The sequence below is a fragment of the Panulirus ornatus genome, chromosome 18, assembly GCF_036320965.1.
Source record: "Panulirus ornatus isolate Po-2019 chromosome 18, ASM3632096v1, whole genome shotgun sequence".
Classification (NCBI taxonomy): Eukaryota; Metazoa; Arthropoda; class Malacostraca; order Decapoda; family Palinuridae; genus Panulirus; species Panulirus ornatus.
In genome coordinates, this window is record NC_092241.1 from 58609178 (window position 1) to 58718472 (window position 109295).

General features: G+C 42.5%; 2 protein-coding genes across 2 annotated transcripts; both read right to left on the bottom strand.

Moving 5' to 3' along the window:
- Positions 1 to 4125: 4125 nt before the first annotated feature.
- Positions 4126 to 23561, bottom strand: LOC139755160 (uncharacterized). Its single transcript, XM_071673319.1, has 4 exons — positions 23183 to 23561; positions 14838 to 15005; positions 8207 to 8500; positions 4126 to 7749 (listed from the first exon to the last, which is right to left on the bottom strand). Exons 2-4 carry the CDS (start codon positions 14996 to 14998, stop codon positions 7506 to 7508), a joined length of 699 nt encoding a protein of 232 aa, XP_071529420.1. The 5' UTR covers positions 14999 to 15005; positions 23183 to 23561; the 3' UTR covers positions 4126 to 7505.
- Positions 23562 to 38191: 14630 nt separating this feature from the next.
- LOC139755161 (uncharacterized) lies at positions 38192 to 106873 on the bottom strand. Its single transcript, XM_071673320.1, has 8 exons — positions 106136 to 106873; positions 101579 to 101916; positions 55201 to 55378; positions 50643 to 50725; positions 48514 to 48698; positions 46651 to 47824; positions 44476 to 44582; positions 38192 to 41945 (listed from the first exon to the last, which is right to left on the bottom strand). Exons 2-8 carry the CDS (start codon positions 101603 to 101605, stop codon positions 41723 to 41725), a joined length of 1977 nt encoding a protein of 658 aa, XP_071529421.1. The 5' UTR covers positions 101606 to 101916; positions 106136 to 106873; the 3' UTR covers positions 38192 to 41722.
- Between the last annotated feature and the right edge of the window lie 2422 nt (positions 106874 to 109295).

Here is a 109295-nt window from a genome sequence, read left to right on the forward strand (position 1 = left end):
CGTCCCTCCCGTACACTTCCTCACGTCCCTCCCGTACACTTCCTCACGTCCCCCCGTACACTTCCTCACGTCCCTCCCGTACACTTCCTCACGTCCCTCCGTACACTTCCTCACGTCCCTCCGTACACTTCCTCACGTCCCCCCGTACACTTCCTCACGTCCCTCCGTACACTTCCTCACGTCCCTCCGTACACTTCCTCTGACAATTTCTCTAGATAAGCAAGATAATAGTAAGCCCACACCCGCTACCTTTGTGTAAGGTCGTTGTTCCTAAGCAATAAACTGGTGTTTACTTGCTGTACTGCAGCTCCTGCTGCTGTCACCTCGTCGCTTGCACCGCTGCCTCAAAATTTGGAGTGATTGTACTGTGGCGATGCTGAATGTTGTGGTAGGCAGGTGGTGCTGTGGCTGGGAGGTAGATGGTTCAGGGTAGGACAATCTCTAGCAGATGGTAGAGAAATGATCTGTCATTAAATGCTGCTTCTCAAGATCTTGTGTTTGTTTTGTGCAGCGGTGAAGACAAGTGTGTTTTCTTACCTCTCCAGGTAACTGCTCGAAGTACTTATGTAATATATCTAATTATATAAAGTAGAAATGATTTGATTTCACATATTTACGTTTATAATTATTTCATTTTATTTCTAATTTTTCTTAAGAGACAGATAGTTTATCTAATTCTAATGAAAGTGGTTATCATTTGTTTGATATCAAAACATTTATCATATTTGATCAACGTTTCCAATGAAATTCAGATTTTGTGGCTACGCTGGACAGCACCTGAACGTTGTTTATCGACTCTGGTGTCTGCCTCATTTAAATCAGGGAGGCAGAGAATGTCATGATAACTCAAAAAACAGATTGAGAGGATAGAGAAATAACGGTCAAACACAATACATAATAATTTATATGTACCACAAAGAAAATGTAAAACTCAATAGTGGAGCGTTGGCTGTAGGCTGGTGCGTCAGACGTGTGGGAGTTTGTGTGATGTTCTTGTGTCGTGATGTTTATGTCTGTATGATCAACTGATCGTAGAAAACTTGTTCATGTATGGTGTGGAGAACGTCTTCAAAATGTCTGGGTTCTGATGGGTTCACCTATGGTGGTTGGTTAGCTATACCTGCTTTAGGGCGATCGACTGGTAGGGTCGCTGTCAACATCAAGTTTAGTCATAAAGTCGAATTATATTGAACCTCCGCAGGTGGTCAGTGTGATGATGATAAGATCCGTACACGCTCTCGTGACCCTCGCCTCCGGTGGACTGCCTCGACCTTGATTCCCAAGCCAACGGTTCTCTCTCAAGTTCGAGGATGATCATGACGTCTGTGGCCACGGGTGCAGACCATTATCACCAGCGGTAATGTAATGGATAACTGACAGGGCCAATGAAGAGGCTGTGTGTGTGTGTGTGTGTGTGTGTGTGTGTGTGTGTGTATTCCCGTTCTTGGATCCTATTACTGATTACTGGGCAGAGGGCAGTGTTCCTAGGATGCCATTCCTGGCACAGGTCGGTCCTGTGTGTGTGACCGTAATTGTATGGTCTCTTACAGGCGAATGTAAGTGTTGCGTGCAGCTAGGCTGGTCAACGGTGGGCTAGGCTGGCGGTGGGCCGCGCACTGGGGATGGTGCCGTGTGTTTGTTGAATGATAGCAGGAAAAAAAGAATTGTCACCTTCCCAATATATCTCGACTTTTAACAACTGCAGGTGGCCACGTCCTTCTGTCTGTCTCTCTCTCTCTCTCCCCCACTCTGTCTCACAGTTAATCCATCAGAAGCAGTAATTGCCACCCTCGTTAGTCCGCCAGTCAATCCAATGAACTGTAAACAAGGCTTGGGTGTCGACACACCCTCTCCCCTCTCTCTAAAGCCTCGGCCCACACCTGTTCCCAGGCGGCCTGTGTGTGTGTGTGTGGGTGGTGTGTGTGTGCGTGTGTGTGTGTGTGTGTGTGTGTGCGTGTGTGTGTGTGTGATGGGGTGAGTGTAACGAGCAAGTGTTAGTTCAACCTGTGCAGCCAGTGTCGGGGTTTCAAGAAATTCTTGAACAAAGATTTTTTTTTGACCACTTCTTCACCACATATGGCTTAGATACCTCCTAAAGTTAGCCTTATTCTGCGTGAGTTATTAAGATAAATCACAAATTAGGTTGAAAACATGGTATATATCTCTGCAGATATGAATAGATCGTCTTAAGATTTACACTGAGCATGACAAATGTAAATTTGTATTTAACAAGACAGTTCATGATAGTGTAGATGTTTCGTATATATAACAATGTGAACTTGAAATGATGTTCATGGTAAATGGGTAACATGAAATATGCTTTGTGACGAGAATTGGTGTGAAACTTTTATTTTCACAAGAATTTACAAAAATGTTTTCTACATAAGCAATAGAATTACATAGGAGGCTTTTACCTTTAGCAAGATTTTACATTTTTTTTCTTGCACAGTGGAATATGTAAGGTTGACGGGTTGGGGGTAAGAGAAAGACAAAAGATAAACAACTTTTAAAATTTATTGGGTTTATTTATACTAGGCGGATGACTAGACACATGAACACGGCTGGGTTGATGGTGTATTTACAACACAGGTGTTGGCAGGGTTAGTGGTATATTTACAACACAGGTGTTGGCAGGGTTAGTGGTATATTTACAACACAGGTGTTGGCAGTAGTGGAATATTTATATCGTCAGTAATGTTGCCTGCAAATCAAGAATGATGTCCGACACAAGCATCACTATATATGTATATATATATATATATATATATATATATATATATATATATATATATATATAGTGATGCTTGTGTCGGACAAATGGATTTGTATGTAGCATTTATGGATCTGGAGAAGGCATATGATAGAGTTGATAGAGATGCTCTGTGGAAGGTATTAAGAATATATGGTGTGGGAGGAAAGTTGTTAGAAGCAGTGAAAAGTTTTTATCGAGGATGTAAGGCATGTGTACGTGTAGGAAGAGAGGAAAGTGATTGGTTCTCAGTGAATGTAGGTTTGCGGCAGGGGTGTGTGATGTCTCCATGGTTGTTTAATTTGTTTATGGATGGGGTTGTTAGGGAGGTAAATGCAAGAGTTTTGGAAAGAGGGGCAAGTATGAAGTCTGTTGGGGATGAGAGAGCTTGGGAAGTGAGTCAGTTGTTGTTCGCTGATGATACAGCGCTGGTGGCTGATTCATGTGAGAAACTGCAGAAGCTGGTGACTGAGTTTGGAAAAGTGTGTGGAAGAAGAAAGTTAAATGTGAATAAGAGCAAGGTTATTAGGTACAGTAGGGTTGAGGGTCAAGTCAATTGGGAGGTGAGTTTGAATGGAGAAAACTGGAGGAAGTGAAGTGTTTTAGATATCTGGGAGTGGATCTGGCAGCGGATGGAACCATGGAAGCGGAAGTGGATCATAGGGTGGGGGAGGGGGCCAAAATCCTGGGGGCCTTGAAAAATGTGTGGAAGTCGAGAACATTATCTCGGAAAGCAAAAATGGGTATGTTTGAAGGAATAGTGGTTCCAACAATGTTGTATGGTTGCGAGGCGTGGGCTATGGATAGAGTTGTGCGCAGGAGGATGGATGTGCTGGAAATGAGATGTTTGAGGACAATGTGTGGTGTGAGGTGGTTTGATCGAGTGAGTAACGTAAGGGTAAGAGAGATGTTTGGAAATAAAAAGAGCGTGGTTGAGAGAGCAGAAGAGGGTGTTTTGAAGTGGTTTGGGCACATGGAGAGGATGAGTGAGGAAAGATTGACCAAGAGGATATATGTGTCGGAGGTGGAGGGAACAAGGAGAAGAGGGAGACCAAATTGGAGGTGGAAAGATGGAGTGAAAAGGATTTTGTGTGATCGGGGCCTGAACATGCAGGAGGGTGAAAGGAGGGCAAGGAATAGAGTGAATTGGAGCGATGTGGTATACCGGGGTTGACGTGCTGTCAGTGGATTGAAGCAAGGCATGTGAAGCGTCTGGGGTAAACCATGGAAAACTGTGTAGGTATGTATATTTGCGTGTGTGGACGTATGTATATACATGTGTATGGGGGGGGGGGTTGGGCCATTTCTTTCGTCTGTTTCCTTGCGCTACCTCGCAAACGCGGGAGACAGCGACAAAGTATAATAAAAAAAAATAATATATATATATATATATATATATATATATATATATATATATATATATATATATATATATATATACTTTTGTAAGAATAAAGCATGGGGATCATAATCAATAGTGCAACAGATTATCATACATCTGGTTATTGCAATTTAAAACCATTTAGTGCCATCAACAATATTGTTGAAAGCTGACGTACTGGAATCTCTTATCGTGAACAAAGTACGACACTAGGACAAGAGAAACATTAACTGTGTAGTATTCTAGACTTAAAGATATTTATAGTCCTGGTCAGGGGAAGAGAAAAATGCTTAATTATCTTTCTCACACACACACACACACACACCATGGTGATAGATAGTATGGAATGTACATAGAATAACAGGATCATTTCATCAGTTGATCAATCGAGAGCCACCAGCCTAGCCGGTACACAGCATAACATGCCTTAGATAAGTTTCTCTGCAAAACTTCGTTATGTAATCTGTAAGTGTCCTCAGGTTAAAGATAAGTGATGGTACATCACGAAGAAAAGTGCATACGTAACATATTTCTGGGTATCACAACATAAATACAACGTAACTTCTGTTGATAACATTCCGTTTATTATGAACAAATTCTTGTGTATTTTTCCGTTAAATTTCTGTGCTCGGTTATTCGTTAACCGTCAGCCTCCGGCATTATGATTCGTTGTAACTTACACGTTCGTCATTTCATAGAAAAACCTCTGATTGGTTGTTTCTCCTGGCTTCAGTTAGATGTGCAACTGAGCAGCTGGATGCTTGTACGTAAGTCATCTGTGATATTGTTCTACATGGAAGATATTATCATAACATCAACTGGCGTCGTGTTGTATGGTTGGCTCTTTACGTTAGAACCATTGCTCCACCGTTCCATATGAATGCTTAACAGTGTTTACAAATACCTTGTCAGTCTCTCCTCATACATTTTCAAAGACTATGTCACATTCATATCTTATTGCTCTGTAATATCTCCTTTGGCCTTGTTTACCATTTGTAGATGTCCAGGCTTGGTGTCCGTATGGTCTAGGCATGGTGTTGTCAAGGTTCCTAAAGTGTTTTATGTACATATTTTGGGTCGATGTGCTCTCGATCTCCTGAATGAGGCGAGCCACTGATGAGGTGTTGCAGCCGTCTGATCCACGTGCATTTTAAGCCAGATAAGATGAACCACCCTGATTCACAGGTGGAAGAAATACGGCGCCCAGAAGCGAAATTCTTCAGATGAAGTGGCAGCCTGGGAGAGCAAAGAACATAGTCCTCTCAAGATAGCCTGAGGCACACTGAGGCAGGTTGCTGGTGCGCACGCTGTTAGAAATACACGTGACATCGACCAGATGTATGATGATTTCACCCTTAGAGCGTGATATATTTGTACCCTCAATAAACTTTAGCTGTGTATCGCCTTTGAAAACATATAGAGGACGGACACTTTTTTTTTCTTCTCCAGACACTGTACTGCCCCACAGCAAAAGGAATGGATTTCGCCGTCCAAGCGACAAAGACTGCAAATTCTTTTCATGACATTCCGTTGGATGGAGAAGAAGGAAAATACAGTCACGACGAAGCAAGCTACAGCCAGACTAGCCTTGTAGTGTGGCAGGAAGAGCCTCATGCTGACGGAGTGGTTATCTATGAGGAGGTGGCTCGCCAGCAGCACACACAGTCACGAACGTGTCGCAGGAAAACCATATCATGACTGATGACCAGAAGGCTGACCACACCTCGACCAGTCACAACAGGCTCGTAGTACAGAGACATGTTCAAGAGGGCGGGTACACGAGACCCAGAGTGGAGTATGCCTCACCAATATGATCGTCCGCACTGATCACTTGAGGCGACGTACACAGAGGTTACTACATGTCCAGCCGCGGGCAACGAGGACTGTCCCTGGAGTAGGAAGTGCCAGGAAGTGTTCGAGGACACAACAGTACGTACACCAAGGATGGAAGATATGACCAAACTGTGTCATGCAGATGTGTCTGTAACGATGGAGCAGAGGAGAGATGGAACAAATGCAGCATCTGAATAATGTGACAAAGAAATTCTGAAAATTGTAGAATAGATATAAAAGGCAAAGAGATGAAAGCCGACAACAGTAACACGTCCTCACCACTCATGAGTAGGTAGATAGGTGGTTACACACACACACACACACACACACACACAATTAGACAAGGTTATCATGGTAACCAGTACATCAGTACAGGATGATGACAAACATAGCGAAGGACTTGTCAGAAAGACAAGTAGGTTTGGCTACATTGCAGACTCCCCAAGAGAGAGGGAATCAGAACTCGAACTGTAATGATTATAATGATTTCGTGAATGTGATTACATTCTTGTAGGTTTCAGGAGGAATGGCGTTGGTAGAAAACTGAAAAAGGAAAAAATATTGGCTTAATGATGGACACTGGTCACTCAGTTCACCGTTCTATCTAAACTGTGTTATGCAAGACAGGTGTCTGCTTGGTCCGTCCGGCAGATATCACACGTCCATAACAAACCTCCTGATGGGAGGGTCAGGAAGAGAGAGAGACTGGTCAACATGAACGCCCCTGACCACCCTCATTACTCCGCCAAAATCAACACGAAATGATTTTCGTAGATGACGAGTCCTGCACTGGTCCTGCCACTCGTGGTGCACTGGTCCTGCCACTCGTGGTGCACTGGTCCTGCCACTCGTGGTGCACTGGTCCTGCCACTCGTGGTGCACTCGCCACTACCAGTCGTTAGGAAGCACTCGGCACTACTATACACGTCTCAATAACCACATATATGTCAGCACTGTACGAGACGGAAGGAGGCTCTGTCTGTCGGAGACGATTGTCTCAAGTGGTGAGGGAGGCCAGGCTGACCAGACGAGGTGCACAAGTTGTTTCCTCTGTTGGACGCCACACTCACCCAGTGCTGTCTGTCTGTCTGTCCCCTTTATTAACACTACTGTTGCTGGAGACTCCCCCTCTCTAGGCGTGTGGAGACGGTTGTATGAGGAGGAGTGGAGGTTGTGGGCATGTGGAACGTTGTGGGAGGGTGGGCGTGTGGAACGTTGTGGGAGGGTGGGGTGCATGTGGAGCGGTGTGAAGCTCAGTGGCTATGTAGACGTCTGTGATCGCATGATTTCACTTCAGAGGGACGTCAGCGGCGGTAGCAGTCCAGAGGTGTGCGGGACTCTGCCTCACCTCCGACGCTGCTGATATCGTCCGTGTGAGGGCTGGGTGGCGAAGGGAAGCGTCCACATTTAAGGGTCGAAGGCTCCCGGGCATCTGTCTGTACGACGCATGCGCCACCCCGACAGTCGGAGGACTTCACGCCCCGACAGCGTGGTCGAGATTTCCAAGTCGTCGGATGCGACGCCCCTCGACAGTGGAGGAGCTCAGACGTCGAGGACGTGGTTGAGGTAGGCGATGTAGCAGATGGCCAGCCGGAGGATCTCGATCTTGGAGAGCTTCTTGTCCGGCGGCAGCGTTGGCAGGAGCTTGCGAAGCTGCGCGAAGGCCACGTTGAAGGCCTCGACGCGCAGGCGCTCCCTGCTGGCGTGCGCCGTGCGGTACTTGAGGGTTGCCCGCCTCCGGCGCCTCCGTTCCTCCTTGGTCATGCTCAGCACGTGCTCACGCTCTCTGCAACACGGGGTCGAGAACAACCTGGTTAGCCACACAACACCTGGTCGTCACCAGCTGATATTGCATAGAAAATGACTCATTACTGATGAAGAATCCAAAAACGTAGCGTAGTACATTAAGTATATTGTATGTGATTACACAATGATCTAACACAGTAAAGTAATCAATACCGAAGAAGGAATCATATAATCCAGAACTTTGTGAGGAAATGTAACTAACGTTGTCTCAGGATGGTAAACACCATCAGGTGGTAACGAGAGAACTGGGTAATTACTGAATATGTTCCTTGAGTGAGGACACAATAAGGACCATCAGAGTACACGTTGCCTTGTGTTGGTGACGCAGGTTACTGCTGATACCTAGCTCAGCTAGGCAGAACCTGTCACCTGCCTGAGATGATCCTTGACCTGACCTGAACATGTCAGTGACGTCATCCTATCTGGTGTTGACCTACCTTGACCTCCGACTAGAAGCGGCGTTGGAGTCGGCGAGGACGAAGCTCGGGTCGTTCTCGATGTCTGATCGTCGGCTGTTCTCCTGCTTCACCTGCAGGTTGGTGGAACTCCTGTCGTGGCCTCTGACCTCCTCGCGGTGGCCGGTTGACCCCTCGTGTGACCTAAGGTCAGTGCGGAGGTCACGACGGACGAGGTCGGCGCGGAGCTCGACGGGCAGAAGGTCTGCTCTGAGGTCGGGCTTGGTCGGGTAGTCGGCCGTTGGTCGGTAGTCCAGACGACGACTCAATTCTGATCTGTTTACAAGGAGGTCAAGAGGTCAGACCTGGAGGTCAAGAGGTCAGGTTAAGATATTGTTTACAACCATCACTCCGTTTCCCATTCTGTAGTAAAGCGGCCCATACAGAACCGCACCAAACATCATCGATAATGGCCATTGTTGCAATGCTACACCACCGCCACACACTCGGTCAGTCCCCACCCTGCCACCTGTACCTCCTCAGCCTCCACCTTCACCGCTATCATCGTCAGCAGTCACGTCGTACCCCAGCAGTAGGGGTCAGGCGGGTCCATACAAAGTCTTTTTCATTTTTGTGCAATCAAAAACTCGTGTCGGAAAAGTCTGCACAATTTTGCACTGAATTCTATGTTGGGTCTGAAGTAGGAATTGATGGCCAGAGATAAGTCATGTTGGTAGATATATCTAGTTTATTATTTAACCCATGAGAAAGTTTCTGAGATTGTTATATGTATTTTAGATTTAATCACGTGACTGATGATCTGTACTTTGTTAGATGTGATTATGATTATATTCAGTAAGTTAACATATGTACAAAAGCGTTTTGAAAAGATATCTCAACAGGCTTGAAACATTCTGAAAAATGTTTAAATTTTGACGATCTAGTAAGCATGGTGACCCTCCATCGCCCTCTGCAGTTTACAAATTAAATCATCATCAATGATTCATCGTCGGCAAAATAACAACAAATTCGATGACCGACGCGTGTAACTAACCAACGAGACGATTACATTGTTTCCCTCCCGGCCGCCTCGAAGCCCCGAGGTGGAGTGTGTACTGAAGCAGCTGTGGTCATCTCCGGTGGTGTAGAGGAAGTGGACAGCTGCTGTGGCGGGTTTGGTCGCTGCTGAGCAACGACTGCCTCAGGAACCACCGAACCAATGTCCCGTGAAGTTTTGAAACTCTGTCTCATTAACCTTCGCACGACATTCCCGTGAAGCCTCGAAACGCTCGCTGAGCAACAATCACTCTCTTAGAACCACCGAACCACTCTCCAAGTGAGGTTTCGAAGCTCTGTCTCATAGACCTTAGCACGACCTTCCCACTCATCTTGGTAATCCTTCATCTCGTTGACCCGCGCACCTCGCTGCCCTGAAGCAGTGCCGTGCTGACCATCGTGTTGTCCCATGGCTCACGGTCCCCCTGAAAGGCCTCTCTCTATGGACCACTTGTATGAAATGAAACAAATGTATTTTCCGTTTTCATATGATCTTTCATTAATTGTCTAAAAAATGCTAATTTATGTTTGAATTATAATTACAAAAGATATATATGACTGTCAACATAGTGGGGTGGGATGGTGATATGTCGTGGCCTGAAAATAATGTCCTGAGTGACTGAATTACAGTCCAGGGAAGCTTCGAACCATTGCTCCATGAAATCGGTGAAGCTTTGAAAGTCTGAAAAGAGAAAATGTTCTCACGCAGAACCTGCGTCGCTTGGAGGATGAACCCACGGAGGTGGCGTCAGGCTGGCAGTCGGTGGGAACGTAGATTATAAACTTCAGGGGATTCCGGAGGAGCTGACACATGAAACTTGCAACGAAGACGCGCGCGTCTGTCCACTGTGCTCTGAACACTTCAGCGACTTAGGTCAAGCAAAAGGAAAATATAAGTCGATCATATCGCTTCCCGGACGAACGATCAAGCTGGAGGAAAACGTTGCTCTGTGAAGACTATATATATATATATATATATATATATATATATATATATATATATATATATATATATGTATATATGGTTGACATACCAATGCTGGAAACATCGTAATTGTTTAACGTTTCAAGATGCAGAGCCAATATAATTTCTGTAATTCATCAGTTTAGCCGAACATCGGAACAAGCCCCGGATGTTGTGTATATGTTATTTTTCTTCAGTGGTAATACAATGTTAAGACAACACGATCAAAGTTGCCTGGAGTGATCTGGACCATCATGATATAGTCTACCATATAGGTAAGGCGAATGTGGTGAAAATTGAATATCATGGATAATGTATGGTAAAGTAACGTAAACTGTACACCTTACCTAACATTTCCTGCTGCTATGATTTTATCTTAATATTCAAGACATCTGTACAAATGTACCAGACCCTCCCACGATCGACCATCGTGCCAGCTGCCGTCCAATGTCACCAAATCGACGACAGATGGTGCAGGTGTAGCCGTCACTGGCCCTTCAAATCTCGGCCACTAGAGGAGGTTAGGTAAGGTTTTCATACCTATCATTATATGTTTAGAGGCAATGAACAACAACAACAAAAAAAAAACGTAATTCTTGTTTCCAGTAGCAAGTCACACGAATAGCTGGATTAAGAAAAAATCAATGTATCACACAGTTAATCAGCTTGAGTTGAAATTACAAATACCGGTAACCAAACTTAACGTGAATACCTTAATAAAAAGATATTTAAAAGAAGCTCGATGAATTATTGCATAAACGTCCATACCTGTATTACTGACATCCAATACCCAGCGTACATAATTCTCACCAAAACTGTTGTTCACTGACAAATCAGTCTATTTCTCCCTACAGCTGTGAGATGCTAGCATGATCAGGGGTCCATACCCCAGAGGGCTTCTGCCCAAGACCGAGAACAAGGCACCAACATGGGGTAATCATTTTCTCGCAAAGGATAATAATCTGATGTCTAAGAATGATGGTTCGGTCTTCATGACACCAGTTCGTCCCCGCCCAACGATAAGTTTCGTTTCCCAAGGTTTCCAGTGTAGTTATGATGCCTAATTTTTTGTCCTGTCTTGAGAAGATTTATACACAGGAGGAGAATGTAGATTTCTTGGAAGTGCATCTTTGATTTTGAGTTGTGTCCGTCGTTTTCACAGATACTCGAACGAAAATGTGAGGATAAAACTCGCTGGGCATTTTTTTTTTTTTATTTCGTAGATTGAAACTCTATTATTATCAACTGTAATGTACAGTACATTAAAATGAACCACTGCTCCCGAATATGTGATAACTTGAAAATTTTGTATAACTAAGAGATCGCTCGATCGTGGCTTTTCCAATCTATGTGTCATTTAATGAAGTAGGAACCCATTATCATGGTTTTCTTGCAAATACTAATTCATTAAATAAACAATTTTATCAGTGATAAAAGCTCTTTGTTACAGTACGGATGAGACAATGTTTGAATTTAAAAGGAATCGAAAAGATGAACTTTGTTACACGAATGTGCAAACATCATAATCTTCTTTTGAACTATTTCGAACGAGTTATCTCGAGTTGTTTACTTGCCGTCTAAATGTAGAAAAAAAATTATAATTGTCAACTCTATATCACTATCCTTGTGGTGTGCCAGACCCGACGCTTCTCCAGGTTCGTTTATTCCAGAGGACTTCCAAATGTATTCGACCACATGGGTTCCTCTACCTTCAGTTCTTGTTCAGACATCGCCGAAGGTGATGTCAGTAGGGTCCATGATCCAGGACATGAACAGACTTGGGTCAAACTCGTGCCGAGTTATATGCTACAGGATGGCTAGGCGTCACAGATGTGGAATTCTAATTAGCATTTTCTCTACCAGCCACAGGAAGAATGAACGGCTAGGAGAGCTGTGGGCCGTCTACTGGCAACGGGAATTAATGCAGGTTAAGGGATTAGTTGTCACTATGGCTAAGGACACTACCACCGAGGCAACACCTGACTGAATGAATGAAAAGTAAATTATTTGATATATATATATATATATATATATATATATATATATATATATATATATATATATATATATATATATATATATATATACCCTTATTCATTCCTTACGAGCACACAGACCAAACTTGCATTATATACCAACGTTTTCATCAAAATTATTTTGCAAGTTTCATTATTCGTTGTTGTTATTCCTTGTGTAACCTTCTCTGTGTTGTTAGAGCAACACTAGACCCAGAGCTACACTACACGTGTAACTGACTGTAATTTCTTGTACATTTGGTCGTCAGTTAGCAGCATTGTGTGTGTGGTTGGACGACAATTAATTTTGGCATTGTATTGTTTCTGAATGTCGGCTAGTTACTGACGTGACGCATAATGTTGCCAGCGAATGACACCCAAAATGTTGCTGGTTACTGATGTGACGCAGAATGTTACTAGTTACTGATGTGACGCAGAATGTTGCTGGTTGCTGATGTGACGCAGAATGTTGCTAGTTACTGATGTGACGCAAAATGTTGCTAGTTACTGATGTGACGCAGAATGATGCTGGTTACTGATGTGACGCAAAATGTTGCTCCTTAGTGACGTGACTCAAAACATTGACGTGAAATAACGTGACCCTAAACGTCACTAGTTAATAATGTGATCCCAAACGCCGCTAGTTAACATGGAATTTAAAATAATTTTAAAAGATAATTCAGGCCAACAGTGAGGTAAGGAAAAATGTATGGTAGAGATTAGCGTATGGAGCTATGTTGACGGACTGACACCTTATCGTACAGCGTATGACTGTTACGATCCCTGGGCACGTTAAAGGTCAGGTTAGGCGCCAGGCTATCATGCCCACAGGTCGCACTGTTGGCCATAAAAGGGTTAGCGCGGGGTGGCGGGCGGGCGGGCGGGTGAGGGAGGAGGTGCCTGGCCCGGGCTGTCGGCCGGCCGGTAGGCTCCAGGCGCCACGCCACCTGACGCCAGACGACGCTCCTCCCTCGTCCTCCCCTCACTACACCATCAAGCTAGCCAACAACACACGTCCCTCGTCCTCCCCTCACTACACCATCAGGCAAGCCAACAACACACGTCCCTCGTCCTCTCCTCACTACACCATCAAGCTAGCCAACAACACACGTCCCTCGTCCTAACCCACGGTGTATAAGGCTGTTCTTAGCGTCTATGTTTAATGTCTGCATTTTCAGCTGAGGTTCCTGGTCGCTCCTGGATGAACATCAACATTAGTGTCCACGTCACATTATGTTTGGTGTATGGACGTATGATTCCCGTGACCTGCAAGCCAACGAATTACGGGTAAAGATCGATCACCGTGGTCATGGACTTGGTTAATTTCTGACACATATAAAGTATTGCTTTTAACTGTTTTTATTAGTAACTGATGTGTTAAGAGTTTTCGTGAAGGAAAGTTACTTCGCCTAATTCGAGGTAAAACTCGACTTGACGAATGTTCACTACGCTACTGCATTATTCCAGCTGTGTATCAAATGTTTTTTCCCTCACGTTTGTGTTTCTTCCTTCATGGTAGTAGTCTAGCCAGCGGGGGAGCCACCAGCGTCCCTCACTGGGCATCTCACAAAGAGTCGTCACATTATGAAAATAATAATGTTTATTTTCGATTCGTCAGTATGACGGGCCAACACTTCGCGGTGTGTCCTTAAACCATTGAATTATTCGTCTGGTAATTATTGGAACAAATATTAAACCACAGGATTATTTTTCTTTAAATTTGGAAAGATGAGATAGAAGCGTTTCACGAGACCTGTTGAAGGAAAAGACGTCCTCGAGATCTTTTGGGGCAGGAGTGTTCCACGAGACTCTCTAGAGGTAAACACGCGCTTCCCGAGACGTTTTAGAGAATCCTTTATGAGAAGAGGCGTTCCTCGAGACGTCTCGGAGGTGGTCGTTCCTCGAGACGTCTCGGAGGTGGTCGTTCCTCGAGACGTCTCGGAGGTGGTCGTTCTACGAGACGGTTTAGAGGTAGACACTTTCCTCGAGACGTTTAGATGATGAGGTGTTGTGTTAATGATATGATGACGTTACTGAAAAGTCACGGCTCAACTGCTTGACTGACACCTCCTCAAGCTGTACACTCTCCCACCCAGCTTACTGACTGACACCTCCTCAAGCTGTACACTCTCCCACCCAGCTTACTGACTGACACCTCCTCAAGCTGTACACTCTCCCACCCAGCTTACTGACTGACACTTCCCCAAGCTGTACACTCTCCCACCCAGCTTACTGACTGACACCTCCTCAAGCTGTACACTCTCCCACCCAGCTTACTGACTGACACCTCCTCAAGCTGTACACTCTCCCACCCAGCTTACTGACTGACACCTCCTCAAGCTGTACACTCTCCCACCCAGCTTACTGACTGACACCTCCTCAAGCTGTACACTCTCCCACCCAGCTTACTGACTGACACCTCCTCAAGCTGTACACTCTCCCACCCAGCTTACTGACTGACACCTCCTCAAGCTGTACACTCTCCCACCCAGCTTACTGACTGACACCTCCTCAAGCTGTACACTCTCCCACCCAGCTTACTGACTGACACTTCCCCAAGCTGTACACTCCCTCATCTCATGATACCTTCCTAAACTGGACACTCACCTGTTTCCCCAGCCTGGGGGTTGTGACTCACCTGGTCAGGTCGTGCTTGGGGGTCAGGTCAGGTCGTGGTGCGGCGTGAAGGGCAGCGACACGAAGCTCAGGCGGGGCCAACAGGCGGGGGTCTCGAGCCACCAGGTCAGCCGAGGTCATGTAGTTGCAGGCTGTGTAGTGGCCCACCAGCGGGAAGTCCATGTCCAACCTATGGCGAGGTCATACAACCAGCAGGGTCAATGGACAGGTCAGAGGTCAGCCAGCATGGGAAAAGGTGGGGTCACGGGTCAACCAGCAGGAAAGAGGTTAGGATGCAGGTTAAACAACAGGAAAATTTGCACATTAGGGAGGTCAAGGTTTTGTAAGGAGATCGATGGCTTGTTAGGTCATGGATCAGTGAGGAGGTCAGGGCCAGTGTGGGGGCAGAAGTGTAGCTGAAAAGTCGAGGACCAGCTGGAGGGTTGAGGGCTAGTGTGGAGGTGTAACGGATGCCAGGCGAGAAGACAAGTGGTCAGATTTAATATGAAGCTCAATAGCTGGTTGTATGTCTTACCATGTAACAACAGCTGGTTGTATAATGACTTACCATGTAACAACAGCTGGTTGTATAATGACTTACCATCTAACAACAGCTGGTTGTATAATGACTTACCATCTAACAACAGCTGGCTGTATAACACTAAACTTACAATATCTTGGGAACAAATGTTTATAATTTACAGAACATGTTTAAATCTTACGAGTGGTAAACAATGTATGAACGAGGCACAGTTTGTAACACTGCCTATACCTGATGGATAGTTTTTATGCTACAAATATTTTGTCTGTGAGTACCTACATAAAGACTATTTACTTCAGTGATCTAATGTAAAATGTTGTTAATGTTAGAAAATGTATAACGTGAAATGAAATGTTACTGAACAAGGAAACAGCGGGTACCGGTCGACCGAGCCAGCCAGCCAGCCAGGCAGGCGACGCGTCCGTCGCCAGTGTGGCCGCCACGTGCCTACCAGCCTACCGTACCGTCCACACTCTCATGATTATTACATTTCACACTCGGTAAAGCCCCAGACACCTCGTAATGCTCGGGGTTTGTTGCTACTGTGATTTAAAAATGAATCATCGATTTATACTTATGATGAGTTGAATGTGACAGCAGGAAATGTCTCCAGTAACCAAGACCTTCCACTGTTCACGTTTCTTCCTAACAAACAGAGTTCAGGAAAACAGTCAAGTTGTAATTTTGTGTAGGATTTTCTTCGTCTTATTTGCCATCACTGATATTTTTTTTCATGTTGAAGGTTCCAGTCACGGACTAAAGTCCACATCAAGGCCGGACCTTAATTGAAATAGAATGGAAAAAGAAAAGACAAGAGAAAGTATTTACGAATTTTGGAGGAACTGAAAAACCTGTGTTTTGAAATGTGCGGCAGGTCATAGGTATTGGGAAAGACATGAGAAGGTTGAGAGTTCCAAAGCTTCGACGTGTAAGGAAAGAAATAGTTATCAAAACGGCCCACCCTTCAGTGCTTCAGGATCGTTACTGTGCCTGAGTGAGAACATGACAGCATACGTCACCTCTACTGTCCTGTGAATCATGGTCATGGATTTATTTGCTGTACGAAACAAGACGATCATTAAACTAGAATGTACATGATCATAAGTGTCCACCATCACATAATGCATGATCAGTTTGCATGTTTAGGTTGTAGATTGTGCAAATATTCCACACTAGTTGCGACAGAATATAAGAATCTGAGCTCGTTAGTCAATACTTTTTTATGGAAACTGTGGCAAACATGAGCTGTGAGCGGACAAGGCTAAAGCCAACGCCTATGCTCGAACAATTGCTCGTTCGTCAGCTTCAGTGACACAGATCAAGGTAAAGAACTGACCACCATCGGTTTTTCATTTTATTTTCTTCGGTCGATTTTCAAATTTCGTGTTACTATGGTAGATTTACCTACAAACTACTGCATCATCTTTATGACATACCATGTATAAATGTATCTGTATGGCTGTTATGTTGTGCGAAATACATATAGTTTTATACAGTTAATGACATTGTGATGAACGTAGCGACATAAAGCCACATTCAGCAGTGTGGCTCCTGTGTTTTTGCGAGGAGTTACGTAACCGAAGTACTTTCTCCTTTAAGATTCCCTTCTGTCCTTTTGAGATTCCTGCAGCACTCTTGTAGTTATCCACGTCCACTGGTTGGGACCACTGGTCATAAAGTGTTATGATGTGTGTGTCCGTAATTACTGTAATACGATAAATAGTTATCGTCATATGTTTAGGAGGTATTGCTTGTTGCAGCTACGTAGAGAATATCTTATCTGGACTTAATTCTTTTAATCACTTCACGTTTTCTTCCTCAAACAATTTCGAATGAAGTCACGACGTTACGACCCTTGAACACAACTGTTCGACCCTTAAACACGACTGCACGACTCTTGCGCACGACAGTACTGCTCTTGAGCACGACCATACGACTCTTGAGCACGACGGTACTGCCCTTAAGCACGACAATGCGACCCTCGAGCACGACTACTGATCAACACGAGTTAAAGTTGACATCTTACGTGGTCGTTACCCACAGGTCGTCCCGTCTTGCACGAGGGTCATCACACTGGGTTATGACTTTCGTCCTGGCTAAGATTCGCCTGAGGTTATATTGTGAAGACAGGCACACGTCACGACCAACCCGTGTGCGCGCGGGAAACGGAGTGAGCGTTACCCAACTTGTCTTTAAGACAAACTTTAATCTTGAATTCTCGACCATCTTCACATAACGCGATATTAACCAACGTCTGGCTTACGTTGATGTTGATTAATACTGATGCATCGTAAGGTAAAGTCGTAAATCAGAAAAAGATATTTTATATTATTTATCTTATATCTATTATACTTTGTCGCTGTCTCCTGTGTTAGCAAGGTAGCGCAAGGAAACAGACGAAAGAATGGCCCAACCCACCCACATACACATGTATAGACAAAAACGCCCACACACTCACATATACATACCTTTACATTTCAACGTATACATACGTATACACAGACATATATGCACATGTACATATTCATACTTGCTGCCTTCATCCGTTCCCATCGCCGCCACGCCACACATGAAATGGCACCCCACTCCACCCGCGCGCACGCGAGGTAGCGCTAGGAAAAGACAGCAAAGGCCACATTCGTTCACAATCAGTCTCTAGCTATCATGTATAATGCACCGAAACCACAGCTTCCTTTCCACATCCAGGCCCCACAAAACTTTTCATGGTTTACCCCAGACGCTTCACACGCCCTGGTTCAATCCATTGACAGCACGTCGACCCCGGTACCACATCGTTCCAATTCACACTATTCCTTGCACGCCTTTCACCCTCCTGCATGTTCAGACCCCGATCACTGAAAATCTTTTTCACTCCATCTTTGCACGTCCAATTTGGTCTCCCACTTCTCGTTCCCTCCACCTCTGACACATATATCCTCTTTGTCAATCTTTCCTCACTCATTCTCTCCATGTGACCAAACCATCTCAATACACCCTCTTTTGCTCTATCAACCACACTCTTTTTATTACCACACATCTCTCTTACCCTATTATTACTTACTCGATCAAACCACCTCACACCACATATTGTCCTCAAACATCTCATTTCTAACACATTCACCCTCCTCCGCACAGCCCACGCCTCACAGCCATAAAACCAAATGACATTGTTGGGTATATTTGCATATATCTATAATGACAAAGAGAAATATTGCATCTGTTTAGGGATTCTGTTCGTAAAGTATACTTCAGCAAAGTGTTTGTTGTATTATTGATATACGTGCACAACCTCAGATATGCCGGTACAGCAGGTTGTGATGTGATATGCCGGTACAGCAGGTTGTGATGTGATATGCCGGTACAGCAGGTTGTGATATGCCGGTACAGCAGGTTGTGATGTGATATGCCGGTACTGCAGGTTGTGATATGCCGGTACTGCAGGTTGTGATATGCTGGCCAGCTGGGGCCGAGCGACGTCTGGGGGAGAGGGGGGGTGCGGCTAGGTTATTCAAAATGGCGGCGGAGCTCGAGTCTGCTGATCATCGCCTACCTCGCTCTAGTACCAGTACAGGAAGTGCAGCAACACATGTTGATGGTCGACTGGTGTTTCCTTGTCAGGCGTGTAACGACCGTCACAAACATTGATTGGTTATATGACATAAACATCATCTTTAAAGGTTCCTCCATCTTCACCACTGCGCTACCATCAGTGGCAGGGTAGTGAGGGACACCTCTGGAGCGAAAATGACTCGATAAGAAAGTATTCCCGAAGATACAGCCTCGCCTGAAGTGTTACCGGACTCCGCCTGTAGGAGGATAGTCACTTTTGGCGAGGTGGTAAGAGTGGGAGTACTGTCTCGTCGAGGCATTTCTCGATGCAAAGTAGTCTACGTTTCCCTGTTACTGGAAGTAGCTGAACCTTGGACTGCAGGAGCGTTTAGGAAGGACCTCGCTAACACCAGGACTCTCTCCTAGCAATCCTTCCTGAGGTCATCATGAATATATAACTGATGATGTATGAACGACCACTGACTCTGGCGGCGCAGGATTCTGAAATCGATATATTTATCTCGTGACTAATCAGAGTTGGCATGTTGGAGGGTAGCAGTGGGCAACCGAGACTCTCTCTTCTAACATCACATTAATCATCAACCATTTACGTTACGTTCAGGAGTAAACGAATACTTGCATCACTTAGCAGTTTTCCTTTATCTAAAATCGAGAAGTGTATAGTCTCAGGCAATCGATCTTTTCAACGTCACAAGACAGATGTGGTTCCAATCCACTTCCTGGTGTGGGAAGATGTGTAACACTCGTGGTGGAGATGGGTGAAGCTGGGCTCCTGCTGACGTGCTCTTGTGTGCGTTGTGCGGGACACCGAGGCTCGCGAGGCAGACACTCATACACTCACATACACGTAGTCCTGGGACGAACAAGCCTCAGTGGGAGAATGTATTACGTTAGTTTACAAACCCCAGTCATTCGGACACGAAGGAAAATGCGTTCGAGTTTATTACTTCCTTGTCGAAAGAATTCAAGTTGTAGATGAACGTGACCCTAGACTGAGAAACCTGTACGTGAAGACCACATATGTACGTAAGGACCACATATATACGTGAAGACCACATATGTACGTGCATTAGTGTTGCAGCTCACACCATTACTGTAATTGGTGCAAGATTATCAAAACTTTGTTCGTTATTATATCTCGCACAAGTTTGCTCAACATAAACTTACGGTCACCTAACCCGGCGTGTTCGCATCACAGGATATGATCACCTTCCATGTCCTTCATCCTTATGTGGACGACTTAACGTTGTCCTTGAGGACGAGGTGTTAACCCTTGAGTGGGAAGACTGGAGTTTGAACTGCATTCAAGATGATCAGTCGTCGTACACCAGAGGGTTGGAAGCTGTCATCCTCCACGGGCTAGATGGGCGGTAATGTTACATAACGACGACGAGCGGGTCGTGGTACACGACGAGGGTCGTCGTTGTTCTGCGGCCTCACTGACGACCACGACGGGTCAGGTGGAGGGGTGTCGTTCTGCCGCCTTTGACGACCGCGATGTATTACGTGACCTGAGGTCAGCTGTCGCTTAGCGTCCTGATGCCAACAGTTTCTGCCATCATTAATTACTTATAAAACTTGTGAAAGGGTTAGGTTAGGTCAGAGTTAGGTTATACTAGGGGTCAGGTTAGGTTATACTAGGGGTCAGGTTAGGTTATGATAGGGGTCAAGTTAGGTTGTGATAGGACTCAGGTTAGGTCAGGGGAGAAGGTAAGTTAGGTTAGACCAGGGAAGATTAGGCTACGATAACATCAAGTTAGTCCATGATCAGGGTGGATTACGTCAGTGTCAGCTCAGGTGGCGGCCTTACCTTACCTGATCATCATAACCATATGTCACTCACAACCTTGCTAAGACACGGTGGCTTGTCGGCCTTACCTTACCTGATCATCATAACCATATGCCACTCACAACCTTGCTAAGACACGGTGGCATCACTCATAACACACACATCCGCCCGCCACCTGCATCACGATCGTATCAACTCCGGTAAGCAGTGTAGCGGCTCCGCCTTCATCCAATCATCGTACCCACCAGGCAGGCTGTCAGGCCCATGATTTACCTGGGCGGCCTCTTGGTAAGACCAAGTTACATAAATATCTTCATAGTGATCATAAATTACTGACCTTGTGTACACTTAATGTATATCTTACTGTATAATCCATGTATCATTGTCATATGGGAAGTTAGTTGGTCAAGGTTGGTAGGCCTGCGGCGTGGTGGAGGGGAGGGTGTCGGGCAGGTTGGCAGCCTGGGGCACGTGCATGACGTCATAACATCAACACGTCCATTATTTGTGGTGGAAATTCTACCGTTATCTAGGCAGGTACGTGGCTGAGGTGTAGAACGAGGTTGTACGTGGTGCACAGTCATACATTACTGTTGTGATGGTATGAGCACTGGCGGGTAGTGAGGATAGCGTGGATTTGTGACAGGAAGTTTGAGTGTGGCGACTCGTCGTTGTTTGAGAGACGGTTGTGAGAGAACGTACAATAGCCAGAGTTGTGCAGCAGGTTGTGGCCTGCTATGTTGTGTTACGGACGCCCACATTGAGGTCAAGGAATCCCCAAGGGAGAAGAAACGTGCTACGTGAGATCTACCTGGCTCTGTGGCGAGGCATTGAATATTCCAAGTTGTAGCGAGACCACGAATATTGAGGTTCAGCTGGAGGATCACATGGGCAGGGAGGAAGGTCGGGTTGACCTACGTACTCAGGCTGGGGTCCAGATGTGAACTGCACTACGTACTCAGGCTGGGGTCCAGATGTGAACTGCACTACGTACTCAGGCTGGGGTCCAGATGTGAACTGCACTACGTACTCAGGCTGGGGTCCAGATGTGAACTGCACTACGTACTCAGGCTGGGGTCCAGATGTGAACTGCACTACGTACTCAGGCTGGGGTCCAGATGTGAACTGCACTACGTACTTTTTTTACTTTTTCTCTCCTTCACCGTGGTCACCCACCTGGCTATTCTACCGTTGTAGATTTTACAAAAGTTATACTCTTCTCAGGCCAGTTAGTCTGAAATTCAGCCAAACTACAACAGCCATATGTATAATGATACAGCGTCTCATACAATTATGGTTAACTCCTGATGATGATGTTAAAGATTTGTCGGTTGGTTGATGTAGCTTACGTTGATGGCCATAATGACCCTGACAGTTGATGTGCTTAAAGCCAAGCAACCAATCAGGTATCTAAAACACTTCACTTCCTCCAACCAATCAAGTATGTAAAACACTTCACTTCCTCCATTTTTTCTTGATTCACCCTCGCCCAAACTAGCCTCTCCTTCCACCCTGCTAAACCTAATATCCTTTGCTTTTAGTCACATTTATCATCATCTTTCAAAAGCTTTTCCAAACACCGTCAGGCTCGCCGGAAGGACAGGCGCCTCAGATGTAAGTGCAGGTGTGTGTGGTCACGTGTGTAGGTAGACACACAGAGAACCTGTCTTGTATTAAGTTGGCACTGAATTTATATTCATCTTCATCAGTTTAACTTTTCTGGTGTGTGTCGTCACTACTTGTGTGACGGAGTGAGAGTTTTACACTCGTGTTGCCTCGTTTCTTAACCTTGTAGAGTGTGTTTATACCATGTATTTAATCGTATGTGTTTATGCACACACACACACACACACACACACACACACACACACACACACACGCACACCAGCCTAAGCTAGGTACTCATTTATCGACCAGCCCCGAGGGGAAGATGAACACCTGGGGTGAGTTTGGGCCGACCGTCGCACCCAAGCATTCGACTCTGCGTACCTGTGGCAACTCATGGTTGGCAATGGCTAGGGTTTCAGCTAGGCTTGGGGACTGGCCTGGCTGGGGTGTGTGTGGTGGGATGTGTTCCTGGCTGGGATGTGTCCAGCTGAAAGTTGTCTGGCTGGGATGTGTGTTTGGCTAAGGTTTGTCTAGCTAGGGTGTGCGGGTGCCTAGCTGAGGGAGGGATGGTGTTTAGTTAGGGTGTGTGTGTATGGTTGGAATGTATGTTCAGCTGAGGTGTATGTCTGGTTGATGTATATACCTGGCTGCTGTGTTCGTCTCGCTGTAGTTTGTGGCTGGGTGTGCGTGTGTCTGGCTGGGTGTGCGTGTGTCTGGCTGGGTGTGTGTGTGTCTGGCTGGGTGTGTGTGTGTCTGGCTGGGTGTGTGTGTGTCTGGCTGGGTGTGCGTGTGTCTGGCTTGGGTGTGTATCTGGGTGGGGGGAGTGTCTGTGACCCCCCTCCCCCAGCCCACCACTCACCTGGTACATACAGGAGTGAGTTAGTCACCATCCAGGGTCATCATCAGCCTCCCGGGGCCTCGGCCTCGCCTCCCACCGTCCTGGTCTCGTCCCTCAGCTCATCCTCCCTTCAGCAGATTGATCTCAGCCGACCGACCCCTCGCAGTCCCCGCGTCCTTAGTAAACCACTCAGCTTCACTGTTCACGTCTCCCAGCACCCGTCTCAGCTGTTCACAAACCTCGACCAGTGTTCAATGGTTCAGCGTGACACCTGTACCCTTCCTTGTCTTATATAAACAACAGTTGGTCCACCAAGCGACGACCAATTTCACGAGCGATTTGACCCCAAGTTTGTTTTGGTTCTGTCCGTCACACTAAATTGGCGGAACCGACTGGAGATGAGAGTCAGCATCCCAGCTCTCCCTCCCCGCCGGACTCCGCCCACATCCTCCCGGTGACGCCCAATGGGGCACTACGGTAGCCCCCGTTGGCTGATGAAACGGGGCTGGCGCGGCTGATTGGCCGGTGGGCCGGGCGTTTACGCTCTGGTCGCTGGCTCCAGGGCTGTAATTGGTCAACGGCGTCCGGGACCGGGGCCCCGTGCCTCTGTAAACTGACCACTTATTGGTTTACAGATCACTGCAGGCGATCTTAAACTCCGTGTAATTGGTCGAAACTACAGATTTATAGATTTATTTTATCACACACTCGCTCGACCCATCTCGTCCACGGAAGACATCAGTTACATTAGTTTTTTTTTGTATTATAGGGAAGGAAGTAAAGCCGGCCGAGTGGTGATGCTAAATGGATGTTTGAGACTTTTTCTCTCACGGTTCACACTGGGTGGGAGGGACGCGCGTCACCTGCCGCTCTCCTCCTGGGTATTGATCGGCCGGGGATGAGGATGATGGCGCCGCCGCCCACCGACTCTTTACCGCAACCTCGGTTTACATCCCCCCCCCCCCACACACACACACACACACACACACGGCTAATGTCTGTGCATCAGGGCTGCACTGACCAGCCACATCTGACCTAAATTGTTATCAACTGAACCTATGGTTTTGTACAGACGCTCGTCTGTGAGCAGATGATTGACACGTGTGTTGTCTACGAACCACCACTTGGCATTGTTAAATAGGGAGTGACTGGCTCATTCAAGGTGATGGTAGGGTGCAGCAGGTTGGATTCGCGTCTGTCTGGGGTTCATTAACAGTTGTAGACTTGTGTGAAGATGGCAGAAATGGTTCTTGAGTGAGCCATTTTTTAATCGTGTTATACATTGTTCCATATTTATCGTAGTTTGTACAATGTCAGTGTGTTGTGGTTGTGCGGTCGTCTGCATATTGTAAGATTACCACACTGTGGTGTGCAAGAGGTGGTGGTGGAAGTCCGTGTGGGAAGAGACTAAAGAGGGTTGGAGACAGACATATTCCTTGGGGGACTCCACTGTAGAGCGAAATGAAGCTTTTCATGTCACAATTTTGTTCATGTATTATGGTATTTTCTTTTCATGGTTGTTCAGGTCAGCAGACGTCTCGGATACGGATGTCAATCATAACCTAACCACTTGTGCACGACGGTGTCAACTCTGGGGTCAAAGGTCAGGACATCATGCCTGAAGGTCGTAGTGTTCCGCTCGTGCCTCACACGGAGTACAGTCTCGTCAAAGATCTTCTCACTCCAAAGGAGTCTACGTTTCCCTGCTACTGGAAGTAGCGTAGCCATGGGCTGCATTAGTCCTTAGAAAAGTCCTGAGTAAAACTAGAATTCTTACATAGAAAATGGTCCTGTGGTAATTATGAATAGATAGAATATAATTATGAATAGAATAAATGATAAGTGGAGGAAGTTCATGTCATATTTACAGGTTTGTAGCCAGTCTTGCAGAGTCACATACATGGTCGGCCACAGTGGCTGTGTTGGTACGGGGCTGGTGGCAGGAGGTCAAGACTCCTGTAGGATGCACTTGTCTTCATCAGGCCGTCAGTCGTGTCTCCATCATCCTGAGCCTGACAACAGTAAAGACATGATCCAGCGACTCGTGTGTCACTCCTGGCAGACCATGTGACGAGGTCACACAACCAGACCGTGTGTCGAGGTCACACAACCAGACCATGTGTCGAGGTCACACAACCAGACCATGTGTCGAGGTCACACAACCAGACCATGTGACGAGGTCACACAACCAGACCATGTGACGAGGTCACACAACCAGACCATGTGACGAGGTCACACAACCAGGCCGTGTGTCGAGGTCACACAACCAGGCCGTGTGTCGAGGTCACACAACCAGGCCGTGTGTCGAGGTCACACAACCAGGCCGTGTGTCGAGGTCACACAACCAGACCGTGTGTCGAGGTCACACAACCAGACCGTGTATCGAGGTCACACAACCAGACCGTGTATCGAGGTCACACAACCATTGTTCCTTGTTTGACCTGTCATGAATACCGTGTTGTTGTTGTTGTTATTGTAGTGTGGAATTGTACAAGTATTCACACTACAGAACCCCCCGAGACACGTTCATGATTTGCTCTGCAACACGAGGTCAAGTGTGAGGCCTTGCGAGGCCACGGCCGGCGTGTGTGTGCTGGTGGTGGTGGAGGAGGGATGCGGCTATAGCTAGCCCGAGGCTCGGCCAGCAGAGGTGTGTGTGCACGTAAGTAACTACCGTGCTGAGGAAACAACACGATAATTACACTCATCACTTTCACTGATCACGTCTTGTTAACCTTCTCCATGATGGCTGCTGCTGCTGCTGCTGGAGTAAAGGCTGTTACTCCTGAATGTCACAGTTCACCGTCACAAACATCGTTACCGGAGTGACCCGACCGACTGACAGACGTGTGTCACGCCCATGGTCAGTAGTGCGTGTGTGTTGGCGCTGTTGCACCTGTGTTGTGTACGGTATGATCTGGTAAACGTAGTTTCCATCTTTGGCGAGAACAGCAAACGTGGTTGGTGTGGGTCAACTGCTTCATGAATTACAATCTGATGGTAATTTGCGGAGCAGACTACTATCATAACGAGTGCTGATGACACATGTACTCAGCCCAAACTTGCAGATTTCTTATTGTAGAATGAATGAGAGTTTTAAACTAGTTTTATGGTAAAAACTTAAGTCGTGTTTAACGATCTGGCTGTTAAACTCAAGTTACTGCCTCTAGGACTTTAGAATGTTATTTTAGAAAAGTAGTTTGCTACAAAAACACAACACAAACATTAAAATAACACTTGATTACTTAAGGACTGTTAGAAGTACATTCCCGTACGTGGGAGTTAAACAAAATCGGAAAGTGGTATACAGAGCCGGAAATCAGAGAGCTTTGCTAGTGGTTTGTGAATTAATCTCTTAAGGTGATGTATTACATAACTTATAAACTAAACTTACTTTCTATATTTATTTTTACTTAGAATACACAGACAAGTGTCTGAATTATTAATATACTGAGTATTGTGTAGGTATAAAAAGTAATATATAAAAGGCTTGAATTATATTTCTAAGTAATTATAGTTCACGAGAAAATTTCAAATCAACACTTGTTTGTTAAGGTCATGAAGAAGGAAAGTTATCAATCCAGCAACTTCAAACGTGCACTATGCATGGTAGTGAAAGCTTTGCGGAAGATGAAAGCCGGCAAGGCGGCGGGTTTGGATGGTATTGCAGTGGAATTTATTAAAAAGGGGGTGAATGTGTTGTTCACTGGTTGGTAAGGATATTCACTGTATGTATGGTTCATGGTGAAGTGCCTAAGGATTGGCGGAATGCTTGCATAGTGCCACTGTACAAAGGCAAAGGGGATAAGAGTGAGTGCTCAAATTACAGAGGTATAAGTTTGTTGAGTATTCCTGGGAAATTATATGGGAGGGTATTGATTGAGAGGGTGAAGGCATGTACAGAGCATCAGACTGGGGAAGAGCAGTGTGGTTTCAGAAGTGGTAGAGGATGTGTAGATCAGGTGTTTGCTTTGAAGAATGTATGTGAGAAATACTTTGAAAAACAAATGGATTTGTATTTAGCATTTATAGATCTGGAGAAGGCATATGATAGGGTCGATAAAATGCTTTGTGGAAGGGTTAAGAGTATATGATGTGGGAGGCAAGTTGTTAGAAACGGTGAAAAGTTTTGACCAAGGATGTAAAGCTTGTGTACGAGTAAGAGAGGAGATTGATTGGTTCCCAGTGAAGTCGGTCTGAGGCAGGGGTGTGTAATGTCCCTATGGTTGTTTAATTTGTTTATGGATGCGGTGGTTAAAGAGGTAAATGCAAGAGTTTTGGAGAGAGAGAGAGAGAGAGAGAGAGAGAGAGAGAGAGAGAGAGAGAGAGAGAGAGAGAGAGGTGCCGAGTACGCAGTCTGTTGTGGATGAGAGGGCCTGGGAAGTGTCAGTTGTTTGCCGATGATATAGCTTTAGTGGCTGATTTGAGTGAGAAACTGCAGAAGTTGGGGACAGTTTAGAAAAGTGTGTGAAATAAAGTTGAGAGTAAATGTGAATAAGAGCAAGGCTATTAGCTTCAGTAGGGTTTAGGGACAAGTAAATTTGGATGTAAGATTAGATAGAGAAAAATTGGAGTAGGTGAAGCGTTTTAGATATCTGGGAGTGGACTTAGCAGCGGATGGAAGCAGGGGTGAGTCACACGGTGGGGGAGGGAGCAAAGGTTCTGGGAGCGTTGAAGAATGTGTGGAAGGCGAGAACTTTATCTCCGAGTAAAAATGGTTATGTTTGAAGGAATAGTGGTTCTAACAGTGTTATATGGTTGCGAGGCATGGGCTATAAATAGGGTTGTACGGAGGAGGGTGGATATGTTGGAAATTAAATGTTTGAGAACAATATGTGGTGTGAGGTGGTTTGATCGAGTAAGTAATGAAAGGGTAAGAGAGATGTGTGGTAATAAAAAGAATGTGGTTGAGAGAGCAGAGGATGGTGTATTGAAATGGTTTGGTCACATGGAGAGAACGAATGAGGAAAGATTGACAAAAAGGATATATGTGTCAGAGGTGGAGGGAACGAGAAGTGGGAGACCAAATTGTAGGTGGAAGAATGGAATGAAAAAGATTTTGAGCGATCGGGGCCTGAACACGAGGCGTGCAAGGAATGGAGTGAATTGGAACGATGTGGTATACCGGGGTCGACGTGCTGTCAGTGGACTGAACCAGGTCATGTGAAGCGTCTGGGATAAACCATGAAAAGTTTTGTGGGGCCTGGATGTGGAAAGGGAGCTGTGGTTTCGGTGCATTACACATGACAGCTAGAGACTGAGTGTGAACGAATGTGGCCTTTGTTGTCTTTTCCTAGCGCTACCTCGCACACATGCCATTTCATGTGTGGCGGGATGGCGACGGAATGGATGAAGGCAGCAAGTATGAATATGTACGTGTGTATATATGTATATGTCTGTGCATGTATATGTATGTATACGTTGAAATGTATAGGTATGTATATGTGCGAGTGTGGACGTGTATGTATATACATGTGTATGTGGGTGGATTGGGCCATTCTTTCGTCTGTTTCTTTGCGCTATCCCGCTAACGCGGGAGACAGCGACAAACTATAACAGATGAATAAATAAAGATCTATCTATCTATCTATCTATCTATCTATCTATCTATCTATATATATATATATATATATATATATATATATATATATATATATATATATATGTATTCCCACTGTAAAAGTGGAGTTGGAGAAAATTTAAAAAGTATAGGAGAGCCATCAGCCTCCTCCTCTCCCCAGTACCAGTGCCCCCGTCCCCCAGCAGTAGGCCTACCGGCACACAGGCCGACGATGCGTAACAATTGGCTGGACATTTGGAGGCGGGGAGGGATGGAGTGAGGGAGGGAGGGGGTACGCTGTGTTCCGGCCCGCTAGCAATCACAGTCAGTCAGGCAATGTTGTTTATCAGCGTCCCACCCTCTGGACGTCCAGCCTCCTCCCTTGTCCACGGAATCTGACCTCTTGTAGCAGGCAAGCTGAGTGTGTCTGGGTGCCTGCGTTTGTATGAGGCCGCCTCTGTTACCTAACCCCATATATCCTATTATGAGCGTGTGAGCCAAACTCGCATCCTGTTGTGAGTCTGCTGAAATGGAGTGAAACTTCCGAGTGTTTACATTTATGCCTTATTGTCTTCCCAGCTTTAACGAGGTAACGTCAGGAACTGATGAACAATGGTCTTATTTGCGGACATCTGTTCTTTACCAGTCCTGTTTGATTTACCTTAACTACAGCCCACCATCCATAGCCACTCCCCAGAGACCACTCCAGCACGTCGGTCCCCATACACCACAACGACTCGACTCATATTTCCCCATTGCACGCCTCACGCACTCCTGAATGATCGGGCTCCGGTCTTCCCTTCCTTTACAAACACGTGAATCTTCTCAGCCAATTTTTCCTCGCTCATCTTCTCCTTATGTCCAAACCATTTTGGCACACCTTGGTCGGCTCTCTCAATTAGACTCTGCTAACTACCCCATCTGTCTCTCATAGTGTCATTCCTTACACCATCAGCCCGCCTCACTCCACACATCCTCCTCAGTCATTTCACTTCCAAAACATTCATCTCCTCCCTTCCGTTGTGGTCCGGAGCCATGACTCACATCTGCTCAACACTGTTCGGGTTACGTTATGGCAAAACATAAATCTTCGAGATTTTGGAAAAAAGTTTAGCAAGCAAGGTTTAGATGAAATAAATTTTGTCATATTATACGATAATTGATATTCTACTTCCTCGGATGTGTAGGTGTGATCTAGGCACCATCGCAGTTATGATAATACAAATATTTAATTATTGATTGTTAATATTACGTTCTTGTAGCTGATGTATTGTGGAATATACTGTGGTGAATGTGTGTGATGAGTCACATCTCACTTATGTATGTTCTCTGTTGTACATTCATATGTATGTTCTCTGCTGTACATTCAGCATCAGATTTTCATTATTTGTCACAAGTAAATCTCCTTCATCACTAATCTATATTTCTTGTTACAGTGAGGCTTCTCATATATATATATATATATATATATATATATATATATATATATATATATATATATATATATATATATATATATGTTGTATTATGCAAATTGTACTCATTATGTTCATTTTGATATCACATTTCTTCCTATTATCACGTCATCTTATATTTTGAACAAAGTTTTCTCTTATTCACTTCGACTGTATACTTCACCTTGATATCATATTTTCTTGTAATTTATTCCTTTGATTCAACTTCGCAGACGAGTGAAACTTGTTAACTCATATTTAATACAATACTTTCTCACGTTGACTCCCTCTGTCTTATTATTGCGTCAGACTTTCACTTGTTTAATCCTAGGTTCTGCATCTATACCAAACTTACTCTTGCTTACTCATTAATTGTCTGGCATTATGGCGTCTCTTGTTGGTCTTTTCATCATCTGTTTGAACTGCAGCATCGTAAGTGCGACCTGGCATGTGATCTGGTAACTTGAAGAAGAATTGGATCTTCTTGGTCATCGCGCCAATATGTTCCTATTATTTCAAGGATCCATCTTCCTCTCCAGTCCGTCGTCAGTACTGGGTTTCTCCTGTGTTCAGCATTAATACATTTTGGTCGTAAGTAATAGCACTCTCTTCACCCTCATTCTCCTACTCATCACGTAACACAGCGATGCATGTTTCACCTACACGCGCTAAAGATTGTTGGACCACACCTACAAGCGCGCTGTCACGATGGTTAGGTTTACATAAACTGCTTTTCCTCGGGACGCCGGCAGATCTGTGGCTTTCCAACACCTTCACACAGACCTCTCAATCCAGGTCTAATGTCCTGATGAAGTGTGTTACCAACGCACAAGAGTGTCATGAATCATGTTCACACGTCTGTATCGTAATGTAAAAGGAATATCTACACAAAATGGTGTGGGTTTGTTGTATGTGAGGGGAACCTTTTTATATCAAGTTGTCGCACCTGGATGTGACTCGGATGTATCGTTCACCTCTTCCTGACGGGTCACGTTAAAAGTGACGTTATCATACATTTGTCATGTGTTTCTAGATTCAAATCAGCCTTGACCTGAGGTCAAATATCGCAGAGACGCTCACACGGAATGCCAGTTTAGTGTGAAAGTGCAGTTCTCCAACACCAGATGGGATCATTGTATACCTAACACCATAAACCCTCACCATCATCATCTGTTCTCCATTCCATGATCAGCCACACTGTGGCTCTCCTCACTTCATCACCTCCCTCCCCCTCACCACCACCAACACAGGATTCTCATCAGTCACACGTCCAGGCCTCAGTACGTCCTGCCGCTCCTCCGTCACCAGTCGTAACAACGTTGTACAATCCTACAACACCGTCAGTGATCACGACCAGGTGTGGTCGAGGCGTCTCTAACCTCACCGTAGGAGTGAGGAGGTGGGGTGGATTCGATGCTGTACCTGGCATAACAAAGACAGAGCCAAGATATTTTCTTGTTAAGAGAACAAATGATTTACTTCGTATGTGTCGTGTCTTGCTTAATGACTTCTGGAAACTGATAGTTATTGAATGCTGTAGTATGCTGTAGAATGCTGTAGTATACGTACGTACAGCAACGTGATGCCACTAAGTTCGTGTTGAAGGAGAGGTAAAGCTGGTATCTGCCGACCCTCTTTACTGTCAGGTGGTCAAGATCTACCGTCAGGTGGTCAAGGGTTAACAATTAGTACAGAGATGTTGAATGACACATGATAATTTTTTTTTTTTTTTTTTTTTACTTTGTCGCTGTCTCCCGCGTTTGCGAGGTAGCGCAAGGAAACAGACGAAAGAAATGGCCCCCCCCCCCATACACATGTATATACATACGTCCACACACGCAAATATACATACCTACACAGCTTTCCATGGTTTACCCCAGACGCTTCACATGCCTTGATTCAATCCACTGACAGCACGTCAACCCCGGTATACCACATCGCTCCAATCCACTCTATTCCTTGCCCTCCTTTCACCCTCCTGCATGTTCAGACCCCGATCACACAAAATCTTTTTCACTCCATCTTTCCACCTCCAATTTGGTCTCCCTCTTCTCCTTGCTCCCTCCACCTCCGACACATATATCCTCTTGGTCAATCTTTCCTCACTCATCCTCTCCATGTGCCCAAACCACTTCAAAACACCCTCTTCTGCTCTCTCAACCATGCTCTTTTTATTTCCACACATCTCTCTTACCCTTACGTTACTCACTCGATCAAACCACCTCACACCACACATTGTCCTCAAACATCTCATTTCCAGCACATCCATCCTCCTGCACACAACTCTATCCATAGCCCACGCCTCGCAACCATACAACCATACATTTCGTCGACGCGTCGCATTAAGTGTTCCTCTTAAGATTAGACCATTCCACAAATGTGACTTGCTTCTCTCTCGTCCCCTCTCATCAGCCGGCCACCACAACTTCTTCAAGCAGCAGTAGAGACACGCAATGTTTTATGGTACAACATGAGTGACTCGTGTTGATCCTGGGGTCGAACTCTGTACTGTGCCCGGGGAACTTGTGGTCCGGGACCGACCCCAGCCACGGTGGACATACTGTGACACAGTGGCCGATGTGTTGTTATGACGAGTCCAGCAGGCGCTGCAGCGAGAGTCGAGGACGATGTACGTATACATCACGGGAAGACTTATTCTCTCTCTCTCATCCGTCTATCCATCTCCTTATCTCTCTCTCTCTCTCTCTCTCTCTCTCTCTCTCTCTCTCTCTCTCTCTCTCTCTCTCTCTCTCTCTCTCTCTCTCTCAGCCCCGATGCCTGGGAGAACGGGGTGACGGGCGGCCGGACCCCACAGTCACCCCGTCACCCCACCCGTCCTACTCGCCCTTACCCCTCTCCACCGGCCGCTGGGGAGACGATGCTCCCCTCCCTCCCTCCCTACCTAGCCCTGGTGAGGGGAGGGAGTCACGCCTCACAATTGATTCATCTCGCCAGATCTTGTCGCACACAACTGGTCGTCTGGATCGTCCTGTCCTCGTCCACTCCCCGCTTTGTTTACATTGCTCATGTAAACATCCCCTCGTCCATTATCGTCTGTATTTCATATCCAGTTTCCCACATCACGTCATCATCGACCATGTCATCGTACTTCCAGCGGTCGCTGAGCATCGCCCGCATCACTCGGACCCGAAGTGAGCAGTACTTCAGCAGGAGTTGCAGGGAAGGGTGTGGAGCAGGCCACGAGCAGGGGGAGGAGCAGGAGGAGGAGGGATCAGTGTAAATGAGAGATGAAGGACCGATTACCCACATCCCCCTGCCACCCCCGCCTCCCTGGGGACCACAGACTAGACTAGAAATCAGCACCCCCACCCCCTCCCCTTCTCTCTCTCTCTCTCTCTGGACAGTATGAGGCAGGACCTGGTCAGCACTGGTTAGTATGAGGGAGGAGCTCTTCCTCTGGTCAGGATGAGACAGGACCTGGTCCTCACTGCTCAGTATGGGGTGTGACCTGGCTCTCAGTGCTTAGTATGAGGCAGGACCTGGTTCTCACAGGTCAGTATGAGGTGTGACCTGGTCCTCACTGGTCAGTATGAGGCAGGGCCTGGTCCTCACTGCTCAGTATGGGGTGTTACCTGGTCCTCAATGCTTAGTATGAGGCAGGACCTGGTTCTCACAGGTCAGTATGAGGTGTGACCTGGTTCTCAATGCTTAGTATGAGGCAGGACCTGGTTCTCACAGGTCAGTATGAGGTGTGAACTGGTCCTCACTGGTCAGTATGAGGCAGGGCCTGGTCCTCACTGCTCAGTATGGGGTGTTACCTGGTCCTCAATGCTTAGTATGAGGCAGGGCCTGGTCCTCACTGCTCAGTATGGGGTGTTACCTGGTCCTCAATGCTTAGTATGAGGCAGGACCTGGTTCTCACAGGTCAGTATGAGGCAGGAACTGGTCCTCACTGGTCAGTATGAGGTGTGACCTGGTTCTCACTGGTCAGTATGAGGCAGGAGTACCCCCAAACAGATGACCTGTCGTTAAGACCCCAGTCTCGTAGTTCGGTCAACTCCACCAGGGGGTGGCGGTCACTGACCCTTGAAATGAAAGGAGAGAGAGAGAGAGAGAGAGAGAGAGAGAGAGAGAGAGAGAGAGAGAGAGAGAGAGAGAGAGAGAGAGAGAGAGAGAGAGCCTCCCGTCACGCTTCCTCAGCCACACAACTGCAGAGGATCAAGAGTTGAAGGTTAGGTGGATACAAGACTTAGCTGAGGGAGAGACTGAGACGTGTCTTAACTGGCGTCACTGAGGACACTGGTGGGCACTGAGACATGACGAGGCTGAGGACGGGCCGTGAGGACACGGATGCAACACAGCTCTACCTCAACAGGTACAAAGATCTTCGTCCTGACTGTTTATGATGTGAGAAATGCGTCGTCATCTTGGAATTCCACCACAACGTTTTCTTTAATGAGTTTGTTCGGCCAAAGTTGGATGGGATTTGAGATTATTAGAGAGATCTTTCTGATCGTACACAAAGTTGGAATTCTGATAATTATTGAGTGAGCGAATAATCAGGGTGTGGGTGTGTGTGTGGATCAGATGTGGGTAGTCATATAGACCCTCGTATTTAGTGATGATAACGTCATGATAAGATAAAGATACGTAGGTCAGCGGGGCGATGACGTCATATTTGATCAATATGGCGGATGTAAATACAACATACGTGTTACAAATGTATAGATGATACTTGGCAGATAATTGCGTTTTTTTTTTTTTTTTCAAACCACAGCATCAGCTTGATCAATGATTTTGTATGTGTATTTACCTGAGTGTGATGACTGATCACAGAAATGTCAAACATCTGTAATGTGGTTGTTTATGGTGGCATAGAACCGGAAGGACACACACACACACACACACCAGAACATTTCATTATACTTCTAAGAGCTACATCAAAAAATAGAACATGAACATACATTTTGTACAATAATGTCAAAATGAGTAAAGCGTATGTTCACTTACGTAACCTGTAATGTAATATCAGCCACTGAGGCCCACCTGACCCTGTAACTTCTGTCTGCTGGTTTGCGCCACCGTCCACAGGCTGGGCAGCAGTGCACAATAACACAGCAGATCTTGCGGTAAAAAAAAAATCGATCATGATTACCAACATACTGCCAGTCTACTGAACCAGAGAAAAGTATCTAGGTAGAACGCCTAACACAAGCAGATTAGATTATATAGTATTGTTTTATCACCACAAGCAGTTGTTCAGTACAAGACAAACTTTCTCAACAGTGAAGTGGTAGTGTATGGTAATTACCAGGTAACATACCAAACTAAAATGACGTGTTAATGTACCGATGATGGGCGACGCTTTTTTACCGAAGATTATTAAGTGCAACGTCGAACTGGTTAAGTTCCAGACTCTCATTCGGTCGTGGGATTATATTTCCATCTCCTGATTCATTTTCGCTGTAACATAGCAACAATATTCGTCGCAACAAGTATCAGAGCAATTATCTATTGAATGAGAAAAGTCTAAGGTCGCCATGTTTGCTATGATAATTTAGCCTATCGCATGATGGCACAACACGGCTTTGGAAAAGCTCATTAGTTATCAAATATAGTCATGTGTTATCAGTAAGATGGTCAACTCTGGTTAGATGAGTCTACACCATGTAATACGATTTTTTATTTCATCTATATATCAGTCAATGCCTGTAAGAGGGATTAACAGCATCAGATCGAAAAATAAATAACTCGTTATGAAGTATGTGGCACATCCTCATATAGAGTAATCCATTCACAAATATTTCTTAAGATTTTGTTGCTCTGTTATGCTGTTGTTTAAAAACCCTCAATTAAGTCTTTTATTAATGTTGTCTTAAATAAATTACGGTCACTGCTCGAGATTGTGAATTTTTATTGAATATGTATATCCATTTTGGTGATATTTTCGTTAATGGCAACCGTTACTATGAGCAACAGTTAAGCCTATGAGTCGAAGAACTGAGGCAGTTACCCTCGGGCCATGGAAGTGTGTGGAACATCGCCAATCTTGGCTGAGGAAAGCTTACTATATTTTGATTTATAAGTGATCGTACCTTGTCAGCAACATGGACGGCGACCGAGGCAAACACACGGCTGCGTCTGTCGCTGCGTAATGGTGGAGGAGGGGAAGACTGGAGGAACAATGGTTATCCACGCCTTGGTTGACGCCACCTCCAGCCAGAAAGATGCTCCTGTAAACACGTCTAATTCCTCCATTCTGTCTACTGCCACTTTCACCGGTGCGAGGGAAAGATATCATGACAGTTTTCACCATCAAAAGTTAAGATGAGGAACAGACGACCTAAGAACCCGACGACGCAGCTGACGGGCCGAGCGAAACTTCAATCCTCGTTTTCCTTAACAAAGTAAGTGTAGTAACTTTTAAACTTCCTAAATCTTTGTTGTCTTTGGTTCGATTTTTATCAGTTTTTGTTGTGATTTCCATGTTTTGGTACATTTTTTATGCCATTTCCTTAGGGTTTAACCATTTATTTTTCGGTTTCGCGTTATAATAAAAATTGATATATTTAGGAATTGTAATATTAAAAGAGAAGTATGAGGCTATACGAGTGTGGCATGGTAATGAATGACACAAAACTGTGACTAAACGTTAGACATTATAGTTGCAAAGAATCGCTTTTTTTTTTTTCTCTGCTGAGCTTGTTTCAGAATAGACCTCGTCTCGTGATGGTTGACAGTGAGTATGATGTTAACTTGGCTGCAGGTTGGAAGTACTCCCATTACGTTAGTGGCGGTGAATAAATGAGAGCATTTTCATTGTGTCCAACACGACGTATAAGGGTTGAACCGTTGTGGTGAAGGATCGTACCAACGTGTCTGCAAATTTAATGTAAAAATACGTATTCGATTAACAATCATGAGGTTAAGCCATGAGTAAAACATGAGAAAGTGCATCAAATTACTTGACATCTACCAGCACAGTTGACAAGATTCCAGTTGTTGCCATGTTAGCGTCCAGACTCCGTTTTGCCGTCTCCTGTGTGTTGCAGGTGTGCCGATGTGACCTGTCCATAACCCATTTCTCTAACTAATCAGCAGTTTCTCACAGCTGTTTTGTTCCTTTGGTATAATAGTAGTAAAGATAAGATCCAGGTGGAGTCTTCAGCCTATTATGCATGTGTCAGTGCAATATCTGTATAAGACACTAGTATTAACCAAGTTAGGTCCAAGGTCAACAGAACTAGTGAGTTTTGTAGTTGGCAACTTGGCAGACAAACACGTTCCAAGCGAAAAGGTAAATAGATTGTTTTAAAAATGGAAATTGATATAAGTTTCTTAAGTGTTTGTAAACCAGATTCTTAAAAGTGAAAAGTTTATAATAAAAGGAAGACCAGTGAAGGATGAGAACTTCACAGCTTCTCTGTGCAAGAAAAGTGGGTATTATTAAGGTCACTCCTCGTGTGGCAGGTCTCCACCAAGACATTATGGGAAGCAGCCGCCTGTTGCGTGCTGAGGATCACAGAGCTTAGGTGCTGGGAGACATGCAAACAGCTCACGAGAGCAGTGAAAGAAATAACTCCTGTAAAATAGAAATAGGAAGCGGTACGAAGGATGGGAAGGTATGATTAGGTGATAGTTGGAGAAATCATATGATAGAAGGTCCTTGACTGTAGTTGTATGGCAGGCAGACTGGATACAAAGATGAAGAGTGATAGCTGTGTCCACATCTGTAAGCAACACCATTTATTCATTTTCTTCACCGTACGAATTTTCCCGCTTAGCCAATTTGTACTTCAGGAAGATGGAGGACTTGTTCCTAAACATTATTTGATGATTATAAAACAAACCTTTTGCTTGTCCACATGTACAGACATGAACTGGGTGTTAACAGAAATATCACCACGAGTGTGAAGATCTAGTAATTACCACAGTAACACAACGGACCAAAGAATTTCGCTATATGAACAAGTGTGGCTTTCTTCAGCTTCATGTGCTTCTGTATAGCACGCAAGAATGAGGAAAAATAGAAACAATTATTATCTTTTAGAAACTTTAAAATTGTAATTCAAACAACTTATTTCACCCAGCTAGATTTATACAAGAGAATTAGAATATAAAACGTACACTAGTCATTACTACCTGGTGATAAAACTTTTATTTAGTTTTGACCTAGTTTGCACATGAGATCCCGAATCAATTGAAACCACCGAGATTCGGTAAAGAACCAAGAGCACAATTCTCTGGCGTCTTGTTGTTGGTGTGGTGCTTAATTTACGTCTCGTTGATGACATTCTAACTGATTGGTCGGGGAGGGTGGGGGGGAGTCCATGCCTCGAGGACGAACTCCAGACGACTGACCAGAGAATCGTCTTCCTCAGGTCATTACAGAACCTCAGGGTCGCGGTGGGGTCAGGGGGTGGGCTGGGTGCCATCCTGGGTCAATTTACTAAAACCATAAACTGAATGGAAAGCCTCCAGGTCATGTATGGTCCCCACCAGGTCAGAGCCGGCTGAGGGACCTGATGATGTCCATCCATCCTGGTCCTGACTGCTGAGAGCCGGCTGAGGGACCAGTGTATTCCCTTTCATTTAGGTCACTGATGCTGGGAGCCGGCTGAGGGACCTGTTATGTTCCAACATGCAGGTCACTACCGGAGGGTCTCGTCTTTGTCTGTTGCTGTGCTACAGAAGGTAGGCGTTGGTGTGTCCCAGCTCGGCGTTGCGTAGTGTTTTACCTTCAGTGGAAGCCGCTGAAGGTGTTGCATTTCTTCGGCTTTGGCTTGACCCTCATCATTTGGCTTCCATCATGCGATCGATTTTCCCGACACACACGGGAAAAGAACATGATCTCTGGACGAATCTTCTTAGCGTCGCTGCTGGGCATAACTGAATTATTACTCGGGCTCTTGTTACAGAGACCAATGGCGAGGACAAGGCTAAGATATAAAGGCTTCTGTCGAAGATATATGGTGTGCCACGAAGACACAAGTGATTCCTCTGAAGCTGTAGAAGTTACAGTACAGATAGGTCGTCTTAACTGGCTCAGAGGATACGTTAAGTTTGATTTAGTTACGTCGAAGGGGATGAACTAACGTGTAGAACCTTATTTATATTTGTTCCTTGGTCATAACAGGATGTGAGTACAGGTCGGGTCGAGTTATACGATCGTACGGTAAGAAGATTCTAGACCATGTAGAGTAGGAACGAGCTGCATGATTAATAGGTAGTCGTTATTTATGTACTGCATGTAGAAGGATGACTGGGATTTTGCCACAGTTTGGGGGAATTCACTAGGTGGCAGAACAGACCAGTAACTACAAGAGTCTCTCCTTTACGACATGAGGCCAGACGAGCCTGGCATCTGGGAGCGTTGGTGTACGTGATAGGCTGCTACAGGATAAGGAAACACTTTAATGGGTTGTTCCTGCATTCACTCGCTCCCATTTTTGATTATGAAACTGGATTTAGGAAAAAAAAACAATTTAAGAAATATTACCTACACAACTTTAGCGACATGAATTCATATGTTGTCATTTATATAACAAGATTCCAGATTCTTGTGTTATATATAAGATCTGATTCTTTTCGGTTCTATGGGATCCATTCATTTTCTCAAACGTTAATTGTAGTTCTTTGGTTTTTGTATTTTAACGAGAAATCTACTTTTACTGGTAAAGTACCCTCGGGGGTATTTAGTCTAGTATTGTAACAGGCTGTTCGTACCAGGTCTTGGGGAGGAGGGGACAGCTTTACTGTGGTCTGTTGTTGCGTACATACAACAGGTTGTTAGCCATAGCTGGCTAAGTCCTGTCAGCCATGGTGATCTCTGAATCAACCATCCTACAGCAGTTGCCTTCCTACACAATCCCCCTTACGTACTGCGTCTCAGTTGGAGTACAGAGGCAGAATTCACTGCTTACCTAAGTTCAGCAAGCCAGAGTGGGCCACGGTCAGGCAAGGGTCGCCATCCTCGCTGTTCTTGTTCTCATAATATGTTTGTGAATGAGTCCACAAAAGTGATGAAAGAAAATTGTGACGTGGAAATATCTTATGGAATGGTTACATGTTTATTAACGATGGACGACACTTATTGTCGACGAGTAGACATGATATAATTATTAAAGTAGAATTACTGCAACAGTTTTGTCCTGACTATGTCACAGTGGTAAACAATAATGAAATTAATATCTTCGTTATAAATGGCGAAGATAAAGACGGCGAGGCGATTCATGTGAACCAGTTGGTGATGCATGACTGATCCAGCTGTGTGGTTCATCGTGACGGTTCTGTTGTCCTGGGCCGTCAGAGTACATGAAAATGATAAGTTGTCATGTGTTGATGGTTGTGTGTAACGCCTGTTAGAAACAACAACAAAAACCGTGTCATTCATTGCGAGGCGACGGATGTTTAAAGACGAGGTGTTGATGTCGTCCCTCATGTACGGGCACCAGTTAGTCTTGGTGTGGGGGCAGATATGCAGCCCGTCATCACACTGTACAACTGGGCGTTACAGCAGAAGGACGACATGGAACCCTATCCTGAGGTGTGTTACGCCCAGGCAGGCCACGCGTCACTAACCTAACCAAGCAACGTAAAATTTTTGTATTGAAATTTTGTCCGAAAGATCTACAGCGCACGACGGTCCTTTGTCACTTGCCATCAATATCGTAATGGATTATAATACACGTACAGAAATATTGAGGTAATCCATCAGTAATGAAGTTCCACGTATGTTATCATTAATGGAAAATGTTTACATCTCTGTTGCCAAACTCAGACTCGTCCAGGTGTCTCGTATATGAACCAAGAGGCATGTGGTTGAGGCATGTCCTTTGACGGCGAATATCAGACAGACTTGCAATATTGTCAGACGAGAAGATTTATTCTTCGATATTTTTCCTCATGACGTAACTTGCATGAGGTAATATATGATGACGTGTTTCATATAGTGTTTTGCTCCTTTGTTGTTCTTTGTTTATATGTTTTGTTTTATCAGTTTTGATATTTTGTGGGCTACGGTTGTATTTCTCTGTTTTGTGGTGTAGTGTGTATTGAATGTATTTGATGTTTAAGATGCAGCTGTGGTCAAACTAAACTAACTAAACTTGACTGTAGATTGCATGTCATGACCTGGCAGACACATATCCATAAGTACTGAGGACTCATGGATGTGTGTCTGTCTCACTTCATGACGTAATTTGAACACGTTGTTGACACCTTCAGCCAACCCAGTATTTCAGTCGATTCCGGGTATTTGGGACACGTATGTACGGCAGCCAACACCAGTGTCACAACCACGTTAGGCACGTCTGTACGTTGGACCGACACATCCACACATAGATAGCTGCCACACTTGCTTAGAACAGCCCGGACGTTGGTGTATATAGAGAGCTGCCTGGCCCAAATGTAGAGCCACAGTCTGCACTTTCAGGTGCTACATACAGTTCATAGCCACTGAGTATATACGAGGCTCACCATTATATAAATCTGTAGCTTTACCAGAACGTCTGAGGCGCACGGTAGCGTCCTCACAGAGCCGTCCCTCTCGTATATCCTGTAAATTAGGCCACAGAGCTGGCGGACTCAGAGGTAGAGCTTCTTGATGAGGGGCCCGTGGACGGGCTTGGGTGCCTGGGTGTGGGCCATGCCGTAGGTGGTCCGCAGGCGCAGGTGGTCCGGGTACTGGTCCTGGCCGTACCCGGGGCGGTTGCAGAAGGGTGAGCTGAGGGTGTTGATGGGCCAGTACCGAGGTGGGTCGTGGCGCGAGCGCAGCCGCGCGTTGTAACGGTCGCTCTGCCGCGTGTACCTGGGGTGGTGGATGGGAGAGGTCTGGTTTATATAACTACAGTAGCGATGTATTCTAATTTGTGGCATTTAATTAAAGATCCTAAAAATGGAAAATACAGAAATAGATGAAATAAAAGCGATAGTGATTCAAGTATGTTGATGAAAAATATTACTTATGAGAACCAGTATTGCTAGTTATGATAATGCAAGGATTATTTCGTTATCCCTATAAGTATGTTGAAGTTAATGTGTTGAGGAATTCAAGATGCTAAATGTGGTTCAGATCATCAGTCATCACAGCTGTGTTGCAGTCATTAAGACAACTGTTAAAAGTTAAGAATATTTTAGTTTGAGATGTTCCAATCCTGTGATCAGTCCAGATGAATTTTAATAATTTACCTAATTACATTATTTATTTTTATTTATTTTGCTTTGTCGCTATCTCCCGCGTTTGCGAGGTAGCGCAAGGAAACAGACGAAAGAAATGGCCCAACCCACCCCCATACACATGTATATACATACACGTCCACACACGCAAATATACATACCTATACATCTCAATGTACACATATATATACACACACAGACATATACATATATACACATGTACATAATTCATACTGTCTGCCTTTATTTATTCCCATCGCCACCTCGCCACACATGGAATAACATCCCCCTCCCCCCTCATGTGTACGAGGTAGCGCTAGGAAAAGACAACAAAGGCCCCATTCGTTCACACTCAGTCTCTAGCTGTCGTGTAATAATGCCCGAAACCACAGCTCCCTTTCCACATCCAGGCCCCACAGGACTTTCCATGGTTTACCCCAGACGCTTCACATGCCCTGATTCAATCCATTGAGAGCACGTCTACCCCGGTATACCACATCGATCCAATTCACTCTATTCCTTGCCCGCCTTTCACCGTCCTGCATGTTCAGGCCCCGATCACTCAAAATCTTTTTCACTCCATCTTTCCACCTCCAGTTTGGTCTCCCACTTCTCCTCGTTCCCTCCACCTCCGACACGTATATCCTCTTGGTCAATCTTTCCTCACTCATTCTCTCCATGTGCCCAAACCATTTCAAAACACCCTCTTCTACTCTCTCAACCACGCCCTTTTTATTTCCACACATCTCTCTTACCCTTACATTACTTACTCGATCAAACCATCTCACACCACATATTGTCCTCAAACATCTCATTTCCAGCACATCCACCCTCTTGCGCACAACTCTATCCACAGCCCACGCCTCGCAACCATACAACATTGTTGGAACCACTATTCCTTCAAACATACCCATTTTTGCTTTCGGAGATAATGTTCTCGACTTCCAAACATTCTTCAAGGCTCCCAGGATTTTCGCCCCCTCCCCCACCCTATGATTCACTTCCGCTTCCATGGTTCCATCCGCTGCCAGATCCACTCCACATTAATTATATGTAAATGAATTATCTAGAAATACTATCATCATTAATTAGATTGGTTGAATTCCACTTGTAGAAATGTCAGTCTTTGTGAGCATCATTATAACACCTTGCAACACTGCCCCACCTGCATGCAACACTGTCTTGCTGGCCTCTCGTAACACTACACTTGGATTCATCGGTGAAGCTTCGGGGATCATCCAACCCTCCAGGTTAGGATCAATACCGTAGCTTGATGGTCTGATGAGTCAGGAACTGGTATGGATGTTAATAGTAGTAGGGAAGTTAGGAATTTAACCGCATAGTGTTTAAATGTCTTAACCTGACGGTCCTTCAACACCTCTTGTTTATACACTTAGTGCTTCTACTCTACCTCCACACACTACGCCAGCCGTGCAGTTGCTGCCAATGACCAGCCTACTAACTAACTAACTGACTATCTTCTTCCCGAACTGTACTGTGACTTGGTAACGTTTACACGACCACTGATCCACTTCCAGCACTTGGTGCCGATCCTTTAAGACCAGAGTTCGCTGGTCATAACTTTTCACTTTACTAGTCTTATGATTCTCCTCTCCACTGTGTACCTGTCACTCTTCACCATCTACTTGACTGTACTTAAGAAGCCTCACTTACTTGACCACTTACATCGTCTTAGATCGTCAACATCTACTTAACTACCCCCACAGGTTGTCACTACCCTCCTAACTACCTGTTCAAATCGTCACCACCCACTTAACTAGCCCCACAAGTCGTCACCAGTCACACCATACAACACCATTGCTTGTCTAACTACCCAAGTACTACCACAGGTCATTGCGTCTGATCCAATCCTCAAACAAAAGGTTACTAACCCACACCTACTCCAGAGAAACTTATGATCCACGTAATTATCTGTACAGGTTGGTAGTGGGAGGGTAGCTGTGAGGGGAGGGGGAGGCGTTCCTGTGTTTGTCACCCCTCATTGAGCCATCATTATATGTCCTCACAACCCACTTACCTACCGTTCGAAAATCATTATTACCTACTTGGTCAATACCCCAAATGGTTACAATCCCCTTAACTACCTCTCCAAATTACTTCCCATCCTCACAACTACTGCTATACGTGTCGTCAACACCCACTTTGGCTTGTTGGCGTTGGAGTTGTGTTGGACCTTGCCAGCTTTGAAGGCTGGCTTGTAGTCTGAGGGTCCCTGGAATTTCATGTGTCCAGGGTGGTTGTGCCGCACCTGCGGAGGAGGACGACCAGGTGAGATAATGGTAAGACCACAAACACTGTGTGTGGCCCATGCAACGCTGCTGGCCTTACTCAGACTAACTAACCTGGCCAGAGTTAACATCTGTCCCTTGTGTACACCAAACATCTGTCAGTTGATCCTGTTCACAATTGATCTGTTAATCGCACATTCCCTTTTCTATTCTTTTTTCTTCACATCAAGATAAATGTTGACCGGAGAAAAATGAGAATATCATTATAGAACAATATCTTGTCATAAATGAAAAATGTCAAAATCTGAAATTAGAAAGACAATTTTTGAAATCTTTATTCTAACTAGGGACAACGATAGACATAAGGATTTGATGAAAGACAGGGAGATAGGGACAACAGACAGAGGGGCAGGATAGGCACATATAATGGCTGATTGATCACGAAATTAACAAAAGATATATACAAGTTTCCTGTGATATTTTTCAGCTAAGTTAGACTAATGTCTCGCTACAGTCAACAGCTCTTCACGTAAACAAGAGAATGTGGTCGTGTGGGTCAGCAGACGAGCAGTGTGGTCGTGTGGGTCAGCAGACGAGCAGTGTGGTCGTGTGGGTCAGCAGACGAGCAGTGTGGTCGTGTGGGTCAGCAGACGAGCAGTGTGGTCGTGTGGGTCAGCAGACAAGCAGTGTGGTCGTGGGTCAGCAGACGAGCAGTGTGGTCGTGTGGGTCAGCAGACGAGCAGTGTGGTCGTGTGGGTCAGCAGACGAGGTGTGGTCGTGTGGGTCAGCAGACGAGCAGTGTGGTCGTGTGGGTCAGCAGATGAGCAGTGTGGTCGTGTGGGTCAGCAGACGAGCAGTGTGGTCGTGTGGGTCAGCAGACGAGCAGTGTGGTCGTGTGGGTCAGCAGATGAGCAGTGTGGTCGTGTGGGTCAGCAGACGAGCAGTGTGGTCGTGTGGGTCAGCAGACGGGCAGTGTGGTCGTGTGGGTCAGCAGACGAGCAGTGTGGTCGTGTGGGTCAGCAGACGAGCAGTGTGGTCGTGTGGGTCAGCAGACAAGCAGTGTGGTCGTGGGTCAGCAGACGAGCAGTGTGGTCGTGTGGGTCAGCAGACGAGCAGTGTGGTCGTGTGGGTCAGCAGACGGGCAGTGTGGTCGTGTGGGTCAGCAGACGAGCAGTGTGGTCGTGTGGGTCAGCAGACGAGCAGTGTGGTCGTGTGGGTCAGCAGACAAGCAGTGTGGTCGTGGGTCAGCAGACGAGCAGTGTGGTCGTGTGGGTCAGCAGACGAGCAGTGTGGTCGTGTGGGTCAGCAGACGAGGTGTGGTCGTGTGGGTCAGCAGACGAGCAGTGTGGTCGTGTGGGTCAGCAGATGAGCAGTGTGGTCGTGTGGGTCAGCAGACGAGCAGTGTGGTCGTGTGGGTCAGCAGACGAGCAGTGTGGTCGTGTGGGTCAGCAGACAAGCAGTGTGGTCGTGGGTCAGCAGACGAGCAGTGTGGTCGTGGGTCAGCAGACGAGCAGTGTGGTCGTGTGGGTCAGCAGACGAGCAGTGTGGTCGTGTGGGTCAGCAGACAAGGTGTGGTCGTGGGTCAGCAGACGAGCAGTGTGGTCGTGGGTCAGCAGACGAGCAGTGTGGTCGTGTGGGTCAGCAGACGAGCAGTGTGGTCGTGTGGGTCAGCAGACGAGCAGTGTGGTCGTGTGGGTCAGCAGACGAGCAGTGTGGTCGTGTGGGTCAGCAGACGAGCAGTGTGGTCGTGTGGGTCAGCAGACGAGCAGTGTGGTCGTGTGGGTCAGCAGACGAGCAGTGTGGTCGTGTGGGTCAGCAGACGAGCAGTGTGGTCGTGTGGGTCAGCAGACGAGCAGTGTGGTCGTGTGGGTCAGCAGACGAGCAGTGTGGTCGTGTGGGTCAGCAGACGAGCAGTGTGGTCGTGTGGGTCAGCAGACGAGCAGTGTGGTCGTGTGGGTCAGCAGACGAGCAGTGTGGTCGTGTGGGTCAGCAGACGAGCGTTGACAGAATTCATGCAACATCAGCGATTCTATCAGGCACATGTGTGACAAGCAGACCTCAGCACCTGCTGTGTCGACTTACCTTGGCTTCAGTAGGGGGAGCGGCGCCGCCGTTGTTCTGGTCGTCACCGGAGGGCTTCACTGTCGCCTGGCTAGCCTGCTCCTCCGTCTGCGTCGCTGCCACAACTTGATGCTTCTCCGCCGACACGCTCCTGGCGGTGTGCGTGCCTCTGCCCGTGTCCCGCAGAGGCACTGTGTGGAACACGGAGTCCATGGTCTCCATGATGGCTAGGGGATCCCTGAGCTGCGGTTCCGCCGCCTTCTTCGTCGCAGGTCGAGGACTTGCAGGCACGGTTTCCTTCCGCGACCCCCGAGCCTCCGCGCTTCTGCCAGAGTCCCGGGACGACTTGGGTGTGCGTTGTCCTACGCTGGGAGAGGCTACCCTAGACTTGGGTGTCACTTTAGGGCTCTCCTCAGCCAGTCTCTGGGAATCTATGGAGATCCTCCTGCTTCCGTTCTTGCTGTCGGGCGTGGCACTACCGGGCTTGAGGGGCAGCTTGATGCCGCTGTTTCTGCCCGAGTTCGTCCTCGAGCCCACAGAAGGCAGGCTGGCCCGTGAGTCGCGGGACTTGGGAGTGCCGTAGCCAGACTCGGGCTCTGGGGACCGCTTCTGTGACGGAGACGGCGTTGCTTTGTTGTCGTTCATCTCGAGGTGTTCCAGCTTCGATGCCAGTTCGCGCGTGTCTGGACCGTCGTTCCATGCCGTCTTAGGGACGTGGACGCCAGAGTCGACGGAACTGACGGATCGTGGAGAGGGAGGCTCCCGCGTCTTGCTCTTCTTGAGAGAGACGACTTCGATGGCCTCGTCCTCGTCCTCTTCTCTTTCCTCCATGATGTCACTTCCCTTAAGGTCCCATTTGAGGGCGAACTCGATCTCGGGAACTTTTCGTATGATTTTGGCGGTTTTTGGTCGTTTCGGCAGTAATGGCGGCTTGGTGGACGGAGCAGGTGAGGGAGCAGTGTTGGGTCGGAGGACCACATACTTGGTGCAGTTGGTGGGTGCCGGGTGGTCCACCAGCCGGATGGCTAGGGCGCGCGACCCCGTGAGCTCCGTCAGCTCTTCCTCCGGCCGGCGAGGCAGTAAGGCGTCCTCTACCGTGTCTGCTGGAAGGTTGGCCGCCTCCTTCAGGATCCTCTCTTGGCCAGGGGTTGAGGCAGCAGAGGGCGTGCGAGACCCGGCCGCCGACGACTTACGGGAATTCCTGCAATACAAAGGGTATCTGTAGACACTGTTGGAGGATTAGATAAGCAGGATGTGTGAGGAGGGAGGGAAAAAAGCCTTCATCATGCGTGATCTCCAGTGTTTTGAGAGGTACAATGTTAGGTCGTGGGTACCTCACGAGTTGTTCCTGAAGTCAACGGTCAGTTGTTTCCTGAAAGTTGTAAATACCAGTGTAGAGTGTGATCACGGCGGAGTGACCCGGGGGAAGGTTTTGCCTGGCTTTTGACGCAAATTATATCATATTATATTGTGACCCTCGGGGAAGGTGACATATTGTTTGACATCCACAAAAACATTCTGAATTATAGACAAACAAAATAAAGTTACATGGTCTTATTACTGGATGATAACTGCAGTGAACTACCTCGATGGAGTTAACAACCTTGACATGAAACAACTCTCTTGTAACAGTAGGGAGGAACTGATCACCTGGAGGGCATCAGTGAACTATGAACAAACAAATCGGGAAAGATAAGGTATGGAAGTGTGAGAGAAGGTTACTGAAGAAGTAGGAAACGAAATAATGGTTGAGGGACAGAGAAGGAAGGATAAGAGACGGAGCAGTGTAAGTGTAAAGTTCCCGCTCCCCGCACACACCCGGCCAGAGACGGAGCAGTGTAAGTGTACAGTTCCCGCTCCCCACACACACCCGGCCAGCGTATTTTTTACCTGACGGAGGCGACTGCGACGTTGTTATGTTTAGCGTTTCTCCTGAAGGATGCGGGAGTGATGGTGCCGGAGCGGCTGTCGCTGTCACGCGGGCTGAGGGCGTCCTCAGGCCGCGCTCCAGGGACCAGAAGCCCCTCTCCAGTCACCTGCAGACCTGCCCCTTCACCGCCGCCACCAGGGTCCTCCTGCAGGAGCGATATTATACTGGTTAGCAGGGGGTAGCCTGGCTGAGTCAGACGGGATGACGTATGTGGGACCCGCGTCTTAGTCGTAGTTCTTGAGCACGGCGGTACGACCCTAGGGTGTGATTCCAGGGTCGTACAGTCGTGACCAGGAGGTAGATATACGGTGACCGGCACAGGGGTCAACAATCAGGTTATGTGTCAGGAAAGTTACTTACCCACGACTACACACGTGCAGCTGCGGTGATCATCAATACTCCTCTCTCTCTCTCTCTCTCTCTCTCTCTCTCTCTCTCTCTCTCTCTCTCTCTCTCTCTCTCTCTCTACCAGATAACTGAATTGGTCTAGTTGTCTAATATCTCTACCATAGGTGGGGAGGATCAAGGATTGCCTCGACGTTTCGATTTGAATCCATCAATTAATCTCTAGGAACGTGTGGAAAGGTCAGTGGAGCAGCTGAGAATGACTGGGTAGCTGGGCGATCTGTGTGATACCAGTAGGCGGACGTGCATGTAGCGCTGCCCTCTTAGTGGTTGTAACGCGATGCTGGGGCGTGCAGCTGGAGTGGTCTGTCTTGGCCTGGGTTCTGCTTGTTGTTCCTTGATGATAATTGGTGGTTCGTCGATGTGTAGGTGTCTTGTCTCGTGTTCACGAGGAAGTTTCCTTGTAGATGTAACAACCGTATCTCGTGTAAGGGCAGTGTTATGCTTGCTGGTAACATGTAGTATGATGGAGCTTTCTTGTAGGGTCAGTCTTGTAGATGGTGCACTACAGGTTGGTTTCCCACGTACGTAGGTCATGTTAGTCTCCTTGTTGACATTTGAATTCATAAACAACGTTGGATTATTATATGTGTCTTGTTGTTCGTACAGCTGGTTGTGTGTCTTGTTGTTTGTACAGCTGGTTGTGTGTCTTGTTTGTACAGCTGGTTGTGTCTTGTTTGTACAGCTGGTTGTGTGTCTTGTTGTTTGTACAGCTGGTTGTGTCTTGTTGTTTGTACAGCTGGTTGTGTGTCTTGTTGTTTGTACAGCTGGTTGTGTGTCTTGTTGTTTGTACAGCTGGTTGTTCATGATGAGGTTACTTGCTTTTATGTCTCTGTTGTAGATGACGAGCTTGATATTATTGTGTTGTGTGGCTCATGTTATGAAGACGATGTCTCGTAGTACATGTTTATCTGTCTTGTACACTGTTGACATCTGGTCGTAGTAATACATTTTGTGTTGTGTTGGTTCTGTTGACATCTGGTCGTAGTAATACATTTTGTGTTGTGTTGGTTGTAGTTTCTGTCACTTTGAGATTATTTTGTAGGACTTTTGTTGTTTAGTTTGTCGACGTCGGAGATCATGTATCCGTTGCTGATGTGTATCTGCGTAATGCGCTGCGTTTCTTTACATAAGAAATGTCAGTTTGATGCAGTCTTGTGTGCTCGGTGTAACATAGCGTTGATGGCTCCAGTTTTATATCGTTGTAGACATTTACTAGTATTGCAGGTGAGCATCAGCCGAGGTGGGTGGCTCTCTTATGAATGGAGGTGACGTAGCCATCAGTGTTGCCGTCCATCATGACATGTAAGAAAGGCATCTTGTGGTTCACCCTCAGTTCAGGAGTGAATTTCAGAAACGAGTTCTCTGCTGTCATAGTGTGGTTGAGCACTGGTGTTTCCTCCCTGACGACTACACATGTTTATATTTAGATAGTTGACACTTGATTATTATGTGAGCAAACGAGGTTCATAAATATTTAAGGAAACTTTGTAAATATCAGACATCAGACTTGGGGAAAATACAACAGAAAGCAAGGCAAGAGACATCAATATAAACAATGTCAACTGCCAGCGAAAATGATGAGTTTGGCACAAACTATAAACTTTCATGATGAAATACATTACAGTAGGTACAGTGGTGAGGGGGGCACTGTACCACCTGAGTGTACACTTGTGTGACTCACGTCTTCATCATCGTCGGTGTCCGGTGTGGCTGGTCTGGGGTGGTCCGTCTGCTGCCGCCGCTGCCGCTCACCAACTTGTGGGTCTGATGGAGGAGACGAAGACCATTAGTAAGCCTGGTGGCCAGCGAGAGGTTGCCAGATACCAGTATAGTGTCTACATATCTAGATTACAACAGACACAAGACTTTCAGAACACAAGAGCTTGTGATCAGTGGAATCTTAGCGAATCAGACAAGAGTAAATACATTCCGTACAGTTTGAACTGCTGATGTGGGTGATGGAGTCAGGAATTTTGAAATATATACAGAATTTTTTGTTACCACAGAGTGAGGGATGCATGTGCATCTCATCATATCAAACAATGAACCACATACATGAATTCCTTTTTCTGCTGCACACACACACACACACACACACACACACACACACACACACACTCTTACTGGGAAAGATCTGGAAAAAAATGGTTTCTTATGGTTTATGGTTGTAAATTTCCAGGAGTTGCATGGTAGGTGGACACAGCGTCCAGCCATATTAACCTGAGGAGGATCACCTGGCAGTATGGACGCAGTTATGAGAGGTTAGATGGTTACATCAAGTTGGGTGAGTTAGGATTAGTTAGGTGTGATGATGTCATGGCAACAACAAAATTCCATGTACAACAGGTTGTTTGTTGGTTGTTTGGGCTTGAGGCCTGTTGCTAACCAGGGTCATTGAGGCCATTAACGTCAAGTCACATCCAAACACGAAAACTATTGTAACACTCAGGTGTTAAGATGATGCTAAGATCACACACACACACACACACACACACGGCCAGAGGAAGCATTATAGGGAGTTTTCCCAAGATCTTTTAGAATATGGAAGACTTTCATTGTTATGTTTTGGTATCAAAAGTTTTCCTTTTTTTTTAGACCACAAATTACTCTGAACTATCACCTTCAATAATTAGCATTTTTCTTGTAATGGATTTGATTACGAATACCGATGTAAAGTCTAGTTTCCATGCTCAATACGAATCGAGTTGAAATAATATTTGAAGGCCATTAATACAGGAGTTTCCATGTGTATAGCAGTCTTCAGGGGTACAGCACTCTTCTGCATACAGTGATTTCAAGGGTACAGTAGTCTCCTGCGGTGCATTAGTCTCCCAGGGTACAGTAGTCTCCCAGGGTACAGTAGTCTCCCAGGATACAGTAGTCTCCCAGGGTACAGTAGTCTCCCAGGATACAGTAGTCTCCCAGGATACAGTAGTCTCCCAGGATACAGTAGTCTCCCAGGGTACAGTAGTCTCCCAGGGTACAGTAGTCTCCCAGGGTACAGTAGTCTCCCAGGATACAGTAGTCTCCCAGGGTACAGTAATCTCCCGGGGAACAGTAGTCTCCCAGGATACAGTAGTCTCCCAGGATACAGTAGTCTCCCAGGGTACAGTAGTCTCCCAGGGTACAGTAGTCTCCCAGGGTACAGTAGTCTCCCAGGGTACAGTAGTCTCCCAGGATACAGTAGTCTCCCAGGGTACAGTAGTGTCGTGATCAGACGCCGTTTTCTGTCTCGTCGTCATCGCCTGATATGTTGGCATGTGGTGAGACGTTTTCTGTTGCAGGATTGTATTGTTTCAGTTGGTAGTAATGGTTGTGTCAGTAGTGGGTTGTATGTTTGGCTTATAGTGACATCCACATATATATCTTATCCACTGTGTATCTGGTGGTCATTACAGACGAGTCTTGCTGTGAACCACTGTGATTCTAGGGAACACATGAACCAAATACATTTGTTGATGGTGGGACTTGGGATCATAGATAGTCCCAGCTGCTCAAGATCATCCCAGACCAGTGTTACTACTCGAGAGAAACAGTTCCCTCTAGTTATTGTGTTCCCGCCCATTTCCGGCATGAAAAACCACAGTGTTGTTATAACGTATATACGTTATTCATGCGGGTAAGTGAACAATATCGAAAGGTTAATTTCTCATTTTTTGTTCGTTTTACCATAAACATAACTTGTGATATGTTATGTTTTTTTCATTGTATTCTTGTACCTTGAAACACATTATGTTGATGTCAAGATAATGTCATGTTGGAGACATAACATACATTATCAGTACACAGCTCTGGTAACACTAGCTCCTGGACGAGATGTAAGTGTTGATCGTTGACCCTTGACCTGACCTATCAGGATTAGGTCAAAGGGCAAACTAGGGTCGTACTGTTGTGTTTGTTGGCGTGATGGGCTATAGGCTTACTGACCCTTGATATCATTGTTGCTGTCACCATTAAGTCACATATATATATATATATATATATATATATATATATATATATATATGGGCCATTTCTTTCGTCTGTTTCCTTGCGCTACCTCGCAAACGCGGGAGACAGCGACAAAGTATAAAAAAAAAAAAAAAAAAAAAAAATATATATATATATATATATATATATATTGGGTCTTGCTAGCTGATTGGCTGTTTCTTGGACTTTAAACCTATGACTTGCCAGGGTCATTAAGACCATCATGGTCACCGTGCATCAATCTGAAACACTTTACCTCCTCCTTACTGTGTTGAGGATTAGTGTAAGACAACACACACACACACACACACACACACACACACACACACACACCCTCAATGTGCCTTGGGCCGTTTCTAAAGTTATACGACTTCACACGTGACGTAATTGTTGAAAACTGTCCATCAGACTTATATGTGGTTATTTATGTCTATTGAGGAATGCATTAATGACGTGCAACATAATAAAAATATGTGAATTTTTCTAATCATGTGTAATGATAACATGACAAACGACCTTGTATTTCCCTCATTGATCTAAATATAGATGTTGATTGTGAGCCAGACGTAACACGTTCCCTCATGCCAGTAATTAACAGATTAATGTCATCGTATATTTCGATGTGCGTGGCAGCAGTAGAGTTAGCATCACAACATCTCAGTAAACAAGTCTTGTGTAGCTCATTTGATGGTTGGAGGAAGAGTGAAGCTTTGATATGGTGTGTCCCAGTGTGGGGTAGGTAGGTCATGCAGGAGTGGCTCAGAATCTAATATCGTAGTTCCCCTTGTACATGGTTGATGGGTAACTAAAGTATTATGATTTCATACACAAACTGTTGGTCTTCCTGGCAGGGGAGACGCCAGCCTGGATGTAAACCGTTGATGTACATAACCCAATATTGTGATCATGATCACCAGAGCCAGACTGGCTGGTCATCATCACCAGTTTAGCACGACGGTCAGGACCAAGCTGACAATATTGTGGTCCACATTAATGTGTTACTTCCAGGTTGACGCCCGGGCAGACACCAGCCATGATCGTGTCCAGTGAAGCTGTCGTGTAGCATCAGGTGACGACGTCAGACAAGGATGGAGGTGGTTCAGTGGAATGTTGGAAGGATGATAATCAGTTCATCTTCTGGTGGAAGATAAGCTTGTAGAAAATTAAAATGAATTAACTTTGTTCTTCAAAATGAGTTTTGAATGTCCATGACGTGGGTGAGTTGGTGTAACGTCGTCATACAGGACCACATCAACATATAAATCATCAGAGTTTTTATAGGATAGATTTATAGAAAATAATATTATGCATAACCGGTGTTCTGTAACCTTACATTATGCATAACCGGTGTTCTGTAACCTTACATTATGCATAACCGGTGTTCTGTAACCTTACATTAGGAAATATAAACTTTTAAATCATCACAGTTTTGTAGCCTGGTTCATGAAAAATAAAAACTGACAAAGTACCAGAGTGGTCTGGTCTGGTCTGGTCTGGTCTGGTCTGCATAAACTGTTGTTCCTGGCTACACTGATCCTTGTGTTCCCCTGTGGCTCAGCTGTGTACTGTACTTGTGTTCCCCTGTGGCTCAGCTGTGTACTGTACTTGTGTTCCCCTGTGGCTCAGCTGTGTACTGTACTTGTGTTCCCCTGTGGCTCAGCTGTGTACTGTACTTGTGTTCCCCTGTGGCTCAGCTGTGTACTGGACTTGTGTTAGGAGAGTTGGTAACGTTAGGACAGACATGATAAGTTGGCTTAGTAGAGTTAGATAACAGGTTTAAATATGGCCAGCAGACACAAGGGCCTCAGCCATGTTGCTAGTACTATCAGGGTAACACTGCAGCCCCTTCATTATATTAACACTAACCCTCCACACACACATCGGTCAGGTCTACAGCCACGCCATCATAGCCAACGCTCGGACACGTTCGTGATTAAAGAGAAAGAATTGGATCGATATGTATACGGGGAGCGACGTGCTGTCAGTGGGTTGAAGCAGGACATAATGAAATGGTAGATGTAAACTCTGGAGTTCCTGTGTGGGGACTTGGCTGTGGATGATGCATTATACACGACAGCTGAGTCAAGATGTGCGCAGATGAGGCCGTTGTTCGTTTGTTACTGACGCTACCTCGCTAAGGCGAGTAAATGTGTGTGTGTGTGTGTGTGTGTGTGTGTGTGTGTGTGTGTGTGTGTGTGTGTGTGTGTATAACCCAAACATAAACTCACCTGTTCAGCAACGCTCCGCGCCAGACGGTCTCCTGGACTTACCTATAGCCTGTGTAAGGGGTCCCCACGGGGAGGCGTGGGTGCGGGGGACCCCGGGCAGGAGGTGTCCCCTGTCGTCGGCTATGACCCTGGTGGGGCCTCTCCTCTGCCTGGGCCGCTCGGCGAACACCCGCCCAACCTCCCAGTTGCCCAACCTCGACGCCTTGTATCCGCTCTCGAACTGCAACACAAGAACACCTGTCAGCCATCACGCCTTCCCTACAACACTGGTGACCTACACCTTCCCTACAACACTGGTGACCTACACCTTCCCTACAACACTGGTGACCTACACCTTCCCTACAACACTGGTGACCTACACCTTCCCTACAACACTGGTGACCTTCAACTCCCTACAACACTGGTGACCTACACCTTCCCTACAACACTGGTGACCTACACCTTCCCTACAACACTGGTGACCTTCACCTCCCTACAACACTGGTGACCTACACCTTCCCTACAACACTGGTGACCTACACCTTCCCTACAACACTGGTGACCTACACCTCCCTACAACACTGGTCATCTGCACGTTACCTACAAAATTTGGTGGAGCACAAGTACTCCACTAGACTCTAGACTAAAATAAAATGCACTTCAATGTTGACTTTGAATTTTAAGCCTAGAATAACGTTGTTTTGTCTGACTCATTGTTTTTACTGAAATTCCTCGTAAGAATTCTAAATCTAGCTGACAACAAATACCTCTCCATTATTACGACAAATGAAAATAAACGTAATTATGACCTGGTGTAACGTAATTATGGCCTGGTGTAACGCAATTATGACCTGGTGTAACGTAATTATGACCTGGTGTAACAATTATGACCTGGTGTAACGTAATTATGACCTGGTATAACAATTATGACCTGGTGTAACGTAATTATGACCTGGTGTAACGCATCATTAACCCAGGAAAAAATAAGACATAATCCTGATAAAGTTAGACGTCCACGTGGGCCGGCCCGCTTGGTGGTGGTGGTGGAGGAACTAGACATGTTATTATAGCCAGTATTACTCAGACGAATGCTCTCACGTGTCGTCGTGTCCATTGTTTACAATTTCTGTGTAGCGATAACACAGTAGAGACGCGCTGCCACGTATGATATAAAGACATCATAAATCTTGTACGTAAAGCTAGTCTCTCCTCCCAGGCGGCAGTGTACCGGCTACATTACAACACTGAAGCATTCAACCTCGATATATGGATTTTGCTTCTCGTATAGGAAGAAACGTAGCGGAGTTACAGGATACAGTACATGGTCAGATCTTACAAGGATACAGTACATGGTCAGACCTTACAAGGATACAGTACATGGTCAGACTTGATGTATTTTAATGTGAGTCGGTACGTCGCCCATATTAACGATATATTCAATATGGTCGTCAGACAGTGGCGATCTGCAATATTTTATATTGTATAAAATCACGACTTGTACAGACATTATGTAATACAGGTGTGTGTGTGAACACGGTCACAAGTTTTTGTTTATCAAATACTATAATTACTAAATTCTTTCAAAGTGATTAATACCTTGACTTCAGTTCGTAAACAAACACATTTTTATTATTTATTAATGTCAATTATTGGTTTATAGTCAACAAGAACGCGTCTCAGTTATCTTAAGTAATTGTGTTGGTCGAGGTTGTAGCTGCTTTCATCAATACATCATACAGACGAAAATTCGTTAAATAACTTTTAAGAATGATTTCTTCATCCTGGACTTGGAACATTTTGATCACAGACAAATTTGTAGTAACATTACACCAAGCACTTGTGTTGAGCTGGCCATGATCTCGGCGTGTCGTGTTAACACAGGCGCCAGCAGTCTTCCCTGACGCCAACTGACACTACCAGGTGACCGTCACACACGGGTAACGCTACACTGGGAGCGTCACACACGGGTAACGTCATACACTGGCCTGACGTCATACACTGGGGTGACGTCATACAAGTCGTACATCATGGCGTCCTGGTGCTCAGGAACGGTCGGCTATGTATTATGAAATACAAGTTGACGTTCATGTACAGTAGGTGTAGGTTACTGGGGTTGTTACATCTTCCTCGCTACCACCCACGAAAATCTTTACATGCTGCTTAAGAAATGAATAAAGAAATAATAAACGAGAAATAAGAAAAGAAAAAAATTAAAAATGAAGAAATTCGACGGAGAGGTTGTGTGCGGAGGCCATGTTGGATGGTCGGGTAGCTGTGCTGGTGGTGAGGGTCGCTCAGCCGGACCCCAGCCATGTCCTCTACCACGGCAAGTCTTTATTATGAGAACAGTGAAGGAGTTCGCGCCTCATGGTCATCAACACCATAAGCACGACGGTACAACCCTTCATTGCGTCTGTACGACCCTTGAGCTGGACGGTACGACCTTGCGTATGAAGGTTTGACCTTCAAACTGAATCTACGGAATGTTCCAGAGTTGCACTGCCGTATTCCAGCGTCGTATGTTCCAGGGTCGTACTGTCGTGTTCCAGGGTCGTACCGTCATGTTCCAGTATCGTACCGCCGTGTTCCAGGGTCGTACTGTCGTGTTCCAGGGTAGTACCGTCATTTTCCAGGGTCGTACTGCCGTGTTCCAGGGTCGTACCGTCGTGTTCCAGGGTCGTACCGTCATTTTCCAGGGTCGTACTGCCGTGTTCCAGGGTCGTACTGCCGTGTTCCAGGGTCGTACCGCCGTATTCCAGGGACGTACCGCCGTGCTCAAGCGTCGTACAACAGTAGACAAGATTGTGAAGAGTTCGTGCGTCGGTTCATGATATCGTGTTTCCTGGTTGTCACAACACACACCCACCTTCGTAAATATTTCTCATGAACTGATCACAAGTGATACAAACTGAACATTTCAACTGATCACAAGTGATACAAACTGAACATTTCACTGATCACAAGTGATACAAACTGAACATTTCACTGATCACAAGTGATACAAACTGAACATTTCACTGATCACAAGTGATACAAACTGAACATTTCAACTTTAAATTCTATGAAGGAGACAACAACAAACACTGAATATACACGAGAATTTACCTGACTATCTCATACCATCATGACCAGAAATTTCGTCATGTATAGATGACCTGGAATTCCTCTTAAACTATTTATTGTCGTTAAATACCGTAGTTGTGGATGTGTTTATAGACACCTTAATAGAAAGATAACATGTAACAAGATCAGTGATATGTAAATTGTGTCATGACACACCGGCCGGAGTGGTGGGGCCCAGTCCTCTCCTCCGTCGTACAGTATATTTATTTTCTGTTCATAATCCCAAGATTTATATCTGAAGTCTTCGTGTTACTGTTAGCTTGTTTTATAAGGTTTTTGCAACATGAAGCAGCGCTGCTTCCACTACCAGAGGAATGTGAATATTATTGAGAGATATTCTTTGAGACTATCGTCCTAGTGATACAGGCTCACCAAAGGTCTGACTTTTCGCTGTGCTGCGTAACACTAAGCAGGCACAGTCCGGTAGCACCACAAATAGGCACGCACGCAGACTGGAGCACGCGGGGCGTAAAAGCGTAAATTATATAATCAGTAGACGATGTATACCTGCATGAGATGATAACTGAACAGATGATATAATTATGTTATCACTCCAGCAATACTGACTGAACACATGACGTCAGGAGGAGTAGCCTAGTGTGGCTGCTTCATCTACCGAGTGTAGACATCTGGTTACGCGTTGTTGTCTGGCAACTTCAAACATTCGTGCTTTAAGAAGTTTAGTTTCGTGAGGATATTAAGCGTTTTTGTTTTCCCTTGTATGATTTGACTCCGTCCTTCATATTTCCCACACTGAGCTATAGAGAAATTAATAAGAGTCAGTGTTCAATAGACAATTCCTGCTCCATAATGAGCAAGCCTTTATTGTAAGCCTGGGGGTTCGAATGCATCATAATCTTCGATGCGAATGATTTAATTGAGTTCTTGTGGCAATAAAGGATAACTTGTTTCAAGTATCTTGGTAAACTATAACGTGTATATGACGTAATGCGCTCATTCTGCCATCGGCGGTATCATTGTTTGTCTACTTACCACACAAAGTCGTAGGAAGTCGGAGACAAGTTATACAATACGGACGCGGGGCCCCAGGTGTGCCGAGTAGAGGTTTTGGCGCGAATAAGTGGAGGGAAGGCGCGAACAGCTGGGCCGGCCGCTCGGGGCGCCCCGCACTCCCCCGTGTTAAACACACTCAGCTCCGCGCCATCTAGCGTGCCCCCGGGAACACGGAGTGTTGACGTGCTCCCTCGTACTTACATGTGCAGGAGATCGACGCATAGTTGTCCATCTAAAACATTCATTGTTTTTGCTGTCAGTAAAACATGTTTGATTTTCCTGAATTTCGTTCTTGTTGACAGTAACTGTTTTGTTCGCTTCAGAAACTTCCATGTGACTCCTAACATTACGAACGTACAAACACCAGACAACATAATGAGCAACGATGAAATACGTGAAGACAAAGTCGTTCCTTGGTCATGGTAGAATTATTCACAAAAAAGAATGACCTTAGAGCGACCAATTGGTACGATCGTTTGAGGTTGTACTACTTAGGTGTATCTTCATGAAGTGACCAACAACACAATATTGTCAGTCAGTAACATACCGGCAGACATGACCTCTCGTCTTATAAGTGACCCAACCTGACTTTACACTTGAAAATATTTCCAAGTATTTCTTTCATTTTTGTGGGCTATTTTGATGTGAAAATACTGAGGAATATTTGAAAGTATTTTAATATTTCTTAGAAACAAAGATTCTGGTCTCACTATAAGTCAAGAAAGACCATAACTTGTACGTGAAATAGTATAATTTTTTTTTTCTGTCGATAGATTTACATAGAAATTCAGACCTCCAGACCTGCAGCGTTGATGTAAACCACCTGGTGAATCATACGTTACGTTGTTAATCCTGAGGAGGAAAAGCATTTAGCCTCACTCGAGGTAAACCTGTGCTAGAATTTACATACATTACTACGTGCCAAGTCAGTACGAATCTCTCCATGAATACCTTGTTAGATCGAGGTGATCAAACCCTCTCATCATTTCGAATACCTTCGTTGAATCACGTCTTAACCTTCTCGTTTCTAAACTTAACGAGTGTAAGTCACCGTGTTGGCTCTGTAAGTCGTTATGTTGGCTGTGTAAGTCGTAATGTTGGCTGTGTAAGTCGTCGTGTTGGCTCTGTAAGTCATGTTGGCTCTGTAAGTCATGTTGGCTCTGTAAGTCATGTTGGCTCTATAAGTCATGTTGGCTCTGTTAGTCATGTTGGCTCTGTAAGTCATGTTGGCTCTGTAAGTCATGTTGGCTCTGTAAGTCATGTTGGCAGTCACAGTTTTGTTTCTTGGTCCGGGAATGCTCGTGGTAGCTAGATGCTGTGTGCTGCACGTTCTGTCTAATTTTCAAGTATAAGGACCCAGGCGCAACATTGTATTGTAAAGTGATGATTCCTTTTTAGACTTAAATTTCACAGTTCTTCCTGTAAATCCAAGACGTTACTTCACCTTTTCCCACCACAACTGTGCACTATTTACTACTTGTCTTAAGGTCACCAGAGATTATTACACCGGCCTTTGTTCGCCATTTGTGGGGCAACAGTGTTCATAGTGTGGGCTTAACTTCTCGTGTTTACTACCGTCGTGGAAAACATTTCAAGTATCAGTATTAAAATTCATTTCCCGTATGTGATCCCAGGCCATCAGGGTTTGCATGTCAGTTTGAAGCTGAAGACATTCAATATCTGTTGTATATCTATTTTCCAGGTTAGTAAACGTAGCCCATTATCAATATGAATAATATATATGATAACGAAGCCGGTCCAAGACTGATCCATGTGGTACCCTTGTTTACGTCTAGCTGGTCTCAGGCTTGACCATTATTGAATCACAACTCTGTACATCCTATGTTGGTCCTAAATACCAAAATACAACCCTGTCTAAACAACCCTGAAATTTCACTTTCGGGACTTTATCGAAATATTTCTGAAAAAAAAAATATAAACTACTTTCATCATGCGTGTTGATTATATCATAAGATCGATCAAAATATCAAACATGAATGATAACATCGAAAACAACTCAGAGAATTATTAGCTGGTAATCCTGTGATTGCAAGAGACGTTCAAAAAAAAAAAAAAAATCACCAGAGACAAAATTCATTTACGTGAATAATTGACCACACAAAATATCATTCGAAATATGTATAGCATTCAACATGTCCAGTATTACTCAACAAGAGAAGCAAAATAAATTCAGTGGAAAATGAAGATTTGACCACCTGACACACTGCCATAATTTATAAATCATGATTTTACTAAAACTGTGGAAGAAATGTGGGTACGTTGTAGGGTCAGTTGTAACCTGGAGTTGTAAGAAATGTGAAGAAGTAAAAATACTGGATTCCGTGTGGAACCAAATATCAATATAGTGACACATTAATGAAGATGATTATATAATTCTTATAATTTAGCAGAAAATCTCGCAGGGACAAGCATATATATATATATATATATATATATATATATATATATATATATATATATATATATATATATATATTGCGCTACCTCGCAAACGCGGGAGACAGCGACAAAGTATAAGAAAAAAAAAAAAAATACATATATATTGGAAAGGATCACAATTTTGCGCGTGATCAAGATATTCCAATGAGTCCACGGGGAAAATGAAACACAAAAAGTTTCCACGTGCACTTTCGTGTAATAATCACATCATCAGGGGAGACACAAGAGAGAAATATAACAGTCAGTTGATATCCATCGAAGAGACGAAGCTAGGACGCCATTTGGTAAACATGTGATTGTCCATGTGATATATATATATATATATATATATATATATATATATATATATATATATATATATATATATTTATTTATTTTTTTTTGCTTTGTCGCTGTCTCCCGCGTTTGCGAGGTAGCGCAAGGAAACAGACGAAAGAAATGGCCCAACCCACCCCCATACACATGTATATACATACGTCCACACACGCAAACATACATACCTACACAGCTTTCCATGGTTTACCCCAGACGCTTCACATGCCTTGATTCAATCCACTGACAGCACGTCAACCCCAGTATACCACATCGCTCCAATTCACTCTATTCCTTGCGATCACACAAAATCTTTTTCACTCCATCTTTCCACCTCCAATTTGGTCTCCCTCTTCTCCTCGTTCCCTCCACCTCCGACACGTATATCCTCTTGGTCAATCTTTCCTCACTCATTCTCTCCATGTGACCAAACCATTTCAAAACACCCTCTTCTGCTCTCTCAACCACGCTCTTTTTATTTCCACACATCTCTCTTACCCTTACGTTACTTACTCGATCAAACCACCTCACACCACACATTGTCCTCAAACATCTCATTTCCAGCACATCCATCCTCCTGCGCACAACTCTATCCATAGTCCACGCCTCGCAACCATACAACATTGTTGGAACCACTGTTCCTTCAAACATACCCATTTTTGCTTTCCGAGATAATGTTCTCGACTTCCACACATTCTTCAAGGCTCCCAGAATTTTCGCCCCCTCCCCCACCCTATGATCCACTTCCGCTTCCATGGTTCCATCCGCTGCCAGATCCACTCCCAGATATCTAAAACACTTCACTTCCTCCAGTTTTTCTCCATTTTTCGTACTATTCGCCATTTCCCGCGTTAGCGAGGTAGCGTTAAGAACAGAGGACTGGGCCTTTGAGGGAAATCCTCACCTGGCCCCCTTCTCTGTTCCTTCTTTTGGAAAATTGAAAAAAACGAGAGGGGAGGATTTCCAGCCACCCGCTCCCTCCCCTTTTAGTCGCCTTCTACGACACGCAGGGAATACGTGGGAAGTATTCTTTTTCCCCTATCCCCAGGGATGATATATATATATATATCCCTGGGAATAGGGGAAAAGAATACTTCCCACGCGTTCCCTGGGTGTCGTAGAAGGCGACTAAAAGAGGAGAGAGCTGGGCCCTGGAAATTCTCCCCTCCCATTTTTACTTTTCCAAAAGAAGGAGCAGAGAAGGGGGCCAAGTGAGGATATTCCCTCTGAGGCTCAGTCCTCTGTTCTTAACGTTACCTCGCTGACGCGGGAAATGGCGAATATGTAAAACAGCCACTGTCACTTGTTTACCAAATGACATCCTAGCTACGTCTCTTCGTTATATATCAGCTGACTTATACTTCTTTCCTGTATCTCCCCTGATGATGTGATTATTACAGGAAATTGCACTTGGGAACTTATCGTGTTTCATTTCCCCGTGGACTCATAGGAATATACTTGATCACGCGCTAGATTGTGATCCTTTCCAACATATATATATATATACATTTTTATTTTTATTTTGCTTTGTCGCTGTCTCCCGCGTTTGCGAGGTAGCGCAAGGAAACAGACGAAAGAAATGGCCCAACCCACCCCTATACACATGTATATACATACACGTCCACACACGCAAATATACATACCTATACATCTCAATGTACACATATATATACACACACAGATACATACATATATAACCATGCACACAATTCACACTGTCTGCCTTTATTCATTCCCATCGCCACCTCGCCACACATGGAATACCATCCCCCTCCCCCCTCATGTGTACGAGGTAGCGCTAGGAAAAGACAGCAAAGGCCCCATTCGTTCACACTCAGTCTCTAGCTGTCATGCAATAATGCCCGAAACCACAGCTCCCTTTCCACATCCAGGCCCCACACAACTTCCCATGGTTTACCCCAGACGCTTCACATGCCATGATTCAATCCACTGACAGCACGTCAACCCCGGTATACCACATCGATCCAATTCACTCTATTCCTTGCCCGCCTTTCACCGTCCTGCATGTTCAGGCCCCGATCACTTAAAATCTTTTTCACTCCATCTTTCCACCTCCAATTTGGTCACCCACTTCTCGTTCCCTCCACCTCCGACACATATATCCTCTTGGTCAATCTTTCCTCACTCTTTCTCTCCATGTGCCCAAACCATTTCAAAACACCCTCTTCTGCTCTCTCAACCACGCTCTTTTTATTTCCACACATCTCTCTTACACTTACATTACTTACTCGATCAAACCACCTCACACCACACATTGTCCTCAAACATCTCATTTCCAGCACATCCACCCTCCTGCGCACAACTCTATCCATAGCCCACGCCTCGGAACCATACAAAATTGTTGGAACCACTATTCCTTCAAACATACCCATTTTTGCTTTCCGAGATAATGTTCTCGACTTCCACACATTCTTCAAGGCTCCCAGAATTTTCGCCCCCTCCCCCACCCTATGATTTACTTCCGCTTCCTTGGTTCCATCCGCTGCCAGATCCACTCCCAGATATCTAAAACACTTTACTTCCTCCAGTTTTTCTCCATTCAAACTTACCTCCCAATTGATTTGACCCTCAACCCTACTGTACTTAATAACCTTGCTCTTATTCACATTTACTCTGAACTTTCTTCTTTCACACACTTTACCAAACTCAGTCACCAGCTTCTGCAGTTTCTCACATGAATCAGCCACCAGCGCTGTATCATCAGCGAACAACAACTGACTCACTTCCCAAGCTCTCTCATCCACAACAGACTTCATACTTGCCCCTCTTTCCAAAACTCTTGCATTCACCTCCCTAACAACCCCATCCATAAACAAATTAAACAACCATGGAGACATCACACACCCCTGCCGCAAACCTACATTCACTGAGAACCAATCACTTTCCTCTCTTCCTACACGTACACATGCCTTACATCCTCGATAAAAACTTTTCACTGCTTCTAACAACTTGCCTCCCACACCATATATTCTTGATACCTTCCACAGAGCATCTCTATCAACTCTATCATATGCCTTCTCCAGATCCATAAATGCTACATACAAATCCATTTGCTTTTCTAAGTATTTCTCACATACATACATACGTATATATATATATATATATATATATATATATATATATATATATATATATATATATATACGTATGAGTCCACAGGGAAAATGAAACACAATAAGTTCCCCGTGGACTCATAGGAATATCTTGATCACGCGCAAAATTGTGATCCTTTCCAATATATATATATATATATATATATATATATATATATATATATATATATATATATATATATATATTTTTTTTTTTTTTTTTTGCTTTGTCGCTGTCTCCCGCGTTTGCGAGGTAGCGCAAGGAAACAGACGAAAGAAATGGCCCAACCCACCCCCATACACATGTATATACATACGTCCACACACGCAAATATACATACCTACACAGTTTTCCATGGTTTACCCCAGACGCTTCAAATGCCTTGATTCAATCCACTGACAGCACGTCAACCCCGGTATACCACATCGCTCCAATTCACTCTATTCCTTGCCCTCCTTTCACCCTCCTGCATGTTCAGGCCCCGATCACACAAAATCTTTTTCACTCCATCTTTCCACCTCCAATTTGGTCTCCCTCTTCTCCTCGTTCCCTCCACCTCCGACACATATATCCTCTTGGTCAATCTTTCCTCACTCATTCTCTCCATGTGCCCAAACCATTTCAAAATACCCTCTTCTGCTCTCTCAACCACGCTCTTTTTATTCCCACACATCTCTCTTACCCTTACGTTACTTACTCGATCAAATCACCTCACACCACACATTGTCCTCAAACATCTCATTTCCAGCACATCCATCCTCCTGCACACAACTCTATCCATAGCCCACGCCTCGCAACCATACAACATTGTTGGAACCACTATTCCTTCAAACATACCCATTTTTGCTTTCTGAGATAATGTTCTCGACTTCCACACATTCTTCAAGGCTCCCAGAATTTTCGCCCCCTCCCCCACCCTATGATCCACTTCCGCTTCCATGGTTCCATCCGCTGCCAGATCCACTCCCAGATATCTAAAACACTTCACTCCCTCCAGTTTTTCTCCATTCAAACTCACCTCCCAATTGACTTGACCCTCAACCCTACTGTACCTAATAACCTTGCTCTTATTCACATTTACTCTTAACTTTCTTCTTTCACACACTTTACCAAACTCAGTCATATATATATATATATATGTGTGTGTGTGTGTGTGTGTAATGCACCGAAACCACAGCTCCCTATCCACATCCAGGCCCCCACAGATCTCTCCATGGTTTAACCTGGACGCTTCGCATGCCCTGGTTCACTCCATTGACAGCTCGTCGACCCCAGTATATCACATCGTTCCAATTCACTCTATCCCATGCACGCCTTTCACACTCCTGCATGTTCAGGCCTCTATCACACAAAATATATGTTATTTCACTGAAGAATTCTGTCTTATCGTCGTCCTCACCACCTAGATAAAATCATCTATATCCAATGAGGTGATGATAAGAAAAGTCAGGAATCTAACAATACAAAAGACCATCGCGTTATTTATAATTTTCAGTTTGCCTCACCTCCAGTCGATACCTTTTCACCTGATTGGATGGCGCGGCGTATTACTGGGGCACAGCTAATTGTATATCCAATAAAGTGACTTGCTTTGTGTTATCAGTTGCCGAGCTGGCTGTGGGAGGCAGGCCAGGTGCCGCACCCCCCCCCCCCCCCCCCCCCCCCCCCCCCCGCCTAACGGTGGAGCTGACGTCACAGAGACCCAGGACGCTTGGCAGTACAAAAGTGATCGAGAATTTACCAAGGTTCATTGTTGTCTTGAAATCTTTCTCGAGTATATACGATATTCGTGATGAGAGAGCATGATATTAGCTGCAGCAATGCTTTTATATGGCTAGTGTATAATACTACCAATAGTTTATGGGTTTTATTCAGCTGGTGATGATAATGCAAGCGTTTTATCTTAATAGTTAATGCACTAAACTGCATTACCTACTGGTTGATATTTAAAGAGTTTCGATCTAAACCCTCTAACACCTTTCACACACACACACACACACACACACACACACACACACACACACACACACACACACACACACACACACACACACACACACACACACACACACACACACACACACACACACACTTCCACTACTACTACTGCTACTATTACTGCTGTTACTCAGCTTTATGTATTATGTATCGTCAGCATCCAGTTACTGAGCATACATTTATGAAGTACTTCTGTTGATCGTTAATGACATGTTGTTTGTAGAGTATCTTGTTATGGCCTCTGGTTGTTATATCTTGGTATGTTTAGAAGACCTTTTCACTTTTGGTCTCATTACACTGGTTTAGGATCTTGAAGGTTATGACCAAGTCACCACTTACTCTTCTCTCTTACATGAGGCAAACTTTACGGCCTCGTAACATCTTACCGAAACTCAACCTCTCATTTCTGTTGCCATCATTGTTGCCCCCCATCTGGACCTTTCCTATATTATGTTGGTCAGTCGGTTGACCAGTCCAGAGAATCATATTCTGTGGGTTCAATATACGCTGTAGATAGCTTCCAGAACATTTCCTTATCCATGTCTTTACATAAGCAGCGTGAGGAGAGTAGCCCCCTCCCCCGGCCAGGCCGGCTGCAGTTAAGGCAGACGCCAGCTGCTGCCAGTGTCTTGTGAAACAGAAGACGTGTGCAGGGGCGTATCTAGGGGATATAGCAACTATGGCAAGCACTGAAATTACGCCCCTGGATAGAAAAAAAAAATGTACGTACAGTGGACGCATATAAAGATATATACAGTATAATTATAAACTGTTGAACAGTTAGGCCAAATTAAAATTCATATAAACTCTTAAAGACTTGAAGATTTATTTGCTGAAAATTGTAACGTAGAATCGGTAATGTAACTGATAGTAGCAAAATATTGGTATACTTGAAAAGTAGGCAAGTTTCTTTTTTATCTCACAAAACCAAACATTCAAAAATGTCAGTCGGGTAACATATGTTAAAAGACAAACCTGTTGAGTGGCGTCCCTCTTCAAGTGGCGGCCAGGGCACCTGCCCTACCCGCCACACCCTAGATACGCCACTGTAACGATTACCTTCAGTTTTTGGTATTTTTCTCAGATGATGATATTTCCTTTAAAAGTCATTAAACAAAGTATTTTCATGCTGAGTACAAATCGAGTGTTAGAATAACGTTTAGTCCTCTAAATGACACCTAATTAAGCTGTTAAATGAAATAAATTTTAAGATATTTCTGCTCCTTTGCATCGTATTTACTGGGTATGTATCGGTAACTGAAAGCATTATGATATATATTCCATGATTATTTCAAGTATATAAGTGTTGAATATCTTATGTTTTTATTTTGCATCAAAACCTTTTTGGAGCTAAAAAAATACCCTGAAGTATTACCTTGAAATTTTGGTATTTTTCTAAGAAAATAATTAAAAGAAAAACTCATTATAAGAAGTATTTTTTTGCTGAATACAAATCTGGTGTTAAAATATCGTTTAGTCGTATTTATGACATTCAGTTAAGCTGTCAAATCAAGTTAATTTTAAAATTTTTTCTGTTTTCCATTGCATTAACTGGGTATGTATCGGTTACTGAGAGTATTATGATATATTTTTCTTGATTATTTCAAGTATAGAAGGATTTGAATATCTTATCTTTTAATTTTGAAACAAAAATTTTTTGGAGGTAAAAAATACCCTGAACTTCAATTATTGGCATTTTTCTCAGAAAAATAGATTTCCTTTAAAATCTCATTATAAGAAGTATTTTTCATGCTGAATTCAAATCTGGCGTTAATATATCACTTAGTCGTTTTTATGACAATCATACAAGCTGTTGAATGAATTCTTGTTTTAAGATATCTTCTGCTTCTTTACATCGTATATACTGGGTAGGTATCGGTAAGTGAGAGCATTAGGATATATTTTCGAAGATTATTTCTAGCATAGAAGTCTTTGGGTACTTATCTTTCAATTTAAAACAAAAACTTTTTGATTTAAAAAATACCCTTCAGTTTTTGGCATTTTTCTCATAAAAATAGATTTCCTTTAAAATCTCATTATAAGAAGTATTTTTCATGCTGAATTCAAATCTGGCGTTAAAATATCGCTTAGTCGTTTTTATGACACTCATATAAGCTGTTAAATGAAGTGTAGTTTTAAAATATTTTCTGCTTGTTTGCATCGTATTTGCTGGGTATGTATTGTTAACTGAGACCATTACGATATATTTTCCATGATCATTTCAATTATAGAAGTGTTTCAATATCATATCGTTCAATTTTGAAGCAAAACGTTTTTGGAGCTGATAAATTTTTGGTATTTTTATGTGTAAGATAAATTTTCCTTAAAAACTCATTCTAAGAATTACTTTTCTTGCTGAATACAAGTCTTGTGTTAAAATATCGTTTAGTCGTCTTTATGACATTAATTAAGCTGTTAATTGGAAGTCAATTTTAAAATATTTTCTGCTTTGCATCGTATTTACTGGGTATGTATCGGTAACCGAAAGCATTATGATATATTATCCATGATTATTTCAAGTATAGAAGTGTTGAATATCTTATGTTTTTATTTTGCATCAAAACCTTTTTGGAGCTAAAAAATACCCTGAAGTATTACCTTGAAATTTTGGTATTTTTCTAAGAAAATAATTAAAAGAAAAACTCATTATAAGAAGTATTTTTTTGCTGAATAGAAATCTGGTGTTAAAATATCGTTTAGTCGTATTTTAAGATATTTCTGCTCCTTTCCATTGTTTTACTGGGTATGTATGGGTAACTGAGAGTATTATGATATATTTTTCCTGATTATATCAAGTATAGAAAGGTTTGAAAATCTTATCTCTCAGTTTTAAAACAAAAAAAATTTCGAGCTAAAAAATACCCTGGACTATTTATTACCTTCAATTTTTGGTATTTTTCTCGGAAAAATAGATTTCCTTTAAAATCTCATTATAAGAGGTATTTTTCATGCTGAATTCAAATCTGGTGTTAAAATATCACTTAGTCGTTTTTATGACACTTATGTAAGCTGTTAAATGAAGTGTAGTTTTGAAATATTTTCTGCTTGTTTTCATCGTATTTACTGGGTATGTATCGGTACGTGAGAGCATTAGGATATATTTTCCAAGATTATTTCCAGCATTGAAGTCTTTGGGTACCTTATCTTTCAATTTTAAGTCAATTTTAAGATATTTTCTGCTCCTTTCCATTGTATTTACTGGGTAAAAAGTACCCTGAACTATTACCTTCAATTTTTGGCATTTTTCTCATAAAAATAGATTTCCTTTAAAATCTCATTATAAGAAGTATTTTTCATGCTGAATTCAAATCTGGTGTTAAAATATCGCTTAGTCGTTTTTATGACACTCATACAAGCTGTTGAATGAATTCTAGTTTTAAGATATCTTCTGCTTGCTTGCATCGTATTTACTGGTTATGTAAAGGTAACTGAGAGCATTAGGATATATTTTCCAAGATTATTTCAAGCATCGAAGTCTTTGGGTACCTTATCTTTCAATTTTAAAACAAAAACTTTTTTGAGGTAAAAAATACCCTGAATTATTACTTTCAATATTTGGCATTTTTTTCAGTAAAATAGATTTCCTTTAAAATCTCATTATAAGAAGTATTTTTCATGATGAATTCAAATCTGGTGATAAATATCGCTTAGTCGTTTTTATGACACTCATACAAGCTGTTGAATGAATTCTTGTTTTAAGATATCTTCTGCTTGTTTGCATCGTATTTACTGGCTATGTATCGGTAAGTGACAGCATTAGGGTATATTTTCCAAGATTATTTCAAGAATTGAAGTCTTTGGGTACCTTATCTTTCAATTTTGAAACAAAAACTTTTTTGAGGTAAAAAATACCCTTCAATTTTTGGCATTTTTCTCATAAAAATGGATTTACTTTAAAATCTCATTATAAGAAGTATTTTTCATGCTGAATTTCAATCTGGTGTTAAAATATCGCTTAGTCGTTTTTATGACACTCATATAAGCTGTTAAATGAAGTGTAGTTGTAAAATATTTTCTGCTTGTTTGCATCGTATTTACTGGGTATGTATCGTTAACTGAGACCATTACGATATATTTTCCATGATCGTTTCAATTATAGAAGTGTTTCAATATCATATCTTTCAATTTTGAAGCAAAAAGTTTTTGGATCTGATAAGTACCATGAACTATTATCTTCAATTTTTGGTATTTTTCTGTGTAAGATAAATTTTCCTCAAAAACTCATTCTAAGAATTAAATTTCTTGCTGAATACAAATCTTGTGTTAAATATCGTTTAGTCATCTTTATGACATTAATTAAGCTTTTAATTGAAGTCAATTTCAAAATATTTTCTGCTCCTTTGCATCGTATTTACTGGGTATGTATCGGTAACCGAAAGCATTATGATATATTATCCATGATTATTTCAAGTATAGAAGTGTTGAATATCTTATGTTTTTATTTTGCATCAAAACCTTTTTGGAGCTAAAAAATACCCTGAAGTATTACCTTGAAATTTTGGTATTTTTCTAAGAAAATAATTAAAAGAAAAACTCATTATAAGAAGTATTTTTTTGCTGAATACAAATCTGGTGTTAAAATATCGTTTAGTCGTATTTATGACATTCAGTTAAGCTGTCAAATCAAGTCAATTTTAAGATATTTCTGCTCCTTTCCATTGTATTTACTGGGTATGTATCGGTAACTGAGAGTATTATGATATATTTTTCCTGATTATATCAAGTATAGAAAGGTTTGAAAATCTTATCTCTCAGTTTTAAAACAAAAAAATTTTTGAGCTAAAAAATACCCTGGACTATTTATTACCTTCAATTTTTGGTATTTTTCTCCGAAAAATATATTTCCTTTAAAATCTCATTATAAGAGGTATTTTTCATGCTGAATTCAAATCTGGTGTTAATATATCACTTAATCGTTTTTATGACACTTATGTAAGCTGTTAAATGAAGTGTAGTTTTGAAATATTTTCTGCTTGTTTGCATCGTATTTACTGGGTATGTATCGGTATCTGAGAGCATTAGGATATATTTTCCAAGATTATTTCAAGCATTGAAGTCTTTGGGTACCTTATCTTTCAATTTTAAAAGAAAAAATTTTTTGAGGTAAAAAATACCCTGAACTATTACCTTCAATTTTTGGCATTTTTCTCATAAAATTAGATTTCCTTTAAAATCTCATTATAAGAAGTATTTTTCATGCTGAATTCAAATCTGGTGTTAAAATATCGCTTAGTCGTTTTTATGACACTCATACAAGCTGTTGAATGAATTCTAGTTTTAAGATATTTTCTGCTTGCTTGCATCGTATTTACTGGTTATGTAAAGGTAACTGAGAGCATTAGGATATATTTTCCAAGATTATTTCAAGCATAGAAGTCTTTGGGTACCTTATCTTTCAATTTTAAAACAAAAACTTTTTTGAGGTAAAAAATACCCTGAACTATTACCTTCAATTTTTGGCATTTTTCTCATAAAAATAGATTTCCTTTAAATCTCATTATAAGAAGTATTTCTGATGCTGATTTCAAAACTGGTGTTAAAATATCGTTTAGTCGTTTCTATGACACTCATACAAGCCGTTGAATGAATTGTTGTTTTAAGATCTCTTCTGCTTGTTTTCATCGTATTTAATGGGTAGGTATCGGTAAGTGAGAGGATTAGGATATATTTTCCAAGATTATTTCAAGCATAGAAGTCTTTGGGTACCTTATCTTTCGATTTTGAAACAAAAAAATTTTTGAGGTAAAAAATACCTTGAACTATTACCTTCAATTTTAGGCATTTTTCTCAGAAAAATAGATTTCCTTTAAAATCTCATTACAAGAAGTATGTTTCATGCTGAATTCAAATCTGGTGTTAAAATATAACTTAGTCTTTTTTATGACACTCATACAAGCTGTTGAATCAATTCTTGTATTAAGATATCTTCTGCTTGTTTGCATCGTATTTCCTGTGTAGGTATCGGTAAGTGAGAGGATTAGGATATATTTTCCAAGATTATTTCAAGCATAGAAGTCTTTGGGTACCTTATCTTTCGATTTTGAAACAAAAAAGTTTTTGAACTGATAAGTACCATGAACTATTATCTTCAATTTTTGGTATTTTTCTGTGTAAGATAAATTTTCCTTAAAAACTCATTCTAAGAATTAAATTTCTTGCTGAATACAAATCTTGTGTTAAAATATCATTTAGTCATCTCTATGACATTACTTAAGCTTTTAATTGAAGTCAATTTCAAAATATTTTCTGCTCCTTTGCATCGTATTTACTGGGTATGTATCGGTAACTGAAAGCATTATGATATATTATCCATGATTATTTCAAGTATAGAAGTGTTGAATATCTTATGTTTTTATTTTGCATCAAAACCTTTTTCGAGCTAAAAAATACCCTGAAGTATTACCTTGAAATGTTGGTATTTTTCTAAGAAAATAATTAAAAGAAAAACTCATTATAAGAAGTATTTTTCTTGCTGAATACAAATCTGGTGTTAAAATATCGTTTAGTCGTCTGTATGACATTCAGTTAAGCTTTCAAATCAAGTCAATTTTAAGATATTTTCTGCTCCTTTCCATTGTATTTACTGGGTATGTATCGGTAACTGAGAGTATTATGATATATTTTTCCTGATTATATCAAGTATAGAAAGGTTTGAAAATCTTATCTCTCAGTTTTAAAACAAAAAAATTTTTGAGCTAAAAAATACCCTGGACTATTACCTTCAATTTTTGGTATTTTTCTCCGAAAAATATATTTCCTTTAAAATCTCATTGTAAGAGGTATTTTTCATGCTGAATTCAGATCTAGTGTTAGAATATCACTTAGTCGTTTTTATGACACTTATATGAGCTGTTAAATGAAGTGTAGTTTTGAAATATTTTCTGCTTGTTTGCATCGTATATAGTGGGTATGTATCGGTATCTGAGAGGATTAGGATATATTTTCCAAGATTATTTCAAGCATTGAAGTCTTTGGGTACCTTATCTTTCAATTTTAAAAGAAAAAATTTTTTGAGGTAAAAAGTACCCTGAACTATTACCTTAAATTTTGGCATTTTTCTCATAAAAATAGATTTCCTTTAAAATCTCATTATAAGAAGTATTTTTCATGCTGAATTCAAATCTGGTGTTAAAATATCGCTTAGTCGTTTTTATGACACTCATACAAGCTGTTGAATGAATTCTAGTTTTAAGATATCTTCTGCTTGTTTGCATCGTATTTGCTGGTTATGTAAAGGTAACTGAGAGAATTAGGATATATTCTCCAAGATTATTTCAAGCATAGAAGTCTTTGGGTACCTTATCTTTCAATTTTAAAACAAAAACTTTTTTGAGGTAAAAAATACCCTGAACTATTACCTTCAATTTTTGGCATTTTTCTCAGAAAAATAGATTTCCTTTAAAATCTCATTATAAGAAGTATTTTTCATGCTGAATTCAAATCTGGTGTTAATTATCGCTTAGTCGTTTTTATGACACTCATACAAGCTGTTGAATGAATTCTTGTTTTAAGATATCTTCTGCTTGTTTGCATCGTATTTACTGGGTAGGTATCGGTAAGTGAGAGCATTAGGATATATTCTCCAAGATTATTTCAAGCATAGAAGTCTTTGGGTACCTTATCTTTCGATTTTGAAACAAAAAATTTTTTGAGGTAAAAAATACCCTTCAATTTTTGGCATTTTTCTCATAAAAATAGATTTCCTTTAAAATCTCATTATAAGAAGTATTTTTCATGCTGAATTCAAATCTGGTGTTAAAATATCGCTTAGTCGTTTTTATGACACTCATATAAGCTGTTAAATGAAGTGTAGTTTTAAATATTTTCTGCTTGTTTGCATCGTATTTACTAGGGATGTATCGTTAACTGAGACCATTACGATATATTTTCCATGATCGTTTCAATTATAGAAGTGTTTCAATATCATATCTTTCAATTTTGAAGCAAAAAGTTTTTGGATCTGATAAGTACCATGAACTATTATCTTCAATTTTTGGTATTTTTCTGTGTAAGATAAATTTTCCTTAAAAACTCATTCTAAGAATTAAATTTCTTGCTGAATACAAATCTTGTGTTAAAATATCGTTTAGTCATCTTTATGACATTAATTAAGGCTTTTAATTGAAGTCAATTTCAAAATATTTTCTGCTCCTTTGCATCGTATTTACTGGGTATGTATCGGTAACCGAAAGCATTATGATATATTATCCATGATTATTTCAAGTATAGAAGTGTTGAATATCTTATGTTTTTATTTTGCATCAAAACCTTTTTGGAGCTAAAAAATACCCTGAAGTATTACCTTGAAATTTTGGTATTTTTCTAAGAAAATAATTAAAAGAAAAACTCATTATAAGAAGTATTTTTCTTCTGAATACAAATCTGGTGTTAAAATATCGTTTAGTCGTATTTATGACATTCAGTTAAGCTGTCAAATCAAGTCAATTTTAAGATATTTTCTGCTCCTTTCCATTGTATTTACTGGGTATGTATCGGTAACTGAGAGTATTATGATATATTTTTCCTGATTATATCAAGTATAGAAAGGTTTGAAAATCTTATCTTTCAGTTTTAAAACAAAAAAATTTTTGAGCTAAAAAATACCCTGGACTATTTATTACCTTCAATTTTTGGTATTTTTCTCCGAAAAATAGATTTCCTTTAAAATCTCATTATAAGAGGTATTTTTCATGCTGAATTCAAATCTGGTGTTAAAATATCACTTAGTCGTTTTTATGACACTTATATAAGCTGTTAAATGAAGTGTAGTTTTGAAATATTTTCTGCTTGTTTGCATCGTATTTACTGGGTATGTATCGGTAAGTGAGAGCATTAGGATATATTTTCCAAGATTATTTCAAGCATTGAAGTCTTTGGGTACCTTATCTTTCAATTTTAAAAGAAAAAATTTTTTGAGGTAAAAAATACCCTGAACTATTACCTTCAATTTTTGGCATTTTTCTCATAAAAATAGATTTCCTTTAAAATCTCATTATAAGAAGTATTTTTCATGCTGAATTCAAATCTGGTGTTAAAATATCGCTTAGTCGTTTTTATGACACTCATACAAGCTGTTGAATGAATTCTAGTTTTAAGATATCTTCTGCTTGCTTGCATCGTATTTACTGGTTATGTATCGGTAAGTGAGAGCATTAGGATATATTTTATTAGATTATTTCCAGCATAGAAGTCTTTGGGTACCTTATCTTTCAATTTTAAAACAAAAACTTTTTTGAGGTAAAAAATACCCTGAACTATTACCTTCAATTTTTGGCATTTTTCTCATAAAAATAGATTTCCTTTAAAATCTCATTATAAGAAGTATTTTTCATGCTGAATTCAAATCTGGTGTTAAAATATCGCTTTGTCGTTTTTATGACACTCATACAAGCTGTTGAATGAATTCTTGTTTTAAGATATCTTCTGCTTGTTTGCATCGTATTTACTGGGTAGGTATCGGTAAGTGAGAGCATTAGGATATATTTTCCAAGATTATTTCAAGCATAGAAGTCTTTGGGTACCTTATCTTTCGATTTTGAAACGAAAATTTTTTCGAGGTAAAAAATACCCTTCAATTTTTGGCATTTTTCTCATAAAAATAGATTTCCTTTAAAATCTCATTATAAGAAGTATTTTTCATGCTGAATTCAAATCTGGTGTTAAAATATCGCTTAGTCGTTTTTATGACACTCATATAAGCTGTTCAATGAAGTGTAGTTTTAAAATATTTTCTGCTTGTTTGCATCGTATTTACTGGGGATATATCGTTAAGTGAGACCATTACGATATATTTTCCATGATCGTTTCAATTATAGAAGTGTTTCAATATCATATCTTTCAATTTTGAAGCAAAAGGTTTTAGGAGCTGATAAATACCATGAACTATTATCTTCAATTTTTGGTATTTTTCTGTACAAGTTAAATTTTCTTTAAAAACCTATTCTAAGAATTACTTTTCTTGCTGAATAAAAAATCTTGTGTTAAAATATCGTTTAGTCGTCTTTATGACATTAATTAAGCTGTTAATTGAAGTAAATTTCAAAATATTTTCTGCTCCTTTGCATCGTATTTACTGGGTATGTATCGGTAACCGGAAGCATTAAGATATATTATCCATGATTATTTTAAGTATAGAATTTTTGAATATCTTATCTTTTTATTTTGCATCAAAACGTTTTTGGAGCTAAAAAATACCCTGAAGTATTACCTTGAAATTTTGGTATTTTTCTAAGAAAATAATTAAAAGAAAAACTCATTATAAGAAGTATTTTTCTTGCTGAATACAAATCTGGTGTTAAAATATCGTTTAGTCGTCTTTATGACATTCAGTTAAGCTGTCAAATCAAGACGATTTTAAGATATTTTCTTCTCCTTTCCATTGTATTTACTGGATATGTATCGGTAACTGAGAGTATTATGATATATTTTTCCTGATTATATCAAGTATAGAAAGGTTTGAAAATCTTATCTTTCAGTTTTAAAACAAAAAAATTTTTGAGCTAAAAAATACCTTCAATTTTTGGCATTTTTCTCCGAAAAATAGATTTCCTTTAAAATCTCATTATAAGAAGTATTTTTCATGTTTAATTCAAATCTGGTGTTAAAATATCGCTTAGTCGTTTTTCTGACACTCATACAAGCTGTTGAATGAATTCTTGTTTTAAGATATCTTCTGCTTGTTTGCATCGTATTTACTGGGTAGGTGTCGGTAACTGAGAGCATTAGGAAATATTTTCCAAGGTTATTTCAAGCATAGAAGTCTTTGGGTACCTTATCTTTCGATTTTGAAACAAAAACTTTTTTGAGGTAAAAAATACCCTGGACTATTATTACCTTCAATTTTTGGCATTTTTCTCATAAAAATAGATTTCCTTTAAAATCTCATTATTAGAAGTATTTTTCATGCTAAATTGAAATCTGGTGTTAAAATATCGCTTAGTCGTTTTTATAACACTCATATAAGCTGTTAAATGAAGTGTAGTTTTGAAATATTTTCTGCTTGTTTGCGTCAGATTTACTGGGTATGTATCGTTAACTGAGACCAATACGATGTATTTTCCATGATCATTTCAAATATAGAAGTGTTTCAATATCATATCTCTCAATTTTTAAACAAAACGTTTTTGGAGCTGATAAATACCCCGAACTATTATCTTCAATTTTTGGTATTTTTCTGTGTAAGATAGATTTTCCTTAAATACTCACTCTAAGAATTACATTTCTTGCTGAATAGAGATCTTGTGTTAAATTCTCGTTTAGTCGTCTTTATGACATTGATTAAGCTGTTAACTGAAGTCAATTTCAAAATATTTTCTGCTCCTTTGCATCGTATTTACTGGGTATGTATCGGTAACCGAAAGCATTATGATATATTATCCATGATTATTTCAAGTATAGAAGTGTTGAATTTCTTATCTTTTTATTTTGCATCAAAAGCGTTTTGGAGCTAAAAATACCCTGAAGTATTACCTTGAAATTTTGGTATTTTTCTAAGAAAATAATTAAAAGAGAAAGTCATTATAAGAAGTATTTCTCTTGCTGAATACAAATCTGCTGTGAAAGTGCGTTTAGTCGTCTTCATGACATTAATTAAGCTGTTAAATGAAGGCAATTTTAAATATTTTCTTCTTTTCATTGTATTTACTGGGTATGTATCGGTAACTGAGAGTATTATGATATATTTTTCCTGATTATATCAAGTATAGAAGGGTTTGAAAATCTTATCTCTCAGTTTTAAAACAAAAAAATTTTTGAGGTAAAAAATACCCTGAACTATTACCTTCAATTTTTGGCATTTTTCTCATAAAAATAGATTTCCTTTAAAATCTCATTATAAGAAGTATTTTTCATGCTGAATTCAAATCTGGTGTTAAAATATCGCTTAGTCGTTTTTATGACACTCATATAAGCTGTTAAAAGAAGTGTAGTTTTGAAATATTTTCTGCTTGTTTGCATCGTATTTACTGGGTATGTATCGTTAGCTGAGACCATTACGATATATTTTCCATGATCATTTCAGTTATAGAAGTGTTTCAATATCATATCTTTCAATTTTGAAACGAAAAGTTTTTGGAACTGATAAGTACCATGAACTATTATCTTCAATTTTTGTTATTTTTCTGTATAAGATAAATTTTCCTTAAAAACTCATTCTAAGAATTACATTTCTTGCTGAATACAAATCTTGTGTTAAAATATCGTTTAGTCGTCTTTATGACATTGATTAAGCTTTTAATTGAAGTCAATTTCAAAATATTTCCTGCTCCTTTGCATCGTATTTACTGGGTATATATCGGTAACCTAAAGCATTATGATATATTATCCATGATTATTTTAAGTATAGAAGTGTTGAATATGGTATTTTTCTAAGAAAATATTTAAAAGAAAAACTCATTATAAGAAGTATTTTTCTTGCTGAATACAAATCTGGTGTTAAAATATCGTTTATTCGTCTTTATGACATTCAGTTAAGCTGTTAAATGAAGTCAATTTTAAAATATTTTCTACTTTTCATTGTATTTACTGGGTATGTATCGGTAACTGAGAGTATTATTATATATTTTTCCTGGGTATTTCAAGTATAGAAGGGTTTGAAAATCTTATCTTTCAGGTTTTAAAACAAAAAAAATTTTGAGCTAAAAAATATCTGGACTATTATTTTTTTTTTTTTTGCTTTGTCGCTGTCTCCCGCGTTTGCGAGGTAGCGCAAGGAAACAGACGAAAGAAATGGCCCAACCCACCCCCATACACATGTATATACATACGTCCACACACGCAAATATACATACCTACACAGCTTTCCATGGTTTACCCCAGACGCCTCACACGCCCCGATGCAACCCACCGACAGCACCTCAACCCCGGTATACCACATCGCTCCAATTCACTCTATTCCTTGCCCTCCTTTCACCCTCCTGCATGTTCAGGCCCCGATCACACAAAATCTTTTTCACTCCATCTTTCCACCTCCAATTTGGTCTCCCTCTTCTCCTCGTTCCCTCCACCTCCGACACATATATCCTCTTGGTCAATCTTTCCTCACTCATTCTCTCCATGTGCCCAAACCATTTCAAAACACCCTCTTCTGCTCTCTCAACCACGCTCTTTTTATTTCCACACATCTCTCTTACCCTTACGTTACTTAATCGATCAAACCACCTCACACCACACATTGTCCTCAAACATCTCATTTCCAGCACATCCATCCTCCTGCGCACCACTCTATCCATAGCCCACGCCTCGCAACCATACAACATTGTTGGAACCACTATTCCTTCAAACATACCCATTTTTGCTTTCCGAGATAATGTTCTCGACTTCCACACATTCTTCAAGGCTCCCAGAATTTTCGCCCCCTCCCCCATCCTATGATCCACTTCCGCTTCCATGGTTCCATCCGCTGCCAGATCCACTCCCAGATATCTAAAACACTTTACTTCCTCCAGTTTTTCTCCATTCAAACTCACCTCCCAATTGACTTGACCCTCAACCCTACTGTACCTAATAACCTTGCTCTTATTCACATTTACTCTTAACTTTCTTCTTTCACACACTTTACCAAACTCAGTCACCAGCTTCTGCAGTTTCTCACATGAATCAGCCACCAGCGCTGTATCATCAGCGAACAACAACTGACTCACTTCCTAAGCTCTCCATCCCCAACAGACTTCATACTTGCCCCTCTTTCCAAAACTCTTGCATTCACCTCCCTAACAACCCCATCCATAAACAAATTAAACAACCATGGAGACATCACACACCCCTGCCGCAAACCTACATTCACTGAGAACCAATCACTTTCCTCTCTTCCTACACGTACACATGCCTTACATCCTCGATAAAAACTTTTCACTGCTTCTAACAACTTGCCTCCCACACCATATATTCTTAATACCTTCCACAGAGCATCTCTATCAACTCTATCATATGCCTTCTCCAGATCCATAAATGCTACATACAAATCCATTTGCTTTTCTAAGTATTTCTCACATACATTCTTCAAAGCAAACACCTGATCCACACATCCTCTACCACTTCTGAAACCACACTGCTCTTCCCCAATCTGATGCTCTGCACATGCCTTCACCCTCTCAATCAATACCCTCCCATATAATTTACCAGGAATACTCAACAAACTTATACCTCTGTAATTTGAGCACTCACTCTTATCCCCTTTGCCTTTGTACAATGGCACTATGCACGCATTCCGCCAATCCTCAGGCACCTCACCATGAGTCATACATACATTAAATAACCTTACCAACCAGTCAACAATACAGTCACCCCCTTTTTTAATAAATTCCACTGCAATACCATCCAAACCTGCTGCCTTGCCGGCTTTCATCTTCCGCAAAGCTTTTACTACCTCTTCTCTTTTTACCAAATCATTTTCCCTAACCCTCTCACTTTGCACACCACCTCGACCAAAACACCCTATATCTGCCACTCTATCATCAAACACATTCAACAAACCTTCAAAATACTCACTCCATCTCCTTCTCACATCACCACTACTTGTTATCACCTCCCCATTTGCGCCCTTCACTGAAGTTCCCATTTGCTCCCTTGTCTTACGCACTTTATTTACCTCCTTCCAGAACATCTTTTTATTCTCCCTAAAATTTAATGATACTCTCTCACCCCAACTCTCATTTGCCCTTTTTTTCACCTCTTGCACCTTTCTCTTGACCTCCTGTCTCTTTCTTTTATACATCTCCCACTCAGTTGCACTTTTTCCCTGCAAAAATCGTCCAAATGCCTCTCTCTTCTCTTTCACTAATACTCTTACTTCTTCATCCCACCACTCACTACCCTTTCTAATCAACCCACCTCCCACTCTTCTCATGCCACAAGCATCTTTTGCGCAATCCATCACTGATTCCCTAAATACATCCCATTCCTCCCCCACTCCCCTTACTTCCATTGTTCTCACCTTTTTCCATTCTGTACTCAGTCTCTCCTGGTACTTCCTCACACAAGTCTCCTTCCCAAGCTCACTTACTCTCACCACCCTCTTCACCCCAACATTCACTCTTCTTTTCTGAAAACCCATACAAATCTTCACCTTAGCCTCCACAAGATAATGATCAGACATCCCTCCAGTTGCACCTCTCAGCACATTAACATCCAAAAGTCTCTCTATCGCGCGCCTGTCAATTAACACGTAATCCAATAACGCTCTCTGGCCATCTCTCCTACTTACATAAGTATACTATTATTATTACCTTCAATTTTTGGCATTTTTCACAGAAAAATAGATATCCTTTAAAATCTCATATGAGAAGTATTTTTCATGTTGAATACAATTCTGGTGTTAAAAATATCGTTTAGTCGTTTTTATGACATACAAGCTGTTGAATGAAGTCTATTTTTAAGATATCTTCTGTTTGTTTACATCGTATTTACTGGGTATGTATCGGTACGTGAGAGCATGAGGATATATTTTCCAAGATTATTTCAAGCATAGAAGTCTTTGGGTACCTTATCTTTCAATTTTAAAACAAAAAATTTTTTGAGGTAAAAAATCCCCTGAACTATTACCTTCAGTTTTTGGCATTTTTCTCATAAAAATAGCTTTTCTTTAAAATCTCATTATAAGAAGTATTTTTCATGCTGAATTCAAATATGGTGTTAAAATATCGCTTAGTCGTTTTTATGACACTCATACAAGCTGTTGAATGAATTCTTGTTTTAAGATATCTTCTTGTTTGCATCGTATTTACTGGGTATGTATCGGTAACACAGAGCATTAGGATATATTTTCCATTGATATATTTTCCAAGATTATTTCAAGCATAGAAGTTTTTGGGTACCTCATCTTTTAATTTTAAAAGAAAATATTTTTTGAGCTAAAAAATACCCTCAGTTTTGGGCATTTTTCTCAGAAAAAAAAATAGATTTCCTTTAAAATCTTATTATAAGAAGTATTTTTCATGCTGAATAAAAGTCTGGTTTTAAGATAGCATTTAGTTGTCTTAATGACACTCAATTAAACTGTTAAATGATATCAATTCTAAAATTTTTCTTTTTATTTACATCGTATTTATTGAGTATGTATAGGTAACTGAGAGCATTTTGATGTATTTTTCATGATTATTTCAAGCATAGAAATGTTTGAATATCTTATCTTTAAATTTTGAAAAAAAAATTTGGTGCCAAAAAATTTTTTGGTATCTTTCTCAGAAAAAAGCTTGACTTTATAAAGCCATTATACGAAGTATGTTACATGCTGAATGGAAATCTGGTGTCAACATAACGTTTAGTCCTCTTAATTACGCATAATTAAGCTGTGAAATGAACGCAATTTTGAAATATTTTTGCATCAGTTGCATTGTATTTACTGTGTATGTATCGGTAAATGAGAACATTATATATTTTCCATGATTATTTCAAGTATAGAAGTTTTTGAATATCTTATCTTTCAATTTTGAAACCAAAAGTATTTACTGATACAAAATACCCTGCACTATTCAGGGGCGTATATAGGGGAAACAGCGTTAATGACAAGCACTGTAATTGCGTCCCTGGCTTGATTAAAAATGTACATACAATGGATGTATATACAAATATTAAGTGTAATTATAAACTGTTGAGTTTCGGTAAACTTAAATCTATATACACTCTTAAAGACTTAAAGGCTTATTTGACGAACATTGTAATGTACAAGTGGTAATGTAACTGATAGTAGCAAAATATTGGTATAGTTGAAAAGTAGGTGAGTTTCTTTTTTATCTCACAAAACCAAACAGTTAAATATATCAATCGGGCAGCATATGGCATAAAAGAAACATGTTGAGTGGCGCCCAGGGCACCAGCCCTACCTGCCATACCCTAGGTACGCCACTGGGCGTGGGGTGATGCTTTTTATTTCATGGTGTTTATGAAGCTCGCGTCTCCGCTCCTGCTGGTGATGTGGCAGGGCACCACTCTAGACTTTCCCTGGAGATCTGTGTATTTAACTATGGCAGCTGATCACCGTAGACTGTCTGTGGCGTTTCAGATACTTCGTAAATCAACCTTTAGTTTTATGAGTGCGACCCTGCGACCCATGTGTACGACGGTTCAATCCATGAGTACGACGGTACGACCCTTTAGCACGACGGTATGGCCCCTGAGTACGACGGTACGACTTTTGAGCACGAAAATCCGACCCTTGAGCACGACAGGACGACCCTTGAGCACGAAGACACAGTACTTCAACACAACAGGATGTTCCCCTAAGCCCAAGGATCGTCCTGTTGTCGTACTCAAGCAGATAATCACGTACATGTAACTCTCAATTTTATTCTTCTAGTTTCCCTTTCCTCCAACCTCCATTCGTCAGAGCTGAATTCTTCGTCTTTATTTCGTTTGTTTTCGTTCGTCCACCGACCATCCTGCCGCAGGAGGAGTGTTGGGCGGCCACCTGGGGGAGGGGAGGGGAGATAGAGGGGTTGGGAGGGGCTTGTTCAACGGTCACGAGACCTGACCATAAACAAAGAACAGCTGACGGGAGAGGAAGGGGTAAGGGTGCGTGGGGTGTTGTGTTGTGTGTGTGTGTGTGTGTGTGTGTATGTGTGTATGCATGTGTGTGTGTGTGTGCGCGCGCGCATGTGTGTGTGTGTGTATGTATGTGTGTTTGTGTGTGTATGTATGTGTGTGTGTGTGTGTGTATGTGTGCGTGCATGTATGTGTGTGTGTTGTGATAACTCTGTATATTTCATTATATAAATCAGTTATAGTCATTCAGTCAGTGTTTCAGGACGGATAGTCAGCTTGGAACTAGCTCAGGTCAGCCAGGGACGCGTGGGTCATACTGGAGTGGAACATCACATCAGCGTCCAGCACCGCACCTTATCCGGGGGCAAGCCACAGCCTGGCACACCTCACATCTGCCTCACAATGTTGCGCATTGTTGACCTTTGAAAAGTATATATTTATGGGAAATAAATCTTCCCCGACAACAATAAATGAATAATAAAGTTGAAATTACAAGAGATGATTACAAGGGTTGTGAGTGTTATGGACTCCCAGTATGGTGAGGGGAAACCGGCGACTGTGAGTATGTTTGTATAGTACAGGAGGGGAGTACTACGCTCGGGGGGACCCATCTTTTGAACTTTTTCTTTCATACAATTTTAAACTGTATGTTGTCCGTGTATACGCCTTCGTAAGTAAGGTTGTGACCAAATCACTCCTTACTCTTCCAAAATGAACAAAATGTTGCCATCCTACCTCACCCCATACCTCAACACTTCACACTACTACCCATATTTGTTTCGTTTCTAGACCTTACTTACCGTTTCTGTGCTTAATTGCTGTGACGACCTGTGCGTGTGTGTGTGTGTGTATATATATATATATATATATATATATATATATATATATATATATATATATATATATATTTCTTTCATACTATTCGCCACTTCCCGCGTTAGCAAGGTAGCGTTAAGAGCAGAGGACTAGGCCTTTGAGGAAATATCCTCACCTAGCCCCCTTCTCTGTTCCTTCTTTTGGAAAATTAAAAAAAAAGGGGGGGGGGAGGATTTCCAGCCCCCCGCTCCCTTCCCTTTTAGTCGCCTTCTACGACACGCAGGGAATACGTGGGAAGTATTCTTTCTCCCCTATCCCCAAGGATAATATATATATATATATATATATATATATATATATATATATATATATATATATTGGCCACAACAAACAGCTGATCACCAGAGACGAAGCAGATTAAAAGATATGATTATTACAGTAAAACCTTTTCCCTTGACTGTACCCAACCCTGTGTAGGTAGAGTGAAGAATCCCTGAACAAAATCCAGGCTAAACAAGGTAAATGACAGCCTTCACTGCTGATGATACCAAGCAACAGTACATCAAAGACCCAGTAATCTCTAAATTAGCCTGGTCATGCTTGGACGGTGGCGGTATATTGATTGTGAAGCGAGAGAAACAGAAGCGGGCGGGAGAGCTCCTGGGGCGGCACAGCGCCGCGGTGGCCGTTGTAAGAACTACGAGTAGATACAGTAAACGCTCTTCTTACGGGACGAAAAATCTTCTCCAGCGACCATGCAATGATGAATGAAGGTTATTCATATATATACTATTCTTCTGTGAAACTATCCCTTAGAAATGAGAGGTGAACAGTTACTGGCGAGAAACACATTTAATTGTTGTTGGCACAGTAGTGGTGAAGCGTGCGTGTCAGGCCATAAAGAGTAGAAACACACACACACACACACACACACACACACGCTCGGGTTACCACTGACATTAATGACTGGCGATATAGATTTGGTGATGGAACATCATGATGCATGACTCTCTCTCTCTCTCTCTCTCTCTCTCTCTCTCTCTCTCTCTCTCTCTCTCTCTCTCACACACACACACACACACACACACACACACACACACACACACACACAAGCGCATCAGAAAGCACACTCCCCAGACACACAGGAACCACACACTGCAACCTGTGCTCTGGACATCATCCATCACTTGAACACCATCATCACGGTCGGTGTCACCCTGTGCCGGAACCCTTCATGCCACGATGTAACTCCTACACGGGAGACACCGAACATTTACTGTTCAGCTTGCCTTACACTCTGCTGTCGTAATCCCACATTACAAATATTCATCCTTCGGTCAACACTGTGACTACAAGACCGACAACAGTGTTGATAACCTGGCCATCATCAGCACCGATGGCTCTCTGTGGCGGGGAACTCCCTGTAGTGTGTGTGTGTGTGTGTGTGTGTAGATGTGGAACGACTATGTGACTACGTGACTCCCCAGAACTGTCCCTCAGCCCCACACCCACACTGTAGGTACGACCCTTGATCACGACGGTACGACCCTTGATCACGACGGTACAACCCTTGATCACGACGGTACGACCCTTGATCACGACGGTACGACCCTTGATCACGACGGTACAACCCTTGATCACGACGGTACGACCCTTGATCACGACGGTACAACCCTTGATCACGACGGTACGACCCTTGATCACGACGGTACGACCCTTGATCACGACGGTACAACCCTTGATCACGACGGTACGACCCTTGATCACGACGGTACGACCCTTGATCACGACGGTACAACCCTTGATCACGACGGTACGACCCTTGATCACGACGGTACGACCCTTGATCACTACGGTACGACCCTTGATCACGACGGTACGACCCTTGATCACGACGGTACGACCCTTGATCACGACGGTACAACCCTTGATCACGACGGTACGACCCTTGATCACGACGATACGACCCTTGATCACGACGGTACGACCCTTCATCACGACGGTACGACCCTTGATCACTACGGTACGACCCTTGATCACGACGGTACGACCCTTGATCACGACGGTACAACCCTTGATCACGACGGTACGACCCTTGATCACGACGGTACGACCCTTGATCACGACGGTATAACCCTTGATCACGACGGTACGACCCTTGATCACGACGGTACGACCCTTGATCACGACGGTACAACCCTTGATCACGACGGTACAACCCTTGATCACGACGGTACGACCCTTGATCACGACGGTACGACCCTTGATCACGACGGTACGACCCTTAATCACGATGGTACGACCTTTAATCGCTACGGTACGACCATCGATCATGAAGGTAAATTAGATTACCATGTCAAACTGGGGTGTAAATTGTAGGTGGATGTAATGACTGTCAGCCGCTAATGGCCATTTAGCAAGAAACTGTAGCAGACGTCATCCAACACCTTCCTAGGTTCATTATATGAGCTTAAGGTAAAGCCAGCCTATCGATTGGCAAGGTCACTGTACCCCTCACGCTCTACCCACAACCATCAGTGTGGAAATGTTTAAATACGTTACGGTGTTGACCATGACTTGAAACCGTACGACAGGTACCCGTTTCATTGACCAACCTCGAGGGGTGGATGAACAGCTGGGTTGACTGTGGACCTACTACCGCAACCAGGATTCGAACCTATGCACTCGACCCCGGGCGTCCCGTGAATGCGTCACGGTGAGGGACGGTGACCGCTACACCGTGGAAGTCCACGAAATATTATTATATGGTTGTTATGGTGGACAGTTGTGTATATAAGTATACAAGTAAAGATAGCAGCAAAATATTCTTTTTAGAAATGTTTTTATTTTAACGTCATGCATCTTCCTCCTTGTATGTACGTTACATCATGTTCTCTTATGATTAGCCAGTCACGCTTTATTCAGCGTGAATATATCTGGTCTGATGAACCACTGTAGACCAGGAACCATAGCGGGATAAATAAATACGGTGGGGAGGGTTCCAGGCTACCGTACGATCACGTGACGTGGCGGCCATTGTGTGAGGTGGCGCGTACCCGCTATTATTAGAGATTTATAAATTTTCTTTCTTTAAATTCGCTTACAGTATGATAACACCTTCCTTAATTTCATGGTTTAAGTAATTCTTGTATTTGATGCGGTTAATCTATTATTGCTTTAGTTTATTTTTTTTTCTTCATAATTTGTTTTGTGCGTGTTGGGCTGTTTTGTTGGAACAGCTGACACGCGACGTGACTTGCCGCTGATCACGTGACTTCTGCTCCACATCAGACTCGAGTCTTACACTTATGCTTTTTACTTTTTTGTATATATATATATATATATATATATATATATATATATATATATATATATATATATATATATATATATATATATATATATAATCAAATATGCACAGCCTGGTAAATCGTGACATAAGGGTAAACCAGTTTTAGAATTATACCCAAGTGTTTAGAGATTTTTGTAACGTTAAACTTGGGTTTGTTAATATGGGATAAGAACTCTCTATTTAGTATTGATTTGACCAGTAAGAGATAAGAGAAAGGTCATGTTCAGGGATATTATCGTCGTGGTCAAGGGTCGTGTCGTCCAGTATCAACGACCAGCACAGCCAGAAATAGAACTGATAATCTTGGGGGTAAAATTGGGGGGCTAGAGTACACTGTGGAAATGAAACTGGCGAACATCTTGTCGAGTTGGGCTGAGAAAGGACTGGGCATTGGGAATACCTTGCTAAAAAAAAGATGTGGGTGTGTGTGGGTGAATATGGTTAGTGATGGAGGCATGACTGTATTTTGTAAGTTCATTTGATAGGCGTGCAAAAGAGAGACTGTTAGATGTGAATGAGGCGTGAGGCAGCTAATGGGTTGTTTTATCACATCTTGGTGCAGGCAAATGTGTGTAACGCATTAAGGAAAAAAAAAAAAAAGGAAATGACAACGGTTGGAAGAGGGTAGTCAGAGTTAGCTTCGAAAAGAGACGCGTGCGGAAATAACATAAGATATTGCATGAGACATGGCTTAAGATGAAAGAAAACGAAACTAGGGATTGGATGAGGAATGAGAAATATATAGGGAGCAGTGCTGACTGTACCGGGTGAAGTGTGTGGCATAGAGCAGGTGGTGAGGTGAGCAGGTGGAGAGGGATGTCAGCTGTGGAATGAACAAGTCTACCGACTGACTGTTCTACGTCTTCTATGTCATTATTGTATCTCCCCTGACGATGTGATCATTACACGAAAGTGCACTTGGAAACTTACCGTGTGTCATATTCCTCGTGGTTTTTACGCATATACATCACGCTCATCAGTGTAATCTCTTGCAATATTATTAGTGTTTCATTATTTACTTGATCATCGTTTCCCGCGTCAGCGAGGTAGCGCCAGGAAACAGACGTAAGTATTCTCCATCATAATAATAAAGAAATTTCTGTCCATTGGACGTGGCCAACCTTCATTGGTGTAATGTCCCGGTGAGGCAGAACTGCTTTTCCCCACGTCTGACTCCGCTCTTGGTAACAATGTTGTGACCATAGTTACACTGGAGTCGAGCTCCCCAGCTGATGCTTATGACTGGTTTTAGAAGGTTATTATATATACTGTACCTGAAATTCATATCTTATATGCGTCTTTATTGTATGGCAGAATGGTGTACAGTGAGTGAAATTATGTGAAATACGTATGTTTAGAGCAGGGGTGATAAATATGGTTTACCCCTTCCACACGCCAGTACGACGCACGACCGTACGATCCTTGTGGGTGACGACCTGGCCTTGTGACCTGACTCAGTAAGTCAGGTCACTCTAATCACACTCAGAGGTCATAACGTCGTACAGAAAGGGTTATCATGAACTGAGGGATATGTAACCTTGGGGAAAAAATAATGTTCTTGTTAAGGTCAAACTATGACCTCCTGCAATACCATCATAGACATTGTGAAGAATAATCAGAGATAATTGGCTGTTGATTGTTGGCCAAGTCGTGTTTATAATCCGCGTCGCATTAACTAGTGGACTGGTGCTGCCATCTGTGGCTAAAACTAAAAAACCTGCCCAGTTTGACGCATTTATCTGTATATTCATGCGTGAAATTAACACTTAACATATGTATATGATAAAGGTGTTTACTTATTATTATCTTTTATCTGGTCTTTTGAAATGATTCAACGTTGCTTAATGATTCGTGGAGGCAGTAACGGACGACCCCAGCTAGGCTGTGACCCGGGCGCAGTTTGAACCAAGGTTCGGTTGTGTGTGGAGAAGCTCAGAAATTAGAATGAGTTTTATTGTTTCCCACATTGTTTAGTGAGAGATAAAGCAGGTTTTGCTAAGTTCCATAACCCTTACACGATACACCGTCTTCTTTCTTGTGTTGGCTGAGAAGTTGGTACCCTCAGCGCCTGTTCAGCCGACCACCACACAGTTCACGGTCGAGTTTTCATCATAACAAGCATCGGGCACACATGGGTGGGTGGGTGCCTTGCTAATAACAAGCATTTAGAATCATTTCAACAGATGCATTTTCGTGCTTACTGGAATTTTCGTTAAACTTTTACCTCATGATGAACGACTTCTTTGTCGTATGATGAACTGCTGTATCATGTTAAATTAAAGTAGTTTTATCTCTGAACGATATCAGTCGAGATTTTCTTAATGTTTGTCACGCACAACTGTTCCATACAGATGCTCAGCATTATAACAGTAACGTTGTTGTGTGGACAACAAGTCCCCAGAACACACACAACGTTCGTAGAGGAAGCTTCATGACAGGGTCGACTGATGTGTCATTATGCCACTTACATTTGTCTCGGATCATTACAATCACCACGACCACAGCGATGATGACACACACGTGATCACTACGTCGACAAACAGACATATGGGGGTGAGGGTTGCCCACAGTTTGGGTATTTAGTAATGTTCAGTAGTTTAACTTTCACTGTAAACATTGTGTTGTGTGTCAAAGCTCTCATTCTGTATTACTCCATCTGGGGATTAATCGACTTACGCTATGGAATCTATCGAATAAAGTTAATTCTATTTTCGCGATGTAATGACCAGTTGAACTTGTCAGATTGTTATGTGAAAACGTTCTCACTTTAGAACAGATTCCAGGAGTCTCAGTGAGTGTAATAACGTATACAGGAAAAACCGATAAACTTAGCACTAAAGTTGCACAAGGAATATACCCAACCCATGTTCCAGCCAGCATATATACTGTTATGGAGTAGAAGTATTTATTACATTGTAAAGACACCAGACGATGCCTAATTCAAGCCTCACTCTAGATAGGGTTACTCATCTTTTCTCAAGTATCTTTATATCCCCCGAACATTCAATATTTCAATCAAGGTTTTCCCAGAAAAAGTAGATCTGCCAGATTCTATGTAACTGTGTGCGTCTCCTCTCACACTTTAGTCAGTCATTTTGACTGTTAATAATAAAAATACATATCAAATTAATGTTTTAAAAAAACGAGAAATTTATGTTGGATTATCCATCTTGGGCAAAATACAGGACCATTTCCCTGGGTTCCGGAGGGATAGTACTGCTGGGAAATTCTGAGTATACATTAGGTTAACACCAAACACGACACAAGATTAGAACCAAGCTATCATGTCACCTGCTACTTTATCCTTGTCATAACCTGTTCTTTTACGTTTTCTTGTTTATAGTCGGACAAACCCTGTCATTTGTGACATCATACATGAGGAAAGTACTGTTATACTGGGTAGCCAGTATGTGTTCTATCAAATGTTCCCAGCAATGTTGGTGGCAAGATTTTGCAAGATTGATACCTTCCAGGATTATCATGATTACATAAACACTGTTTTTTCTTAAGTTGAAATGTTATCAACTGCACATAACACAACAATATTGAAAGACCTGCTGTAGTGTGTGTGTGTGTGTGTGTGTGTGTGTGTGTGTGTGTGTATATATATATATATATATATATATATATATATATATATATATATATATATATATATATCTTTTTCTTTCTTTCATGCTATTCGCCATTTCCCGCGTTAGCAAGGTAGCGTTAAGAACAGAGGACTGGGCCTCTGAGGGAATATCCTCACCTGGCCTCGTTCTCTGTTCCTTCTTTTGGAAAATTAAAAAAAAACGAGAGGGGAGGATTTCCAGCCCCCCGCTCCCTCCCCTTTTAGTCGCCTTCTACGACACGCAGGGAATACGTGGGAAGTATTCTTTCTCCCCTATCCCCAGGGATAATATATATATACATATATATATATATATATATATATATATATATATATATATATATATATATATATATATATATATATTCCGCAAAACTTGGAAAATCTGTACCTTATCATGTCTTTCTCACAACCAAATCCATTTCTGAAAGGCAGGTTTTTCGCGACAAGACTCATTGCTAACTTCTTCACGCCTTACTGTGCTATTGATATAGACTGTTCTCATGTTCCATTTGGCCTGGCATCGATGGTGACCCTTCCCCGGGACTCAGGGAACTTTTGGTATTATAAAAGAAAATGAAAAGTTATGGGAAATTTTTCGCCTTAATTGTCTTTTGTGAGGTTATGGCCCCCTAGAATAACACAGGTTGTGTGTGTGTGTGTGTGTGTGTGTTTGTGTGTGTGTGTGTGTGTGTGCTTGTAATTACCCTAGGATCTATATGAATGAGTCGTGGTGTGACCTACTGCAATATATATATACTATATCTATCTATCTATCTATCTATCTATCTATCTATCTATCTATCTATCTATATATATATATATATATATATATATATATATATATATATATATATATATATATATATATCTGGGGATAGGGGATTAAGAATACTTCCCACGTATTCCCTGCGTGTCGTAGAAGGCGACTAAAAGGGGAGGGAGCGGGGGGCTGGAAATCCTCCCCTCTCGTTTTTTTTTTTAATTTTCCAAGGGAAGGAACAGAGGGGGCCAGGTGAGGATATTCCGAAAAAGGCCCAGTCCTCTGTTCTTGGCGCTACCTCGCTAACGCAGGAAATGGCGAATGGCTTGAAAGAAAGAAAGATATATATATATATATATATATATATATATATATATATATATATATATATATATATATATATATATATATATATATATAGATGCTCTGTGGAAGGTATTAAGAATATATGATGTGGGAGGCAAGTTGTTAGAAGCAGTGAAAAGTTTTTATAGAGGATGTAATGCATGTGTACGTGTAGGAAGAGAGGAAAGTGATTGGTTCTCAGTGAATGTAGGTTTGCGGCAGGAGTGTGTGATGTCTCCATGGTTGTTTAATTTGTTTATGGATGGGGTTGTTAGGGAGGTGAATGCAAGAGTTTTGGAAAGAGGGGCAAGTATGAAGTCTGTTGTGAATGAGAGAGCTTGGGAAGTGAGTCAGTTGTTGTTCGCTGATGATACAGCGCTGGTGGCTGATTCATGTGAGAAACTGCAGAAGCTGGTGACTGAGTTTGGTAAAGTGTGTGAAAGAAGAAAGCTAAGAGTAAATGTGAATAAGAGCAAGGTTATTAGGTGCAGTAGGGTTGAGGGTCAAGTCAATTGGGAGGTAAGTTTGAATGGAGAAAAACTGGAGGAAGTAAAGTGTTTTAGATATCTGGGAGTGGATCTGGCAGCAGATGGAACCATGGAAGCGGAAGTGAATCATAGGGTGTGGGAGGGGGCAAAAATCCTGGGAGCCTTGAAGAATGTGTGGAAGTCGAGAACATTATCTCGGAAAGCAAAAATGGGTATGTTTGAAGGAATAGTGGTTCCAACAATGTTGTATGGTTGCGAGGCGTGGGCTATGGATAGAGTTGTGCGCAGGAGGGTGGATGTGCTGGAAATGAGATGTTTGAGGACAATGTGTGGTGTGAGGTGGTTTGATCGAGTAAGTAATGTAAGGGTAAGAGAGATGTGTGGAAATAAAAAGAGCGTGGTTGAGAGAGCAGAAGAGGGTGTTTTGAAATGGTATGGGCACATGGAGAGAAAGAGTAAGGAAAGATTGACCAAGAGGATATATGTGTCGGAGGTGGAGGGAACGAGGAGAAGTGGGAGACCAAATTGGAGGTGGAAAGATTGAGTGAAAAAGATTTTGTGTGATCGGGGCCTGAACATGCAGGAGGGTGAAAGGAGGGCAAGGAATAGAGTGAATTGGATCGATGTGGTATACCGGGGTTGACGTGCTGTCAGTGGATTGAATCAGGGCATGTGAAGCGTCTGGGGTAAACCATGGAAAGTTGTGTGGGGCCTGGATGTGGAAAGGGAGCTGTGGTTTCGGGCATTATTGCATGACTGCTAGAGACTGAGTGTGAACGAATGGGGCCTTTGTTGTCTTTGCCTAGTGCTACCTCGCACACATGAGGGGGGAGGGGGATGGTATTCCATGTGTGGCGAGGTGGCGATGGGAATGAATAAAGGCAGACAGTATGAATTGTGTGCATGGGTATATATGTATGTGTCTGTGTGTGTATATATATGTGTACATTGAGATGTCTTTCATACTATTCGCCATTTCCCGCATTAGCGAGGTAGCGTTGAGAACTGAGGACTGGGCCCTTGAGGGAATATCCTCACCTGGGCCCCTTCTCTGTTCCCTCTTTTGGAAAAAAAAAAAAAAAAGTGAGAGGGGAGGATTTCCAGCCCCCCGCTCCCTCCCCTTTTAGTCGCCTTCTACGACACGCAGGGAATACGTGGGAAGTATTCTTTCTCCCCTATCCCCAGGGATAACATTGAGATGTATAGGTATGTATATTTACGTGTGTAGACGTGTATGTATATACATTGTGTATGGGGGTGGGTTGGGCCATTTCTTTCGTCTGTTTCCTTGCGCTACCTCGCAAACGCGGGAGTCAGCGACAAAGCAAAATATAAATATGAATATATATATATATATATATATATATATATATATATATATATATATATATATATATATATATATATATATATAATAGATATATATATTATGGGTCTTAGTAATAAAGAAATTCTTATTCTTTTATTACACATCTCAGTCCTTGAGTGAGGTGGTAAAACTTCACAAGTTTGAGACGACTTTCATGATGATATTGTGTTCAAGATCTTAGCTGGTGATGTAGCGCAAGGATGATGGAGGTATTGATTTCCGCGCGAGTCATGCGGGAAACAAAATTATTAATACATTTTGACCCACTTGAGACAGTTTATCGTTACAGATTGAGTGACCATGTAGGCCTGGATTATGATATAATTTACTGACACCATTAACCTGAGGGATAAGTGGAGCGTGGGGAGAGCATAATTATGGGGAGTCCGGCGGTAAATAAGGCCAAACCACACGATCATGATGTTGGGCTGGCCCAGGACTGTGGCTGTGTTGATTAGTCCCATTATCACACTGAAGATTATTGGTCAAAAATAACAACAATAAAGTACCAGATTGTTATTAAGACACCATAGCGTAGTCTGAGCTGGTCAACAGAAGGAAGGTAAAACTGGTGCAATGGTCTTCTTGACTCATGTCCGACCATGACGCTTTCACGGGCCAACCAGGGCTGAGCGCACAGGTTCGAATCCTGGTTGCAGCAGTCGGTCCACAGTCAACCTAGCTGTTCATCCACGCCCAGGAGTTGGTTGATAACCTAGCGTTAATGGATGGCCTTGATTAGGACTACAGTTGCCCGAGCCGTCTCAGTTAACTTAAAAAAGATGGAAGACACGTCGCTCCCGAAGAATTGCGTCAGAATGTTGACCAGGTTCGGCGCGTCTATATTGACCGATTGACCTAACGCACAACCGCGCCAGATCGTCTGCCAGTGACGTTCTGCACAGCTGACTATCATCTCGCATGAACCGAGTTTTTTCCTTTCACATTAAGGAACTATTGATGTATATGATCCAGATTGCAATGGATCACATATTTTTACTACATAAAGTTGCTACTCTGACCTTGACTCTAGCTTATTAACCCTGGGAAAATACTATATGCTGTGTCAACATTTCCCCGCCTGACACAACCATTATACGCCATCTCGCATATAAGATTTTGCTGTTTTTACTGTAGGTTCTGATGTATGCTTCAGCCACCATACTGTGTGGCTGTTTTTGGTTATGTGGAACTAAAGCAACGCGTCCTTGCGGGCGGCTGGTAGTGTCAACAGCACAGGAGGGTAAGCGACGTAAACATCCCAGCAATTTGGTTTATGATACCAATATGGCGGGAAACCGACCTTGCTCTATTCATTATAACCGTATTGACTGTCTTCACGTCACTTTACACGTACTTTACAGCTTAGCTCGTATCAGGTCGTATACGTAACGGGTGTTATTCATTCTTACGTAACTCAATAGACGTATGTAAATTTAGAACATCTGACGGACTCCGAGTTTAATTTATTGACACATGAAAAAGTTTACGTAAGGTTATGATGGGGTTCGTTACATAAGGGACAGAGAGAGAGAGAGAGAGTAAACACAGTGAGGTTGGTGTGGTGGTTATGGAGAATGTTGACCTTTTGAGCGTGACTGTATGACCTTTATGACGGTCCGGCCACAACACTTGGCCGTGAGGTTCAGGTGAACGGTCAGGCCATTATTACATGTGGGTCTCATCATGGCGGCCAAGGATCATAGCTACGTAGCAGCTAAAAACGGTGAGGCTACGTATGATATGAGTCCATTTAGAAATGATGATGATTCAGGGGTGAAGATGCGATGACTGGTAGAACGTTGTAGAAGTTGGCAACAAACCAATTTCAGGCAGCCCAAACGGTCGCTTGTTGAACTACACCAGTTAACTCTCAGTACATAAGGAACTGCGGAAATATTAATAATGAAACGTGGTCGCTTATAAAGTATCAACCAGGTGGTGCACACGTGTACAAATGAATGTTATCTATTACCGTACGTGGTATAGAAAATGGCAGACCGGCGGGAAAGTTATAAGACCTTACTCACGCACGCACGCACATTCTCTCTCTCTCTCTCTCTCTCTCTCTCTCTCTCTCTCTCTCTCTCTCTCTCTCTCTCTCTCTCTCTCTCTCTCTCATCACCAGATCCCCAGGGAAGGATGTTAATGCAGGACGAAGTTATATTTGATATAATCGTCTAATGAATGTTATTGTGTGACGTAATTATATGTAATATAAGCACTTGATACAAGGTTTACTTCATGTTCCGATCTGTGTGGCAGGAAACAGGATACGGATGTCTTAGAGGTTAACTGACCTGCAGCAGAAATGAGCGTGCTTCCTTCACACAGGTGCATGAAGTGTTGTTAGTTTGATAATCATACATGTAAAGCACCTGGCGTATTACTGGAACACTCGGATTATATATATATATATATATATATATATATATATATATATATATATATATATATATATATATATATATATATATGTATGTTTGCGGCAGGGGTGTGTGATGTCTCCATGGTTGTTTAATTTGTTTATGGATGGGGTTGTTAGGGAGGTAAATGCAATAGTTTTGGAAAGAGGGGCAAGTATGAAGTCTGTTGGGGATGAGAGAGCTTGGGAAGTGAGTCAGTTGTTGTTCGCTGATGATACAGCGCTGGTGGCTGATTCATGTGAGAAACTGCAGAAGCTGGTGACTGAGTTTGGTAAAGTGTGTGGAAGAAGAAAGTTAAGAGTAAATGTGAATAAGAGCAAGGTTATTAGGTACAGTAGGGTTGAGGGTCAAGTCAATTGGGAGGTGAGTTTGAATGGAGAAAAACTGGAGGAAGTGAAGTGTTTTAGATATCTGGGAGTGGATCTGTCAGCGGATGGAACCATGGAAGCGGAAGTGGATCATAGGGTGGGGGAGGGGGCGAAAATTTTGGGAGCCTTGAAGAATGTGTGGAAGTCGATAACATTATCTCGGAAAGCAAAAATGGGTATGTTTGAAGGAATAGTGGTTCCAACAATGTTGTATGGTTGCGAGGCGTGGGCTATGGATAGAGTTGTGCGCAGGAGGATGGATGTGCTGGAAATGAGATGTTTGAGGACAATGTGTGGTGTGAGGTGGTTTGATCGAGTAAGTAACGTAAGGGTAAGAGAGATGTGTGGAAATAAAAAGAGCGTGGTTGAGAGAGCAGAAGAGGGTGTTTTGAAATGGTTTGGGCACATGGAGAGAATGAGTGAGGAAAGATTGACCAAGAGGATATATGTGTCGGAGGTGGAGGGAACGAGGAGAAGAGGGAGACCAAATTGGAGGTGGAAAGATGGAGTGAAAAAGATTTTGTGTGATCGGGGCCTGAACATGCAGGAGGGTGAAAGGAGGGCAAGGAATAGAGTGAATTGGAGCGATGTGGTATACCGGGGTTGACGTGCTGTCAGTGGATTGAATCAAGGCATGTGAAGCGTCTGGGATAAACCATGGAAAGCTGTGTAGGTATGTATATTTGCGTGTGTGGACGTGTGTATGTACATGTGTATGGGGGGTGGGTTGGGCCATTTCTTTCGTCTGTTTCCTTGCGCTACCTCGCAAACGCGGGAGACAGCGACAAAGTATAAAATATATATATATATATATATATATATATATATATATATATATATATATATTCCTGAGTCCACGGGGGAAATGAAACACGATAAGTTCCCAAGTGCACTTTCGTGTAATGATCACATCATCAGGGGAGAAACAAGAGAGAAATATAACAATCAATTGATATACAACGAAGAGACGTAGCTAGACGCCATTTGGTAAACATGCGATTGTCCAAGACAATAACTGACTTATATTTCTCTCTTGTGTCTCCCCTGATGATGTGATTATTACACGAAAGTGCACATGGGAACTTATCGTGTTTCATTTTCCCCGTGGACCCATAGGAGTATACTTGATCACGCGCAAAATTGTGATTCTTTCCAATATATATATATATATATATATATATATATATATATATATATATATATATATATATATATATATATATAAGAGCGATAACCATCCACACACTGCATGTTGAGCTGGCTATATATACCTACAAATTGACTTGGATAAAAACTACAACTTACGTTCATCTTGTCTCTTTCCTTAATGCTGTGTCTCTTTGATATCTACAGAATGGCAGTACTGACATTATGGATCACGCACTGAAAACGTTTTATAATATTATTCCGGAAAGCTTGAGACACACATTAGCGGGATCACACCAACGTTCATGCAATTACTTCATTTACATTCTTACCCTCATCAGCTTTACTTATCACTATCGTAGTGACAATAAATTTCTTTCATCATCATCAGTCATTATAACCGCATTTGTGATGATGCCTTTATCTTGCCTTAAAACCCTTGATGATTCGCTAATATGTAGCGGTCAGGGTCGAGCTGAGGTGATGGTATGAGCGTTGTTGCCGACGGGTTGAGGTGAGGAATTATACCAGCCGCTCGTCGCCACGTGCCACGCTCTCACAAAGAGATTAGAACGTTGTCTGCTTAGCCTTCCGTGTGAGAACTGGTCCTCTAATGTCTGACAAGGGGCATGACGCTGTCACGTATATACGTCTCTAGGCAAGGACGGGTACACACACCATCTCTTACCACCTGAAATAAGTTTGGGTGTTTGTGCGTATTTTATTCTTCTCATGTATAATCAAAGGGTTTGTTGTGAAGTATTGTCTGTTGGACATAAATAAGTTGATGGTCATAATTACCGTATATTTGTGGTGTATGTGTGGGCTCAGGTCTGGAGCCACACGAGTTATTACAAATGTTATGGTTTGTTTGTTTACCACTTGAGTACTACGGTACGATCCTTGACCACGACAACACCATCATTGAGCACGACATTGCTAGCTCACCACCATGACTCGACCCTTCAACAGGACAGCTCGACCGTACCACGTTTGAGCAAGACAGCACGAATGCACGACCCTTGCCTACCACATGAAGATGGAAAGGTCGTTGCACGTAACTGTACCATCCTGGGTATTATGATCTGGTCTTTTACTGACCTAAGTTCAGCTTAAAGGGCAGGTCATTGTATGATGGAGTCGTGCCGCTGTGCTTGACAGATGTAGCGTGGCGCTCAAGAAATGAAATGAGCCTAGCGACTATGTAATGGCGGAGACCTCCCTCCTCAGACATAGATGACTGGAAAGTTATTATCCACGCACACTCTTCCCCACGCAGCCCCCCCCCCCCCCCCCACAGACACACCATATCACAAACAAGGTATTTGTTGATTATTTGAATGAAAGGTCCCTGAGATAGGCCCAGCAAGAAGCCAGGAGCAGGAAAATGTAGGTCGATGAAGACCAAGTAGCGGGTCTGTACGGTGCAGCTGTTGCCTTCACATCATAACATTAAATTATTATTGTTTATGTTGTCTCCAACATATAATAATAATAATAATAATAATAATAATAATAATGATATTAATTATTAATAATAATGATAATAATAATAATGAATTTGAACTGCTAATAGCATGGCCAAGGTTCCTAGAAAATGCTGATAATAACATTATCAAAAAACATTATTACATAAAAATATGTAATTGACGCAATTCTTTTGAGATGACTATTATTTTTCTCATGATTCCACACTTCCACATGGAATTCTTTTTTGTGCAAATTCGCACAGTTATGAAAATTTGACCTTTCATCTTGGGTGGCAAGTCAAGGATATTTCGTAAGATGTCATCAGGATACATAAATGATTAAAACGATGTTTTATCACAATTCAGAATTACAGTAACTTGAAACAGTTCGGCGATGGTGTTACCTGAACGAGAGTGGGTTTGTAATTTTGTATGATTTTTAACGATGATTTACGTCATGTAGCTTTTGAGGAGATTATAACGTCGTGTGAAGCTATGTGATGACTGGGTCGCCCATACCGATTCATAATCATGATGTTGGTTAGGTTAATAATCCTCTCGTTTTTAATTTTCCAAAAGAAGGAACGGAGAAAGGGGCCAAGAGAGGATGTTCCCTCAAAGACTCAATCCTCTGTTCTTAACGCTACCTCGCTAATGCGGGAAATGGCGAATAGTATGAAAAAAAGAATATATATATATATATATATATATATATATATATATATATATATATATATATATATATATATATATACTATGTAAATATACATTCTAAAAGTAAACTAACCTGATTGGCACTGAAATGAAGTGACATGATTGGTAGTTGGGGGTGGGGTTGCCAGCTGCATGATGACCCACCATTCAGCCGCTGGTGAGGACCCCGGACGCCTCACATGCCACACTCACAGTCACTCTGGGGAGGTTGGGTGGGGTTACTATCACCTCTCCCGTCGTCAGCCCACGGTAGATCATGCGCTCACACGTCCTCCCACACGACTGACCTCCACTCAGGGAGGTACAGGTACTGAGGTGTTACAGGGGCAGGTTTCCATGGTGGTAGACGTGAGGTGGTAAGGGTGGCTGGTGTGGTAGGCTCCTCAGGGAACACCACTGTGGTACTACCCACTGTAATGATGATATAAACAACCACACGTTATGTACTGTTCCCCTGACACATGAATGTAATATTACTACAGCTCGGGTGAGGTACAGTTATGTAATATACATTACAGTTTATTTATTCATTTGCATAATGATGATAATGATAATAGTAATAATGATCACACTGGTAATAATACCTATAATAGTAATAATAATGATATACAACTACTACAACTAGTAATAATGATAGTACTAATAATGAATAACCAGTCATCATACGTGTAGACTGCGAGTGTAATTAAGCAAAATAATTGATGTATCTTTTTCCCCTGACGGTTGAGCGAACCTGAACACCACACAGGTTGGTAGAAACTTGAGAAAAATGGTTTAATCTTATAGCAGTAATTACGTTTCCCTAATACTTAATGATATTACTAAGATCAGTGCCACAAGCTCATCCCAGCTGGTACAGCCCCATCCCAACCATTGTCAACATCATCCCAGCTGGTACAGCCCCATCCCAACCATTGTCAACATCATCCCAGCTGGTACAGCCCCATCCCAACCATTGTCAACATCATCCCAGCTGGTACAGTCCCATCCCAACAATTGTCAACATCATCCCAGCTGGTACAGCCCCATCCCAACCATTGTCAACATCATCCCAGCTGGTACAGCCCCATCCCAACCATTGTCAACATCATCCCAGCTGGTACAGCCCCATCCCAACCATTGTCAACATCATCCCAGCTGGTACAGTCCCATCCCAACCATTGTCAACATCATCCCAGCTGGTACAGTCCCATCCCAACAATTGTCAACATCATCCCAGCTGGTACAGCCCCATCCCAAGCATTGTCATCATCCCAGCTGGTACAGTCCCATCCCAACCATTGTCAACATCATCCCAGCTGGTACAGACCGCTACAAGAACTGCCATTATCAGTGTCAGTAAGTGTTGGACAGTACAATAATCTAACTCACTTTTTATATCAGTAAAGAGTGTTTTATGAACGTCCGCTTTTCATGGCTCCCCTGGTTATTTGCTTGCTCTTCAGTAAACCGTTATTATTAACAATACAGATTTACCAGGATTGTAGTAGTGTTGAAGGAGCTTGCTGACATCGTACACTGTTAGTGCGAACTACAATACATTTATCATTTAACGAAAAAATCAAAGATAATATCGAGGTTAAAATATTTTGATAAGAATGGGAGGCATTGGCAGCTCTCCAAGCTCGTCACTCCACAATGTTTAGTTTTAACCAGTATGATTACTATAGTCCAGCATACTGTGGTCATATGTTGGTAATATAATTGTATCTAAACCCTGGGATATCACAAAATACAGCCTCAGCAGCCGACATGGAGGAGGAGGAGGGAAAACAACCTACGGTGGAGAGCGCTGGGGTAAATAAAACCCTTACTAAGGTCATAGTTGAGGAGTGACCAGCGAAGAAAACGTTTATGTCGTTGGTAGAGAATACAGAGCTAGTTGGTAGATACAAAGCCAATTGGTAGAGTACAGAACCCATTGGTAGAATACAGAACCAGATGATAGAGTACAGAACCAGTTGGTAGAGTACAGAACCATTTGGTAGAATACAGAACCATTTGGTAGAATACAGAACCAGTTGGTAGAATACAGAACCAGTTGGAAGAGTACAGAACCAGTTACGTTGCAGAGGATGAAGACGACTCGAGAGTTGTGGACGGTGGCAGAGAGCACAGAAGGACGGAGGGATTTACGTGCGGAGGGAAATGCAGAGTACAGGAAGTATCTCACGTAGCTATTACATGATCGATGAAGGAATAGTGTGTGTGTGTGTGCAGTGAACACAAGGAGGGAAGGTTTGAGTGTCGAGTTAGAATTAAATGTTAGTAGTTTCAGAGTGTAAATTGGATTAGATACTTTTTTCATTTGTCTCGAATATTCCTTTTTTACTTGATAAGAATATGATTTTTTTCAGTCATTGTTTGAAACAGAATTGTCTCACTGAAACCAGTGGTATAATTGGCTAGATGGCCACTTAATGCATCGTATTGAAACGATAAACACATGTAATGTTTGTATACATACTAAAAGATTGTATTTGGGGTTAGGATAATCTTGGGACATCAGGGAGATTCGTGTGTTCAGTGTTATTAACGGTTATCAGATGACGGTGGAACACGTCAAGTGGTCATTCTTATTGGTCGATTGATAGTTGTAACGTGACAGCACAACCCGTGAACACGACAACACAACCCGTGAACATGAGAGCACAACCCGTGGACATGAGAGCACAACCCGTGGACATGAGAGCACAACCCGTGGACATGAGAGCACAACCCGTGAACATGACAGCACAACCCGTGAACATGACAGCACAACCCGTGAACATGACAGCACAACCCGTGAACATGACAGCACAACCCGTGAACATCACAGCACAACCCGTGAACATGACAGCACAACCCGTGAACATGACAGCACAACCCGTGAACATCACAGCACAACCCGTGAACATGAGAGCACAACCCGTGGACATGAGAGCACAACCCGTGAACATGACAGCACAACCCGTGAACATGACAGCACAACCCGTGAACATGACAGCACAACCCGTGAACATCACAGCACAACCCGTGAACACGATGATACGACCCTTGAGCAAGACGGCATAACCCTTAGATATAATGGCCTTGCATTTTAAGGGTCATATCACTGACCCAACCATTACTCAAGGGTTCTACCGTCGTGCTTAATGGTCGTACGGCCTTGCCCTTGAGGTTAGTTAGTACTATTAACTGGCCTGACTTTGACCGTGTTTGCTCACAGCCATGATGCGCACGTGATCAAGGCACACATGAAGGTGATCCCCCTTCGGAACACTGGTAGCCAACACCTGCCTCGTCTCACACCACAACTGGCTCGCAGTGACCAGTTTATACACACACACACACACACACACACACAGACACACACACACACACACACAGAGGGAGCGTGGGTGACGGGATGGGCAGTAACCCGTCCTTGATCTATGCAGTATACACAATAAACTTATCAATAATGATGATTAACACATTCATGCTCTTATTCTAATCGCTTCAAACCTTCCAAGTGAGGAATGTGTGTGTGTGTGTGTACATTTAACTGTTCCAGTGATTTGCACTGGTAGTTAACGTATGGAACAACCCTGTCAACTTCATCACCTTCTCAAAACACTAACACAAGTTTATTATGAATTTATCTTTACCTGGTAAAGCCTATAAGTTTATCCTTGGAACAAGACTTTCTTGGTTAGTGCTATCTGCTGGTTTAGGTTATCAGATATTATACATTTATTCTCATTCTGAACAGGTCGTCAGTCACATAATAAACTTACTGCTTCATAAGTTGTATTATAATTTTATTAGAATTTGACAAATTTTAGTTATTGAATTTAACTTCCAAACAACAGTAAGACTTCACCACTATGTTACCTACTTCTGGATTACATTCTCTGGAAATATCATGATCTTGTGATCAAATCCTGGATATGAGCTTGTACAATGTTATATACATTGACAAATTTACATACATTTGTAAGTTTTTGATCATTATATTTTCACGTGCGTGGTGTACCGTCAGTAAGAGACGTACCGTCTGACCTGAGCAAAGTGGTGTGTGTCTTTACGGACACCAGCACATATGCCCCTCCTGACCTCAGCTCATCCAGCACATATGCCCCTCCTGACCTCAGCTCATCCACAGAAATATCTGTTATTTTCACTTCCTGAGAAAGATCTTGTTTGTTTTTCTTACTCTTGAGGAATAACTAGTTTGCATCTTCTCCATCATGAAATAACTAATTTATCCTTATCCTTACAAGTAAGTTTATCATCCCCGGCCTGGGATATGATTAGTATTTACCTATTCCATCATGATAAATAAGTAGTAGTAATTTAACTTATTGTTTATTTACCACACGCTGAAAAATGTATTTCCATCGTGAGGGGAAATAATATCACATCCTGGAATATAACTAATTGTTTATATGATATAACTTGAATATAACTAATTGTTTATATATGATATAACTGGAATATAACTAATTGTTTATATATGATATAACTGGAATATAACTAATTGTTTATATGATATGATATAACTGGAATATAACTAATTGTTTATATGATACTAAATAACTTAGCTATCGTTTCTATATCTATAAATAACTAGAAATAACATTCAGGAAATTGATGACAGAATATGTACCACATGTGGCAGGTGTACGTGAGGTGAGGGCTGGCTGGCTGGCTGGAACCTACAAGTTCCCAGATTTTCCTGGATGGCAAGTGTCGCTGGACGACCACCACCACCACCAAGGTAGGGAAGATGTCGTCCCTTCAGCTCCGCCACGTAAGTGTTCGTGATCACTGTAATAGATGTTTAGTACCACACTATGAAGGTCCTGCTCTCCACGGTCCGTGTCACAAGCCTCTTCCTGCTCCTGCCTACAGAGCACCTCCACTGGTCCTCTTTCTCTCACTCACCAAGACGCTCGCCAGGACACGCCAGGAGGGGGGCCAGCCAACCACTATTGACCAGGATGAAGGTCTCCCCTCCTCCGCGGCCTCCCCACCTGGATCAACTAGCGGTGGTCATGCGAGGACGCCTGGCTCCCCGCATGATCACGTCTGGGGAGGAAGACAACACTTCATTACGCAACGGTCACTAACGGTCACTGTGCTCCTCCACTCACCCTTACTGCTTTCTTTACACCCGTATACGCTCTAAACTGAACTTATCAGGCAATGTTATATAGTATTTTACGCCAATATGATGTAAATTCTTCACATTCTCTGGAGATAAGTGTGCTTCTGCTTGCGGTGGCCATAAACGAAAAGTTAAGGAAACTTGGGGGAAGTAATTGAGCGCGTGCACGTCTGCCCAGTCATGTGGCGGACACCTCGGGCTTGGCCGCTACACCGTCGCTCCTGAACTTCTTTTCCTTCTCTCTTTTCATCTTTCGTGACCAGAAAAAAACGTCATTTATGATATACTAAGTTTGGGTGACCAAATGACATACTGAGTTTTGGTTACAGACATTGTAAAACAAATACGAATTCAAATTGGCGCCAAAAACGGCGTCCTTTGGTTGCCATGACAACGCTATGACCGTGACATCTACCGAGGATCATTGGTTCTACCACACGGACGGCCGTGTGTACACATACACTGCACACGAACCATCTTTACACCAGTGAAAGTCAAGTCTCAGAATGATATATGTTAGCTTTAAGAGTTTAGTGTACTCAGATTTTTCGCCCTTATATAACTTTGATATTGTAATTATCGTTTTTGTGATGTGTGTACCTTGGTTAAAGAAGTTATTGAATTCGTTGATTTTTTTTTGTTTGCTAATTGTCCTACAGGAGTACCCCTTCCCCCAAGCACATCATTAGCCTTTGGTAACAAAGCCGTACTGTACTGGAGGATGGTATGCGAAGTGAGAGAGTAACGGAGAGTGTTTTGGTAAAGAGAGAAGAGGTAGTGAAAGCCTTGCATAAGATGAAATGCGTCAAAGTGGCTGGAGTGGGTGATATTGTTGGATTCCTTGAGAAGAGGAGTGTGTTATTGACTGCTTAGTTTGGATTTTCTGGGTATGTATGGATCATGGTGAAGTGCCTGAGGATTGGACAGAGTGCATGTATTACACCGATGTATAAAGGCGAGGGAGAAAAAAGGTGAGTGTTCAAACTATAAAGGTATAAGCTTGAGTATATCTGGAAAGTTGTATGTGAGGGTAGTGACTGAGGGAGTGAAGGCACGTACAGAGCATCAGATTGGTTTTGAGGGGGGGGGGGACAGCGTGGCTGCAGAAGTGGTAAAGGTTGTGTGGATCAGGTGTTTGCTTTAAGGATATGTATATTATTTTTATTTATTATACTTTGTCGCTGTCTCCCGCGTTTGCGAGGTAGCGCAAGGAAACAGACGAAAGAAATGGCCCAACCCCCCCCCCCCCATACACATGTATATACATACGTCCACACACGCAAATATACATACCTACACAGCTTTCCATGGTTTACCCCAGACGCTTCACATGCCTTGATTCAATCCACTGACAGCACGTCAACCCCTGTATACCACATCGCTCCAATTCACTCTATTCCTTGCCCTCCTTTCACCCTCCTGCATGTTCAGGCCCCGATCACACAAAATCCTTTTCACTCCATCTTTCCACCTCCAATTTGGTCTCCCTCTTCTCCTCGTTCCCTCCACCTCCGACACATATATCCTCTTGGTCAATCTTTCCTCACTCATTCTCTCCATGTGCCCAAACCATTTCAAAACACCCTCTTCTGCTCTCTCAACCACGCTCTTTTTATTTCCACACATCTCTCTTACCCTTACGTTACTTACTCGATCAAACCACCTCACACCACACATTGTCCTCAAACATCTCATTTCCAGCACATCCATCCTCCTGCCCACAACTCTATCCATAGCCCACGCCTCGCAACCATACAACATTGTTGGAACCACTATTCCTTCAAACATACCCATTTTTGCTTTCCGAGATAATGTTCTCGACTTCCACACATTTTTCAAGGCTCCCAAAATTTTCGCCCCCTCCCCCACCCTATGATCCACTTCCGCTTCCATGGTTCCATCCGCTGACAGATCCACTCCCAGATATCTAAAACACTTCACTTCCTCCAGTTTTTCTCCATTCAAACTCACCTCCCAATTGACTTGACCCTCAACCCTATTGTACCTAATAACCTTGCTCTTATTCACATTTACTCTTAACTTTCTTCTTCCACACACTTTACCAAACTCCGTCACCAGCTTCTGCAGTTTCTCACATGAATCCGCCACCAGCGCTGTATCATCAGCGAACAACAACTGACTCACTTCCCAAGCTCTCTCATCCCCAACAGACTTCATACTTGCCCCTCTTTCCAAGACTCTTGCATTTACCTCCCTAACAACCCCATCCATAAACAAATTAAACAACCATGGAGACATCACACACCCCTGCCGCAAACCTACATTCACTGAGAACCAATCACTTTCCTCTCTTCCTACACGTACACATGCCTTACATCCTCGATAAAAACTTTTCACTGCTTCTAACAACTTGCCTCCCACACCATATATTCTTAATACCTTCCACAGAGCATCTCTATCAACTCTATCATATGCCTTCTCCAGATCCATAAATGCTACATACAAATCCATTTGCTTTTCTAAGTATTTCTCACATACATTCTTCAAAGCAAACACCTGATCCACACATCCTCTACCACTTCTGAAACCACACTGCTCTTTCCCAATCTGATGCTCTGTACCTGCCTTCACCCTCTCAATCAATACCCTCCCATATAATTTACCAGGAATACTCAACAAACTTATACCTCTGTAATTT

Coding starts and splice junctions, on each gene's coding strand:
- LOC139755160 (XM_071673319.1), bottom strand. CDS start 14,998: ATGGACTTCCCGCTGGTGGGCCACTACACAGCCTGCAACTACATGACC. Junction 8,501..14,837: donor CCCAAGCACGACCTGACCAG/GTGAGTCACAAC, acceptor CCTTGTAAACAG/ATCAGAATTGAGTCGTCGTC. Junction 7,750..8,206: donor GCTTCTAGTCGGAGGTCAAG/GTAGGTCAACAC, acceptor CCCGTGTTGCAG/AGAGCGTGAGCACGTGCTGA.
- LOC139755161 (XM_071673320.1), bottom strand. CDS start 101,605: ATGTCACTTCATTTCAGTGCCAATCAG. Junction 50,726..55,200: donor ACCCCTTACACAGGCTATAG/GTAAGTCCAGGA, acceptor CTCCTCCATCAG/ACCCACAAGTTGGTGAGCGG. Junction 44,583..46,650: donor GCGCCGCTCCCCCTACTGAA/GCCAAGGTAAGT, acceptor CCTCCTCCGCAG/GTGCGGCACAACCACCCTGG.